Source organism: Humulus lupulus, chromosome 8 (assembly GCF_963169125.1).
Source record: "Humulus lupulus chromosome 8, drHumLupu1.1, whole genome shotgun sequence".
NCBI lineage: Eukaryota > Viridiplantae > Streptophyta > Magnoliopsida > Rosales > Cannabaceae > Humulus > Humulus lupulus.
Window position 1 is genome coordinate 16,055,788 of NC_084800.1, and position 124,984 is coordinate 16,180,771.

The 124,984-nt window shown below is 33.4% G+C and overlaps 1 protein-coding gene and 1 long non-coding RNA gene across 5 annotated transcripts; one reads left to right on the forward strand and one right to left on the reverse strand.

The window, feature by feature from the left end:
- Positions 1 to 17,913: 17,913 nt before the first annotated feature.
- Positions 17,914 to 69,379, reverse strand: LOC133794792 (probable LRR receptor-like serine/threonine-protein kinase At1g53430). Of its 4 annotated transcripts, none has more exons than XM_062232198.1 (33): positions 69,219 to 69,379; positions 67,261 to 67,408; positions 62,451 to 62,522; positions 62,235 to 62,306; positions 62,019 to 62,087; positions 61,022 to 61,159; positions 59,491 to 59,550; positions 59,089 to 59,139; positions 48,935 to 49,006; positions 47,632 to 47,703; positions 47,466 to 47,537; positions 33,592 to 33,663; positions 32,822 to 32,896; positions 32,461 to 32,538; positions 24,956 to 25,027; positions 24,279 to 24,347; positions 24,058 to 24,129; positions 23,751 to 23,810; positions 23,570 to 23,617; positions 23,443 to 23,483; positions 22,944 to 23,332; positions 22,662 to 22,854; positions 22,345 to 22,479; positions 22,104 to 22,216; positions 21,729 to 21,939; positions 21,271 to 21,514; positions 20,998 to 21,157; positions 20,636 to 20,885; positions 20,166 to 20,287; positions 19,800 to 20,013; positions 18,967 to 19,207; positions 18,704 to 18,863; positions 17,914 to 18,615 (listed from the first exon to the last, which is right to left on the reverse strand). In XM_062232198.1, the coding sequence occupies exons 1-33, from the start codon at positions 69,316 to 69,318 to the stop codon at positions 18,340 to 18,342; spliced, it is 4,221 nt and encodes a 1,406-aa protein (XP_062088182.1). In that variant the 5' UTR covers positions 69,319 to 69,379; the 3' UTR covers positions 17,914 to 18,339. The 4 variants fall into 4 exon arrangements, with proteins under 4 accessions (XP_062088182.1, XP_062088181.1, XP_062088183.1 ...); XM_062232197.1 differs by having other exon boundaries at positions 61,022 to 61,162; XM_062232199.1 differs by lacking the exon at positions 47,632 to 47,703 and having other exon boundaries at positions 61,022 to 61,162.
- A 12,948-nt stretch (positions 69,380 to 82,327) lies between these two features.
- Positions 82,328 to 84,208, forward strand: LOC133793507 (uncharacterized). Its single transcript, XR_009874859.1, has 2 exons — positions 82,328 to 82,499; positions 84,015 to 84,208. It is a non-coding gene; the product is annotated as an uncharacterized LOC133793507 (long non-coding RNA).
- Positions 84,209 to 124,984: the final 40,776 nt, after the last annotated feature.

Below are 124,984 nucleotides of genomic sequence, written 5' to 3' on the forward strand. Positions count from 1 at the left end.
CTTCAGGTTCAGAGTCTGATTTGGAAAAATCAGTTTGCAGAACACCATCTTCTCGTCCGTCACGAGCACGCGGTAGTCCTTTTCACTGGGGGGCAAGCCCGCCAGCGTTTCATATTGACCCCCGAGGGTCGCAGACTTCTCGGTCCTCGCGTAGATGGCTGCAAGGTTGGGCTGGAGTCAGAATGGAGTACGGGGGAGCTAAAATTAAACAAAACTCAAAAGGCGAGCTAGGGTCAGGGTTCACTTACGAGGACGATTGAAGTAGTGGTGCTCACAGTTCCGGAATCCATTTGACATGAAAAACTGGTCCTTAAAGTCATTTGGATGACTTGGCAGCTTGATGACCGCCGCCGTATTTGGAAAACGGGTTAAATAGTAAAACCCGTCACCTCGCCCCCGCTGATCCGGGCTAGCTTTGAGGCAAAAGAAATATAAAATATCAGCAGGAGTAGGGACCTCCCACTCCTGCTTCTTGAACAAGTACCTCAACCCCGCCAGCAGACGGTAGGAGTTGGGGGGGAGCTGAAATGGGGCCAGCCCCACGTAATTCAGAAAGTCGGCGAAGTACTGGTCCAGGGGGAGGAAGGCCCCTGCCTTGAAGTGCTCACCGCTCCAGGCCGCGAACGATTCGTCTAGCGGCGTACAGCTCCGCTCGCCCTCCGCGGCAGGTTGGGCTATGACTGAGGCCTTCCGCAGTGGGAACTTGTGGGTGAGGAAAAGTTTAGTGATCTTCGCCTGGTCGGTCACCTTTGAGACGATCCTCTCCGCCTCAAAGAATGCGTCGGGGGCCACCTCGACTTGTCTCTCCATGGCCGGGCCAAAGTGGGGGATCGGTGAGCTAGGCATCACCGCCTTTCCTTTCTCTTGCTGGGAGATCGAGCTTCCCACGTTCTTCTGAGGCAAGTCCCTTTTTGGAGCCATCTGGTCGCCTATCGAACAAAAGAAAACACTTTAGAAAAGGCGACCCAAGCAGAAGGACGAAGCAATTATTATTTACACGAGCTGAGGTAAGCCCAGCCCGTGGAGAGTGGAACCACGCGGTTCAATGAACACGCGCATATGATCCCAACAGATCCCAGGTTACTCGGAATTCGTGTGTCAGGGGGCTCAGAGTAAAAATTTGCCTTGGGGGGGAAGTTCCAACAGGCAGAACGATGCAAAACCGCTTTTGAAGCGTATCCCCTAAGCTACCTGGTTTTACACCCAAAGTTCCTAAAAATTCTAACCAGAAATTGTTCCTGAAGAAGCATCTTGAAACCCATACTCTAAGGCAATTTCCTACAACAAGTGTGCCTTAGCCTAAAAAGGGCTGTCACCCTCCTACCCTCGCAACCCAGAAAACCCTTGCATGCGACTACAGTAAAAATTCTCACCTAGGCTACAGTGGCATATTTTCAAAATGAACAGGGTCAGAAAACTTACAGTATATAGCTGGATGGAAAACGTGAGTGTTGCGTTGGTAGGAGCCTCGTCAATGCAGTAGCTTCCAAAGCTTTGGAGAAACTCGTGCGCCTGAGCTTCGAGAACAAGGAAAATGGTGGCAGTAGAGTCGAGGGTTTCGTTCTTCTGAAAGTCAGAGAATGAAGAAGGAAAGAGATTTGGGGAAATTTCTGAATGATTGGGTGGTCCGTGCGTAGGATGGCCACCCCCTTTTTATATAAGGGAAGGATCACGTGAAGAAGGCTCTTGGATGACCCTAGTGAGGGATCCGAGGCCTTCCACTCGAAATATGAAACGACGGCTGGGCAATAGGCTAGGCCATTAAATGCGGTTCTCATAAAACGTACCGTCACCACCCATGGCGTTCCATGTATCAGACGCCTGCACAAAAAGTGGAATGTGAAGGGTTGTAGGGAAGTCTAAAAGCCCCTACTGTGGTCTTCTATATATGATGTCATATACCATGAGCAGGAGCTTGGGGGGCAGATGTACGCCCTGGTTTTCCCACGGGCTGATTAGAAGGTCGAGCCTCGGACTAATCAAGGTTAGTCCGAGAACTTCCCCAGGTTAGAGATTTTGTTTTCCAGGTCGTGGCTCATTTAGCTCGAGGTATCCTCAAGAACTCGCCAATGCTGCCCAAGGCTGGGGGAAGGAGTCCTTAAGGCCGAAGGTTGGGTCGGTAAAGCAGCTCGTTGTGCGAGATGATGCTCGTGGATCTCTGATCCTTTGTAAAGTCAACACACGCAAGATAAACGTGCCTATATCTGACATCACGTGTCCGATATCTCCCTGACTTTCCGGGCACGCATCAGGAACGTGCGCATTCAAACACCCACGGCTAGGTTGGGCCGTGCGGCCCATTATCTCCTTACATACTGATTAGACCACACTTATGTGTCAGGTTTAGGAATTAATCATAAATGTTACAGAGTTGATATGACCAATGGTAAGGTCACGATATGACCTCCCTACCAACTTCCAGGTGCATTCTCCTATAAATATGGGGACCCTGGGAGTTGATAGGGGTTGGAAAAAATAGTCTCTGAAGAGCCATATACTTTGTAAACCAAATACCCAGAATACATCAATAATATTGACTAGTGGAGTAGAAGGATTTTAACCTTTGAACCACTTAAAAAACGTGTCTTGAGTCACATAGTTCATTCTCTAAGATTTCATATCTGTGACGGTTCTACTTTCAGCACTAATCCCTTTCTCTTTTTCTCTTAATTACCTGTTGGCGAAGAACCGCGTCAACAATATTAATATAAATTCAAATATTATAAAATACTATGATAATATTACTAGATATTTAATAATTATATTAATATAAATTAAAATATTATAAAATATCAATATTATAATAATATATAATATATAATCTTAATTTTTATTAAATTTTTTATTTTTATATTTGAAAAAACATCTTATTTTTAATTACTTAATCTAACTAATATAAATATATATTCATATTAAATAACAATAAAAAGATTATAAATACAATATACATGTGTCGTGTGTATAAATAATGTGACTGTGTAATTTAAAAGAATATCATATTTTTAAAAAAAATATATAAATAATATTTTGGTATAATTTTTTTAATATATATATTTATATTATTCTTTTATATATAATATTATTTATTTATTTAAAATTTATATCACAATCATACAAATTTAACAAGAATATTCTAAATAAAAATAAGTAAATATGAATTGCTTATCCGCTCAAAATGTGTAATACTCTAAATTAATAAACAATAATTATTTAAATTCTTTAAAGAGAGTGTTATGTGGTGGAATAGACGAGACAAATTTAATGACGACGAAAATCTTACATCCGGCCGGCAATGCCTTTAATAGACGAGATAAGAAAAAATGTCTACGATAATTACATGCGGCGATGCCTTTTTTAGAAAGTCATATTCCACGTGCAAGTGAGTGAGTGAGTGCGATCTTTTAATTTCCACTATTGTACCTTTACTATAATTATCCCTATCATTAAAGTGGCTTTAAAATAGTGATAAGAACAATGATGCTTTAGAACAATGATAGTTGAGGCCCTAGTAGATAGGATTGAAGATTTATTCTTTATTCTTTATTCTTCCGTACGTATAGTTATTAGTATTTTGATCAATATGCATTGCATTATTACGAATTTTATAATTATTCTTCTATATCAGTTGTTCTCGAATTATAAATAATTACAGAAAATCGTCCAAACATACACTTTACATTACAATGTAAGTTCTTGTCGCGGAATTTCTCATAATATTTATTATATCACACAAAATCTTATGTTTCATAATTACACTTCAAATTATGTATGATCGACCAATAATTATGATTAAAATTGACCGCACAGTCAAAACAATTTTGTTATTCCTCTCACTTTTTTTTTTCTTTATGAAAATTTTTGTTGTCTAAATATGTTCATATTAAAATTTATATATAATAATTTTGTTTTAGATATAGTTTGAGAGTTTATTTTATTTAATATAAAAATTATCATTTTTACTTTTATTATTAAGACTCGGATATATTGGAAGATTGATTCCCCTAATTTCTATCAAATACAAAAGTGACAATTATAAATAAAAAGTTGGAATGGATGACAATTATTGACTGGAAATAAAAGTGAAATGAAAAAGATCATATATAGGTCAGATTCGACTTAACTAATAATGTGTATCGTAAAATCGAATAGAGCGGCTTTCAATTCGAATGGACAAAGAGAACTCATAAAATTCGAAAAACCTCGTGCTTCTGCCGGATTAAAAATTATTTTTATTATATGTATTTTTTTTTTCTAGTTTAATTTATAAGAATATAGGGACGACTGCTCTAATACCACTTAACGCAGCATATTGGACAACTTTCTCTATCATTGATCAGACTGACTTATTGATCAGAAATGTTAGAAAAAGAATCCTCGAGCTGGCAGCAGGAAAACAACAAGTTGCTGCATTGATAGATTGATCAAAATTAGATTTTTTTCCCGGTACAATAATACTAAGGGTATGATTAACATTATATAATTGTCAAATAATGAGAGTATAGTTTTAAAAGAGAATTACTAAATAGCACCCTAAGTGTGCCCATCATTTTATATCTATCTTATGCCACGTTTTAAGGAGTTGGCCACTCTAAGATGCCTTAGCTTCTATTTGTACACTTTTTTTTTTCTTCTTCTACTTCTTACCTCTTTTTTATTACACTCTTCATTAAATTTAATTTTTTTTCTAAACATCTTTCTAATTTTTATTTTGTACAAAATTGCTCTTTTGTAAAGAAATTTAAATAAAATCTTTCTACACCCAAAGTTTATTAAAAGAGTAAAAAACGTTGGTACGTTTCGATATTAAAAAAAATCACTTGCAAAATTTAATTTTTATTCTCTTAAACACAAAATATGAATAGGTAAAAGTTAAGTAAAAAAATAAGTCATAAAAAAATTGGTAAATTACGTGTTGACACTGTTTTTCGTCTACTTGAGAACATAAGAGAATGAATTCAAGAATAGAGATATGATAAAATAAAATAGCACCTTTCGACATCAAAAAAATGACCTACGTCAACTTAATAAATTTTATTGATATTTAAGCTTGAAGAACCATATTTTTCAGCGAACTTACGTAGCCGGTTATTCTACAGTCCTCCTTCACTTTGATATTACATAAGGACTTGTTTATACAATATTGAAGTTCCGACATTATGAATTGTCTCTCCCTATTTGTATCTCATCTTCTCTTATTTATAGTGAGGAGTTTAAGATTACATATAAATCATGGGCCCAAGCAATTGGGCTTGGCCCGTAAATAATACATTACAACATTATAATAACACAATATAGTTGTGTTTTGATAAATGACGATTCTGTACTCATTTGCTAATTTTGTTAGCGTAGACTGCCTGTCTCGAAAGAACATGCATAAAATAACCAAGAGACACGAACACATGTGTAACGCCCTGGATAGCCAAGACCGCTACACTGTGTACTTATAAAGGTGCAGGACTCACTAATCAAGTCATTTAATTAAAAATATGTCACTAACCATGAATGTGCTAGGGTTAAAAAGGGTTTTGGTCCACTACTACAAATATAGGGTTTCTCTGCGCTTTTTTTTTCAATCTAAAATAAAAAGCGCAGAGAAAAGGATTGAAGGACACTTAGGAACTTTGTTACTGCGGTTTTTTTTAAAAACGCAATGTAAAGTAGGAAAAGTGAGAGAAAAATGAAGAGAAAAGTTGCACTACTTTTCTCCGCGGTTTTATTGAAAAAACCGCAGAGAAAAGTAGTGTAATTTTTCAAACTTTTACCAAGCATAACTTTGTGCTCGGTTGTCCGTTTTGATTGTTTTTTTTTTTAACTTTGATATTTTTTCGAGATCTATCCAAATAAAAGACTATTTTCTTTGGATAGATCTCGAAAAAAATATCAAAGTTAAAAAAAAAAAAAATCAAAACGGACAACCGAGCAAAAAGTTATGCTTGGTAAAAGTTTTGAAAAATTACACTACTTTTCTCTGCGGTTTTTTCAATAAAACCGCGGAGAAAGGTTCCAGACCTATATATAAACTAATTCTTCCCCACAGGGTTCGTAAACCTACTTCATTTCGCGAAAAAACTTCTTCAACAGCGGCGGTACGTCTTTCAACCTTCATCTTACTATTTTTTTTTCATCTTTTTTAGCTAAATCTTAGTTAAAAACTGAAGTTGATGCTTGATATTTGTCTATTTTCAGGTTTTTGGTAGTAAAAATGGTTAGGATTTGGTCGAAAAATTGTCCACTTTCACTGTATTTTTGGGCATGCATTGTGTTCTTGAGCTTCAAAATAGGTATTGATCTATATATCTTTGTTTGTATAGTTTTTTTTTTCATCATTATTTTTAGAGTTTATTTTGTGTGAAATAGACAAATAGAAATCAAAATTTTGAGAGGTTTTTCATAAATCATTAATTTGGTTGCTGAATTTTTTTTCTTCAGATTTTTCGGTGACAAAACCTGAAAATTTTGTTTTTTTTTCTTCTTCAGGTTTTCAGGTTTCTTTTGTATGCAGCTAGATAGATCTCGAAAAAATACCCAAGTTAAAAATAAAAAACACCAAAAACAGATAACTGAGCACAAAGTTATGCTTCGTCAAAATTTTGAAAAATTACACTACTTTTCTCTGCGGTTTTTTCAATAAAACCGCGGAGAAAAGTCTTTCTTTCTCAGCGGTTGTTTTAAAAAAACTGCGGAGAAAAGTACATCTTTCTCTGCGGTTGACTTACTACAACCGCAGAGAAAAGTGACACTTTTCTCCGCGGTTGGCATACTACTTTTCTCTGCGGTCGAATACACTGCGCTTTTCAATACTCTCGAAAACCGCAGTGTATTGAGTCATTCTAAGGCAAAACAGAAATTTCTGGTCCCCCTGTTCCTGCTTTCCCCTCAATCGTGGCGGCTGAGCAGCTGGTCATGTACATTCAGCTCGCAGAGCTCACCTAGTCAGGGCTGATCGAGTTTGCCCTTGCCTTTACCTGCACCACGTAGCACCCGCGAGCTAAGGCCCAGCACGAAAACATAATATGCATCACAAACAATAATAACAGATGAGTAATCCTTTAAACATGATCAAACACTCAATACTCTTATTAACCACATAGCATGTATTCAGAATCAAAGATGTAACCAAGTATTAATAACAATCAAGTTACATGATAATCATGGTCGAAAACTTAGGCCGCACCCTCTGTTTACCCCACTAACTCAGCCCTGCTTAAACCAAGCTCAGTGCATAATAAGCTGTCCTCGGCTACCAGTGGCCAAGCCACGCCCTGTGCGCTAGTATATCCCTTGGCACTCTTAGACCATTGGTTTACTGTTTACATGGCATAATACCATCCTTTCAAGCATACATATTAGGGAGCCCTTGGTCCCATTTCAAATACACAACCGGGTGCAGTTTTCTTACCTTTAATTTCTACGTTCACTGATTACGAGCGACGTTCCTCGAGCACGATCTGTTTCCCGAGCCCCAGCTTTAACACCTAGTCACAACCAAGGTAATGGATTCCATTAATATTCAAATAAAGGTTTCCAAGTACAATACTAGCTTCCGGGACATCAAATTCCACCAAGCACGGTGGTGAAATCGATCCTGAGCACCCTAGGTTAAGTTTCCGCGCTTAAAATCCCCAAAAGATCAGAAATTCACCTAAGGGATGCGGCCCTTGAAATCTAGCCGCGACCCGCCCCTAAAACAGAGCCCAAGCCCCCTAGTAAGCAGACACGCGCCGCGGCCCTGCCCTATGGCACCGCGGTGCTCTCCTTTGGCCGAGCCTCCCTGGTTCTCTTGCTTCATAGAGTCGCAGTGCTCTAGAACAGAGTCGCGGCCCTACCCTTCGTGCCCAGAAAATCCACCAATTCTAGCATCCTAACCTAATTCAAAACCATCCCAAAGCACCCTAATTCAAAACCCATTAATCACAAAACTTTTAACATGATTCTAACAACATAATCCAACAGAAATCCAGCTTAAAAACCTACTAAAATTCCATTTTGATTTCTGAAACCCAACAACTCAAAACACCAAAACCAGTCATGCAAAACTCAAATTTTAACCTCTAAATTACGATTTGAAACTTACCTCCTTTGCTGAACCACTTCCTTGACAACCTTTGAGCTAAAACCCAAGCACTCAGCTTCAATTCAGCCCTTAAACATCAAAATCATAAACACCTTAATATTTAGCCAAAAACTCAGAGTTCTAACACCCAAAAACACAACTCAACTCTTACCTTAATCTTGGTTTAGTGACCCTTAGTCTGAACTAAGCTAAACCTTCATGAATTCAGCTCAAACACAGAATTTTCCAACTGATTTCCCTTGAATTCCAGTGGTTTCTTGAAAGAGAAAAGAGAAGGAGGAGAAGGAAGAGAATAGCTGAGAATGTTGGTTTGTGTTTTATTCTTTTGCTTTCCATTAACTTAGTCTAATCTTAGCCAGTTAAGCCAATCCCGAGGCTCGGGGTACCGGAAACGTTCTCGAGGGCAAAATGGTAAATTTCCCCAATATTCCCGCCTAAGCTTCCTATCCTCAAATATATATCCATATATTTATTTCCATAACCCGATAGTCTAAATAACTACTCGATATCTAGAATACCCCTGACTTATCCAAAGTCAAATATTAAGCCTCGTTGTGACTTTTCCCGCTATCTAGCACCTTAGGATCGCCTCAAGTCGCACACTGCAAATCTACCCACATAATAATGTGGTTCTCACAGATATAACATTTAACCACATTTACATTCATATAATCATACAAGCATGCTTATCATATAATCATGCATTAATTCAATAAATTCACACCTAAGCCAATTATGTCTTCCCAGCGCACTAATCAAGGCCCTTAAGCCATATTAGTGATTTTGGGTCGTTACAACATGTCTCTGTTAGCGAATTACTATCTTCTTGAGCAAACAAGAGTTGGAGAATATGGATAGGCAACCAAACCCTTTCAGTTAGCGCTTGGTGGTTTACTTCGTGCTTTGCGAGAGAACAGGAATGCAACTAGTCAAGGCTCTGCGATCAGGCATCTCTGTTAGCGTCCTGTAGGCACTCATTAACCAACAGGAACATAAGTCTGTTACAAGGAGACCAAAATCTACTTGTTAGCGTGTGATGGCTTGCCTTGTGCGAACAGAGGTAAAATAACCTCTCTTGTGCAAACATAGATAGAAGAACCTCTCTTGTGCGAACAGAGGTAGAATAACTCATTTTGTGCGAACAGAGGTAGAAGAACATCTCTTGTGCGAATAAAGGTTGAAAAATATGGCTAGACAATCAATTCCCATCTGTTGGTGTTTGGTAGTTTGGTTTGTGCTTTGTGAAAACATGAATGCAATTAGTTCTGTTCATCATCCCTTTATAATTGCTATTCTTTGAAATGTTATTATGCCCAAAATATGGGTATGACATTAAGCTTATGTTTGTAAAAAAATAGAATATATAAGAAATAATTAATTTTTACCATTTATAAATTATTTTGTATTCGTTACTTAATTTATGTGATAAAAATGTGTGCGAAAACATATAAATTTATTGTTAAATAATTAATAAAGATATATTTGTATAAATTTGTAACAAATATATATTTAAAATTAATTAATTAATTAAGAAGGGGTGGAGAGAAAAAATGGGATATGAATAGAAACACCTAATTTTCATTTTTCGAAGATCACATTGATTGCAAGAGCTTGAAGAGCATTAAGTAATCTACTAAAATATATGATTCTCTTGGAATATACTGAAAACAACAAGACTGAAATTGAGAAAGTACATTTAACACTTGAAAGAAAACACCCCAAAAAACCAATTTGAAACAACCTTATTGACAAAAAGGTTATCAGTTGTTTAAATCCCCTTATAAATTTGCTTTGTCTTAATATGTATTACAGCTCAACAAAGTACCAACAAAAGAAACAAGCAATCAAACAGAATCCAGAACTACTCTACCTGAAATACTAACAGAATATAGTTACATCAATTATGAGTCTCAACAAGTCTATATATATAGAAAAAAGGAAAGAGGGTCGGAGATCTTATCAAGTTGTCCCAGATAATTCTTCAAGATTTCTCAAGCCAGCTTCAAGAATCTCCAAGTTTTGAGAGAGAGAGAGCTTTTCTCATGAGGTTTTTTGTACATAAAGAAAAGAGAGAGCATTAGTAAAACAATATTAGAGTGAGAATAAAATATCAGTGAAGAAAGAGATTTTGAGGCTTACCAGTCATCTCTATGTCTTGGAACCTCCATTGTTGTAACAGACGCTTTGATTTAGTGCTAAAGACTGAATTGCAACCCTAAGGCGAGCTCGACAAGAAAGTAGTCCAAATTTTTGGGACGAACCTCGATAATCTCTATGTTGCTCTCTCTATTTCTAATCCCTCTCGTACATGTGTTTGTGTGGTTTTCTCTTATAAAATCTCAAACCTAAGTTTCGCCCTAACAGAGCTTGTTTTTGTAGAGAATGTTTCGAAGGTTGTTCATCTTTTTGCAAAAAGGATATTTTGTGATTAGCTTTTGTTTTAGGGTTTTCATATTACTGTTTTGTTATTTCATGGTTAATTTACAGCCACACACGTATTAGTATTAAAGGTTTGTTTTGAGCATTGCTTGGTTAAGTTGGGTGTGAATTAGTGTAAGGTTAAATTTGTAAAAACCCCACAGTGGTATCAGAGCCAGGTTTGAAAAGAAGATTCAGTTCATAATAGTTACCAAGAATACAAGAAATACTGGAGGAAGCTAATCCTTCAGAGGTTGTATTCAATACATGAGACTTTGTGGATGTTCCATTGAACGATCTAGCAAAATATTCTGATTCTTTAAATAGTTTAATTTTAGATTTGTCTAACAAGAGTAATATTAAGTTTGACATTGATAAGTTTGATGGATCTGGTGATTACAGGATATGGAGGAGAAAGATAAGGTCACTGTTAGCACAACAGAAGCTATTAAGAGTTCTTGAAGATCCTATAAAATGGCCAGAAAATACTTCTAAAATATAGCAAGAAGAATTCTTGGAAACAACTATTGGAAGAATCATTTTTAATCTATTTGATGCGATAATTCAATTGGAGGATAAGGAAGAGACCCTAACCAAGATATGGAAGAAGTTGGAGGAACAGTTTCAACAAAAATAACCAACAAACAAGATTTTTTTGAAGGAAATGATATTTGGGTACAAGATGACTCACACCAAGACTCTTGAACAAAATCTTGATGAGTCCCTAAGGATGCACATTGAGTTAGCAAACTCGGGTGAGAATGAATCCCTAAGTGACGAGAACCAGACCATCATCATACTCAACTCACTTCCAGATGCCTATAGGGAGGTTAAAACATCTATCAAATATGGTAGAACAGAGATCACTCTTGAAGAAGTAATCTCAACTCTCAAATCTAAAGATCTTGAAATGAAAAAAGGAAAGACTCGAGTCATCAAGTGGATAAGTGAATTTTAGTCAAGGTAAGCCTCAACATAAGAAATCTTATCATAATCGGGGCAGGAGTCAACATCGAGGACACTCTAGGCGACCTAATAACAACAGAGGCATATCAAGTTTAAGAGGACCTAATGACCAGAAATGGTGCTACTATTGTGGAAAACCAGTACACTTTAAAGGGGATTGCTATCTCTGGATAAGGAAGAATAAATTCAAAGCAGAAGGACAAGACTCATAAACAAATAAATCAGACTACCATTCATTCAAAAATAAGTCAGAGTAGGCCAATATAAGTAGTGGTTATTGTTAGGTAAACTCATATATGATCTTTATTTATTTTCACGTAGATGTAATATTAAAAAAATTAATATGAGATAACCTAGAACATGTTTCTAAAATTTAATTCAAAGAGAAATAATGATAAGAATACTTACATTATACGCAGCGGAGTGAATGAGTCATTCATTCAGTTTCTCTAAACCTTGTATCATTTCTGTCGCAAGGTATAACAAGAAACTAAACTGATATTCAATTATCTTCACAACCTTCCAAAGTATCCTTAGAATGACCTAGATTAGGGTGGGCAATTCTCAACACATGAGATAGATACAGAGAGAAGAACAATAAGACTTAGAAAATGACTTATGTTTAGAGAGAATCTAAAACCTATCAGAAACTTGTGTTTTAACTTGTCTGGACTTATGCTTTCAACTCTCTCTTAACATTCCTTTTATAGACTCAATTAGGGAATTTATTTAATTAAAACACCAATAAAATAATAGCCAATAATCAACCCTAGGTCTAAATTATCACGGGCTTTAGACCTGTGAAATTTCTCATTTGATTATAAGCCCACTGGACTTAAAATGAAGGTCTGTATTATTTTCTATTGATTTAATTAATTAAATAATTATTTAAATCCTTTACAAAATTAATTATTTATAATTCAAACATTGATTTAAACTTATTTATTAATTTAGATACACACTTATCTTAATTAATAAATCTACCATAATTTCTCTTTTCTTCTCTAAATTACATAACTATGTGAAACTATCCAAAATTGATCTGGTCAACTTTGATAATTCTAATTGATAATCAAATCAATTAATTGAGACTATCTAGATGATTTTATCCAAGGTACAGTGGGGATCATGGGCCTATGAAATCAAGCTCCAATAAGTTATCATAAATCTAACAAATATATTTACTAACTTATTAATTCATCGTGACTCCACTAAAGACTTGGAATTGCACTCTTGAATTCATAGAACGCTCTATAACAAATATAGATACGATATTAATTATCCATTGTTACAACCATAATTGTCACTCAATCCTCTATAAACGGTCTACAATGAGATGGGACTAAAATATTGTTTTACCCCTCATTGTATTTTATGCTTAAAACACTTAGTTCCTTGTAAAAGATATTTCAGTAAACTAATTTAATTACTGAAATGAGATCTCTATCATTTAACACCTTGAACCAAACTAAAAGGAAACCATCGTTTCACTTCTTCATCAGAAGCTATAGATCATGTTCATATCTATGATTAACACTCGCACCCAATTATACTACCGAGTTCCCAAGATGTAAGTATGGGCTAGTCCGTAGGGTAAGCTGGTAACGAACAAATCAAATAACTCAAATAATACAATCAGTTAGAATACTAACCACTTAGAATTGAGATTGAATTGACATATAGTCACCTATATGATATGACTAGAATAGATAATAACAGTTTGTTTACTTATCCTATCAACTGTCAATATCAGTCCAGTCCAATGTAACAAATACATCCGATCTTATTTACTTTGCTAATGTTCTGGAAAGAACATAACACTGTAATGTGTAAGTAGAACATATCATAGATTGACAAGTCAATGTAAATCCTGTGCACTAACTAATTTTAGGATTAACTTATTTTTTAACATATAATCATATTTATATTCCACTGTGATTACGTCACTATAAATACGATTAGCTATATACTCGGGATTTAATAGAAGTTTATATTAAACAAATAATCATGAAAATAAACATGTGAGCAAAGTGATTGACAAAGTCAAAAATGATTTCTATTCTTTTATTGATAACAAATGAGATTACAAAGAAATTGAGTTTTAATAAAGCCATAAAACCCCAACAGTTATGACAGTGGAAAAGTCTATGTCTCAGCTACAACATTCAAAGACGATTGAATACTCAGACTGTACTTTTCACATGACTAACACTAATTTTTTTTTTTTACTGATTTCAGGGAATCAACTAGAGGGAAAGTCATTTTAGGAAGCAACCAATCATGTCAAATAGAAGGATTGGGTACAGTAAGTTTTAAAATGTTTGATGTGGGTGCTGTAAGATCACTAACAGGTGTCAGGTTTGTTCCTAATCTTGCTAGAAATTTGATTTCAATTAGTGTTCTAGATGACATGGGTATTGTGAGTAAAATTGAGGCATGTACAATGAAGCTGAGTAAAGGGGCAATGATTATCATAAAGGGGCACAAACATGGAGGCTTATACTACCTACAAGGAGAACCAATGACTCAATGCAACAATACCTTGACACAAGCAACGAAAGATCAAAAGGCTGTTTTATGGCATAGAACATTGGGGCACATTAGTGAAAAGGGGCTACAAATCCTAAGTGAATAGAACTTGTTTGGCAATGACAGAGTAAGTAAGGTGGACTTATGCGAATCATGTATACTTAGTAAGCATCATCAGCTTAGGTTCAAGACAGGGGCACACAAAACTAAGAAAATTCTAGAATACATCCTAAAAAGACTTCTACTCATGGGGGTGTTCTTATTTTATGTTAATAATAGATGCATATTCTAGGAAAGTTTGGGTGTTTTCACTTAAGCCTAAAAATGAAGTATTTCAGAAGTTTGTCTTTAATGGAAAATCTTACTAATCATAGAGTCAAGACCCTAAGAATTGATAACGGGCTAGAATTTTGTAAATATCAATTTGGTCTATACTGTAGGGAAGCTGAGATTCAAAGACATAGAACAGTTTGGTTAACCCCTAAAAAAATGGGGTTGCTGAGAGAATGAACCGAACATTAATGAACAAAGTAAGATGCTTCATGTTACAATCAGGATTAGCAAAATGTTTTTAGGGAGAGGCTGTACTAACTGCTGCTTATCTAGTCAATATGTGCCCATCTAGTTCTATTGAGTAAACACCCGGGGAAGTTTTGACAGGAAAACCACCTGATCTATCAAGTTTAACGGTATTTGGTTGTGCAGCTTATGCACACCAAAGTGTAGGCAAGCTAGAACCTAGAGCCCTAAAGTGTGTTTTCTTATGCTACCCAGAAGGCACTAATGGATATAGATTATGGGTTAAAGAGAAATATGGACTTAAGACTATACTAAGTGAGGATGTTGTTTTTAATGAAGATGTTTAACCATGCATTACTAACCCTATTTCAAGTGTAGATGCAGGTTTAAACACTAACCATGCAGGTACAATCATAAACTATCATGCATAAATGAATCAACATAAAACAACACAAGCAAAACTAGATTTAATGCAAGCAGAACCTCATCAAAATGAACCAGACCAAGTAAGAACAAATCAAGCAGAACAAATTCATGAGGATAATGCAGGTTAGGTGGAACCTACTCTAGAAGAGAAAGAACCAGCTGAAACATTGACAGACTACCAGCTTATTAGAGACAGAACAAGAAGAATCCCTAAACCGACTCAAAAATTCAATTTTAATGCTTGGGAAGAGGTGTTGACTTGTGCTTTCGTGAGTGTTAATTGGACTAGACAGAACTGAACCTGCTACATATGAGGAAGCTATGAGAGATAAGGATTCTAGGCAGTGGGTCAAAGCTATGAATTAAGAGATGGACGCATTAATCAAGAACAAAACCTGGAAGTTGGTAAATAGACCAAATGGCAAGAATGTGTGTCAAATTTGACACATGTTAAAAGTTGTACCAAATTTATCACAAAATATAACATGTGGCAAATTACTTTTTATATTTAGTTTTTTTGCTATTATAATTAATGTTGTTTATATTATAATATAGGCAAAATATAGTATTCGCTCATTTTTTTAAACAAATTTAATACAAAATTTTCATCCTCTGTTGGAGATGGTGTTGAATGCCGTTCTCTATTCAAGAGCAGTCCAGACCTTGGTACACTACAACAAAAAAGGCCATTTGCGTCAGTTTATAACTGCCACAATTGATTTTTTGCGTCAGTTTGATATGTGACGCAATTGCCCATGACGCAAACCAGAGTGTCATTTGCGTCAGTGGGGCACTGCCACAAACTGGAATTTGTGGCAGTGCCCCACTGACGCAAACGCTTGGCATTTGCGTCTGTGGGGCACTGTCACAAATCTGGCATTTGTGGCAGTGCCCCACTGACGCAAATGACACTCTGGTTTGTGTCAGTGGGGTACTGCCACAAATGTTAAAAATGAGTATTTTTTGCGTCAATTGGGCACTGTCACATAAAGTATTAACCAGGGAAATTGCAAATTTTTATGCCAATTTCCCTGGTCTATTTTGATAAAAAAAAATCAGCACCAAAAACAAAAAAAACAGCAACAGAAACAGAAAAACAACATTATAATTTTTTTTAAACATTTATCTAGAGTTAACATTTGTGATCAAAACTATAAAAGTAATTCAGATATCAAAGTTAATATATGTACTCTTGTGTGTTCTAAATTTCTAAGTATTAAACCTACTTAAACTAAAATTTCCTCACCAACTTGCTCAAATTACTAAATCTTACAAAAAATTGGGCAGCATTTATCTTATTTCTATCATATTTCCCAAAATTTAAATAAACCTATATTCATCACATAAATACAACAAATCAAGTAATCAATCAAACATGCATAATTACAACCTTATATCACCGCAGCACACAGTCCCAGATCTTATCTCCACTATTTTATAATTCGTACATTCTACTAAGTTCAATATCTTAATTATACATTAAGGTTTAAAATATTACCTCTAATATAAAATCCTCCAAAACTTGATCTCACCAACAAAGTTGTCAACAAAATACCTACTCAAATATAACAATAAACAAAAAAATAATAAAAAAGTTAACAAAATATAAAGAAAAATATATTAAAACTATATTGTAACTAAATAAACAATAACGTGCTTAAGAAAAAAATAATTTGTAATATGTACTCATTTATATACTTAAACCCGAAATAAATTTTTTTTTTTAAAAAAGTTAACAAATCACATAAAGAAAAATTGACTATAAATATCCTAAATAAATCAATAATAAAATATAACTTAAAAAAACAAATAATTTTAATATATACATATTTAACCAATTAAACGCAAAATTTAAAAATAAATTTAAAAAGTTAACAAAATATAAACAAAAATTTACTAATAATAATCAAACTAAAAAATTAATAAAATGAAAGTTATACAAAATATATCCGTTAATATATATATACACTCATTTATATAAGTAAATTCGAAATTAAATTAAAATTTTAAAAAAAAGTTAATAAAAATAAAATAACTTATAATAAAAAAATTCTAAAAAAATCAAATATTAAAATGAAAAGTTTAAACATAATCATTAATATAAAACTATCCAAAAATTAAAAAATCTGAAATTATGTCAATTTATAAAAAAAAAATCACAAAAATTAAATTTAAATCACAGAAATTAATAAAATTGCACTTACTTGTGGTAATTGAGCAATGTGGGTTCTTGATGTAGAAAACCCCAAAAAACCAAGAAAGTTTATGGGTTTTCAAACTACAATCTTCAAAAATACAAAATCTATACAAAAAATTAAAAAAAAAACTATATATAAGTTACATAAACATATATAAATCACTATTTTTACATTAAAAGTGAAAAAAAATTTGATAAAAATGTACCTAGGTGAGCAAATGTGGAAGGAGGCGCCGCTGGTTTCTATGGTTTTTCAAGCATTTTCGTTTCTGAACATTAGGTAAATGGGTCTGTACACGGGACGATGAGGGTTTATTTAGGTTATTGGGGCCGTTTGCGTCAGTGGGGCACTGACGGTAACGGTCCGTTTGCGTCAATGGGGCACTGACGCAAACGCTCCATAGTGAAACGCGCGTTTCACCTAGGCGTTTGCATCAGTGCCTCACTGACGCAAATGGGTCGTTACCGTCAGTGCCCCACTGACGCTGTTAACGGCCCGTTTGCGTCAGTGGGGCACTGACACAAACGACCCCATTAAACAGCGTCAGTGTATGTTATGATGCAATTGCCCCATCATTTGTGGCAGTGCCTAACTGTCACAAATGCTAATTTTTGGTCAACAACGTCTGTCAACGGCGTTGACTGACGCGTTTGACTGACACAATTGCCCTTTTTTGTAGTAGTGGTATCAAGAATTGCCAAAACTTGGAGTGTTTATACTCCCACATAATGAAGAAGAAGAATAGGATGACACATAGAGAAAAGAGAAAGTATAGAGAGAGACTAGAGAGTGAACAATTCTGATATTCATTTCATTGATTTCTATCTATTACACCGAAGATCACTATCATATACTATTCAGCCCGCGTACAAGGCTCACAATAAAATACAACACATCAACAATAAGCCTAAGTCCAATTCTATGTGGTCTCCAAGGTGTATCATTGGTACGCAGTAAACACATTTATATACAAACATCACACTTGCAAAACATCTATAGAAAGCCAAGTTCATATATACTTCATAATGTTGATCTATATCTCAGTGATAAAGATTACTACGAATCAAAGTCATCATCTATATTGCTATATTAATTACGTACAGTAATTTAGTGCAACCAGATTAAAATAACTAAATACTAAACATTATAGTGCAGAGGTTCTTTTTGGTTTTTTCTTTCCCTCTTATTATATATCCTTCATTTTAAAAGTTATGCTGATGAATCTGCATCTCTAACAACGTCTTCTGTAAAGTCTTGACTAATTACATCAGCTTCTCGAGAGGCTGCGGGCTCAGAAATCTCTTCGAGGGTCTTCTCATTCATTAGAACACTCACGACTTGAGACATAGTAGGTCTAACGCTAGGCGATATGCTGGTGCATTTCATTGCTAGCTTTAGGACAGTTATCACTTGTTCCCTTTCATTAACGGACAAACTTTTGTCGAGCATATCTAACAGCCTTCCTTTTGAATCTGCTAACCAAACCTGTATTTTTAGATTACCAATAATGCCGTTAGCTTAATAACTCAAGCAAAACCTAAAACCGTTATAATGACATTGCTTAATTAATCACCTCGTCCACAAGAATCTCAAGCTTCTGATTGCTTTTACTGCTTGGGCTGACATTTTTCTTTTTACAAACAGTTTCAAGTAGAATCACCCCAAATCCATAGACGTCATATTTAAAACTTGATTGCTTTCCAATCATTGGGTACTCTGGCGCCATATATCCACTGTACACAAATCAACCAAAGATGGTAATTAATTTATTAAAAATGGAAAATATTTGAACTAGAACTTAGGATAGTATATATATGCTTAACCACGTTTACTTACTTTGATGCTTCTGTTTTCATGAACCTGAGTAACTGAGTAGAATCATTATCGTTTTCTGCATAAGCACTAGCCAATCCAAAGTCAGATATCTTAGGCTTAAAACTGCCGTCGAGAAGGATATTAGCAGCTTTGATTCCTCTGTGAACAATCTTACACGCATGTAGATACTCCAAACCCTTTGCAATTCCTAGGCACATGTTGAATCTAGTTTCCCAGTCGAGTACGACTATGTTCTTAGGATCTACAATTCATAAATGTTAAGATTCATAAATATGCACTTTTATATATATATATAAATCAGTTTGATCAAAATTATAATGACTTTTATTTTAGATATAATGACTAAGATTTTTTTTTTGGTTATTGCATAGACATATATATATATGTATATATAATGCCATTAATTATTACTAATGGAAAAATACATGCACTATACAAATACGTAGAAGCATCCTATATTTATTAGGTTAATTAAATAAGAATATATTTGAATTGAGGTAGAAAAATAAAATCTATATCATGCTTTATAATTTCATTCCCATGCTAGTAATATGAAAATATAAGCCCTTTACCAGTAAAACTAGTACTATCTAAAGTACACAATATAAATATAGTGAGGGTTGCTATTTAGCATCTTAAAGTTGTCAAACAGCACATGAGGTGACACCCTACGGTTGGTTAGCGATACTTCATAATTAATACTTATTAAATTCAAATTCAAATGTGTGAAACTCTATATTGAATTACACCAATAACAGTATGTCTCCTCCTTCATGTTGTTGGACACTAGTAGTGCCTTTGTAGATAAAGAAAAAAAGGGATTAAATGCTTACCGAACAAGGCATCAGCTAGAGATTTATTTTCCATGTATTCATAAATAAGAAAGCACAAGCCTTCTTTTAGGTGAAAATCAAAGAGCCGAGCAAGATTGTCATGCCCCAAACTTTGGAAATTACAAATTTCTTTTTCTAGTTTGTCAATTCCTTCATTTGAAAGTGTGGAAAGCTTCTTCACAGCAACAACATAATTATCACGTGGCAGGATGGCCTGTGTATATGCATCAATCAAAATATTGGGTCAAAATCCCGATCACTATGTATGTATATAGCTATATATATATTATAGAAATAGAAACTATATATATCTCTTCAACACTAATTTTTAGTAGGAAATTAATAAAGATGTTGTAATATAACTACCTTATAAACTGTCCCGAAACCTCCTTTACCGATCTTCATTGTTTTGCTAAACATTTGAGTTGCATCTATTAATTCTTTGAGGGTGACAGTTCTTTCTCCTTCATCACTTACTTTTATATTCCCTGCAATTTCAAGCCAAACATATAAATTAATGCGTATATAATATATGTATATACATAATACATATAGAATACAAATATTACTGAATGTCCTTTTTTGTACGATATATCAGAAACCATACTTTGGCAATCATCTACAGACTACACATACTCACATAACAAGTCAGTGATAGATGTTAGTACAAATCAAACATCGATTTCAATTACATTAATTCAGTTGGTCATGCCACCAGATTTATATAACTAAATCACCAATCATTAATGCGGTGCAATTATTATTATTTTTGTTGTTTCTTTTTCCCCTCTTATACCTCTCTCTCTCTCTTAGAAAAAAAATCATTTATATATTACCATTAAAGTCGTCTTCCGCAAAGTCTTCATATTTAAATATATCATCTTCTTCAAAAATCTCTTCAAGGGTCTTCTTATTCATTAGAACACTCACAACTTGAGACATGGTGGGTCTAACACCAGGAGATATATTGGTGCACATCATTGCTAGCTTTAGGACAGTAATGACTTGTTTTGTGTCATAAATGTTGTCCATACTACTGTCTGGCATATCTTTCAGCAGAGTTCCTTTTTTTTCTGTTACGCGAACCTGTATCATAGATTCATCAACAATGTCATTAGCTTAATTAGAACTCTAGCTAAATAATTAGCTAGAGCAAATTAAACGCAAATTCCTTTACAAAGTTAATTTGATCAATTACCTGGTCCACAAGAATCTCAATCTCTTGATTATTTTTCCTGCTTGGACTTACATTTTTCTTCCCACAGACAATTTCAAGTAGAACTACCCCAAATGCGTATACATCATATTTTTCAGTTAATTCCGTTCCTTTCGCTGTGTACTCTGGCGCCATATAACCACTATATATATATATATATATACGTATCACAACGAAAAGGATAATGAGAAGAGCTATTGGGAGTAGCTAGTTCGAGTACGTAGTATAAGTGATCATAAATATATATATACTTACTTTGATGCTTCTTCCATTACCCGTCGAAATTGAATAGCATTATCACTTTCTGTAGAAGTTCTTGCCAACCCAAAGTCTGAGATCTTAGGCTTAAAAGTTCCATCAAGAAGGATATTAGCAGCTTTAATTCCCCTGTGAACCATCTTCAGTCTTGGAAGCTCATGTAGATACTTCAAACCCTTGGCAATTCCTAGGCAAATGTCGAATCTTGTTTTCCACTCAAGTTGGACTTTTCTTGTTGGGCCTACACATCATCCACAAGCTAGCACAATTGTTACTATCTCAGCAATAAGTACTTTAATAATTTTCATTTCTAACTTTTTGAAATCATCTAAAACTAGATCAAATCTAATTATCACAACCAAATTGTATTCATTTATGATTCTTAACAGAAGAAAAAAAAAACTGCGAGCACTATAATTATCTAATTAGCAAGAGGTTATGAAAATAAATCTTACCAAGCAAAGCATCTTCCAGGGATTTATTTTCCATGTATTCATATACAAGAAAACACAAGTCTTTTCCTACATGAATATCAAACAGCCGAACAAGGTTTTCATGCTTCAAATTTTGGATGTTAACAATTTCGTTGTTCAATTTTTGGATTCCTTCTTCGGATAGAGTGGAAAGCTTTTTCACAGCAACATTGTGGTTATCAGACAGTTCAGCCTACGCCATCCCATCCACGGTAGTGCATATGAATTGTTCAAATTAATTAAAATTCCACAAAAACAGAGATCGACATTAAAAATTATTCAGCCTTCATTTTCAACAATATTAATGATATATTAATATAGGGCCGAACAGCATATTAGAAAGACATTTAAATGTACCTTATATACTGTCCCCGAAGCACCTTTCCCAATCTCCATTTCTTTACTAAAACTTTGAGTTGCAGCGATTAATTTTTTTAGGGTAACAGTTTTATTTTCGTCTACTTTTATATCTGTTCGACGCAGATATCAAATATTACATGCATTATAATTAAAAAAAAAACAACTAATACCTTATATGGTAAAGAAAATTAATTATAGTAACTAGCTACACTAATTTGCTAAAAAATTGTTTTCTCACCGTGCAGCTCTTCCTTCTCCAGCCATCCCATAACCCAAGCGAAAGCCAAAAAAAGTAGCAGAGCAAATATAATGGATCCAATCGTAATCAATGCTATTTGCCAACGAGATAGTCCTTTTTTCTCTTTTGGGACATCTGATTTCGAATAAACAAAAGGAAATAAAAATTTGCTGATTAGACCAATCATAGTAGCTACTACTACTACTACGACAACCACAGTACTTACTCTGCTACTATCACAAGGGTTCATAATCATAAATTGTGTATATTTATATTGAATAACGTAGTTCAAATTAAGCTAACAATATTAATTTTACCACGAGCAACGGAAATGGCTGATAGGAGAGGCCCATTAAAATCAGGTGGTTCGTCTGAACTAGTCCCCTTTCCAGCCCAGTACAATTTAATCTCCAATTGATTGTTGTTCACAGTAGTGGTATAGTTTTCAACAACTACTTTGTTTGGTCCCGCACTGCTGTTGATATAGAAATCTGTTCGTACCCTCTCACCCTACAACGTTTTTATTCATTTTGCTATCATATATATATATATATATGTATATGAAAGTAATAAGTAAGAGAGAATAGTTATATATATACCTGAATATATATGTCGAATACACGTTTCTTTAGGCTATTGTAATCATTATCAGGGTCATCGTCATCTTGATCTACGTATACAATCTCAGCGAAATGAAGTGTGACACTGTAATTACCATTATGTAAGCAATACCCATAGTAGTTTAGAGACACGGGAGCCAGTCGAGCTTTCTCATACAGAGGTGCTTCATCAACTGAAATTCCACATTTGACCTTTTTTATATAATCACTGGAATTTGTACTAGTTGACAAAAAGCTCCCCGAGCTACTGAAAGCCCAGTTGCTGGATAAATTCACACCATATAGTGCTGTTTCGTTATCTTGGTCATAACGAGCTCCATCGATATCTTTTTCCTCACCTCCACAGTTTATGTGCATCAAATCATGGTCTGTATATATGCCACAGAAAGAAAGGAAAACATGTATATCACATGTTATTTATTAGTAATTAATCTCATATATATTTGAACAGGTGAGGTGATATTATTTAGTTACATACACTTGGGACAACTTTCCTTCATCAAATGGTCCACTCCTCTCCTGCATGCCAACAATATCTTATATAATTGACAATATATACTAGCTTCTTCAAAAATGTAAACTAAGTAAAGGAATCCAATACGTACATTTCGGGGGGACAAACGGAACAGGACTGGCAGCAGGAAAACAAGTTGCTGTGCAATAGATTATATATCATAGAGTGTACGTACTCTTGTAATTAGTGTATATAGTAATTTTTAAACTACGCAAATAGTGGCTAAAGTACATATAAACTGGCTCGAAATGATGTGATTCCTGAATCCTTACACATTTTCTTTTCCATTTAATTCCTTGCTTTCATTTATGAAATTGTTGAACGAAAGATCCCTGAAAAAGATAAAACTCTTACTTACAATTTTATGTGTAAGAAAAATTAGGAAGTATAAAATATATAGAAAAGTGTTAACTAGGTCTTAACTGTTATTGTTTTTTTAACCTCAAGCATTTGATTGCTTTTTAAAAAATCAATAACTAAATTACCAAACAGTACAAAATTCCGTAGATGTATATACTATAGACCATATAATTAACTTGAATTATGGCTAAAAAAAATGGTGTTGACGGAAAGTTTTACAACTCAGTCCGGGAAGCTGCACCAGAAATCCAAGCTGGGATTGGACCACTAAGAAGATTATTCGCAACAGACCTGAGAAGGATTTTGGATGTATATGTAAGGGCAAGAGAGTATAAAAAATTAGTTCTTAATATTTTTTGGATATACATATTCTGGAATTTTTTATATATGTATTTATAAAATACCACATGCCGGGATTGAAAACTTTGTGTTTCCCTTACAAGTAAGTTAAATTAAAACTTGGCGATGAATCTGGAATTTCACCAGTTAAGTTGTTGAAGCTCAAATCTCTGCAAGACAAAATGAGCTACTTTTATATACATGCTTTGCAAAATATCACTTTGTATATAAGGTCTACTTAATTAATTACTTACTTACTTTTTGGACCTTATTACACAAACAAAGATATACATAATTACTACAAACTTTAATTAATAATTATAAAGTTCTGCACATGTATCTCAGGCCAAATTAGAAAATAAATTCATGGTATTTTGGACATCTAGTGCCAACCAAATGACAAAATATTAATATAGTATTTTATCAAAAGATCAAATTAAATATGTCCCAAAACTCTAAACTAAGAGCGGTGATTAATCTTCACCTGCTAGTTGAGAAACAACCTTACGGAGCTTTTAAAATATATATAGAGAAAGAAAAATAGTAAATAAACTATATATATATTCAGCCTAATTGCTAGCTCTGAATAATATAGTTATGGTCGATATGTACATCAAACTAATTGTATCATATAATATATATTGACAGATCAATTATTGAATTAGTGAATCGTCAAAACATCTAGAACAAGAAGATTACATTGTTCTTGTACTAATTAATTATCTGAACGCGCATGTGTTAGTTGAAAATAGATAAATTCAAGAAAAAAAAAACTTACAAGTAAACTAATGATGACAGATTACCAATATCTGCAGGGATCGAACCCCCAATAGAGCAATTCCTCAATACCCTGTATAAAGTAAAATCTTTTACATTTCCAGCTATAAAATAAAATAAAATCACTTACATATTAAGGGTATATAATATAAATGAATTTATCACGGGACAGATGTTTATCACAAGGCAACCAAAAAGGGGGGGAAATAATATCATCAAGCACAATTGTTGAAAATAAATTATAACATAATTAAATTAACAATCTCTACTTATATAATATTTGAATACAATAATGACATATATATATATAAATTTACATGGCTATACATTGTTAGACTAAGGGAATAGTCCTCTGTTTATACTACTATAAAAAACTCTTTTTAGGACTTGCGCCCCGCGAGTTCTTTATTTGAGAGCTTTAAAAATTGAGGTATTGCGAGTCCTAAAAAGTTTTATTTTTAATTTTTTAAAAATGAAATGGGAGCCAAAGCTCCGACGATGACGGCGGCGCCACCACCCCACGGTGGTGGTTCGGTCCAATCCTTTAGTGAGTTTTGAAGCCCAAAACACAAGGAATGTAGTGGTGGTGGTCATTTGGCTCGAGGTGGCTCGAGGTGGTCGGAAAATGCCCAAAACGTTTCGGAAACCCACATGGTGACCGAACTTTGGAGGCTCCGTCGACTAGGGTAGGGGGCGCGTGAGGCCATGGGCTCGCGGGGCTGGGGGTTTCGGGGTCTGGGGAACGCTGTGGGCCGGCGCGTGTAGGTGGGGGGTGGCCGGAGCGCCGCCATTCGTGGCTGGGTAGTGGGGTTTTGTGTGTGTGAGAGAGAGAGAGAATGGGGGAAGAGAGCAAGGAGAGAGAGAGAAAGACTGGGTTGTTTTTTTTTCTTTGTGATTTAATATATAATAAAACTTTAATTAAAAAATTTATTCAAACTTTTAAGACACACATAATTTTTTAGGGCTCACTTTGCGTGTCCTAAAATAAATTCTATAAGGACTCTCAATTAGTGTCCTAAAAAGTTCAGGAACTTTTGTTAAAAAAGAAATTCAAACTTTTAGGACACACATAAGTTTTTAGGGCTCGCTTTGCGTGTCCTAAAAGAAATTCTTTAAGAACTCTCAATGAGTGTCCTAAAAAGTCCAGGAGATGTTTTTAGGACTTACATCTAGGTGAGTGTCCTAAAAAGTGTCTTAAAAGTATGTTTTTGTAGTAGTGTTAGGCTGCCATAACTAACTTGTAACGCTCAAAACTCCTAATGAAGTTTAGTACCTTAATTACATACCTAGGGGGCATAAATGGAAATATTATAGAACTATATTATTATATAATTGAATATGTTGATTATGTGTATTATTCGCTTTTGATAAAAGCAGACATTTTCGTAATTTTGACCAGTTGAGGGTATAATTATGAATTTTATATGCTATGTGCATTGTGACCACATTATTATGTAGATATATGTCATTTTTCGGCAAGAGTGGATCCTTTCAAGCAGTACTCGCGAAAATGTCACAATGGGGAAAATATCCAGCTCGGGACAAGTCTAAGGGTACTATTGGTGGAATAAAATTAGTTGATGAAATTTTTCTGTTTAATGGATATTATTGGAGTAATTAAAGATTAGTGGTATAATTAGACATATGGGTGAGATTACCAAAATACCCTTGGGACTAGTATTGTTGAGAAACTTAAGGGAGGGGCATTTTTTGTCATTTGGTTATGAGATAGCAAAAATCTAATTTGGCTCCCTCCCTTCACAAGTCCTTCTCATCTTCCCATTCTAGCTTCTTCTTATTGGGCGTACGGTACATGTTATGACTAGGGCTTTCGAAAGGCTTGAAAGAAGATCACACTTGAGATCGTTTCATCGTTGTCACTGGACTTTAGGTGGGAAAAGTTCGCATTTTCACATAGAGCAGACATTGGCCCTATTGTCGCTAAGCTAAGGTTATGTGCCCGTATTGCATACTTATGTTAGTTATGCTTAGTCGTATTAAGTTTATTTTGTGATTGATTGGTATGGACCGTATTCGGCTAAGATCATGTGGAATGTAGGTCGTGATGCTAGGGCCAATACTGGAGTGCAGTATACATTCGCTCACATAAGCTGTAGACATGGTCCTTAGTTATACAACCTACTTGTCATAGATCGTGTTAAATGCTTATATGTTTGAAATACATATTTTTATGATTTATGAATCTAGTGAATTTCTATATGTATTCATATTGTGATTATTATTTATGCCTTGTTTTCTTGTTGGGCATAGTCTAATCTTATTGTAACGTCCCGAATTTGATAATTAAGGTTGAGTGCCTTGACTACAGAGCTTGGAGGGCCTAATTTGGATTATATGCGTGATGATGTGCTATAAATAAATTATGTGGTAATGCGATTAGACATGCATGATTGTGTGTATTAAATATGCATATGGACTCATTTTTGTGAATAGGGGTGTGTTTGTAGTTTTGGCCCGGTTATGGCATAAATGGGAATATGTATGTGCTATGAGCAAGACCCCAGTGTTACGGGGATATATTTGAGATGTACGGTCTGAGACGATCCTAGAGACCAGATTAGCAGAATAGTCACAACGGGGTCAGATACCCGGCTCGGGGTGAGCCTAGGGGTATTTTGAGAATTTGGCATGTGCTGGGGGTTTACTGAGTAACGGGTAATTATTAGTAATTATTTGGGAATGTCAGGATTAAATGAAATTTATTAAGAACACTCAAGGAATTAGCGGGATGTGGCAAATGACGGGATTGCCCTTGGTGGCACCAAGGGATTTATGATGGACTTGGGGGTATATTAGTCTTTTGTACTATGGATAGACTCAACTTAAGCCTTGGGGGTTCTGTAGAAGGAACCAGAAATAAAAAAAATACACACACCTCGCTGCCTATCTCTTCTCTCTCTCAACTCTCTCTTCCATTTTCATTGGGTTTGGAAGCTTGGTGAAGTTATGAGGTTTTGGCTGAGAATTTAAGCTAGGAATTTGGGGAAAACCAGCTAAAGGTGTTGGAAATCTAGTCCAAGGTCGGAATGATCAAGTGAGGTAAGAATTATGATGTTTAATTTGTGAAGTTTTGCTATAATCTATTAAGTTTTTATTAGGTGTAAACTTTGGTTTGATTGTTAAGTTTGGATAGGTTATGAGCTAAGAGCTTGGGGTTGGTTTTATTAGTTATGCTTCTGGAATATGAACTGAAGGCTGAATTTTGAGTATAAGGATTGAATTGGGTGTGATTTAATGGTTTGGGCTCGGGGAAAAACGCAGAGAAATGGTGGAGTTTCTGGGTTTTGGGCTCGCGCCGCGGCCCGTGTCCCTCAGCAGAGAGGAATTTTTCCAATGACTTGGGCATGTCGCGGCCCTTAAGGGGCTGGGTTGCGGCTCAAATGTGAGATGTTAACCATTTGAGGGGTTTAAGTTTGGGAACTCAAACGTTAAGGCTCAGGAAGGATTTTACTACTCGGTTTTGTAGAATCCAAGGTCCCAGAGGCTAGTATGTTATTCCAAAGCTTTTTAATTGATTTAGATTATCATGGATATTACGTTGTGAATAGGTCTTACCGCTGAGGTTCGGGATTAGGAGGCGTGCTCGGGATCGCTTTGGATTGTCAGCTCGGGACACCAGGTAAGAGAATTGTTTATACCCGTAGAGTTGTGTGACATATAGCGTTGTATGTATTGTTTATGTTTGTTATGCTATATATGTGATTATGACTGATCGACAAGAGACGGAAGCGGCAATAGCCAGAGGCGGCAAGAGCCAGAAGCGGCAAGAGCCGGGAGCGGCAAGGGGCCGAGATCAGCGTTAAGCATGCTGAATGCAGGCTGCCAGGGCGAGACCCTCAAGGGTATTGTACACACCTGTTTGGCTGGGACCGCGGACCTGGTGCCTAGTAACGCACCCTGATCAGCGAAGGCCGTTGTTGTGGTATTGAGCTACTGTGATATTGTGTTGTCGTGATATTGTGTTGCCATGATATTGTGTTGTCATGCTATTGTGTTGCTATTTTAATGTGCTGCCATGTCATGGTACTGATGTGTTATTGTACTATTAGGTTGTTATGCCATTGTGATTTTGAGCTGTTCTACTGCTGTGTCATTGTGCATTCTAATAGGATCTGGTATCTGTTTGTTGCTCTGATTAAGTATGTTTCGCTGAGGTATATTGTTATTGTATGTTGTGCTTGAAGTTCTCTTGCTGGGTCTCGGTTTACGGATGCTCTGTGGTGCAGGTAAAAGCAAGGAAATTGGGTCGAACAACCATGAGTTGGAGGGCGTGGAGCGGTGTGTACATGTTTGGCCTACTTGGCCACCACGGTTGGGGTTATTTTAAGGAACACGTGGTAAACATTCGGTTTTTTCGCTTAGGTCGATTGTGTTGTACCTTTGGATTGTAAATGTATTTTAAAACAATGATTTGGGATACCAATGTAACAATTTTATAAATTTTAATGAATGACCAACTCTTTTTAATTAATATTCGTTAAACGAGTCTTTAATTCAATTTAATCACACTTTTTAACCTAAAACCTCGATTGACGAGCTAATGACACATTTATAAATCACATGGTAACGACTCTAAGGAAGTAGTGCATTACACTTATAATGGTCGTGAGTTCAAGTCCTTTATTTTCTTCCTCAATGCCTGTGGTAGATCTCATAGGTTCTCTTGTCTGTATACTTCTGCTCAAAATGAGCATATGGAGCGCAAACATAGACATATTGTAGAAACATGTTTGGCTTTTCTTTCTCATGCTTCCCTACCTCTCCAATATTGGCTTTATGCCTTTTGTGCAGCTGTTTACACAACCAATAGGTTGCCATCTAAAGTTTTAAAGCTAAAATCTCCATTTCAATGTCTATACCACAAAACACTTTATTATTCTTTGTTAAGCACCTTTGGGTGCTTGTGTTTCCCTTGTCTCCATCCATGCAATGCTACTAAGCTTTAATATCGTTCTACCTCATACATATTACCACAACACAAGGGTTACCTCTGTCTAGATACCAAAATTCATCACATCTACATTATCCTCACACTCACATTATGTTCCCACTCTAGCCATCTTACCATTACCAACTCCTACTTCTCGTCCTAGTATTCCTCTACCGCTACTCACGAAACTACATTCTCTTCATTCACCAACCTCATCCTCACCACCATCTTCCTTTCATACTATGAATCTACCACTCAATCCACCTCTAACAGCAGTATAACTCCTCCCATTATTAATACCCAGCAACCTAATGCTACTAATCATTTTTCTGTGCAGGTTAAATCTCAAGGCAACATTCATCCAATGATGACTCAGGCTAAGTGTGGCATCCACAAGTCGAAAGCTTATGTTGCTCAACATACTACTGATCTTAATTTGCCACCACAAACTTATAAACAGGCTCTTGGTATACCTCATTGGAAGGAAGCCATGGAATCTAAACTTCATGCTTTTCGACTTAATTCCACTTGGTTGTTAGTCCCTCTTTTGTCTCAAGAAAACATATAATTGACTGTAAATGACTTTTCAAAGTCAAATATATGGCACTCTCGACAGACACAAGGCCAGACTTGTTACTCGTGGTTTCACTCAAACTCTGGGTGTTGATTACTTCGACACATTCTCTCCAGTTGTCAAACTAAGTACTATTTGAGCCATACTCACCATATATAGCATTATCAAGAGGGTGACCACTTCGACAAATAGATGTACACAATGCTTTCTTAAGCGTTGATCTTGCTGAAATTTCATATATGAGACAACCACTGGGCTTTCTTGACTCCACCAATCCCACATTTGTTGCAAATTACTTTAGAAGGCTCCATATGGACTGAAGCAATCCCCACGGGCTTGGTTTCACAAACTCAGTAGGCTCTTCATCTTTGTGGTTTCTTGTGTCCAGAGCTGATAACTCTTTGTTCATTCTTCGTAATGATACCTATGTTATCTATATACTCGTGTATATTGATGACATAATAATAACAGGCAGCAATGCTCACAAAGTTGATCAATTCATTAAGAACCTTCATCATGTGTTTGCTCTCAGTGACCTTAGCAATCTTCATTGCTTTCTCGGTATTGAAGTCATTTCATCTCCTAGACAGCTACATTTGTGTCAACAAAAGTATATCAAGGATCTTCTCTCAATGACTAATATGATTGACTCTAAGAAAGCTTTTACGTACCCCTGGTACAATTGGCAAACCACTCTCCAAATTTGATGGCTCGCCTTTAGAAGACCCAACAGAGTATAAGCGTGCTGTTGGTTCTTTACAATATGTTGCAATGGTGAGGCCGGACTTAGCTTTTGCAGTCAACCGTGCTTGTCAATTTATGCATCAACTGACTGATAGTCTCACTGGCTTGTTGTGAACCGAATTCTACATTATCTCAAAGGCAATCAGACGTACGATATCTCACTCACTGCCTCATCTCTGCTGCATTTATATGCCTTTACCGATGCAGAATGGGCATTAAGTCTAGACGATCGTCGAAGCACATGTGGATATTGTGTGTTCCTTGGTGACAACCTTGTATCTTGGTCCTGAGTCAAACAACGTGTCGTTTCTCGCAGCTATACTAAGTCCGAATATAGAGCTCTTGCCAATGTTGATGCTGAATTATCTTGGTATGAGTAATTATTTTCAGAAATAAAGCTCACCATTCAGCTCCTCCAAACATTTGGTGTAGTGATAACATCTCGGCAACAGATTTAGATTCATATCCAAATTTTCATGCTGGCACCAAACATATCAAAATAGACTTTTAAATTGATTGTCCTTTCAAGACCTATTAATTTGAGGGGAGCTGTTAGACTAAGTGATCTGTTCAGGTTGTGATAACTAACTAATATACAGTTGTTAGTCCTAACTAATTATTGTTTTGTTTTTACCTCTTCTCTTGTACTCTTTGCTCTATATAAATAAAATTCTTCTTGCTCCTCTTATCATTATTAGATCAAGAGCTTTTTCTCTCACTTCACTTACATATACATGAGAAATATACTAATATATAAATATAGATACAACAATAATACATTTATATTATATATATTAATAAGACTACTACCACAGTTTAATTATAGGGAGGTAATTTGTATACGATGATTGTCCCATATCAATACTTATATAATATACCACAAAAAAATAAAACATGGATCGATAGCACCCTTCATTATTATAGATTAACTAACTAAACTTACGTACTTAGTTTGAGGTACATAACGCGTAAATATAAAAACAAAAAATTACTAAAAAGTATAGTACGTTTATTTACCAAGTTATATATATAATGATATATATGAAATACCTATTTTTGTGAAAATATTTTGTCATAATTAATATTAAACTTAAAAATCTGGATAAAAGTAAAGTTTAATATACAGTATAAACTATATATATATACACGTCGTAGTTTGCTATGAGTCTATGACAACCAACAATTCTATACTGAAGACATAAAATATCACAGGAAGATGATGAATAATGTAGCTCACAGAGTATGTGTGAAGTCCAACGCTAGCGCTATAGATTTTGGGAATATAAAAGAAGAATTCGCTACATCACTTATTTTCCTGTGTACAACACGAAAAATAATTAATAATTATTTAAGGCTAATCAATTGCCAAGTAAAAAAATATCAGTCATTAAATATAACATTGCAAACAGCTTATTAAGTCTATAATTTGAGTTATTTTGTGCATTATATGATCAACCTAGCTTATTAATATAAATTTCCTATTCACTTCATCAATTTAATAAATTTCCTATTCACTTCATCAAAATATATATGTATATATAACATAACAATGAAAGTGGATTTACAAGAGATGGATATTAGAGTATAACGATTCTTACAGTGAGTAAACTTCTGAAAAATTGAAAATTTCCAAAGGTATATTCCCGCCCTGAAAATTGTTGCCTTCAAAGGACCTATGAGCATGGAAAAATCAATGTCATGAGAAGTTTTCATTTTTAATGGCACGTTTAGCTAGAAAGCAATAAGTGTGCGCCAGTTTAATTAATAATAAACAAGCTATAAAAGCTTTATTCATATTTAAAAGGGTTTATACTTTGTTGACTCTATGTTTTTTTCGATTATTTGTTTAGAATCCGTGTTTTAAAAAAAAAAATTGAGACTATAAATTTTATAAAATAGTTCAAATAAACTACTAAATTCAATTTTGATAAAGAAAAAAATTGAATATAACAACACAGTTTTTAAGCAGAATAATTTTATTTTTGTTTTGAATTGTTAGATTGGTAAATTATTTGTGATTTCAGTTGAGAAAACTTTGACCAAAATCGGGTTTAGAGTTCTATTTGAATAATTTTACAAAATATAGAGTCCAAAAAATAATTTATCAAAATACAGAATCCAGACAAATAATAAAATAAAATACAAAGTCTAAAAAAATATAAACTCTTAAAAAAAAAAAAAAAAAAAGCTTTAAAATATTATTTTAACATAATAGTAAAAACAACTGAGCATAAACGACCATCGGGCGGAAGAATGTTGATTGGTGCGTTTGTGTGGTGTATATATAAATTAAATAAACTTTTACACAATAAATCATGAAATGATTATTTGAATCTCACTTCATCGAAAGAAAAAATTGATAACTTACAATTCTCGGATTTTAGTCCAATTTGCAATAACGTTAGGGAAAGGACCGGTCAAATAGTTCCCAGATATTGAACTGCATCAAACACAATAATATATAAATATATATATATATATATTATAGTTACATTTGTCACATTCTCACAATCATATATAGAATCATATTGTCTAATTTGGTTAGCAGTAGAGCTTTTTACTGTTTCTTTTTTCTTTTGCAGTTTTGTGTCTATTCTTCAGGAATAATTGTCAGTTGATGATGATGACATTAACGAGCAAGTCTTATTCTTCATATACACACACCAGGTATTCATTTTTCATCCATTTTACTAAAGTTGAGGAAAAAAGCGTATCCATATACTAAATTAAAAAAAAAAAGTGAAATTTTTGCAGAAGTTTTATTTATATAATTTATTAATTAAATTTATATTATTGTCATATAAATATTTTAAATAAATACATAATATTATATATATTGTTGACGCCGTTTTTCGTCAACAGATAAAAGAAGAGAGCACGTAAACAATTAAAGACAATGGCTAAAAGAAACAAATGAATCAGACACACGGTTTTTACGTGATTCAGCAGTTAAATCTGCCTAGTCCACGAGTCTCTGTTATTAAACTCAAGATTATCTCTGAAAATTCTTTAAGCATGAATTCTTCAGAGTTTTCTTTCAAGGATCAGAATCTCGGTCCTTTACAATGGTGCATGACTTCTCTATTTATAGAGAAGGATGCAGAATACTATCCCACATATTTTGGGTAGTTACTCTTTTGTGAATAAAAATAAATGGCTTTAAATGCCAACAATCAGATATAAAAGGAAACGTTCCCCAAAGATCAGGAAACGCATAACTGACTAAATAATATCCCATGATTCTTGGGGATTTACATCAATAAATGAGGATTACATCTCATATCTACAATACTTGTAGATATTCAAGGTGATCATAGCGTATCTCCAAGGCTTCAGCATCTAAGGTTTCACATCATTATGCGAGCCACTGACATCTCCCGAGCTAACATTGCTTTCGAGATAGCATATCGAGCTCGAGATCCCTGCTCCGAAGTTGTTCCTGAAGATGAGGGGCTCTCAAAGCTATCCTTCGAGATCGAGATCATTTCGAGGTCACCATATTCGAGGTCTGTATCATACTTTGCAGGCTCCGATTTACAATCGTAGAGCATACCCTAACCCTCACGAGACCATTTAATGCGAACTCAGCTTTCGAGGTCATATTTGCTATGGCTCGAAATCTGGGTATAACATTTTGCCCCCTCAGAAGTATTTGTTCGAATCCTAAGAGAAGGAAACTTTTGAACTACTCTTTTCGGGAACCATACCGTCACACTCTTAAAAACGGACACGTGCCAGATGGGTATTGCTCACTTTAGGTACTTGAGTACCTTGGGAACACGCCCACGATCGTTCGTCTGACAACTTTTCGGCGTCATCTCATCACCGATTCCCCTCCATTCGATCTGTTGAGGATTTTAACCAACGCTCCTGATCGATTTCAGTTTTCCCACCTATATATATAAGATCTCCTCTTCGTCTTCTTCTTTACGTTTGTTCATTGTAAACCAGAAAGAAAAGAAAAAACAAGAAAGCCAGAAACTTTCTTAAGAAGCTTCCATCCTGTGCATGTTTTCTCGACCCAAAAGACAAAGGAACCCTGGTCTGTTCGAGTCAGTGAGTTCTTTCTTGCAACCTCTTCTCCACTCGACGATTTCGCTGCACTCACCATCACTGTGTAAGTACGCCATTTTCGTTGTTCTTTTTATACTGTGCTTGCTGTGTACGTTAGTATGTGTTCTTAGCATAATGCGATAGGAGGTTTTGAACCGATAGGTTTTTAGGATTTCTGGACTTCCACTCTGGATGTTCGTCTCTGGTTTATACCCAGTTTCGACGTTTGAATGTGGTTCCCATTTTCTGGGTTTTGAAGTTCTTAGGCGGCGTTTCTTGTTCATTAAGCTTTTGGATAAAAACATGGGTTTTGACAAATACACGAAAACCAAAAACGCTTTTCCTGGCTAACCGCCACTCTCCTTTCCCTTGAATTTCGGGATTTTAAAAAAGAAATCATCCACGCTCCTTTTTCTTTCCTGTGGAAGCCACGCTCTGACTCTTTAGCAAGGGTCTAAATACTTGATTTCTTGTCCTTAGATATCCGAGCTCATCCTATCGAGTTCGTGATCTTTGCATGCATGGCCCTCACCATTTTTTCTTTCTCGTTAGATGTCACAGAATCTGGAAAGACGGTGGGGGTCATTACGAGCAATCCCTTACGAGCCCGGAATCGGTCTTTGTCCGGAACCAGCGTCGGATTAAAGAGTACGAGATCGCACGCGAGCAAGAAGACATTCGAGCCCACTATCGCCGCCAGATTGACGAGGTCATCGAAAAGAAGAGAAGGGTCCTTCGGGAAGCCATCTATCCGGAGCCTAACCCCGGACCTAGGCCAGTTCCCCTCGACCCCGCGTTAAAAGTCACGGTAGCATACCACCCGGGGGAACTTCAGTTTTCCTTAATGGCGGAGCCTTCGTCTTCGCAGCCTAGGAGGGAGATGTTTGAAGCCGAATTCTACCAGAGCTCGGTTACCACCTCCGACCAGATAACTGACATCCTAGCCATTCATGGCCTTAGCTCGCTAGACACGCTGAAGTGTCGAGCTCCGACAAGGCATGAACGGAGCTGTTTCGCTCCTGGGGGCCGCGATTCCAGTGTGAAATACGCGGCCTGGAGCCAGGAACACCTAAAGGCAGGAGCTTTGCTGCCCCTGAAGTCCTTTTTCAGAGACTTCACCGATTTCGTTGGGTTGGCTCCATTCCAACTCAACACCAACTCATATAGGGTGATGTCTGCCCTGAGGTCCTTATTCCACGAACTGGGGTGGATAGGACCTTCACCCCAAGAGATTTTATATCTTTTTTGTTTGAAGAGTAATCCCTCCCGAGCTCGGGGAGGAGATGGTTTCTACTATCTTTCGAGCTACCCCAAAGAGACAAAAATCTTTGAAGACCTTCCGAACCATCCCCCTGACTTCAAGAGGGCTTTTTTCTGGACAGACGGTCCGTTCCCGTCTCGACATCGTTCGTTTAGGCGAATTCGTAAGTATTCTCGTTACTTTCTATTTTTGAGCTCGAATCTTTAGCCCTTGAATCCATGTTTAGTTGAAGTGTATCTCGTCTTTCAGCTAACTTTCAGCGTCCCACCCTTGACGAGACAATGAAGGAGCACAGAGAGAGCCTGCTCCGACTCCCTTATGGCAGGAGGTCTCTCTCATTTCTGCTACATGAGGACAAGCTACGAGCTTGTGGGTTGTTGGGACAGGGCCAGTCAACCTCTGACTGGTCCAGTAACAAATATGAACGCTGGGAGGAAGTGCCTCTGCCCACAGGCATCCTTCCTCCAAGGAGGGAAAGGAAAACATCTCTCCCAATTCGCTCGAGAAGTCCGCGGTCGGGGAACGAGGCCAATGATGAAGCCTCGAGTTCGGACTCCGATGGAGGTAAAACCCTTCCTACTTCGCGAATGTGGTCCCCCACTTTATTAAAACACAGGCCCAATAGACTAGTCTCGTGCCCACAGGATAGATACCACTTCTACATATGGAGTTGGGTAGATGACTGTGTCCATAGGTTTGATAGTGGGCTCGGGAAATACGACACTATGTATACCACGGACGAGATGTGGAATGGGATAGCTGTGCAGTATGGGACCAATGATTATAGGGACCTTTCGAGGTTATCACCAACTTATAGGAAAGGCCCTCCCCCCGCCTCTTCTGAAGACGGGGGAATTTCATGGTCCCCAAGCTCAAGCTCGGGGGAAAGTTCCAGTTAGGTTTTTTCTTCCACCACTCTATATATAGTGTTGAGGTAACTTGTATTTCTTTTACTGACTCACTGTGATGACTTGTGCAGGCGATATGGACTCCGACCTCGACGCCCTTATCGACAATGCGGGTGCCAAGAGGAGCAAACGCCCCAGGGCAGGGGGACTGAAAACCAGCCAGCCTGGGAAAAGCTCCAAGAGATCTAAGAAAACAACTCCTCCTCCCCCGCCGGCTTCGAGCTCTGCTGCTGCGTCGACTGGCCAGACTAACGCCCCCACGACGATACCACCCTCGCAGGCCGTCGTCTCTGTGGTGGCGCCGGCCTCGCAGACTGGTATCGCTGCCGTGGTCGAATCCCTACCTCCTGTGGCGGGTCAAATGCCTTCTACCCAGCTCGCCAAAAGACCTTCTGCTTCCCGAGCTCAGAAGCTAACCATTTCCACCCATATGGATTCGTATGTGGTGGATAATGCTGCCGGTCCTCACGGATCTACGCTGATCTCGGATGTAATGTCCCGGATCAGCCAGAGCTACGACAATTTCGAGGCACCTCAGTGGCAGTGTCTAACTGGCACTCGGGACCGCACTGTCCTGTACGAGAAGAGTATCGAGCACACTGCTGCGGTAAGTATCCTATATTCCCTTTGCTTACATTCATACTGTCTCGAGGCTAATGATGGTTTCTTCCTTTTTTCAGGCTCTTGCTTTCACTGCCCAGCTCAATTACGAGCTGAACAACGAGGTCCATTCGAGCAGGACCCTCGCCCAAGAGGAGAGGGACCTCCACCTTAGAGCGAATGATGACCTGAAGGCGGCGAACATTAAGCTCGAGGCAGTGGTTAAGGAGCGTGAGGAAATGGCCAAGGAGCTTGGGAAGCTGAAAAACGAACTCGAGGAGCAAAAGAGAGATAACATCCAGCTTCGGGAGGCCAATAAGAAGCTCGAGGAAGACAAGGCCGTCACCCTCGACCTCATGGAGGATATCAAAACCCGCCTTACTGCCGAGTTCAAAGAAAAGAAGGAAACGGCGGTCGATTCAGCCATGTACCGGATGTGGGCCTATAACGAAGAACTGGACACCAGTTTTTTGGGTCCCCTCGAGGCGTCCTTCCTCGAACGATGGAATGCTCGGCTCGAGAAGGAAGAGGCTGAGCAGCTCGAGAAGGATAAAGCTGCTCCAAGTACCGTTTCGGAGGGAGCTCAGGAGGATAGTCATGCTATTCGTCCTGAGGGGTCCGGTGCCGCTGAGAAGGCCAAGGAGGTTCCTCTTCATTGAGTCTGACCTCGGTGAGATTGGTCATTGGGGCTGTGTCCTCTTATAATTGATGAATCCGTTTATGTTTATTGTGAATTACGCCCATGGGGCTGATACAATTTTACTAATTTAATTTTTTACATGCTTTACATTTCTTTGCTCGAAATATTTTGCACATTCTTATAATTGATGAACTTGTTTATGTTTATTTATGCATACAAACATAGTTTGGATTTTAGGCTCGAAATTCGATGCATTCATGCATAGTTTATTCGGATTATCCGTTTCCGACCTCGTTATTTATCAAGGTCGGATATTACTCCAACCATGAACTCGAAAATACTTATATGGTATGTAATATGAATGATTTGGTTATATCTTTTTTGCTTAGTCACTTTTCCTAATCCTCAGTATTTTAGCTCCGAGGTTAAGAGTTTGAAACTATATTTCTAAGATATTCCAGCCTCGACTTTGACTTATCTCGCAATAGGTTTAGGCTCCCATTTGTCGTCGATTGATAATTTGGCCGGTTTGTTCCAAACCTGTTGCGCCTACACATCTGGTTAACTCCAGATATTTAGGTTTTGATGGTTCGGTTATATCCGAACTATCTTAGCTCGCGATGGTTCGGTTATATCCGAATTATCTTAGCTCGCGCATTTGGTCATGTCCAAATACTTTGTGTTCGATAATTCGGTTATGTCCGATCTATCTAATATCGCGTACTTGGTTATATCCAAGTACTTTATGTATATATATATATATTTTTAAGCTGGTGGTATGTATACCAATGATGCCCCCTTAATATCCTATGAGTGTGATCATAGGTTATTAAATTAAGAGAGATTTGCAAAAATAAGCTGGTGGTATGTATACCAATGATGCCCCCTTAATATTCTATGAGTGTGATCATAGGTTATTAAATTAAGAGAGATTTGCAAAAATAAAAATAAATTACATGTGAAACAAAGTAGACCCTTTATTTGAAATTCAAAAACAAACTAAGTACTATTAATCATGGTTACGGGCGACACTTCCTATACTATTGATAATATGGTCTAAGGTGTTCGCCATTCCATGCTCGAGGTATCAGGCTCCCATCTAATCTCGCGAGTTTGTATACGCCCGGTCGGATGATTGACTCTATCTGGTATGGTCCTTCCCAGTTCGGCCCGAGCACCCCAGCTGCTGGATCTCGGGTTGCTAAGAATACTCGTCTCAAAATCAGGTCTCCCACTCCGAACTTTCGGTCTCGAACCCTCTTATTGAAATATCTCGTGGTCCGTTGCTGGTAAGCAGCATTTTTCAGCTGAGCCTCTTCCCTTTTTTCTTCGATCAAGTCTAGGGTTTCTTCGAGCTGAGTATGATTGGAACTTTGGTCGTAAATCTGAGTTCGAATTGTCGGAATTTCGACCTCAATGGGCAACATTGCCTCGCAGCCGTATGCTAGAGAAAACGGGGTATGCCCAGTTGATGTCCGAGCTGTAGTTCTATATCCCCAAAGGACTTGGGGTAATTCCTCAGGCCATCGTCCCTTTGCTTCTTCCAACTTTTTCTTCAAGGAACTCTTGAGAGTTTTATTAACGGCTTCGACCTGACCGTTCGCCTGAGGGTGAGCCACTGACGAAAAGCTCTTTATTATACCGTTCTTGTTACAAAAGTTGGTAAATAAATCGCAGTCAAACTGGGTTCCGTTGTCAGACACAATCTTTCTTGGCACTCCATATCGGCATACGATGTTCTTTACCACGAAATCTAGGATCTTCTTCGAAGTTATGGTCGCCAATGGTTCAGCCTCCGTCCATTTTGTGAAGTAATCAACCGCGACCACAGCATATTTTACTCCTCCTTTGCCAGTTGGGAGTGAGCCTATGAGGTCGATGCCCCATACCGCAAAAGGCCATGGGGATGTCAACATGGTTAGTTCGGAAGGTGGAGCTCGGGGTATCGTGGCGAATCTCTGGCACTTGTCGCACTTTTTCACGAACTCGAAAGAATCTGTTTTAATGGTTGGCCAGAAATATCCTTGGCGTATAATCTTCTTGGATAGGCTATGCCCCCCGGTATGATCTCCGCAGAACCCTTCATGAATTTCTTCAATAATCTTCTTTGCCTCGGGGGGAGTCACACACCTGAGCAATGGCATGGAATACCCTCTTCTGTATAGCTTTCCGTCCAGGGTGGTGTAACAGGGAAGTTGATACATTAGTTTCCGAGCCTGATTTCGATCTTTCGGAAGAATTCCATTTTCGAGGTACTCAACTATCGGGCTCATCCAGGTCGACTCTGTCTCGATCATACTCACATCTTCCTCGTCAGGCTTAGTTATGCTGGGCATTGACAGGTGCTCTACGGGTACAACATTCAGCTCCTCATTTTCGGCGGAGGTGGCGAGGCGAGCTAAGGCATCTGCGTTTGAGTTTTGTTCTCGGGGAACCTGTTCGATTGCATAAAACTCAAAAAACTCCAATGCGTACTTTTCCTTCTCCAGATAAGCTGCCATTTTTGTGCCACGAGCCTGGTACTCTCCCAAGATTTGATTAACTACGAGCTGAGAGTCGCTGTAACAATGTATAGCTTTGGCCTTGAGTTCCTTTGCTATTCGTAGTCCCGCCAGTAAAGCCTCGTACTCAGCTTCATTATTAGATGCTTTAAAGCCGAACCTTAATGCAGAGTGAAATTTGCTCCCTGCAGGAGTGATCAAAATAACTCCTGCCCCCGCTCCATTTTCATTTGACGACCCGTCGACGTAAAGTTTCCACAGCTCGTGGGCCGTGGTTGTTACCTCGTCATCAGCGATGCCGGTGCACTCCACTATGAAATCCGCCAATGCTTGTGCCTTGATGGTCGTCCTCGGATGGTAGGTGACCTCGAATTTTCCGAGTTCAACAGCCCACTTTAGGAGTCGACCAGACGCCTCTGGTTTAGACAAGACTTGCCTTAGTGGTTGATCTGTTAATACATGGATAGGATGTGCCTGAAAGTAAGGACGGAGCTTTCGAGATGAGTGGATCAGACTGAGGGCGAGCTTCTCCATCAGTGGATACCTTGACTCTGCCCCCAGTAATCTTTTACTGATATAGTAGACAGGTTTCTGTATTCTCTCTTCCTCTCGGACGAGCACCGCACTTATCGCGTGTTCGGTAGTTGAGAGGTACAGGAATAGTACTTCTCCCGTCTCAGGCTTTGATAGGATGGGCGGTTTGGCTAGGTGCTTTTTGAGCTCCTGAAAGGCTAGCTCGCACTCATCTGTCCATTCGAACTTCTTACTTCCTTTCAATAAGTTGAAGAATGGGAGACCGCGGTCTGTTGACTTCGAGATGAACCTGCTCAGAGCTGCCATCCTGCCAGTCAGGCTTTGAACATCTTTATGCTTCCGAGGTGAAGGCATATCGATGAGGGCCTTTATCTTGTCGGGATTAGCCTCGATCCCACGAGAATTGACAATGAAACCCAGAAATTTTCCTGAAGACACCCCAAAAGTGCACTTCTGAGGATTCAACTTCATGTTGTACTTTCTGAGCACGCCAAAGCACTCTTCGAGGTCATCAACATGGTTCTTGTTAAGTTGAGACTTTACAAGCATGTCGTCAACATAAACTTCCATGTTGTTCCCTATTTGCTCTGAGAACATCATGTTTACGAGCCGCTGGTACGTGGCTCCGGCATTCTTGAGTCCGAATGGCATGACATTGTATTAGTAGAGCCCTTTGTCTGTAATGAAGCTCGTATGCTCTTGGTCGGGGGCATGCATGGGAATCTGGTTATATCCAGAATAGGCATCCATGAACGACATCAAACCATGCCCTGCCGTGGCATCTACGAGCTGATCAATTCTCGGCAGGGGAAAACAGTCTTTCGGGCAGGCCTTGTTGAGGTCCGAGTAGTCAATGCACGTCCTCCATGTCCCATTGGGTTTTGGGACCAACACTGGATTGGCCACCCAATCAGGGTAAAAAGCGTCCCTTATAAAATTATTTGCTTTCAGCCTGTCCACCTCCTCCTTTAGTGCTTTCTTTCTGTCTTCATCCAGCTGCCTTCGCTTTTGCTGCTTCGGGGGAAAGCTTTTGTCTATATTCAATGCGTGGCTCGCTACATTAGGGCTTATTCCCACCATGTCAGAGTGTGACCACGCGAAGACATCCTGGTTTTTCTTCAGAAAGCAAATTAATTGCTATTTTGATTCGTCTTGGAGGTGTTTCTCGACCTTCACCTTCTTTGAGGGATCAGATTCATCGAGCTGAACCTCTTCGAGCTCTTCCAAAGGTTGGAGGTCGACCTTCTCCTCAATCCTTGGATCGATCTCCTCATCAATTTCTAAAACTGTCCCATCTTTATTCTGTATGACAACAAGTGCTTGCGCGCTTGTTTGTTTCTTTCCCCTTAAGGAAATGCTGTAGCACTCCCTTCCTGCCAATTGATCTCCTTTCAATGTTCCGACCCCGCTTGGAGTTGGGAACTTAAGGGCTAGATGCCTTACAGATGAAACTGCCCCCAGCCCGACCAGGGTGGGTCTCCCGAGCAGTACATTGTAGGCAGATGGTAACTCTACCACCACGAACTCCATCATCTTGGTCACCGAGACTGGATAGTCTCCCAAGGTCACAGGGAGTTCAATGGACCCCATACAGGCGGTTCCTTCTCCAGAAAAGCCGTACAAAGTGGTTGCACAAGCCTTCAGGTCGCGAAGGGAGAGTCCCATTTTCTCTAGTGTCGCTTTATAAAGAATGTTAACTGAGCTCCCATTGTCTATGAGAACTCGGCGCACTCTTTTGTTGGCAAGCTGTAGGGTGATGACGAGTGGATCATGATGAGGGAACTGGACATGGGAGGCATCCTCCTCGGTGAAGGTTATAGGCTGAGTCTCAACCCTTTGGCTTTTTGGTGCCCTTGGTTCGGGTTCGTATGGAGACCCGTCCCCTGTCTTCAGCTCATTCACATATCGTTTTTGAGCATTTCTGCCCCCTCCTGCGAGATGAGGACCTCCCGAGATGGTTATTACGTCCTCTCCATCTATCGGCGGAGGCCTGTCCTCATCCCGAGATCGGGAGTTATTATTCTATGCTGCCGGAAGCGCGGCTACTCTCTGGCTAGCAGTAGCCTGTCCAATATTCTGGTTTTTGACGTACTGCTGGAAATAACCTCTCGAGATCAACCCTTCGATCTCGTCCTTCAGCTGTCGGCACTCATCAGTTGTATGGCCGGTGTCCCTATGAAATCGACAGTATTTGCTGGAATCCCTCTTGGACTTTTGATTCCTCATAGGGTCCGGACGCCTGAAGGGGACCTGGTTTTCATTAGCCAGGTATATGTTTTCCCGAGACTCGTTGAGCTCGGTGTGCACTTTATATACGGAGAAATACCTTTCTCCTTTTTTCTTCTTTCCTCCATCAACCTCGGGATTATTTCCCTTGCTCTTTTTCCTCTTGGAGGGATTCTCCGAGGTAGGCTGTGTAGCTGCTGGGTCAACCGAGGTTGAGGCGGAGTTAATGTTTATCGTTGTAGTTTCGGTTTGCGAGGTCGCCTTGAGTGTTGACCTCGCCTCCTCTACATTGACAAATCTCTGCGCCCGTCTGTTAAACTCGGTTATCGACCTCACCGGTTTCCCTTGCATGTCATCCCAAAGGGCACTCCCGGGTAAAACACCAGCTCGGATGGCCATCAAATGCCCACTGTCATCCACGTCTCGAGCTCGGGCGACCTCTAGATTAAATCTTGTCAGGTAGCTCTTCAGTGTTTCGCCCGGTTGTTGTCGGACGTTAGTCAAAGTGGATGCTTCGGGTCTGACTCCCATCATAGCTCGGAACTGCTTCTTGAAGTCTCTAGACAATTGATCCCACGAAGTTATAGAATGTCTCTTGTACTTCTCGAACCAACTCTTGGCAGGCCCGGCCAATGATGTCGGAAACAACATACATCTAAGCTCGTAACCCACGTTACTAGCTCTCATGATAGTGTTGAATGTACTCAGATGGCTGCATGGGTCGGTTTTTTCTTCAAACGCTGGGACATGAGGAATCCGGAACCCTTGGGGGAACTGAGTGTTAGAAATATTGGGAGCAAACGGCTCGAGCTCCTCATCAGAGTCCTCATATCGACCGTTCCCTCGTTCATTCTTCAAAAGCCTAAAGGCTTTTTCGAGCTGATCGATCCTTTCTTGTACTGGGTCCTTAGGCGGTGTTTGGAATTGATAGTCATTAATCGCGATCCCAGGCTCGCGTCTCCGTGAGGGATCTCTACGCCCATTCAGATGATTCCTAAGATCCGGATTTGTCTGATCTCCCTTTCCCCTGCTCTGATTCAGATGATTGCGCAGGTCGGGATGGCTCTTGTGATTTCCAGTATTTTTACGATCCCGGTCGTGTTTACTGACAGACCTAGTTTCTCCGGACTCATCACTGGTGAAACTCATCGATCGGTCATTTCGTGGTGGATCATTTCTACGTCGCCTTGTCTCTGCAGTGCGAGATCGGGACGTCTGACTTCTCTCGGATGGCGCGCCTTTCTGCCCCTGGAACGTCTCCCTGTCCCCCTGTCTTTCCCCTGTACGCCCTTGATCCTGATCTCGACCAGGTTGAGCGTTCCTGCGGGGAGGTGAAGGATATCTTATGGGAGACGGAGGAAACCGTATAGGTGACGGTGGTTGCCGTCCTTGCCTCGGCCTGGAGGGTCCAGAATTTGCCCGAGATGGGCTAGTTGCGTTCGTTGCACTACCAGGAACCTGAGTCCGAGCCTCGGCAGGAGCTCGGTTGTTCTCAGTTCCTGCAGGCACTTCCACAGGTGGATTAGGCGGGACCCGAGCTCGGGTACTCCTCTGAGGCCTAGAAGGAGCAGATGGCTCTGTTGGTGTTGGAGGTTGTGCTGGCCTCCTTGTGGTAGCATTTTTTCGTGGACGCCCACGGGGCCTCCGGGGAGGAACGTGCACGTCCCTTGGAGGAGGGACTTGGTCTTCGCGCGGAAGCGGGGGCTGAGCCACTTGCGCCTCCGCGGCTATCCTAGTCAACTCCTCGTTACGTTTGTTGGCATCTGCCAGCAGTTGTTTCAGCTGCCGATTCTCCAATTCTACAATATGGACATAACGCTCAGGGTTATAATACATGTCCTCATCCCTTGGTTGTGGAGGTGGTCCCCGGGAATCAGAGGACCCACTCCTTTCTTCAGCGTCCGGGTTCTCCATTGGTTGTTTTCCAGGACGCCTTGGGTAATTTTCTTCAGGAGTGTTCTGATTGTTTGCAGCCATGAATCTCTCTGGGATGGATGCTTGAGGCTCTCAATGAAAGCACCAAACTGTTGACGCCGTTTTTCGTCAACAGATAAAAGAAGAGAGCACGTAAACAATTAAAGACAATGGCTAAAAGAAACAAACGAATCAGACACACGGTTTTTACGTGGTTCAACAGTTAAATCTGCCTAGTCCAGGAGTCTCTGTTATTAAACTCAAGATTATCTCTGAAAATTCTTTAAGCATGAATTCTTCAGAGTTTTCTTTTAAGGATCAGAATCTCGGTCCTTTACAATGGTGCATGACTTCTCTATTTATAGAGAAGGATGCAGAATACTATCCCACATATTTTGGGTAGTTACTCTTTTGTGAATAAAAATAAATGGCTTTAAATGCCAACAATCAGATATAAAAGGAAACGTTCCCCAAAGATCAGGAAACGCATAACTGACTAAATAATATCCCATGATTCTTGGGGATTTACATCAATAAATGAGGATTACATCCCATATCTGCAATACTTGTAGATATTCAAGGTGATCATAGCGTATCTCCAAGGCTTCAGCATCTAAGGTTTCACGTCATTGTGCGAGCCACTGACATCTCCCGAGCTAACATTGCTTTCGAGATAGCATATCGAGCTCGAGATCCCTGCTCCGAAGTTGTTCCTGAAGATGAGGGGCTCTCAAAGCTATCCTTCGAGATCGAGATCATTTCGAGGTCACCATATTCGAGGTCTGTATCATACTTTGCAGGCTCCGATTTACAATCGTAGAGCATACCCTAACCCTCACGAGACCATTTAATGCGAACTCAGCTTTCGAGGTCATATTTGCCATGGCTCGAAATCTGGGTATAACATATATATATAAAATAGTATAAATATATTAAATAAAAAATTAAACTAAAATATTATTTATAATTTTTTTTAAAATATGATAATTTTTTTAAACATAAATAATAATTTTATAATAAAAATTAAGATTATGTATTATATATTATTATAATAATATTTAAATTTATATTGATATAAGTATTAAATATTTAGTTTTGTATTAAATATTATTATATAATATTTGAATTCATATTAATATAGTTAGTAAAAAAATAGGATTATATATTATTATAATGATGATATTTTATAATATTTAAATTTATATTAATATAGTTATAAAATATTTAGTCTTGTATTATATATTAGTAAAATAATGATATTTTATAACATATGAATTTGAATTTATATTAATATAGTTATTATATATGTAGCCTTATATTAAATATTATTATAATTATGATATTTTATAATATTTAAATTTATATTAATATATATATAATTGATAAATATTTATTTTTAATTTAATTTTAAAAGTATATTCTCTTAAATATTTAGAATATTATGTCAAAATTAACGTAATAAACCGTTAAAACTAAAAATTTCTATTATCTACACACTTATTATATAGAAGAGGTAAGTAGAGGGAGATTTTTTCTCATTTAATTTAAACCTATTTGATTAAATAATAAAAAAAAATATAGTAGGGAATAAAATAAGTTACTTACAATGAGGACAGATTTACAAGTTGGCCGAAGCTGGACGGAAACTCGCCAGTAAAATAATTGGATTGCAACGTGCTGCAAAAACAAATTACTTTAATTTGCTTATTGATTATTATATATATATATATATATTAATTTGTGAATTAATTATGTTCTTCTACAAACTTACAGTTCTGTAAGTTCAGTCAAATTTCCAAGTTCAGGTGGAAGAGAACCACTCAGCTGATTTTCGCTCAAATATCTTCAAAATAAAGGACCAACCGCAAAGCGAGAGAGGTTTATTATGAATGCATGTGTTTATTTGTTATAAAATATATCCTTATAATTAGTAAATATCATGAACCTTTATTACATACATGTATATTTGCGTACAAGCGTTATGACAAATACTAAATTGTGCAAAATTATTACTATACATGCAGCAATTTCATAGTTAGTATTATTATTATTATTATTAATATTATTATTATTATTATTATTATTATTATTATTATTATTATTATGCAACAATACATGAAAATATATCTTTACAATCTATATATAGTACATATATATAAATTTTATACAAATTTATCTTTACAAATATTTTACGTATATTCAAAGATCGAGTACTATAAATCTGTAAAAAAATTGTTCTATATGTGTATACATATATATTGGGAAATTTGATAATATATGTGTGTGCATGTATATATATATATATCTTGTTATTTACAAGATTTTCATTTATATATAAAGTAATACTTTTTTTTTCAATATAGAAATGTTAAATTCCTAGTTTTTATGCATTCAATATTATTTTATTTGTAGAATAAATCTTAAAAGTTATCATAATTTATAAATATTCTACTTAATAATTAATGCAGCATATTTTTTTATTCGACAAACTTAATATAAATATCAGTACAATATTTAATATCATTTTAAAATATCATTTTTAAATATAAATAATATTATAATAGTAACGAAATATTTATTTGATATTTAAAAAATTTCTTATTAACTTAAATAATTTAATGACATTTTAAAAAATGATTAAATATATAAAGACGGGTGACATTTCAAATGCCACACCACTTTTATGAACACGTCTATATTTGATATTTATGACAAATGTTACTAATAATTGCATTAAATTATATAATAGTAACATTATGAAATGTGTGTTTTTTGTTGTGGTTTTGGTCTTTAGGTTTTCTTGGATTGAATTATGCTGTTTAATTTGTTTCTTAGTTTTTTAAATGCGAAGATACATTTGGCTTTAAATTATATTCGTATATATATATATATATATGGGGTAGTTCGACATTAAAAGGAAAAAGGAAAAGGCATTTATAATTGATAATCCGTTGATATATACAAAAAGAACATGCATGCATATATATATATATTATATATATTTATAGAGAGAGAGAGAGTATCAAACTTAAATAAAAAATAAGCTACTTAATTATAGTGTTCTAGTGACTTACAGTTTTGTAAGATACTTTAGGTCTCCTAAACCCTTCGGTATGGTCCCCGTCAGCAGATTGTTTTGGAGAGAACTGAATTCGATCATAATACTCATATTAATTGAAGGAATGATATACATAATTCAAATAATAATTTTTTTGGTTGGAAGTAATAATATCATCATAAGAAAATTATTTTATCTAAATTGGTGCTGTACATACAATCATTAATTCTTTACCCGGTCTTTTAGTACGAGAGAATAGTATGAAATAAACACTAACTTAGAATAAAAACAATAATTTAATATATATATATATATATTCTATTTTGTCGAATGCAATAATATCCTTATCTAATCATGCTCGCAAAAAATACGTCTCTGAACAATTAATATATCTATAATTAATAAATAAGAATATTGTATATAATTAACTATACAATATAATCAGTGCATCAAATACATAAAAATAATATATCGACAGACTTAGATTATATATTTCATATGGACATGATCACATATTTAATAGAAAATTTTATATCAAATATATAATTATCCATATGATCATCATATATCCGTATTCGTTGATAAATTATTTTATACGTCAAATTGATATAATGGCTATACAATAGTAAACTAATGATTAATATCATTTTATTTCTTATATAATTTAAGTTAATACTTATTTTGATCACTAATTAAAGAAATTACTCAGTAAATGGCGTGATTTGAATTTGATTAATTTTAGTTTAATTTACGGGTAGTTTACATTTATATTAGAATATAAAGTATTTTCAAAAATACCTTCAACCAAATTATTTACACATATATTGATGCCAGATTAGCACCATATACCGAAATCTAAAATAATCACTATACAAGAATTGGAAAAAATCTCGAAATCTGCTTCTTGAAATTTTTTATTTTTATGGGTTTTCTAAAACCTACATTTTGGTTGCTTATGATGCTAAAAAAACTAAAAAATTTCACTTCAAGATAATATTATCTCATATACATTTTGTTTACCTATTTTAATTACTCACACCATTAAAACTATGATTTCATTTATATGTTATATTGTGTTGTCTTGTTATTTAAGATACATTTATGTTACTTTTTTCGTAACAACTTTTACGTTATCTTTAAACCTATTTAAGAAACTAATGTGTTACAATAAAGTATATAAGAGCTCACCAATGCTATATAGCTTATTACTAAAGTTAGCATAGTGAGTTTTATTAGTAATGTAATTGATTTTATGATGTTTAAAATACCATTTGGTTAACTTATAAGTTTTTTTAGAAACCTATCAAAATTGTTTTATAAAATGAGTTTATATTCGAATACTATCTGGTAAAGATATAAATATTGCTGGTCTCTCTATTGGAAGCCCAATACAAATGATTAGAACATAAAAAATACACTAATTTGAGCCCACTAGGCCAGCCCAAACCAGATCTGTCATGCGAAAAACTGGAGCTTTGGTTTGGGCATCTCGAGTTACGAGGCAGATTCAGAGGACAAGATCGGTCAGAGTAGTGGCAGCGCAGGTCTAAACCAACGACGTCAATCCCGAGGTAGCCTTTTCTGCAGGTGAAGCGTGGGGACAACCCCCACGCTTCATGGGACGAAGTCAGGGTCACGGATGCTTTATCTTGCCAACCTCGGAGAACCGACCCGAGTTCGTTTACCCACGTCCCTCTCCTTTCGTCAAGGTCCCGTACCGTTTACTAAGGGCCTGGATCATTTACCAGCAGCCCGGACCGTTTACTAGGCTCCGGGATCAATTACTTCGATCTCGACTGTCATCCGGAAGCCACGCTCATACCATCTCCCGTTTGACCGTCCCGGACGACACTTCCCGGATGTCCTTTGGGCCTTATCTAGACTTGGGGTGCCAACATCTATTTTACTCTTTGCCAAACGGGCCGGGTCGGGGCCCAAACTCATTCGGGCAGCCCGAGGGTTCAAAGCGTGCACCCGGGCGCCCGGAAGGAAACGGGGATAACAGTTATCAAACTATAAAAGAAACTAAAATGTAGCTTTTGATTCTGGTTTGCTTCACCGAAAATGGCTAAAAAATTTATGATTCCCACATATCAAAATGATCACTTTGAAAAGTAGATCATAGTGATACCATTTTTGAGCCCAACCAACCAGCAGTGTAGTCGAAAAATTATTTTAAAGTAAAGGAAAAGAGAGAGAAATAAGAGTTTTTTAAAAAAAGAAAAGAAAATTGGTGGCTCAATAATATATTCCTTTCATTTTTCCTCTATGATGTTTACGGAGTTGGGTTCTTTTGGGGTTACACTACAAAAAAAACGTTCTATACCGAGAACATTTTACCGAGTACAAGTTCTCGGTATAGATCATTTAGACACCCGCCTTCTTTACGCGGTTTTTTTCATTTTAGTTTGTGTACCGAGGACCTTATACCGAGAACATATTCTCGGTATAGGGTCTTTACCGAGAACGTGTACTCGGTATAGATAATTTAGACTCCCGCCTTTTTTACGCGGTTATTTCTTTTTAGTTTGTGTACCGAGGACCCTATACCGAGAACATGTTCTCGGTATAGGGTCTTTATAATCTTCATCTTCCCCAAACAGAGAGCTCATTCTCTCTGAAACTGAAAAATCAGAGCTCCGTTTTCTCCGCCCCCCTTTTCTATTTTTCTGGATTTCGGCCCCCACAAGCTTTGGTTTTGGTCAAAGCTTCCCTTCCAAAGAAGATTTAAGTGGCTATAAGGTCTATTAAGGTAATTATTTACATATATTTCAGTTTTTTTTTTGTATAAATTTTTCAATTTTTTTTTTCAGTTTTGGTCTTTTATAATGAGATTTTTGTGGTATTATTTTCAGGTTTTGCATTGTTTACCAGCGGTTTTAGAGGTATTTCACATTTTTTTTGTAATTTTTTGGTTTTATTTATATTTTTTGCATAAATATATTTAGGGTTTTATTTATAATTTGTTTAATATTGTTAATATATTGTTATTTGTTATATTATATATATAATTTCTGATTATGTAATTAAAATAGGTAAGAATAATAATTTGTGATGAAAATTAGTTAAAAATTTAGTGATATCCAATTTAGAGGAAATAATATATTGTGTAGTATTTTAGTAAAATACATATATAGTTTTAGGATTTAGTTAGTTTAATCATATGATAAATAATTAATTTATTAGTATGAAAATTTATTAATTTAATAATTTATTTTTTAGGTATATAATTTGACTTTTAGTTATAAAAATATGTTTATATGAAAATTTAATATTTGATTGTTTGTTTTTTAGATTGGGTTAAATAATTTTAGTTTTAGATTATTAGATTTGGTTAATAAATTTTGATTATTATAGTGAGTTTTGTTTATTTAATTTGAATTTTGTTGTTGTTGTTAATTTTTTTATTCTTAGTGTTGATGAATATTGATGCTTTGTTTTTGTTGTTAATTTTTAGTAGAATTATGATATTTTAAATAGAAAATTGAATAATTAATAAAATTTAGAGTAATAATTATAAATTATATAGTCATTTACAATGTATTTGTATTGCTTTGTGTATGTTCTGCGACTGGATATTTTTTTATGTGTTATTTGTAGGTTTTTAAATTTAGAGATATATGAAAATACAGTCGTTATGCTGCCCAATTTTTTTTAGAATTAAAAATACTCAATAAAATTTATAATTTAAGAAATAGTGAATTGATAAGTTGTATAATATATTTTTAATCATGATTAAATCAAATTAACAATAACATTATGCAACCAAATTTTAATAAAAATAAACATTAATCCTGAAATTTTATTTAAATAAGTAATAAATCTTAAAGTAATTCTAGATTTATTCATTTTATATATATATATTTATGAAATTGTATAATGATATTTTGTAATTTTTGTTTGAAGGTTGGGTATTCGGTTTTTGTTGGACTAAAGAGATTGCTAGCAAGATATTGAAGGCATTGGTAAGTTTTTTTTAATTTTTCTGTATTTTTTTAATTTTTTTTCAATTTTTTGAATAATTTATGTTTTTTTATATAAATAATATAATATTAATTTTAATAAAAATCTGAAATTATTATATTAGATAGAATGTATTTATTTTTAGGTTTTCAAAATAAGTATTAGTAAAAATGATATTAGGAATTAGAAAATTGTTATATGATTAATTAGTATTTTTTTTTAAATAAATTCTATGTTGTTTTGGTGAATTTTATGTATATTAAACATATTAGTAAACATATTTAATATTTTTATAGAATTGTAAAATTTAGAGATATTGTGAATATTAGTAGAAGTACTCAATAAAATTTCTAATTTAATAAATAGTGAATTGATAAGTAAAATAATATATTTTAAAATTAACATTAACATTATGCAACTAAATTTTAATAAAAATAAACATTAATTAAATAATTTAAGTAATAAGTCTCAGATTCTAAAGTAAATAAATAAATTTTAAACAAATCTTAGAAATTTTGTTTAAATTAATCAAACTATTCAATAAAGCATAAGTAAAATATGTAATTTAATAAATACTAAATTAATATGTAAAAAAATAATATGTGTTAGTTCTGATTAAATAAAATTAACAAATATATTATTAGAAAACCATTATTAAAATTAAAAAAATTAAATTTAATATTTGTTAGTTTTAATCATTATTAAAATTAAAATTAAAAAAAATATGTTTTTAATAATATTTGTTAGTTGTTTTTAATTTTTCTGTATTTTTTTTAATTTTTTTTTCAATTTTTGAATAATTTTTTTTTTATATAAATAATATATTTTAAAATTAACATTAACATTATGCAACTAAATTTTAATAAAAATAAAAATTAATTAAATAATTTAAGTAATAATTAAATCCTAAAGTAATTAAATAAATTTTAAACAAATCTTAGAAATTTTATTTAAATTAATAAAACTATTCAATAAAGCATAAGTAAAATATGTAATTTAATAAATACTAAACTAATATGTCAAATTTAAATAATTTTAATAATATTTACACTGAAATATATTATAGTTAGATATCATAAAACAACATAATTAACTTCAAAGAGCATAAGACATTAAAAAAATATATTTAATTATATTTGCTTTTTTCTTTGGTAATAAGAAATTATTACCAAAGATATAATAGTGTTATTATCACCTAGTGATAATATTATATTTTTTTAGTGTTCATCACAAGAAGCCTTAGACCCGTTTAGAGAGGGTGAGTCATTGAAGACTCTTACATTTGCCTGTCTCTGAATTAGGACACACACAAATTGATTGTAAGTTTGATGATTGTGCATGAGAGAAACTAATTTCATGTTGAGTTTATTAATTCCGGGACCTCATTCGCCAAGAAAAGATTTTGATGTTTTCTTAAGACCATTGATTGATGCGTTAAAAGAATTATGGGTGACTGGTGTACAAACTCGAGATGCAGTCGATGGCAGTTTCTTCTGGATGGACTGCCCAAGGTTATCATGCTTGCTCTACTTGCAATGTGGCAACACCATCTATTCGTTTACAAAAGAAGGTTGCTTTTTATGGTCATAGACATTTTTTACCAATCAAACATGCCATTAGAAGGGACAAGAAGACATATGGTGTCGTTGAAAAAAGATTACCACCAAAGCCATTAACCATGCAAGAAATGTTCACACAAATGAGTTTTATACCTGATTCTCTTCCTGGTAAGCATGTCAGTTATGGCGGCCAAAAAAGAAAGCGTACAAAAGAGCAAGTTGGTTGGCGGAAAAAAAGTATATTTTTTGAGCTCCCATATTGGGCCAACATAATGTTGCGACACAATCTAGATGTTATGCATGTTGAGAAAAATGTGTGCGACAGTTTAGTAGGCACAATAGTTGGGCTGGAGAATAAGACCAAAGACACAGTTAGTGCCAGAGTAGACTTGGAGAAGATGAAGATGAGACCAGAGTTACAGCTGAGGAAGTTGAATGGTCGGATACAAAAGCCTGCGGCCAAATTCACTTTCACTGTTGAAGATCGCCAAAAGTTTTGTCGATTTCTTAAATCAGTGAAGTTTCCAGATGGTTTTGGATCTAACCTAAGGAAAAATGTGATTGATAATGACAATAAGATAACTGGTTTGAAATCGCATGATTGTCACATCATTATGCAACGCCTTTTGCCAGTTGGTGTGCATGCATTCCTAGAGAAATCAATGAGTACAACTATTATTGAGTTATGCACTTTCTTCAAGCTCATTTGTGCGAGAACTCTAAAAGTCTAAGATTTAGAAAAAGTCAAAACTTCAATTGTTGAGATTGTTTGCAAGTTAGAGAATATTTTCCCACCTGCTTTTTTCGATATCATGGTCCATCTACTAATACATTTACCGGAAGAAGCAATACTTGGAGGACCGGTTCACATGAGGTGGATGTATCCTTTTGAAAGGTATATGAAAAAATTGAAGAATTATGTCCGTAACAAAGCACGTCCAGATGGGTCAATAGCATAAGGATATGTGGTTGATGAGGCATTAACATTTTGCTCCATGTACTTGAAAGGTGTTGAGACAAAGTTCAATCGTCCAGACCAAAATGTAGATGTTGGTCCATCACTTAAAAAGATATCGGTCTTTCGATCTCAGGGTCGTCCAATTGGTAAGAAATCATTGACAATTTTGGAAGATGAAGTGAAGAAAATAGCGGATTGGTATATTCTAAACAACTGCAATGAGATCTTGCCATATCTTCGGTAAGTAATTAAAGTAGTTCATCATTTCATTGCATGTTTATTATAACACTTATTAGTAGCTCTTAAATTAGTTGTTTTTGTTTTTTGCAGAGAGCATAGGGAAATTCTACAGACTAGAGGTGTTGAAAACCTAGACCAATTACATAGAGAGGAATTTCCTAATTGGTTTTATAATAAGATTTATCATCTTCGACAAACAGGATCCTTGGAAGTAGATGAAGAATTAATCTCTTTAGCAAACGGTTCTTCAACTCGTGTTGCGTCGTACCCTGGGTGTGTTGTAAATGGAGTAAGATTTTTGTGTTATGACAGGGACAAGAATCGCAAAACTCAAAATAGTGGAGTCTCTGTAGCGGGTGTCGAAAATAGTACTTATTACAGCCAGTTGGAAGAAGTTTTAGTGATGTCTTATCTTTCTGGTTGTTCTGTTGTATTATTTAAGTGCAAATGGTTTGACACTAATCGGTCTTCAGGATTAAAGTTTGAGCAAAACATAACGAGTATCAAAACCAGTTCGGAGGCCTTCAAAGATGATAAACTTATCTTAGCAACTCAGGCTAACCAAGTTTTCTACATTGAAGACCTTAAAAATAAATCTCATTGGAAAGTCGTCCAAGAAGTGCATCACAGAAATGTGTGGGACATCCCACTAGTTGAAGAACAAGCGGAGGATGTAGAAGTAGATGTTATGCACGACACTAGTTCCTCTAATTTCCAATTATTCGTTGATCTTGGACCGTTGCCACAAATTAGCTTTGAACGTACGGGGGGCTCCATTACAATTTGTTGAGATAGATAATGTTGCAATTGAGGAGGAGAGGGAGGAGGAAATGGAAGAAGAAGAGGAGGAGGAGGAAGAGGAAGTGGAGGAGGAGGAGGAGGTTGAATATGAAGATGATGAAGAGGAAGATGAACACATAGAAACCGATGATGATAGTGAAGATTATTGTAGTGATAATTAAGTGGTAATTTTATAATATGTTGAAGTAATTATTTTTAACAATAAATAATTTTATATTGTCATTTTTAACTGATAAATGTAATTTTAATATCGATTAATTTGACAGATATGGCTGATGTTATTGCTCAATCTCACGGGGGTGATGGTTGAGGATGCGATCCTCCACGTGGACCGTCAGATATCCCAGCTGATTGTGAACGAGGTAATACTTTACACATTGATATACTCCTTAAAATTTAACAATTAATCCATATTAATTTTAAAATATTGAATTTGCATACAATAGCGCCTCCAAGTAAACGTGGACGCCATAAAGGATTGAACACGCGGGAAAAGATGGAACAGTTGGGGCGTCCTCTCCCTCTCGAGTGGGATGTGCGGGGGAGAACATATAAAGAGATCGGAGAGTACAACTCAAATTTCTCAAGAGAGCTCGGATTACTTGTTCGACAGTATACAGATCCGGACTGTCCTCAATGGTCAAAAGTATCAAATGCCTCGAAAGAAAGAATACTTGCACATTTGGAAGTAAGTAGTTTATGTATTTTTATGTTAATTCTCATTTTATGTTATATATCATATTTACTAATAAATGTTTGTAAATTAGGATGATTTGTTTGATATTGGGCGTACTAGATATGGAGAAGGGCATATGCCTGGGATCTTGAGAGACATTGATACTTCGTGTGCTAAAAAGTATTCTGACTGGAAGTACGATATTAAAGAGCATTTAACGATTAATGTGCCACAAAATCGTTATGGTGGTTGCACGGATACGCAGTGGCAAAAAACAATTGAATTTTTCCGACGCCCAGAAATTACGGTATTAATTTCTTGCTAAACTTAACTATCTTAATTAAATATATTACTAACGATAACTTTTTGCAGAAACGTTCTGTGGTCAACAAGGAAAATAGAAGGAAACTGAAAGAGCTTAGCTATGGAGGTTCTCAGTCAATCCCAGCCCTACGCTATAAAAATGTTAGTTAATTAATTATTTTTTAGTTTATTTTTCTTATTTACGTTTAATTATTAATTTTATAAAAATATATGTACGTGACAGCGCAATTTAGAGACTATGCAACTTGAGTCCATCCCGGATAGCTGGATGGATACTCACCATAAATCAGGCACGGGGTGGGTGACAGAGATAGCCAAAAATACTTGGGTACGTTAAGTTTTTTTAAAATTTTTAATTGTTTCAAAATTTTAATTACATTATACATTGTATCACACGAGGAATTGCGTGCATACCGCGACACACAGCAGACACAGGCAACTGATACTGAGAGTTCCACACCAGTTTCGAGTGCGCCTGAAGATGAAGACATATATTTGGTACAAACTGTCTTCGGAAAACGACGGGGCCACTAGAAAGGATATGGACGTATCCTTAACATAAGGGACCGAACTCCATTTGATTTTCGTCCTTCACAAACTAGAGATTAAGAGTTGTCTGAGATGAGAGAGCGTCTTCGACAGTTAGAGGAGCATGTCCGGACTCATTGTATCACCCCGGGATCTCAATCTGCCCCACCACCACCCGATGATCCCGATGTTGGAGCACTGACTCAGTAGGACTTATGTATGAATTTTATTACAATTGACTATTACATTATCATGTTTAAGACAATTCTTTATTTTGATTCAGCGAACATACTCTTATGTTTTTATTTATATCTTTAATATAAGTGTTTTAATTTTATTCTATTTTTTTATATTTAATTCAAAATAAATAAATAAATAAGGGAATAACAAATATAAAAAAAAATTGGGGAAAAGTCTATACCGAGGACATTGTCCTCGGTATATTCCACTAAGATGTCGGTATATACCAGTACGATGACAAATTGGGGGTGGTTGTACCGATGACTTTTGTCACTTTCTACTGAGGACATTGTCCTCGGTAAAATGTATACCGAGAACATTTTTAATGTCGTCGGTATAAGTTTTGTTTTACCGACGCGGATGTACCGATAACTTTCTACCGACGACATTGTCTCGGTAGATGTTACACCGAGGACATTTGGGGTTATACCGAGGACATTTGTTCTCGGTATAGACCCTGTTTTTTGTAGTGTTAGTTGAGAGATTTTATTAATTCCATCTCTACTACAACATGAGAGTTTCTTCTCATCTAGCTCCTCGCAAAGTAAGGAAGAGGAGAGACAGGGTGGCTGACGCAGGAGAGAGGGAGGGAGAGATAAATTTAACTATTTTTTAAATGGGTATAGAAAAATATCAGTACATGTGTAAATGAAATTGTACCATAATTTTTGTAAATAAAATGAGATTTTGGTTATGTAATGTAATTTTTCCTTAATTTAGAAGATTCCTATTATTCCAATTTTATGGGTAAAATAGTAATTGTCTATTAATATATATACTTTTCTCCGCTTAAGATATAAACATGTTAAATGATGTAGAAAAAATATTGTTTGGGGGCAAGTAAGTGTTTAATAATGATCAATAATATTATACACACTCACATGGTGAAGTCGTCACAGTCAGCGTTCGGCTTGGCCTTTTCGAAATCATCGCTGTCATGCAATAAGTTAATTAGGGCCATTTTCATAAATGAGTATTTATAAGTGCACTTAAAATATATACTCAAATATTATACATAGTAATATAATACTATTTTGTTTAAATAGTAAAGTCTCAATTTATTAAATGTGATTGATCATGCTAAACTATTACATTACTATGTGTAATATTTATGTACATATTTATTATTATTCTTCTTAATTAATTCTCGAAAAATTCCTACCTAATTTTCAAATTAATTTATATTCAAAGCATGTATATTATATATAGATGAATCGATAAAATAAAAATCCAACGAATAAAAACAATATGCACCCCATATATAATATCACAAAAATACTTACAATGTTATATTGCCTAAGTTTTCTGGTATGGATCCATTAAGATTATTGCTTGAAAGATCCCTGGAACAGTATACACAAATTAAAAACTTTGCCATGATATGGTAAAGCATAGCGAATATCAAAATGCTTAACTATCATATTCCTTTCAATATATATAAATATATAAGACAATTTTTATGTAGAAGCTTTACTTTAAGTTCTATCGGTGAAGTTCTTCAGTGTTCTCAATTCGTGAACAGTTTTCGACAAATTTTTTTTATGACCGTATATCTTTTAGTTGTTTAGAGAATCTTGCAAATTTTCAAATAATTTACAATATCTAAAACTAGGTTCAAACATGTTGCTTTCCACGCAAAAAAAATTAGCCATACGTGCAACAATATGGTTGAACTTAGTTTTTGGTACTGTATACTATTCAGAATTTTCTGAAAATTTGCAGGATGCTCTAAATAGCTACAATATACAAGGTTATAAAAAAAATCGCATTGAAAACTGTTCACGGGTTGAGAATACTGACAACCTTACCGATATGACTTAAAGTAAAACTCCTATATGAGAATTGTCCTAAATATATATAAATATATATATATTTATATAACTTGACAATTTTTAAAGGAACTTTAACTATGTTTGAGTTTCCACATTATTGATATATTTAAGTCTATTTTCTTTAGAAGTATAATTTTTATAATAAAATACTCAATTTTTGAAAGGAACAATTTTCAAATTTCTTTGCTCACTTTAGCTATATATGTATATATACTAATTACAAGCAACGTACAATATACACGTTTGCTTAGTTTTATTTATAAAATTTATTAATTATTTTTATTAAATTTATATTAATATCATATAAATTTTAAATAAATATCTTATTTTAATTAAATAATTTATTTATTTTTGTTTAATTTATGTTTGTTCTAGTTTTTGAATTTGAGAGTGATAACAAGAGATTATATATTATATGTTTAATGTAATATTAAATATCATACGTGGATTTTAAATTTAAGTTTCTTGCTAGTTTTTAAAAAATATAATTTGTTGCTAATTAACAGTAGATTATATTATATGTTTAATATGATATTATTCTAATAAGTGAGCTTAAGTTTAATTAAATTTTATTTAAGTTATAAAAAATATAATTTTATTATTTTTAAATAATTATTATTGTAAAATATCTCTAAAATATTCTATTTTAATTTGTTTAATTATTTATTATTTTTAAATAATTATCATGGTAAAATATCTCAAAAATATTATATTTTAATTTGTTTAATTATTTATTATTTTTAAATAATTATCATTATAAAATATCTCAAAAATATCTTTTTTTAATTATTTATTTTATTTGATTTAAGTTTAAGTGTTTAGAAACTACTGTTAAATATAAGAATATTCTGTTAAAATTAACATTAAAAAAATAAAAAAATATTTAAAACCAAAAATTTTCATTATCTACGCACTTGAGATATATAAATTAATCAAGAAGCCTACCCAATATCAATAGAAAGAAAGAAAAAAAAGAACGTACAAAGTGAAAGATGGGCAGTCTATCGTATACGGGCCACCAAGACATTCGCCTCTCGAATACCGGCCACCAAGACATTCGCCTCTCGTATACGGGCCACCAGCTTTAACTGGCCTGCCTATTGTCTTGGATGATCCTCTCCTTCTATATAATAACAATAGATTTTTATTTTTTATTTAAAAAAAAAACACATAATAAATTATCATGTTTCTAAAGAACGAAAGTCATTTTAAATTACATTTCATCATTGTTATTTAGTTGATATTAATTTTGGCTTCTCACAGCCATATCTCACCTTTTAATATTAAGTGATATAACATGTACACAAGTTTATTCACATTTTTCATGACAATTTAATTGCTCACCAAAATTGAGTTATCATAAATAACACCATGAATGCTAGAGATTATATTGACAGAAATTTTATCAAACATAGAATTAAGAGATTTTATGGTAATAATTATGGGGTTTTTATTTTTGAAAAACAAGAAAATCATTTTTTTCTCCTACAAATATGGTATTGTAATAAGGAAATCGACATATATATATGACTGAGAATATCTAACTTTTTTAATTTTATAAAGATGGGATTATAAAACAAATTAATGTATATGAGTGGTAGAAGACTTTATTACTACATTATCTCAATTTTATTTATTTATTTATTCATATGTAGACAATATAATTATATAACTTTATATTTTTATTTTATTTTAGTTCATTTATAAAATTATTTTAAAAAAAACATATTAAATTAAGAGTTATATGTGCACACAAATTACATACAAACTTTAAATTCCCCATATCGTTTGGAGTTTTAGTTAATTGAGTATTTGAAAGACGTCTACTTGTTCTATTTGAAGGACTACGCGGAGCCCTATTATATATTTTCATAAAGTAAAAATCAAATATTAATCTCCAAATCATCATACTTTCAAGCAGTAGATACGATCAACGTTGAAGAGTATACTTAATGAAAAATAACATGAGCGCTACTTACTTAAATTGAGCCTTTAAATTCCCCAGGCTAACCGGTATTTCTCCTGTCAATTGATTATTTGAAAGATCCCTGATAATGTACATGTAGTGTTCATAAATTACAAATCACACTACTTAATATGTGATTAGGTTTTAGTGCATTTACAGATTGTAATTAATAATAATTAGAGTTAGAAATATAACCCAAAATATTATATGAATGATTAAATATACTCACAGATAATAGAGCCAACGCATATTCCCCAAAGAATCTGGGATTATATCGTGAACTTTGTTGCCACCCAAATTGCTGTTAATGTGATATCACATTATATATATATATATGTATATTCATATCCATATTCATACAGATAGTGAAAATGGGTTAATTAACTTCCATAAATATATAATGAAGAGGAATAAGGCATATAAAATTAGATGCTAGAATTATTACAGCTCTGTCAGATACGTAAGTTTTGCCACTTCTGGTGAGAGAAATCCCCTTAGGCCCCTGTTGCCCCATGAGCTGCATATATATGCCACGTCAAGAATAATAGTGATATTAAATTTATACATATTTTATATTTATTTAAAAGGATTTTTTTTTACGAAAATAATAATTTAAAAGAGAAAATTTATTTATTTAGTACTTGTGTTTTTGCAAAGTATCATTTTGATATTTTCTTTTTTCAATAACGTTTATATGATACCATGTATTTTAAAATCATACATATTTAGTACCCTAAACTTTGATTTGATATATAAAAGTTTACAAATATGACTAAACTATCATCAATTATATGTAATTAAGTAATTAAATTAATAAAATTTTATAAATTAAATTTGAGTTTATGGTACTTAATATGTATAATTTTAAAATATAGGATGTCAAATATGTACAATTTTAAAATATAAAGTATTAAATGAGTATTATAAACACATAATACCAAAATGATATTTTATAAAAATATAGAGTACCAACCTGCCCTTTAAAAGATGATATACTATAAATTAAGAATCTTATACATTGTAGGCTGAAAAAAAAAGCATAGGGTGGGCGGCTGCATTGGTGAAAAAAATATATAAAATATTTTTAAAAAATATATATTTCAATTAATTAATGTATATATTTGTAGGATAATTCTCTTATAGGAACTTCAATTTAAGTCTTATTGGCGGAGCTTTCAGTATTCTCGACCTTTGAATAGTTTTCGGTGCGATTTTTTTTATGACCGTGTATATTGTAGCTATTTAGATCATCATCGCGATTTTTAGAAAATTCTGAATAGTTTACAGTACCAAAAACTAGGTTCAAATATGTTGTTGCACCCGTGACTAATTTTTTTTTATAGGAATGGAAAACAACATGTTTGAACTTAGTTTTTAGTACTGCAAACTATTCGGAATTTTCTGAAAATTTAGAGGATGCTCTAAACAACTACAATATATACGATCATAAAAAAATCGCACTGAAAACTATTACAAGTCAAGAACACTGAATAGTCACGCCAGTAGAGCTTAAAGTGAAACTCCTATAAGAGAATTCTCCTTATATTTGTATATGAAACTAATATTTAACGATTAAGATTTTGGTATAATGGTCAAGTTTTTTTTTTTATAAATCATAAAAACAACGGTTCAAATCTCAAAAAATGTATTTTCTTTTTATTTAAAAATATAATTTTTTTGTTAAAATTTCATTATATTGTGTATATTTTTATTATTTAGTATCAATTTAAATAGTTTTATATTTGGAATTAGCACAATAAAATAAGTTAAAAATTGATTTTTTTGTTAAAATTATATTTTATTGTGTATTTTTTTTATTATCTAGTATCAATTTAAATGATTTGATATTCAATATTTATATATGTGGTAATTAAAGTTTGTTTGAATTTCTTAATAATTTCTTTTACTTATTATATTATTTAAAAAAAAAAACAAATTCGGCCCCGTTAAAGTTGAATCACAGTCCACCACTGACTGTTACAACTAACATATTAAACTAATTATGGTAAATAAGCTAATTATTCCTAATACTAAAGTGTACAAGTTTTTTACATTCATTTTGGACGGTACATCTTTGAACTGAGTGAGAAAATAAAGCTTTTGTAAGTCTGCAAATGTTAATTTTGGAGGACACATGAGTCTGCTTCAAGCAGCGATTTTGAACCTTCCCTCGAACAATATAGCAGTCGGTGTCCACATGTTTAGTTCGCTCTGGAAGAAAGGTATTTTTGATATATGGTGGCAGCAGAGTTATCTCACAAGAGAAGAGTTGGTCTTGTGTGTGAGAAATGCCAAAGTTTTTTAGAAGTGCAAGGGGCCATGTGATTTCACAAGTGGCATTAGCCATTGCTTTGTATTGAAGAAACAGATTATCTAGCGAGAGACAGTATTGGCCTAGAAAACACAATAACCAACCTTCGTGTATCAATACATGTTCCCCAATCGGCATGTGATAATTTTTTTGGTTGGAGGTTCTCGACATTAAAGTTGGATTTGACAAAAGCTAGCTTTAAGATGTGTCTGATTATTCGAGTGAAAGAAAAGGCCTTGACGAGGTGTACATTTGAGCTACTGGATGATTCTTTAGGCATTTGAGGAAAGACAATCTTCGCATGGATAGACATTGACTCAGGCGATTGAAAACAATTAATGTGATCTCAAGTCTAATGATGCGTTCATCCTAACACAAAATTAAAATTTTTAATTAATTTTTTAGCTTAGAATAACTCGGAAAATACATACTCGATCTAAAATTTCAGTTTTTTTAATTAATGAGAAGGGATTAAAATGATTTTTTTTTTAAAAAGGGCCTCTTAGCAATATGAAGATTCTAGACACATACTCTATTTCTCTCTCTTCTCTACCAGACACCATTCCTTTCCCCATTCTCTTTCTTCTTCTTCCAACCGCACGACAACCACCACCAACCTCCACAATCGGCTCCGGCAACTCACACACACTTCACCAATCCATTCATCGTCGACAAGTGAACCCAGCCCCGGAGTTCCTTTGTTCTACGCTCCATTCTCCTCCACAAAACCAAGCTTGAAAAGCTTTGTTTTCGCCAGGTTTTTCCGGCCATATTCTAACGCCTTTCAAGACCCCACTCGGCTAAGCACAGTACAAGCGTGATCCTTGTCATAGATCTATCTTTTCCACCCAAAGGACGCTGTAAAACTCATCGGAAAAGTGGGTGGTGATCCACCGGAACATACCCCAGAAACCATGGGTTTAGAGTTATTCTACGATCAAACTAGTGGTCTTTAGCTCCTGCCAACCTCAACATCGTGTAGATCGACCCAAGAGCTTCACATTGGTGGGTTCGACTCTCACCACTACTGCGACTCACCTGGAACCGCCACCACCACTGACGGTATACCCAAAGTGAGTTCTATGTAGTTTTAGGTGTAAAAGTTGATATTATATATTATTATGGAATTGTTTTGGCATTTTGAATTCGTATCTAACCTTAGAAACTCATTTGGGCAGCGGTGTTAGAATTCATTTGAGGAACAGAAATCAACGTTACCTTTAAGAGCTTCCAAATTGATTGGAATATTAGGATTGCATATGTACAAAGTAGGAGTTGTTGAAACTTGTTTTCTAGTAGTTAAAAAATTTTATATTAAATTCATTATTGGGTATTTTGCAATGTTATTTATAGGCTTAAAATCTTTTGGGATGATGAAATTACAGCTGTTGTCAAAAATATATTTTTATAAATATGAATTTATAAAGCGATTTTTATGGTTTATTAATAAGGATATACATGGTTAGGAAAATAAAAGATTTCATTAGACTTTGTACTCCTTCGGGACTGTCATTGATATATATTTATATATATATATATATATGATTACGAGGAGTGGCTTTCCGGCCCCACTCTTTCTACTTATTGTCGAGTCACTGCGCAGGGTATATTTTGTTGTATCGGGGACTGCGCCTAGTTATTTTATGATTTATAATTTGGGCACAAGGTTATGACTATTTGACGGGTCAATATTTTGGTTCTTTATTTGAGCAAATCATTTGTCTTATAATAAATATTGGTTTTCGCTAAAGATACTAAGTTGAAAGTTTATTTGAGACGAAAAGACAAGATTCTTACTGAGCTTTTCAGCTCACTCTTTTATTTCTTCCCATTTGAGGAGATATATTTTTTCCCGAGTAGGAGGCTAACTGAAAGATTGAAGATAACTTTAGTATTGACTTAAGCCTTAGATTTTAGTTATTGTTTTCTCCTAATGTAAAAGGTGATATTTGAAGTTGGAATTGTAAGACAACTGGTTTGTATTAGTTTATGCCAACATTTTGAGATTATTGACAAGGAATCATGGATGAAATTTTCTATGAATTATTTTATACCTATATCTAAATCTATATGCTTAATATGTCGTCACATAATTGTGGGAATTTAAAATGAACTCATTATAAGTTTTGATTAAGTTTAAGTACTCGTACCTTTCTTATTTTTATTTTTAGTTAGTTATCCTAAGATTATATATATATATATATGATTGATCTTAATATTTTAAGCAAAGTGTAAAATTATAAATAATCAATTAATATTATTATTATCACTATTTCTTAAATATTTTCCTTATTTTGATTCTTTGGTTAAGAAGTTTAGGAGAATTCCTCACTAACCCATATAAATGGATAAAATTGTTGTTTAGTCACTATCTAGGGCCCGAGTTTAGAAATGTATACAAACTATTTTATAACATGCTTATAACCTATAGATAACGATATTACATTCTCATAATCAATTATTTCAAGAACTCCTTCCTCCTTAATCGTTGGGAACTTTTGAAGAAAAAGAAAAGAACCCTAAACTATTGAGCTTGATAGTTTTTGAATGTCATTCGAAATATTTATTTAAATCTATTTGTGATTTAAATTTTTGTATGATGATAGAGAGAGAGAATTTGAAATACTAGTTCTTCTTTTGTTTTAAGTATCAAATTAGACTCTCTTTTTTTTGTAATTACAATTCCTAATTGTTTATGTTTTTGTACTTAAATTCTTAATGTAAAGTTTTTAATATTTTGAAATACATTAATATAAGTTGTTTAGAAAAATCTTATCTTTTAATGGAAACTAATGCCAAGTTGTTTATTTTTTTAAAATAAATAGAAGTGGAAAACAAAATAGAATAAAATAATATTTCTTACTAGTGGACAATTTTATATTATTTATTTTTTAATTAATTTTAAAAAAAATAAAATAAAAGGAAACATCCTATAGATACATACAGTCTCTCGATATGGCACGTGTTGGTGATGGAGTTGCAAATGCATCCAATGCCATAATCCGGATAAAGGCCCCCGCTATCATTGCAGGTTTTATTGCTTATGCTTATAGGGAGCACCAAATTCTGTGCTACAGTGTTGAAAGCAGATACTGGGAAAAAATAAATTCAACGTAGAGTTAGACAAGTCCTTTGGGATATATATTGATTTTAATATTTTTTGGTCATCTTTATTTTCTTCCAAAGAAAAGTGTATAATAATAATAACAACTCATTAGTCTACCAAATTATTTAAAAGTACATCAAGTCGATGTACCAAGAGTATATATCATTGCAAGTTAATTATTATATGAACTTGATTTGTGATATATATCAGCTTGATTTTTTGTTTCTTTTTCTTAGATATTAGATATATTGTGTAATTAAAATAAAAATATTATGCTTATACTAAAAATAAATTTGATCAAAAATTGTGTTAAGAATATGTTTTTATAATGATTTATTCAAGAGTTATATGATGCAAAATGTGTATTTATTATAAAAATATAATATTGTAAACTTTTTATTTTTCAAATGTATGTCAATTTTAAATATAGTTAGTATTTCTCATTAATTGGAAACAACATTAATTATAGCAAAAAAAAATTAAATTCGAAATTAATATAGAAAAAAAATATTTATATGTTAGTGACTTACTATAATAAGTCACTATATTGTCAAATCATCATAATTATTAGTACTCATTTATGGATAGCAACCGTTAAAAAATATTCTTTATATATATATATAAAGTATATAATAGTACTGAATAATAAGTTACTTTTTCTTTCATCTTAAACTGAACTTACCACATGTTATTTGACATTTCATTGTGAGTTTAGTGATTGCTCTGATTGTTCGTTAAATCATCACGTTAGTGTATGGGCTGCTTTTGAAAGCCTATTATTTTTTTATAGATTTTTTAAAAAATGACTATTTTCAATATTTTTATAAATTTTTTTTTAGTTTTCTGAATTTTTTTTCAACAATACAGTTTTTTATTACAAAAATATGGTCTCCCAAAAAAATATTCCTCATACTTAATATATACTTAACAACAACTATACATCAGAAATTTCCATTAAAATATACTTACTTTCAAACTTTCTCAAACTTCTCAAGTTCATACATAATTAGTAGTGTGTGTATTTGAAGAAAACTTACTCAAGGTAACTTTAAATAAAACAACAAAAAGCATATAAAGAAAGAAATATGCACATAAATTTGCTGTATTTAATGGAAGCATCGATGCTTTAGAGCAGTCCAGAACCATTACTTCTGTTTAGTTTTATTTTTAAAAAAAAAAAAAAAACTCAAATACACAAGTGAACAGCATCAAAATACAAACACAAAAACAACAACAAGACTGAGAATTACAACAGCAAGAAAATAAGAAAAATCTTAAGCAAATTTTAAGCACTTTCCACAAACTGTATGCATGTTTGACATTGATACTAAAATAATGTTTTTTTTTCTTTGAAAACAAATAATTATTTGTCGTGTTTTCAAAAAACAATTTCTTAAGTTTACAAAACAGAGCATTTGGAGAGCAACAGAATGTTGCAAGTGTTTTTTTAAACAATTTCTGAGAAGAAAGTTTAAAAAACAGAGCATTTGGATTTTGGAGAACAACAGAATGTTTTAAGTGTTTTTTTAAACAATTCTTTTGTCCATTTTTTATCAACTGGTTCGGTCGATTTATTATATAAAATAAAAAAACTCAAATGTTCAACTGGTTCAGCGAAGATATCTTAAAAAAAAAAATCATAACGATATCGGTCGGTTGGTCATTAACCAAGAGATTTTATGATTAAATGGTCTAGCATTTTCTTATATTGTATTCTATTAAAATAAATAAATATATTTATATCTATTCATATTAGATTATTTTATCCAAAATATATATATTGTGAGTATACGTACCCTCTTCATCAGGCAAGAGTTGAGCCTGTGCCGTCTGAATGGAACCAAATTGGAAGAAGAGGAGGAAGTAAAGGAGAAGTAGAATACGATCACTACTCATGATTTTGCTCTCTTCTCTTAATTAAACATAAACATAAACATATATATACTCGTGCTCAATGGAATGAATTATTAATTATATATATTGAGAAGGAGCCGTGCATTATTTGGTTCAATAATTTATATGTATTTTGTCCCCACAACAAAGAACGTGATTGTTCCCCATGATCTTTTGACTAGCATCGCACTATATGAGAATCTCGATGTAATAATTTAATTTCTTTCCATAATTAAAATTACCGATTTTATTAAACATTAATGCTAAAAGCATTTAAGTTGCCCCACACCACATTTTTATAAAGCCAAACATTATTTATTATAATTCCACCACTAGTGGTAGACTAGACACCTCAACCACACATAAACTATTATTTCATATCAAATTTAAAGTGATTTAAAAAAAAAATCACAAATATTCGAGAGAAACCGTTTTTTGAAAGAAGTTCAGAGGTGAATGTAATAACACAAATTTGTTTTGAAGATTGTTCATAAAAATTCTTGGAGTTCAAATTAAGATGGGGAAAAAATTCTACAATTATAGTTTTTCTTTCAAATTTAATATTTTTAAAATAGGATATAGGAACTAAATTGCAGTATTTAATTTAAAAAATAAGAAACTATATGCTAAAAAAATTTAAAATAATAATAATTTAAATGATAGTATTAGTATAAATTTGAAACATGTTCTATTTACCTGTAATAAGAACACATAAAAAGCTGGAATGGACAACAATTATTGAATTGAAATAAAACTGATAAATGAAAAGTGAATAAAGCGGCTTTGAATAAATTCCAAACTCTCTCTCATTGGGATCACTCTTTGTCGGCAACTAGGGCGAATGGACAAAGAGAACACGATAAAATTAAAATATCATTGATGCTTGAGCAACAAAAAATAGTAATTTCAGTTTTTCTTTCTTACTTTTAGTATAATTTAATTTTTTTAGCAATTATATCTTCATTTAGTTAATATTAGTATATTTTTTAAGGTTTCAAACGGGTGATATGACATTTAAAAAAATTATTAGCCTTTTTAATATTGACATTTAGCCTCTTTTTTTTAATGAATATATAAATAACATCTTATTTAAAAATATATATTTGCTTATTAAATTTGAAATCTAAAATGGATACAATTTAATAACTATAATTATTTTATATATTTAACTAATTGTTACTTAAGTTATTTAAAATAAAAATATAAAAAATATTAATAAGTTATTGGTATCATCATGCTGTAAAAAGCAGCAGGATCTTTTTAGGATCATAAATTAAAGATAAGGTCAGGTCCACCAACATGATTGGAAAGGAATTTATATATATATATATATATTATATTTATAGGATTCTTCCGTTGTTCGGGCGTTCCGTGGGAGAGGAGACTGATAAAAATTGAAAAAAAAAAATTAATTTTTTTTTTTAAATTAACACACACACGTGAGGGAGGCTGCTGTAAATAAAATATAGGGTGTATAACTTTTTTTTACATGCCGTTTAAATTGACACACATGTTGCGTTGTGCTTCGTGACAGACCCAAATCGGGCTGCTCATTTTTCTTATTTTGGCATAAATTTGGTTTCACTTTTATGCTTATTATAATATTGCCAAAAAAATATAAGGAGGTGGAATTGAACCCGGCCTCTATTTTAAGAATCAATGAAATCACCACTAATTTATATACATTGTTTTGTTTAAATTATAATTTGAGATATTCTATATATTCTTCAATAATATTTTATACAAAATTATAATAAAGATAATTTATTAGAATTCGAATACCTACTAATAGATGCTAAAAATTTTAACTCACAAATTTTAAAATAAAATAATATAATTATAAATATTGAGAAAAATAATAAATTTTTATTATCATTTTAATTTATAAATAATTAATAAATAAAAATTTATTATCATTATTAATGTTAAAATATCAAATTTTTTACTGTGTCATATTTTTGGACTAGTTTGCAACTAGTAATACAAATAAGTCTATGTTATATATAGGGATAAAATAAAGGCATGAATACCTTAGACATATTTAAACACAAATAACATTATTCAAATCTTTTCTTCACAAAGCCTAAAGTGATTTTGTGCTACAGTACTTATCACGTACAAGACAACTCATATAAATAAAGTCACTTTGCAATATTTATAATAAAAAATTGTTACTTTTGAGGCTTTGAGTGACCAAAGCATTGATTCTCTTTTATCCCGTACCATCATATTATTTAAAAAAAACATAAATAATATTTTAATTAAAAATTTTAATATGTTTATACATTCTTTTATATATATAATATTATTTATTTATTTAAAATTTATAACACAGTTATGAAAATTTAATAAAAATAATTAATAAATTTTTAAAATAATACTAATATGGTTGCTTACAACTAGTAATACAAATAAATCTATGATATATATGGAGATAAAATAAAGGCATGAATACGTTAGACGTATTTAAACACAAATAACATTATTCGAATCTTATCTTCGTAAAGCCTAAAGTGATTTTATGTTATAGTTACTCATCACAAACTGAACAACTCATATAACAAAGGGTTTATATTTTTTTTTTTGGACTCTATATTTTTTGTTATTATCTTTTGAACTATGTGTTTTGATAAATTATTTTTAGGACCCTATGTTTTGTAAAATAATTAAAATAGAATCCCAAATTTGATTTTGGTCAATGTTTTCTCAACTAAAATCACAAATAATTTACCAAACGAACAATTCAGAACAAAAATAAAATCATTCTGCTTAAAAAAATGTGTTGTTATATTCAATTTTTTCTTCATCAAAATTGAGTTTAGGGTTCTATTCTAACAATTTTACAAAACATAGGGTCCAAAAAATAATTTATCAAAACATAGAGTCCAAACAAATAATAAGACAAAACACAGCATAAAAAAAAAATATAAACCCTGTAATAAATAAAGTCACCTTGAAATATTTATAATAAAAAATTGTTACTTTGAGGGGCCAAAGCATTGATTCTCTTTTATCCCGTCCATTAAATCTCTGTGCATATATGAAACAATTCTATTCGGAAAATTATATATAAAATGAAAGTTTTTGTTTATATTTCGATGCCATAGTTCGTCGAGCTAGTTCTGATCATGATATATTAAGGTTGTATATCAATTGATTACATTATATTCTATTTCCCAGGTTCCAAATTTACTATTTATTCAGCTACATACCAAAAACAAAACAAAAAAGTTTCAAAATTTGCTTATGCCATTAGCATATAATTTAAACAAGACTTAATATAAAGGTGAGTGCTGATAAATTAAGATTGGTCGAATGACACGGACACGACATATAATTAATCTAGTTTTAATTACAATTTTTTGAGAATAGATTTTAAGAATATCACAAAATATTTTATATTTTATATTTTCTCACACGCTATCATGCACGTGTCCATTCCATTTATTTACGAGAAATTTACATAAAACACAATAAAATCATTAAAATTTACATTTTTACAATTACACGGGAATTATAACAATTTTACTACATAATAAAAATTATATACTTTTTACAGTATTGATTATTTTCAGCAGGAGTAGTTACACTTAAAAGGTACATCGCTGCTTTGACCATCGACTTGCTCACACTATTAGAAATATAGGTTTTTACTTCGTTTTTTACACATAGAATATAAAAAAAACTGAAGTAAAAGTCTTTCAATGAGTTTTTACTTCGCTTTTGGGAATGATGGTACATAAAAAAAGGGATATTACTTCGGTTTCTTGAAAAAACGAAGTTAAAATAGAAAATAGACAAGAGTCATGTTTGATTTGCACACTATATTTGGGGCATTTTACTTCACTTTTTATGAAAAAACCGAAGTGAAAAGTGGAGCAAACCAAACGCGGCCTTGAAGGCTTTTACTTCGGTTCTTATACAAACACCGAAGTAGAAAGTACCATTTTTACTTCGGTTTTTATATAAGAACCGAAATAAAAGAGTTTTAATACCCTTAATATATAGCTCCTGCGCCTCATTCGTCTCTCTGAAGCAAAAATCCCAACGCCAAATCCAGAAAATCTCCATTGTTGTCATACTCCCACGAGGGTTTCATTAAATATACCATTTTTTATGTTTTTTTTTTACCATATGAAACCATTTTTCTTACTTAAAAATAGAAATATTAGTTTCATTTTTATTTTTGAGGGAGAAAATAAAGACTTTGGGTGTGGGTATTTTTAGGGTTCGAAAATGGGTATTGTTATTGGACTTTGACTGGTTTTCTTACATTAAAATAAGTTCTTGAGCTTCAAAAAATATATGAATCACTAAATCTTTGTTTGTATGATTTTTTTTATTTTCTATATTATTTTCATATTTTTTTTCTTGTAGATATAATGTGTTTATTATATATAGGTTTTAGAGTTGCTAATATTGATTTAGAGGTTATTTTGAGCATCAAATAAGGTTTGTTACCTTAAAACTTTATTTGTGTGCTAATTTGTTTTTATATTATTCAGAATTTAATACTTATTTTTTAGTATATTTGTGTTATATTTTTTTATTTATTTTGTTATTTTATATAATGTTATTAATTATATATATATATTAGTAAAATTTAAAAATTGTTGTGACTTGCTATTTAAATTTCTAAATATAGCTTCAATAGGTAATGTTGTTGCCAATGTTAGAACTTGAAATATTTGGATTATTAGTGACATTTGTTTTTTATTTTCTATAACTATCTAGCTTGATATTTTGTTTGATGATTATGCAACTAGTTTAATTAATTATGTAATTGATTTTTATTTGTTTTTGTTTAAGCTTTTTAGTAGGGTTGTTGATTTAGTTGCCAATTTGGTATTGATTTTGGGTGACTTCAAGAGTAATATTGGAGGTGAGTAATTTTTAAATTTTATTTATTACTATTGCAATATTTATTTATAAAATAAGAGTTAAATCATGCATGTTTTACTTTAGTGAAGTAGGTTCTAGGAAATTTGTTGTTGGCGGTGATATAAGGATGAAATTATGTATGTTGATTTTGTGCTTGTTTGTGTTGAATTTATATATAATTATAAAATTGGGATATGCTACAAAAACAAATGAAACTCTGCCAATTTTTTTATAGATTTTATTAATTGTTTTCCTTTTTCAATTCGCACACTAGCTGGTGGAGCGGTGGCCTCGCAGGGGTCGCGACGGTGGTCTCTGCTCCGAGACTGAGAGCTCTCTTCTCCGACCTCGTCTTCAATCTCAATTGGGGGGGACCCCCTTCTCTCTCTATCGAAATGGCGGTCTCTTTCCAGACAACTATTCATCCCCAAGCCAGACTCGCTCACCCGCCTTCAAGGTTCTTTCTCTTTGTCTTTCATGGGGTTTCTATCTTTTTCATTTTCCTTACTGGGATTTCTTCAAAATTGAGTCTTTTTCATTCTTTTGTTTGTTTATGGCAGTTGTGGAACAAAGCTTTATTCGGGGTTAAAGCTTCAATCTTCATGTATGTGCATTCCTTTGCTCTTCGTAATCTTATTCAACTTATATAGGTAAAAATTTGGGGTCTAATTTTGTTTTTTTAAGGCACTTTTGTAGCTGGAAAACCCAACTTGACTACTGAATTCCATGGAAAAGTTCATAAGAGTCTTCAGCCTAGGTAATTTGGTATATAGATTTGTGTACTTTTGCTACGTATTATTATTATTGGCAATTCGGTGGCGTGTGCTAAAATTTAGCATATTCGACATCTGGGTCTTGTAGACTTATTTCAGAAAGCTTTAGAATTTTTTGAACTATAACATTTAATGAAGTCTTGGAGCAATTTGAATGCAAAGATGAGTTCATTATCATTGTTGTTGTTATTATATACCTTCTAATTAGCAGCTTCACATTATCCTTCAACCATTGTACTCTTCGAATTAATTTGAGTTTATATGCAAAAGCAGCTAGTGGCTATACTCAGTTTATTTTAATGAATAGTTATAACATGTTATCTCTTTGTGTGGAAAAACTTTACTTCAAGGACTATTGATAACTCTACAAAATAGAGTTATTTTATTACTTTTTATGTGCTAATTGTTGCTTAGTTCATTAGTTTTTAATTGATTTATTAAGTTTATAAGTAATTTTGAATTTTTTAGGTTTATTTTAATTTTATATATTTTTGTGTATTTTTATAGTTATATTATTGTAAAATGTTATAGATTAATTATATAAAATTTATATTGTTAAGTTGGGAGTAAAAAATATGCAAATTTTGAGCTTAAATGTTTAAATTAAATTAAGTTTTAATTAATATTTTCAATAAATTAATATGATTTATTTTATAGTTGAAAACATTTTATTTTGATTTAATTTATGTTTATTTTTTAGGAAGTAAGTTGTAATTTTTTGGGCTATGAAGAGTAAAGAAAAGAAAGAAAAAGTGGCAAATTTCAAAGAAATTAGCATTTTTGATACTTAAAAGCCCAAATGCACCAGCCAGCCCAACAGCCATGGCCCAGGCCCAATGCCATCTCCAGCTGCCCCTGGCCCGTCTCCCTGCCAACCGAATCCCCCAGCACACAACACCTTCACATCTCAGTGCACCCAGCCGAACCTCCCAGCACTTAGCCATCACGTCCAGCTGCCTCTTCGCCACTCACGCCTGATGCAGCCACTTGCTCCAGCCCCTTCAGCCTCCTCATCACTTCAGCATCACCATCCCTCATCAACCTCCCAGCCGTACGCCCATCTCAGCCCAGCCCAAACCGTGGGCTTGCCTTCACTAGCTCCAGCCCGCCCAAGCCCATTCGGCCCAGTCACAAAATCCAGCCGAAACCACCTGCCACCAACACCATCAGCCACCTCTTGAGCCCATCATTTTGCATTTTTCCCCTATGACAAAATTGCCAACTTTTTACCCTTTTGTCTACACATTTTCACCACAACATCATCATTACACCCTATATTTTACCTCTACATACCATATTTATTTTATTTAATTAATCTAATCAATTTAATTAATTTAAATTGATTATTTTAATAACCTCACTTTGGCTATAAATATGGAGTTTCAAGACCATTTTAGGGTGCTTAATTTTTTGTTACTATCTTCCTTTCTCCCATTTTCTCTCTACCATCCTCTCTTCCATTTTGGGTTTTTCAAGAGCATTTTGCAAGTATGTATGTCATTTATTTTGTAATTTCCACTCTAGTTATATGCTTCTAATCTTTTTCATAAGATTATTAAGATCATGATGAAGCAACTTGTAACTAGGTAATATTTATGTTGTATGTTGATTTCCCTTGTAATGCAACAAGTTTATGGATTTTTCTTCTTCATATATGTCTTTCATCTTTAATATCTCATATTTTGGATTGTTAGATAATATGCACTTTGTTCTTCATTTTGCAAAAACATAATATTCTTTGTGTAAGATGTGTCATTAAATTGTACACATCCATGCTTAGAACAAAAATATTATGTTTTGCCTTATAAATAATGTTCATTGATTTATTTGTTATTTCATTAGATTGATTTACACTAAATGCTTTGAAATTATAATTTTGAAAAGTGAAGAAAAATCCTATCTTTTTAAAAGTAATTTGTGCTTAAAATTATAAATCTATTTAGAAAATGATAGTTTAAATTATTTTAACTATCACTAAAACTTGGGAATCAATATACTAATAAATATTATTAAACTTACATATTGTGGATTCTAGTATCTTAATAATCTTTTCTTTTCACACTTATTTTCAACTCATTATTGCTTTATTTTTATTCTCTTAAATAACTTTATTTTTCAATCTTTTATTTTATGTTCATAATATTAAAACTCATCAATCTTTGGAGCTAGGTTAAAATTTATTACTTTTGATTTAAAATAGTTTTCTCTTTTCGATTTTAGACAACTCCTTTGAGTTCGACTTCCTTGCTTACATGAACACTATTCTATATGAACGATTCGTGCGCTTGCGATTTATAAATTTTTAAACATACCCATTTTGGGTCTATCAACTATTTTAAATTTTAAATTGGTTGATTTAGCGATGATCCATACTATTTATGCTTTTAGGACCAATAATCATTAACCAACAAGAGCACAAATTGGAATGATGCCTATTGGAACTCCAAGGGTGCCCTATAGGACTCCTGGTGAAGGTACTTGGCAATGGGTTGACTTGTGGAATGCCCTAGTAAGTTTGTCACTTCGATGCTATCTACGATAAAAGGGAAAATATCTTATCCTATTAAAAAGGTTAAATGTAAAGTACATTTATTATCTCAAAAATTACAAATTGAAGGATCAGTAACAACCTCAAGTATATGATTCATCTGTTTCAGTTATGATTATCTATTTTTTATCTGAAAGTGTTTTTGTTGGTTATTTCCATTTGTTCATTTTGATATATCCTCCATTTTCCCTGGACTTAAATCTTTTTGCTGCTGTAATAAATGAATTTAAAGGGTCCCGTGCCTCCTTTCTTCTGCGGAATAAGTTGTTTCAGAGAATATCTTTGTGTGGATGTTAATTTGGTTTATAATCTTTCTGGAAATGCAGTATAGATAACGTGTCATCTTCATTGAACGTGTCATCTTTATGAAAATTGTTCATTTCATATTTATGATTAATGCACTCTATGTGTTTGTAGAAATGCCCCCACTAATTTCTAAAATGAAAGGATTTTGGATTGAACAAAGTTGTGCTTCACCAATTAGAAAAGAGGGTTTAAAATTAAGAAAGCCATATTGAGTATTTACTAATTTATATTTTGATGCTTTCATTAACTCATTATCAAATAAGCTATAGCCACTGATCGAAAATCTCACTAACTAACTCTTATGCATATTATATATAATGATTGTTATATATATATATCTATTATATATATAAAAATATATGTAGTAATAGATGAGAATAATGATGTGTTTTTTATGGGTAGTAAGTGTTGGTTTGGTAGGTGTTTGGCCTGAATCTAAGAGCTTTCATGAGTTTGAAGGAATCAGACCTATTCCATCAAAGTGGCATGGAGGTTGTCAACCAGTCATCAAAGATAAAGTTCACTGTAATAGGTTGGTCTTCATTCTTTTTTTATTTCTATATGGTTGAACGAAAAATAAAATTAGAAAAAAAAAGTAAATTGGTGACATAAAAACTCAATATTTTTACTTTGTTGTACTTATATACATATTTTTTGTGGCAAAAATACACAATGTTACCAAACTAGTGATTATGTTACTATCTCATTCGTCTTTCTTTATTAATTTAATTTTTGAGTTGTTTACATTTGTTAGGTTCATGCAAATTCTTTTCATATTTGGCAGCTTCAACTATTCTGTGAAAAAGTGTTTGTTTGTTAATCAAAATATCCAAAATGTACGGTTATGTAACGTCCCTAAGGTAGGGTACGTTCGCCACATACTCGTAATTCTAGAGTTTACGAGTATGTTAGGCACTTGACCAAAAGAATTAAATAAAATGATATGAAGAAATACAGAAAAATTTAAAACTTTTATATAAACTTATTAATAGAAATTATTACACGTATGAATACTTTAAATTTAAGGCAGCCATATGAAAACTCTAAACCATTATTACATTGCTACTGAGTCCGTGCTCCACAAGTTGCTCAACAGCTAAAGCCACACCTGGAAAAATATTGGAAAATAACATAATGAGCTAACGCTCAATAAGCAAATCTCATGCATACACATACACATGAATGTCGTGAGTTTGTAGTGCACATATACTAATATGCTGACTTATATACTTATGCATTTCATTTATTGCTCATGCACTTTCAAACTTTACTTTTATGCTCTTTCTTTTAGTTTCACATTTTTATGGGCCCAATATCACTTGTGCACACTATTTGATTCGGCCAATGCCTGCAGGGCTTGTTACACATATCATATAGAATCCCATGGGTTCTCCTCTGGCTAGCCATCATCACAGCTAGGCTTATCATAACACTCATTTCATCGTTGCCATAACTGCCATACTTATTACACATATGGAGGAGAAAGACGGAAACATGGCAAACATATCTGAATGGTCAACTCTGACCTAGCCCACACTAGTGGGCAGCCACTATAAGTCTTATAGACTTCCGTCTTCTTTACTGAACTTACTTGATTGCTTCATCGAAACAGTGGCGCCCTTTTTAACATTTTATTATCACTTTACTTAAGTCTTGTGTCATTAAAATGTTTAACTTTACATAAGACTTTTCAAGGCATTTCACAATTTTCCTCATATTTATATGCATGGTCTTATATCACATAATAATGTATCACATAACTGTACATGCCATGCATACATGCTGATGCTGAAATGCCAATGTTCATGTTCATGATTCATGTTTGATGGTATTCAATCAAGGCATTGTATCACATCTCATATAACTCAAAACATCTTTAGTCATAATACATGAAGCTTTGGGTTGGTGGCGTTGTTATACCTTAACGTAGAGCTATGGCTCAGGTCTAAGGTTTCCAACCTAAAAACTTAAACGCTTCATATATCATAACATATAACAAATCATGAACATAAAGTAATCCACATATCCATCAACATAAGAACACATACTTGCACAAAATTCATATCATTCTTAACCAAGTAAGACATCTTTCACATATCACGAAATTTATCAATTACATATCACACAACACCCTTATGGTGTTCATATAACCATTTTTCACATACTTATCATATGCATCATCATCATACCATACTTAACTCATCAGATGTACACAATCAATGTATTCATGCATCTTACACTTAAGCACAAAAGGTGAGATTTACTTACCTTAGGTTCTTAGCTTATTTTAAAATTGCTCAGCAAGAGTCAATCAATCAAATCCATACAAATCCTATTCAAGGCACATCATTTATTAAATTCTATCAAAATCGTAAATATACACTATTGATAGTGTATATTAACAATATCATAAACTATATGAATGATAATAATAATTATTATCAACGTAATACAAATAACTCTTCATATAAAACATTGCTCATGATAATAATAATAATAACAGCAACAACAACAATAATAATTATCATCTATAAATAAACTTATTTCAATAATAATAACAAAATACCTCAATAACAATACATATATGAATGTATATATTCAAATAGTCATTTTATAAAAGAAATCATATTTTTAACATAAAGTTGTAATAATCAATATAATGATAATAATATAAATATAAATATTTATATTATTATTAATTAGTCATAATATCAATTCCAGTGATATAATAAATATACTTTCTCCAAAATTCACTGGTCTTACAAATATCAATAACTGTAAGAAACTAATATTTGATATTATTTTAATATTCAAATATTAGTAAAAATATTAATATACAATAATAATGGTTAAATAATAGGTTTACTATAAATCACACTTTTCATATATATATATATGAATCTGTATTCTTGATTTACTTAACAAAACAATAACAATAATAATTAAAATTAATTAATCATAATAATTTCCATATTAATGGAAAATCAATTAAATATGTATTTTTATAATTTATTTAATATTTAATATTTTCTAGAAAATTTGACAGCACAACGGCTATAAAGTGGACAATCCCAAAATCAAAACCTGTATAAAAATACATATAATCCCAGACAGCCAGTAAATTACAGAAAATATTCCATATATCAATAATATATAATTATATACTATAAATACACATAATAACAATTACTCTAATCAATCACAATTAAATCACAATATATAGGTTAAAGAAATTATACCAAAATGATCGGGTTCCACAACAAGTCAAACGATGATTTTCTGAAACTCAAAACGTACTTCGGAACCTCGAACACTAAGTTTCGACTGTCGGTTTATGGTGGATCGCGGTGGCTCGTGGTGGGCCCACCACCCAACTATGGTAGATGTAGGAACCAGTTATTGGGTTTTGAAGCCCACAACACGAGGAACATGATGGTGGTGACGGATCGGCAAACGGATGCCCGAGGTGGCCGAATCGCAACTTTGAAGTCGCGGGGTGGCCGAACTTAAATCGACCAGTTGAGGTATTTAATCGGCGAGTGAGCTCTAGATTCCCGCGTGGTCGATAGTTCGGAGGCCTCTGAATCCAACGGTCCGGCGCGTGGCTATAAACGGTGATCGCCGGTGGACGTTTGGTGGTCGGGCAGACGCACGCACGCGAGAGAGAGAGATATTTTCTGAGGAGAGAGAGAGAGAGGGGCTCGGGTAAAAAAAGAAAGGTTGAAGCCTTTTCTTTTCTTTTTTTTTTAAATTACACTTGGACCCAAAATACTAAAATTCTTTTCAAATAAGTCCTTTAGCAAAACTTTCTTAATTTTATAAAAATCCCCAATTAAAATTATATGACATTTGGGTCCAATACTTGACTACTCAAGTTTCTCTCTCTTTAATCTCATTAAAAACATAAAATCATATTTTAAACACTATTTTTCCATTACATTTTCTTAAATTTGTAAACTTGTACATTTTATGTATTAAAACTCTGATTTATAATAAATATATGTATTATGAAAATGTTGGATATTACAGGTTATGCTCTATTTCTATTTTTGAAACAAAGGTTTAACTAGTGGCTGACATGTTTTTTTAGTATTTTATAAGAATTGAGAGTTTTCATTTTTCAAAGAAGCATTATTATGTATCTTGATCACTACTAAGACTGACCATAATATAACTGCTTAGTTCATATATATAGATCGACTTGTCGTTTTATTTATGTCCAAATGAATTTTTTCCTTCTATTAATTAAGAAAACAATGATGACAGAGCAATTGAGAGAACTCTTAGTAGCATTATAGTGAATGAGTTTTATTTGAGAATGTATGTTAGAAATATTATTATTTACTTGATATTGCAAAGAACTTAAATGTATACAATTTCTTTGGTAGATATGATTTTTATAATATGATTTAGTGGCCTATTTAAGAAGCTTTCTAGCATGTGGATTTTCATGGACTACTTCATCACATTTTCCTTTGTTTTTTCCTAAAATCTTAACATTTGACTGTCTAATTAATAATTAAGTTGATTATAGAATTTTAAATAACATGACTTAAGGTAATAACATGATATGGAACATACATCTAACTTTTTTATTTTTTATAATTTTAATAATAATGTTTAGGTTAATATTTTGATTGGTCTTAAAACATTGGATCGGTAGCTAATTGCAAGAGGTATGTTGTATTTGATTTTTTTTTTAATTTTCAATATTTTACAATTTTTAATGATAATTGTATTACTTTAGTGGAGTTTGAATATCTTAGATATTCATCCGTAGTGAAGTAGGTTCTGAGAATTCTGTGTGCTGCGGTGATAACAAAAGATTGAGAACTTGCATGTCTTAGTGAAGTAGGTTATGAGAATTTTGTGTGATGCGGTGATATATGGATGAAAACCTGTGTACTGTTTGATTTGTTTGACATGTTGGTGTTGAATGTGACAGATGGCTAGGCTAGGGTGTTGAATGTGACAGATGGCTAGGCTAGTAAATTAGGGGATATGCTGTCCGATTTTCTATAGATGGTGACATGTTGGCTTTTCTCTTTTTCTTCTATTTTCAGTGCAAGATGTGTATTTTACTATGTTTTAGTTTTCATGTAATATGTTTTTTTTTTTTTTGTAACCTATTTTTTTGTTAAATTTTCATGTAGTATATTTCTGTTAATTGATGTTGTGCTTTGCTCAGTCAGATTATGTTGTGTGATTATATCATTATAGCAATTTATGCATGTTCTACAATTTTTTCATATAGCACATGTTTGATGAAAGTCCCAAGTTTTATCCTATAATCTTAATATTAGGCTCCAAAATCTAAAGGTTTTGAGACACCTTTAAGCATGTTTTATATAGTCAATCGAAATGTTATATATTACATATAATTAAGGCCACCTCTCTACTTGGCAGACATTTATATAAACATTACTTGAATATAAAATAGACTATGTAACCACCATCATTTGTGTGAGGTCCAATGTTGTAGAAACTGATATTCTAACATGTTTGCCCATCTTTTTCTTCATGTGGGGTCCAATGATAGACTATGGCTTAGGATGGTAAATTTCAAACTTGTCTTTTATTTTTTTATTTGTCTATTTGTTCTCTCATGTTTTAGTTTGTTTGTAATATGTTGGGTTTACATTATCAATTTTTATGTATATATGGGTTTAAGTAATGCATATATATTATCTATTTAAGTTGATGGTATAATACATATTGGTTGCTTCTGTTATCTGCTTGGATCTCTTGTAAGATTTTAATATGTATATACGTAGGTGCTCACGCGTTTTGCTGCTTAATTGTGATGTATTAAGTTGATGGCATCTCATTACTGCATAAATGTAGACAGAGTCAAATACATACATAGAGGAAGCATATGAGGTTTAGAGTCGTACATAGTCATACATAGTGTAGTGTTTTGTATATAGTATAGTAGTTAAAGAACAAAGTTCGTCTTGCAATGCCTTTGCGCATAGGGCACGGGATCTCTGCTTCTAATTTTTATAATTTCAATTGTGGATGTACAGAATTTCCTTTTAATTGCTATTATAGATTGGTTTTTACACTAAACAATATTTTGTATAATTACTTAAATGTTTCTATTTATGTAGTTAGTTTAGTTGAGTATTCTCGACCTGTAATTTTCTCAACAGTTATTTACATTGATTCTGACATCCAATAATATTTTGCAGCCACTAATGCTAATAGTTCCTGATGTACAAGATTTCTATACTCCCTTACAGACAGATGTTCTTGTTTCTCTATCTGAGGTTAATATCCAAGGCTGTTGTTTTCTGGACTGTTTTTTCTTCGTTAATTTTGTACTATACTATTCTGTTGTGTTTGAGGCAATATTTAATTGCCAATAATAGTTGATCTTTTGTTTTCTTTGTTGATATAGTGCCGCCATCATTTAGAGTTATTGCTGGAAAGCATTCCAACCACGTTTCAGAATAGTAAAACTATTGAATCAGCGTTTGGCACTGCAATTAAGGTTTGCCATTTTTATTAAGACAGTTTACAGTCCTTGGTGTTTTAATTATGTTGTTACACCTGGAAACACATCACTAGTTTTTTTGGTTGACAACAATTTCGTCCTTGATACATTTTTTGAGTTGATGTCGTTGGTTTCGGGAATTTATTTGCTCCCTTTGCTTTCTAAGATTCTAGTATCATTAACAATATTAGCATTTATTTTATTTATTTAAAAAAAGGCCAAAATTTGGCTCGCTTGTACAATCACAAGCATACCTGGGGGAATGAAGAAGCTTATCTCTACTTCAATAAATTGTTCCAGTATGTCCTTGTCAAAATAAAAAAAGGACAAAATCGATCCATGGTGTTATTTGCATAACTGTAGTAAATTGTAAATATTTGGAAGTACTGGTTTAATATATTTTAATGCCCACTTATAATCAATTGAAAATGAAGGTGATGTAACATTTTGATGAATGCTTTCAAGATGTGCAACATATTTTTTTTACTTAAATTTGATATATTATTTTCTTAAAGAGTTATTGTTTTAGGAGGGGTAGGCAAAGTTGGAATCAACTTTGACTTTTCAGTGCTGTTGTTTTCTATAAAATTGATGCAGTTAGACTTGGTTCAAAAAAATTAAGTTGTATTAGCTTTAGCAGTATCCACGAAATTTATTTGAGAAACCAATTTCATATATGAATCCGTAGTTGGGCTTAGCATCTATATTTTTCTCTCATAGGGAATTTTTAGATCTCTCATATTATGCATGATATTGATGATTTATTTATTTACAGTTTTGCCATCAACTGGCATTGGAGCTCTTTCTGCCAGAGAAGCTGAAGGAAGAGTTAATGTATCTGCGGGAGAGAAGGGTACAAGTGCCACATACGCTTCTCATGTATCATTTGCTTTGTCCATTTTATGAATAATGTAAAATTATAACAATTTTATTGTAAGATCCATTAATAGAGTATCAAATTAAATTATTTAGATTGTTATTAGGACTTAGAGGTGGTTTGAGTTTTTTTATGTATTTATTATTTTTTTTATTGATAATGTTGAAAGATGTTATAAGTTAGCTTACATTATATGTTAATGAGAACGTTAAATTTCTTTTGCTTTTTTTTTTTTTGTGTTTTTGTAGTATTTTCTTTTGAAATTTTAGAAATCTAACATATATAATACATTTTAGACACCCAAAGGGATATTTTTTTAAATCAAAATGAAAATTGTAGCTGCATTTTTTAAAAAAATTAATTTTAAGGGTATGCAAAGCGAGTCCTAAAATCTTAATTTAAAGACACTCAACAGGATCTTTTAGGACTCACACTGCGAGTCCTAAAAACATTCGTTGCGAGTCCTAAAAAATTACTTAAAGGCTCTCAACCCGATTTTTTAGGACTTGCGTTGCCAGTCCTAAAAATATTCTTTTAGGACTTGCAACGCGAGTCCTAAAAACTTACTAAAAGGCACTCAACGAGAGTTGTTAGGACTCTCAATGCTAGTCCTAAAAACATTTTTTTAGGACTCGCACCGCAAGTCCTAAAAAACCTCAATTTTTAAGACTCTCAAATAGAGGACTCGCAATGATTGTCCTAAAAGTCTTTTTTGTAGTAGTGTATGTCGATATATTTTGTGTGTTATTTATAGGTTTTTAAATTTTTGGAGATGTTAAAATGCAGTTGTTATGCTGCCGAATTTTGTTAGACTTAGGAAAATTTAATAATTAAACTTCAATTATGTTTGATGTCCTAGAAAAAAGAACTAGGAGTGGAAGATGTAGATGGATATGAAATTTGGATAAGAGCGTGAGAAACGAAGAAGACTCTTGTCGAAGATAATTTGGACAAAAAAATTGAAGAAAGAGTTGTAAGTGTTTTAAAGCAAAGTAGGAAAAAATTTTAAGTGTCGTTACAAGTTACTAATTTTTAATCGATCATTGGTTTGTTTCGTAGAATGAACTAAATGACAAAGTTACCAGTAGTCAAATTGTCGCCAAGGGTCGAGAGGACATCTTGCCAATCCAACAAGAATAGTTAAGCCGATTGATGACTTAAATTTATTAGTAAGGCTATTTTGTTTATACATACCTTTAGTTTTATGTGAATATATATATAAATGTTTAGACTATTTTACTTAATTACAATTATGTGAATGTATATATGAATGATTATGTTATTCTACTTAATAATTATGTGAATGTATAAATATTTAATATTATAAGAATTTTGATTCTAAGTGTATAAATTTTGTGATTTTTATTTCTGTTATAAATTAAATGAAAATAAACCAATTCCAATTGTAACAATATATATATAACTATAAATTCATATAATTAGACTATTTAAAAAAAATTAGGGCAAATATATATATATAAATAGAATTGGGCCATTTAAAAATAATTAGAAATAATTATTAAAAAAAGGGAGGGCTTTCTATTTCGGTTATTATGTAAAAATCGAAGTAGAAACCCCACTTTCTACAAAGCAAGGCCACTAATTATTACCACAACTTATCCACCATATAACCATCAAAACCTAAGCCTTAAACCATTCAAAGCTTCATCAAATTCCCATTTTAATGATCAAAACTCCAATCTCAAAACCAATCCAAAAACAGGGCAAGGAACCAAAAACTTAAACTAAAACCTTACCTTAAGCTTGAATTGAATCCTCTTCAATGGCTGAACACTAGCTTAAGACCTCAAGCTTCAATCTCCAAGTTTGAATCCCCAAACTTGCTTCAAGATTTCAAAGGAGAAAGGAAGAGAAAAGATGAACGGGAGGGGAAAAACCAAATGCTCTGCTTTACAAGTTCTACAACCTTCAAACTTAATATATAACCTAAGGTCAAATGACCAAAATACCCCCCATGCTTAATTCATCTCTTAATAGTCCCCAAGGGCAAAACCATCATTTTCCACCTATCTCGTTAATCATAATTAACGTCCTCCAATTCTCGTTATTCTCAAATACTAATAAAAGTGTATCCCATTACCCTTTAATTCTCGGTAATGATTTAATCATCAAATCACTTTGAGACTCACCCCGAACCCCGAATTCAACCCAGTTATGACCAAACCGATTACTTGTATTCAAAGATCGTCTCATGTCGAATGGTTTGAACAAATCCACATTATAATGTAGCCTCAACAATAGTTCACCAACATGCGTGAAAGTATACAAATATGCCCTCAACGAGCCCAATTACCAAAATGCCCCTATAATGAAATGTGGACCCACATGCATGCATTTATCATCATATAATAATATAATTCACATAAACATGCACATGCACATAATCATTTAATGGCATAATAAATCAATTATTTCCCTCCCGGCCTACTAATCCAACCATTAAACTGCATTAGGGATTTTGGGGCATTACATCAGTTGTCCTAACAATTCAACTGAAAAAATTATTTGATCAAAGAGTCTGGGAGCGATGATATTATACTTGAACAATGTAGAGTCCAAGAACTTTACTTAGCTAAATGTTTAGTAGTATTATAGTATGTTTAGTGTTATCTTTGTTACTATGGATTTTTGGTTCAGACCGGGAATTATTTGGACACTCATAATAGTACTTATAGATTTTCTAAGTTTAACCTATAGTTTAAGAATATTAAGTATAACCTAAGGTTTGATTAATGTGACTGATATTAAGGATTATATTTACTATATTATAAGGTTTAGACATCAACCAATAGGATTTTAAGCACGTGTTATGAATGGTGATTAAGGATTAAAGATTTTTGAGGATTAAATATAATAAGGAGTAAAGTTTGAATGTTATAGGGTCAGTCAGCAGCTTTGAGTACGTTGAGGGCTTAGTCAAGGCTGTTTACTCCATTCAAACTTAGCTAAAAATGTGTAATTTCGTGTTTAAATATTCAGCGTGTGCCGATATATCGCAGCTATAGGGGGCGATATGTCGCAGCACGTAGATACGGAAAACACGAAACGATGCACGGTCGCCTCGGGCATACTGGCCCAGGCGATATATCGCCTACAGGGGGCGATATATCGCCTCCTTCAGCATGGATTCAAACTCTTTTGAATTCATTTCCTTTCAGCCATTCAAACTCCTTCAACAGTCCATCATCTTTTGAACGAGTCTTCAGCCTCTGCTGAACGATTATTCAAATGATTTTCACCTAAAAAGCCATTATTTTTATCCAAGTAAAATCAAGATATTTTCATTCCCAAACTCTATAAATAGGACCTAGTACCCAGCCATTATTCACCATTTGCTCTAAGTTCAGAAGCTGCTAGTGTTAAGTGAGTGTGAGAGTGTAAACACCTGGTTTGGGGAAAAACTATAAGCTTAAACATCATAAGCTTATCAAACACTTTGGGAAGTGAGTTCTATAGTATTTCGGTGGAGGTTAGATTGATCTTGCAAATCTTTGAGGTAACCAAAACTCTAGTTTCTTTCTGTATTATGTTTCCTTTCTCTTAGTCTTCTACTCAATTTCCTAACCTCATTCTTATTTTGGTTAGGGAATCCAAGTTCTTAAGCACTTAAGTTGTGGTAAGCATATTTTCTTTTAATGGTTTAGTCTTCCTATTCTCTTTCATTTCATCTCCTTTCTTTAAGACTCACTCTTGTTCATTATGGTTTTAGGAGTGTTCTAAAAAGTCCCAACTCAGTCCATTTTTATCCCGGTAACTTTGGTAAGGAAAATAGGCTAGAATCTATATGTTTATGTTTATGTTATCTTATGTGTTATGTTATGATATGTTATGAATGTGTTATGAATTTGTTATGCATGTGTTTGTTGTAGGCTTGGGCTTATGCCCTATTTGACTAACAAGACCCCAAAAAGATTGTGGGCATATGCCTATTTAGCTGGTAGGACCCCTCTAATCTCATGGGCATAAGCTTGTTTAGTCTATGGGACCCCAAGTAATAATGGCCATTATAATAAGTGAATTATGTGTTATGATTTGTCTTTACGTCATTATGAAATTATGTTTATGTTTATGACTATGTGTTAGATTTTTCATTGCTGGGCATTAGGCTCACTCCTTTCTGTTTATGTGCAGGAAAATAAGCTTTAGAGGCGGTAAGATTCGTGACGCTTGGAGGATGTGTATCGATGGTGAATGGAGTCAAGGGGCCGAGCGTTATTCGATTCGAGGATGTAGTCTCCTTTTAAATTTTTATGATTTTATGTGTATTTTCCGCACCAAATATGTAATGTCTTTTATTTTTAAATCATCTTTTGTTTTAAAAACAATGGGATCCCTTAATCCTTCTTAGTATTCTGTTTGTTTGTAAATAACTCTCATTTTGCAAGTTACTCAATAAATTATGGTATTTTCGTAAAAATGTAAGTTTTATGTATAGTTTCGTTAATGGTCCAAATAGTTTAGAGTAGTGGGTCATTACAAACAAGAAACATTTACAATTGCTTCACTGCCTATTGATGTCACCATTGATAATGATGATGACTATATACGCGAGAATGGTGAAGGGTTGTGGGTAGATAATTAAATGTATATATATTAATTTTGTGATTCTGTTTTTATGTATTTTGTGAAGTGTATACCAGATAATATTTGTGTTTACTTAATTGCAGACTTATTGATTATGGATCCAGTATATGATGATGAGGGCAATCCATTTGTTGATGATCATGGTAATGGTCTGGAGGGATTAATCCTACCACACCAACAAATACGCAAGATAAGAAGTATAGGAGTAAATCGAATTGTAGTGATGTATTCAAAGCAAGAAGTAAGGGTCGCAATTAGGAGGTCGAGTACAATCATTTTGGTCGAGCGATGGGAAAAGGGGGGATCAAGATAAACAACACCATCGGTCTTCTATCGTGCACAACCCTTCCTTTAGATATCGGCAATTGGAAACAAATGTTGAAGGATAAAAAGGAGACTTTATAGGGTCAAATACAGGTAAGTTATAATATTAACTATTAAATTTATCATAACAAATTAATATATTGAAAAAAGTTTAATATTTTTGGGTTCGTTTGTGCAGACTACGTTCAAACATCCAAATTCTTCTAAAACCACTACTACAAAAAAGGCTTTTTAGGACTCTCACGCCCTCTATTTGAGAGCCTTAAAAACTAAGGTTTTTTAGGACTCGCAACGCAAGTCCTAAAAGAATGTTGCGAGTCCTAAAAAATCCCATTGAGTGCCTTTAAGTAAGATTTTAGGACTCGTAGTCCTAAAAGAATGCGAGTCCTAAAAAGTCTTATTTTTAATTTTTAAAAAATTAATTGATAGCCAAAGCTCATGCCGGAGCTCCGACATTAACGGCAGCGCCACCACCCCACGGTGGTGGTTCGGGAAAATGATCAATCATTTAGTGGGTTTTGATTCCCAAAGCACAAGGAGTGCATTGGTGGTGTTCGTTTGGGTCGGGGTGGCTTGAGGCGGTTGGAAAATACTCGGAAGAGTTTGGGAAAAATAGCACCACCGCGACTTCGAACGACTTTAGGCGGCGGAGGGCAGCGCGTGAGAGGATGGGCTCGCCGGGGTCAAAGGTCGCCGACCTTCTGCATCCATTGCGCTAGCGCGTGTAGGAGAGGGGTGGCCGGAGTGCCGCCGTCCGTGGCTTGGTTGTGGAGTTCGTGAGAGAGAGAGAGATAGAGAGAGAAATGAGGGAAGAGAGCAAGGAGAGAGAGAGAGAGAGAGAATGGGTTGTTGTGTTTTATTTTTCTTTGTGAAGTAATAAATAGTAAAATTTTAGTTAAAAAAATGGAGGGAATTTGAAATTTTTTAAAATTCAAACTTTTAGGACACACATAAGTTTTTAGGACTCGCAAAACATTATCGTAATTTTAGTTAAAAAAATTGGAAGGAATTTAAAATTTTTTAAAATTCAAATTTTTAGAACACACATAAGCTTTTAGGACTCACAATGCGAGTCCTAAAAACATTATCGTAATTTTAGTTAAAACAATTGGAGGGAATTTGAAATTTTTTAAAATTCAAATTTTTAGAACACACATAAGTTTTTAGGACTCGCAATGTGAATCCTAAAATCATTCTTTTAGGACTCGCAACATTCTCGTAATTTTAGTTAAAAAAATTGGAGAGAATTTGAAATTTTTTAAAATTCAAATTTGAGAACACACTAAGTTGCGAGTCCTAAAAACATTATCGTAGTTTTAGTTAAAAAAAATTGGAGGGAATTTGAAATTTTTTAAAATTCAAACTTTTAAAACACACATAAGTTTTTAAAATCATTCTTTTAGGACTCGCAATGCGAGTCCTAAATACATTCTCGTAATTTTAGTCAAAAAAATTGGAAGGAATTTGAAATTTTTTAAAATTCAAACTTTTAGGACACACATAAGTTTTTAGGACTCGCAATGCGAGTCCTAAAAAGTCCAGGAGGTGTTTCTTTAAAAAAAAAACTCAAACTTTTAGGACACACATAGTTTAGCGAGTCGTAAAAAGTCCAGGAGTTTGTTTTTAGGACTCGCATTTAGGTGAGTGCCTTAAAAAAATATCCTAAAAGGGTGTTTTTGTAGTAGTGAACAGACATCCTCAAAGAAGCATGAAAAACATGGAGAAACTGGAAAACAAGACTAACAAAAGATCTTATTTATGTAAATAAGAATTTAGCTCCTGGGCTTTTTGCCAAGCCACCATCAAACTACATCGAGTATTACAAACCTGAAGATTGGAAAAAAAAAATTGCGAAAAGACTAACCTCAAGTTGGGAAGAGATGAGAAAAAAACAAGATGCTTAGGCTCAGAACAAGTATCTACATCACTCAGGGCATGGTGGTTATGCACTGGTAGAGCAACAAATGGAAGAGGAATTGGGTCATGAGTTGACCGAATATGACAAAGCTGAGATGTGGACACGGGCACAGATGAACAAGAAAGGAGAAGTTATTAATGAAGAAGCTGAAGAGGTGGTGAAGAAGATTGTAAGTGTTCTTCAATTTTTTAAAATAATTTTAATGATTAATGTGTGTGTTAAATTCTAATTGATTTATTTACTATGTAAATAGGCATAATACAGGCAAAAAGTAGCAGAAGGTGAGTTGGTGGAGGAAGGTTCAAACGATATACTAACAATGACATTAGGCATTCCAGAGCATGGGGGACGTGTTAGGGGATTGGGGCACATGTCGCTCCCCGTCATTTTTTTCATGTCCCACTGCCAAAAAGATTCAATCACAAACAAAAAGGTGTGGAAGCTGCTCATTATAAAGACCTTGAAGAGAAATGGCGTCAATCTGAAGAAAGGGCACGTCAACAGGAGGAAAAGTTAAACCAGTAGATGGCGCATATTGCATCTCAACGTAGCGATGCATTTGGGTCATCAAATGCATCTGGTTTGGGTGTAGGAGGAGCCTCAAACACACCACACACACCATATGCCCCTCCACCACCGACATGGACATCATATGCTCACCGACCACCCTCACAGGTACCATATGCTCCTCCACCACCGACACAGGCGCCATGTGCTCCCCCGCCACCACAGTCAAATTTTCCTGATGAGGTAATAGTTTGATACAGTAAAAATAAACTACTTTATCGAAAAATCTAACAGATTAATTGTAATGTAACCGATTAATTGTAAGTTGTGTCTTTGTTCGACACAAAATATAGTTACAAATGGGAAACTTTTAGTACATGTTGCACAGAAAATACATAGCGTTCAACTGCCTATCGGAAATTATCGTGTGAGAGTTGAGGTAACCATTCAAGAGAACGCTAGTTTACCATATCTGCTTACAATGGAAGGTTATACATTGGTTGGACAAGCATTCATGTATGATGTTGGATGGCCACAACATTGGGTTCTTACTAATCAACAAACGAAAGAGCCACTTGTGCCCTCTACTCAACAACCAAGTCAATCAAAGAAAAGAATAAAGGCATTGACACATGAGCCTACATAAGTGCCTATGACAAGAATGTTGAAGTGTTTGGTGAAATTTATTGATAAATGGAAAGCTAACGGCGTGGTAGAAATTCCAATTGTTGAAAGGGTATTTGGATTCCAAACTATCGCTCTGTTAGGGAAAGATGATATCCTCCACTTTTAGAACTATGAGATGATTGGACAGACTGAGCTAGCATTATATATGAGGTACAATGGTGTTTATATTCTTTTAGTTTATTTAGTTTAACTTGAAATGTAATAGTTTATTGACTTTTTTAATTTTATGTAGCTTCCTCAATGATTTAGTGCAAACGAAGGGGTTGAACCACATGTACACTTTCATACATCCCGCTTTAGTGTCCACTAATGCATGAGGAACCAATGAAATATGTGCCAAAAATCTCTTCGATCGGTTTCTACAGATGGAGCTAGAGACACATTTCTAATTTGTCCTTGGAACAAAAAGTAAGTCAACTTAATTTTATATTCACATATTTTGTTTATTGATAAATATCTTACACAAGTTTTTTTTTATTGTAGTTATCATTGGAATTTAGTTTTAATTCAGCCACACAGTCATTCGGTAGATTTTTTGGATCCTGTAAACTCACATTTTCGTCCGAAAATCAAGGAGATAATTATCATATAGGTTATACATATTAATTAATTAATTTATGATTTCATTTCAAACTCATATATGGGTAAATATTAATATTCTGTGCAGGACATTGGATCAATATGATACACACCGAAGACAAAAAGAGTCAATCAATCTACAAGGTTGTGTTCCTAAGGTAAGTAAATTATATTACTTATCGTATTAAAGTTTTTGACATATTTTTATTATAATAACTTGCTAAATATAATACTTAAATTTGGATAACTATGTGTAATAGTGTCAAACCCAGACTAGGCCAACCGAGTGTGGCTTTTAAATTATGAAGTTTGCTAGAGAGTTGATTTCACAGCCTAGACCAAAGACCTACTTGAAAAATAAGGTATTGTGTAACGACCCAAATTTGCTAATAAGGCTTAAGGGCCTTGATTAGTGTGCTGGGGAGGGCATAAATGGGATTAGAGTGAATATTATTGACTTAAATGTGTGAATATGTGATTAATGATGATTATATGATAATTAGTGATATTATGTGATAATATGTAATAAATATGTGATACATGTGAGAACCACATTATTATGTGGGCAGGTTCGCAGAGCACAACTCGAGACGATCCTAGGGTCAGATAGCGGGAAAAGTCACAACATGACTTAAGATATGACTTTGGACAAGTCAGGGGTATTTTAGGTATCAGGTAGCAATTTAGACTATCGGGTCATGAAAATAAATAAATGGAGATATATTTGAGGTTAGGATGTCTAGGCGGGAATATTGGGGGATTTTACTGTTTTGGCCTCGGGGACGGTTCCGGCACCCCGAGCTTTGGGAATTAACTTAGTAGATAAGAAAAACATAAGGAAACCCTTAGAAGAAATATAAACCGACCTTATTTTCTTTCCTCAGTTTAGTCTTCTCTCTCAAGGAACACTCAAGAAACACTCAAGGGGAAAACAGAGGGAATTGGGAAATTGGAGCTGAAGAATTGCTGGAACTTGGAGGAATTCAGGGGAAACTTAGAGGATTAGCTCAGTAGACAATCAAGGGTTAAACCAGAGCTAAGGTAAGCATGAATTTCTTTCTTTCTGTAGTTAGAACATGAGTTTCAGCTGAGTTATTGAGGTGTGTTCAATTGATGGTTAGGCTGGATTTGAGCTTGGAAGATCCTTGGAATCAGCTGGGTTTTGGCTTGAGGAAGGGTTCTATCAAGAAGGTAATCTTTGTTTCCTGAGTTAATGATTTGAACTTGGGTTTTGTCTAGTTAAATTAGGTGTTTATGCTCTTAGAGTTTCAAGAAATTGAAAGTGAGATTTCTATGGGTTATTGAGCTGAATTTCTGTTGAATTGTGTAGCATAAGTTGTGTAATAAGTTGTGGTAATGTTGGGTGTTGAATTAGGAAGTTTAGGGGTGGTTTTGGTTGAGGTTTTGAGCTTTGAAATGGTGGGTTTTCTGGGTTTGAAGGGAAGGGTCGCGGCTGTGTTCTAGAGCGCTGCGGCCCTAGGATGAAGAAAAGCCAAGGAGGCTCGGCCAAGGGTGGGCGCCGCGGCGCCCAAGGCAAGGGCCGCTGCACGTGTCTTTCCCCAGGTTGGTCCTTGGTTCTGTTTTGAGGCTAGGGCCGCGGCTAAGCTTCAAGGGCCGTAGCCCTTAGTTGTGCACATGAACTTTTGAGGATCTTAGGCATGGGAATGTGGTCTAGTTTGCTCGGGATTGGTTTCACCACCGTGCTTGGTGGAATTCAGATCCCTGGGAGTTAATCTTGTAACTGGAAACCTATATTTGAATATTAATGGAACCCTATACTTTGGTTGTGACTAGGTGATAAAGGCTTAGGTTCGGGAACGGATCGTGCCTGAGGGGCATTGCTTATAATCAGTAACTGTAAAGATTAAAGGTAAGAAAACTGCACTTGGTTGAATATATGTGACGAGACTAAGGGTTCCCTATTGTAAAGGCTTGAAATTATGGTATTATGCCATGCAAGCTATTTAGTGAACCAACGGCCTAAGGGTGCCAAGGGTTACACTAGCGCACAGGGCGCGACTCGACCACTGGTAGCTGAGGACAACTTATTATGCACTGAGCTCGGTTTAAGCGGGCCGGAGTTAGTGGGTTAAACAGAGGGTGCGGCCTAAGTCGTCGGCCCTGAATATTATTGTGATATGTGTGTAATGTGTGACTGATTGTATCTTGAATCTAAATATATGTGCTTAATGTAAATTGTGGATTATTTTATGGGAGTACATGCGTAATGGATTAACTGACTGTTATCATTGATTGTGTTGTATATGATGTTTTCTTGCTGGGCCTCGGCTCACGGGTGCTACGTGGGGCAGGTAAAGGCAAGAGCAAGTTGGATCAGCCCTGATTGGAGAGCTCAGCGAGTGGAATGTACATAGCCAGTTGCTCAGCCGCCACGGTTGAGGTTTAGGCAGGGACGCGAGACCCAAATACTGTCTATTTTGCCTTAATATGGCTAATGATTACTCATGTACCTTTGGGAGTCTGTAAACTTACTTTTAACTCTGTTTACTTATGGGATCCCGTGTATGTAATAGTTTAATTATATAAAATGAGTCTTTTGAGACCAAAACCTTTTTAACCCTAGCTCTTACATGTTTAATGACACGTTTTTAAAATAATGACTTGATTAGCAAGTCTTACACCTTTATAAGTACACAGTGTAGCGGTCTTGGCTATCCAGGGCGTTACATATTGTTTTACCTTTTAATTTTGATTTAAACTATCGTTCATTATTTTATTTGGATGATTTATAACTTATTATTTTAAATATTTTCTAATTAGTTTACGAATATGACACCATATTCGGCTAACGAAATCAACGAGATACAAGATGAGTGGACTGAATCAATTATGACGTATCTCAATTAGAAAATAAGCAAGTTGGTGAGGAAATTTTAGTTTAAGTAGGTTTAATACTTAGAAATTTAGAACACAAGAGTACCTATATACATAGATTAACTTTAAAATATGAATTACTTTTGTAGTTTTGATCACAAATGTTAACTTTAGATAAATATTTAAAAAATTTATACTACTGTTTTTATGTTTCTGTTGTTGTTTTTCTGTTTCTGCTGCTGTTGTTTTTATCAAAATAGACCAGGGAAATTGGCATACACATTTGCAATTTCCCTGGTTAATACTTTATGTGACAGTTCCCAACTGACGAAAAAAAACTCGTTTTTAACATTTAGGGCAGTGCTTCATTGACGCAAACAAGACTAGAGTTTGCGTCATGGGATTTCGCGTCACATATAAAACTGATGCAAAAACTCAATTGTGGCGGCTATAAACCGACGCAAATGACTTTTTTTCTTGTACTGATCTGATCAAGCTACTACAATTACACTTGATACTACAGCAGCAATACAACACGATAACATTAATATAAAGCCACAAAGACTACCACAAGTCGCAAGAACAAAACATGTGACAAAAGCAATTGAAAATAATACCCAACTCCACCACTGTAGAGATAAGGGTAAACCACTTAGCTTTTTTTATTTTATTTTGTCGTTTAATTTTCAGTTATTTTTAGTATATGTTTAGCTGTTATTAGGTATATTTTAGGTTGGTAGAGGCTAGTTGAAATTTAATTGAGTATATTTTTAATTTATTTTCAATATTTATTGGTTATATTATTAGTTTATTTTAGGTATATGTGTAGTTGTTTTGATGTATACACTACAACAATTTTTACTTTTAATGACTCCCTATGATGTCTTACACATATGGTGTAAGCACTACAAGAAACAAGGTTTTCGCCGGCGCAATTCGGAATTGCGTCGGCAAAAACAACTTTCACCGGCGCATTTAGTGAATTGCGCCAGCAAAGATAATTTTTTTTAAAACTGCCTTTGCCAGCGCAACCCCGAATTGTGCCGGCAAAAGTACCATCAGTTTTAAAAAAAAATACCATAGACTTTTGCCGGCGCGTTAGCTGTAACACCTAACGCGCCGGCAAAAGTCAAACATGTATTTTTAATTTGTGCACGTTTTCGAGAAAGTAGGTAGGTAGACCTTTGCCGGCGCGTTTCGTTGCGCCGGCAAAAGTCATAGCGATATTATACCCGCCGTGAGCCCTTCTTCCCCATTTCAGTTTTTTTTTCTTCAGAAAAAAGCTTCTCTCTCTCTCCTCTGTGTTAATGGAACCGACCACCCCGTGAGCCATAATCCCACCATGGCTCAACTCATATAGTGAAGCTTCTCTCTCAAGATTAGAAAATCAAATGGGAAATTTTTTAACATTTTTAGATTTTTTTCTCTATATTTCGTTTTGTAATTGTATTTTTTTTATTATCTATCTATAAATAGGTGTTACAGCTCCAATTTCTCGGTGGAATAACTCCAAATGTTAGTTTATGTATATATTTATATATGTTTTTATATATATATATTTCGGTTTATATATATATTTATATCAGTTATATATATGTATATATCTGTTTATATATTTATATTTATATGTCTGTTTGTTTATATATGTATATATGTTTGTATATGTATATATGTTTATATGTATATATGTTTATATGCATATATGTAAATGTGTGCGTACATATGTTTATTTAATGTTAATTTTTTTTAGAAAATTGATTAATATATATGTATGTGTGTGATATTTGGTATTATAATTATATTTTTCAGTTAAAAAAAACAAATAAATCTGTGTAGTTTTAGAAAAATGAGATTAATAATGAAAAAAAATATGGTTTTAGTATTTATTAAAAAAAAACTGATTTGAGTATGTATATTTTTTAATTTTAATGCTTAATATGTATATTAAAAAATAGATTAGATTATGTATATTAAAAAATATATATTATATTTTTTTATATTAAATATTATTTGTTTATAAATATTTACTAAATAAATTGTTTTGATGTTACTAATATAAAAAGATTTGATATATGTTATTAATCTTGGTTTATGTTGTGCATGCTATGAGAATATTCTGTATATTGCTCTGGGAATATTCTGTATATTGTGTGTAGTTTGCAGGTTTTATAAAATTTTGGGATAGTTTAAAATATAGCCGTTATGCTGGCCAAATTTCGTTAGTCTTAGGAAAATTAACATTAATTACAAAAATTATAGTCATTAACATTAATTTTTATTTTAATACTTTATATTTATTTGTTTCTCTTATAACAACTATTTTTAAGATATTTTTATAATATATGTTTTTTGTATTTATTAATTTTTTTTGTAAAATAAAAAAACAGATTTGAATATGTATTTGTTAATATTTATTATATTGTAATTTATGATTTATATATATATATATTAGTTAAAGTGTGAACTTAAAAAAAAATTAAGATTAATAATGTATGTTTATATTTTTAAATTGTTTTATATTAAATGTGATATGTTTGTAAATATGTATTTAATAATTTTTTTGTATTAATAAAAAAATCAGTTTTGGTATTTTTTTTTTTTGTTAAATATTTGTTAATGCATATATATGTTTTGTATGATATGAGAATATTCTGGTTATATATGTGTTTAATTTGTAGGTTTTTCAATTTTTGGGATAGTTTGAAATATAGTTGTTATGCTGCCCAAATTTTGTTAGAGTTAGTAAAATTAATAAAAGTTTAAAAATTAATTAAATAAAAATTTAAGTTTAATTAAAAATTCATCAAAAAAAATAATTTTTAACTATAATTTAAATAAAATAAAATTACCAATCATAATAATTAATTTTAACATGAATATTAGATGTTTTGTAATTGAAAAAGTTAAAAATATAAATGATTTAATAAAATATAAATATAATAAAATTGTTATTGATGAAGTAATTAATCCAATACAAATTGAAGAATTTAATAAAAAATTACAAAATGAAATTAATGTATAATTAAATTAATTTTAAAATAAAAGTAATAAATAAGTAAATGTTAAAGTTGACTAGTCAAAGGAGACGTGACACTACATGATTGATCCACATTGTTATTATTCTTAAAATAATTTTCAATTTATTTTTCAATTTAACAAAAAATAAAATTTATATTTTTTTTCAAAAAAAAATTCAAACTTTTTTTCAATTTAAGATTAAGTATGAAAAATACATTTTTTTTAAATTTAATTTTTTATTGTTAATATCCTCAAATTTTTTAATTTATTATTATTATTATTATTAAAATCTTCCTATTTATCATTTTGTCTACTTTTTTTCAATTAAAGATTAAGTAATTTTGTTTAAAATCCAAGTAATAATTTAAGATTAAATAATTTTTCTACTTTATCTTAAATAATTGATTACAACAAATTTGATTTTTTTTTTTTTAAATGAGAAAAAAATGATTTTTTGCTACTTTTAAATTGAAAAACAATAAATTTGATTTTTTTAAAAAAATGAAAAATATAAAATGATATTTTTTATGAAAAATTATTTAAAATAATAATAATAATGTGTACTAATCATGTGGTGCCACATGTCATTTAAGTGTTAGTAAGTTGTAAGTTTGAGTATTTTAGCCGCAAATATCCCTATAAATAATTATTTTTGCCAAAGATAGGATATTATTATCAGTTAGTGATAATTAGGGAGACAAACAGCCATGAAATACTTTGACTATCATTTCCCTCATTTTAAGACAATTATTAATATTTTCTTAATTATTTCGCTTAAAGATGGCGAGCGACAGAAGCTGGATGAGTGCGAGGAATCGTTGGTCTCTGGAGTATAGAAATGGTGTTAAAGAGACCAAAAATCAGTTGAACGATCGGGGTTTGGTTCGCTGTCCGGGCAAGAAATGTGGGAATGTTAAGTTCCAGCCTATAAATGCAATTTCGATGCATTTATTCAACAATGGCATCGTACAGTCCTACAAAGTGTGGCATTACCATGGAGGGCGCTGCCGTCGCCACCAGCTGTGGTACGAGATCATGATAGAGATGAGATAGCGGATATCCTGGAGGATGTTTACGCTGAAGATGACGTTCCCGCTGGAAACTATAATGATCCTCCTCAAGATGATCCTCAACATCGCGACAAGTATGACAATTTATTTAAGGAGATGTCAAGTGAACTGTACCCGGGTTGCCGAAAGTATTCCGCGTTGAACTTCTTGGTGAAGCTGATGCATCTGAAAGTTATTAACAAGTGCAGCAATCATTACTTTGATGGTTTGCTGGAATTGTTAGTCGACGCTATGCCTGACGGAACAATTTTACCTAAGTCTAACTATGAGGCGAAGGCAAAGTTGCGGAGTATTGGATTGGGATATGAGTCCATCGATGCTTGCAAGCATGGTTGTGCACTGTTTTGGAAGGAGAATGCGAATTTGGAATTCTGTTCGGTTTGTGGTGAGTGTCGCTGGCAAGATAATCATGGGAACGGGAAGAAAGTGGCCCATAAGGTCATTGTAGAGTCCCAGAATTTACTTAGCTAGTTAGATAGTAGTAGTAGTAGTAATAGCAAGTATTAGTTATAGTATGTTCATTACTGTGGATTTTGGTTCAAGCCGGGACTTAGTTGGAAACTCCTAGCAATAGTTATGGATTTTATAAGTTTAACCTATAGTTTAAGAATATTAATTATAACATAAGGTTTGATTAATATTGCTGGTTATTAATATGATGATTATTATAACCTAAGGTTTAGATAGAGCCAATAGGATTATGACACTTGTCATATGCATGATTATTAAGGAGTCATTATTTTAATAAGGGAAATATAAGACTTAGTCTTCACCAGAATCGGTTAGGAGCATGATATTTATTTAGATATTTAGATAGTTAGACTCACAATTTTATTTATTTGTGATTTAGATAATTAAATATATTTTTCGTAACTTTAGGGTACTGTAATTTCTGACCTATTTTTGACCTAGTTATGTTATGAATTTCGAAAAATAGTATTTCTAAAAAGTTGTAGATAATTTAATTAGCTTTCTAACGGTATAAAGATATTCTAAATCGGAGTCCTAAAACTCTAGATATGTTGATTTTACTGTAGGTTAGTTTAGAGTTACGGGATTTAGAAAGTTAGAAGATTTTTATTCCTTAGGATTCTATTTTAAATTTGAATTTAAATTTGGATTATAATTAGAAGATTTTTATTCCTTAGGATTCTATTTTAAATTTAAATTTAAATTTGGATTATAATTAGAAGATTTTTATTCCTATAACTCTATAAATAGGACCTATCACCAAGCATTTTTCATTCATTCATCAAGCTAAGTTCAGAGACTGCAAGTTGCTAGGTTATTGTGAGAGTGTAAACACTTGGGTTGGAGATTATAAGCTTAATCATTTTTAAGCTTACCAAACACTTGGGAAGTAAGGTTTATAACACATTTCGGTTCAAGGTTTATATTGGTCATAAAGCATTCAAGGTATTCCAAAACTCTAGTTCATTTGGTATTATTTTCTTCAAGTCCTTATAATCTTCTACTCAGCCCCTAACTTTATTCTTTATTCTTGGATAGGAAATCTAAGTTCTTGAACATAAGGTTTTTGGTAAGTATATTCTTAATGGTATAGTTCTTCCATTCTTTTCATTTCATTCTCTTTAGTATACTCACCCTTCCATTTATGGTTTTTAGGAGTGTTCCAAAGTCCCAAAACTGTTCTCATATCCTGATATTTTTTGGTAAGGAAAATAGGCTAGATCTTGTATGTTTGTATGATATGTTATGTTTTTATGTTATGTTATGTTTAATATGTTATGATAAGTTTATGTTTTTATATGTTATGTTATGATTTACCCATGATTTACCCTACCTCAAATATTAGACAGGGGACATAGATGGGTTATCATACATTACATGTGATCTAACCTACCTCAAATATTAGACAGGGGACGTAGATGGTTTATCACATGTCATAATGGCCACTATTAGTATAGTCTTATATAGTATATGTTATGATATGTTTTTAGCATATGTTATGATATGATTTTATATGTATGTTTATGTGGTTAGTAGTTTTTCCTTGCTGGGCATTAGGCTCATTCCTTTATGTTTATATGTGCAGGAAATAGTTGTGGCGGCAGAAAGATTCTAGGCAGTTTGAGGATGTGTATTAAGGCAGGATGGAATCGGTGGATTGCGCGTTTGATTCGAGGATGAAGTTTTTAAGTCTTTTAGTTATGATTTCTATGTATTATTCTTCCGCACTTAATTTTGTAACCAATTTATTTAAGTTATGTTTTGTTTTCAAAACAATGGGATCCCATATCCTAAATCAATTTTTATGTATTTAACCTTTACTTTACAGTTTTTAAATAAAGTTATGGTTATTTCATATGTACGTTTTCTTAAGATTAGCACAGTAGTCATTAATGGTCCAAAGTCTAGAATAGTTGGGTCATTACAATCATGCGATACTTTTCGTTGACGCCGAGATTAAAAAGGCTGTACAGTTCCAGATATACTGCAGAGGATATGAGATGTTGCTATTCTAAAAGGCCAAAGGAAGATGGTGTGATGAGGCACCCCGCTGACAGTAAGGCGTGGAAGCACCTTGATGAGTTGTACCCATCTTTCGCAGCCGAACCTCGAAATGTTAGGCTTGGGTTGGCTACAGATGGTTTCAATCCTTTTGGGAACATGAGCAACTCTTACAGCATGTGGCCTGTGATACTTGTCCCATACAACTTGCCGTCGTGGAAGTGCATGAAACCACAGTCATTAATGTTGTTTATTCTAATTCCAGGTCCTTCTTCACCTGGAAAAGATATCGATGTCTATATGAGACCTTTGCCTGACGAGTTGAAGGAGTTATGGGTGAATGGTGTCGAGACACGAGATGCATACAATAGTACCTTGTTCAATATGCGTGCAACAATCTTGTGGACCATTAACGACTACCGAGCTTATGCCATGATGTCTGGGTGGAGTACAAAAGGGTACAAGGCGTGCCCCACATGCAATGAAGAAACTCCCTCTGTAGGGAATAGAAGTAAAATTGCATACATTGGCCATAGGAGGTTTCTTGATATGGATCATGAATGGAGGAGCAAACGAGCACTATTCGACGGTAACAAGGAACTCAGGCCACCACCGAAAGATTACTCTGGTGATGATGTGTTGAAGCAATTAGAGAATTTGCAGATTAGACATCCCGGGAAACACAAAGAATTTGGTGGTGTGAAATGCAAAATGGCTTCGATTGAACTTAATTGGTCGAAGAAGAGCATATTTTTCGAGCTTGATTATTGGAAGGAATTATTGCTGAGGCATAACTTGGACGTAATGCACATTGAGAAGAATGTTTGCGATAGTGTCTTGGGAACTTTGTTGAACTTAGAGGGAAAATCTAAAGACACTGACAAGGCAAGACTTGATCTAGCAGACATGAAAATTAGGGAAAAACTCCACCTCCACAAAGAGGGAAACAAGTGGAAGTAACCGCACGCCAGTTACACCCTTAGTGTCCTGGAGCGTCGAGTTTTCTGTGAATTTGTGAAGTCAGTTGAATTCCCAAACGGTTTTGCTGCAAACCTTTTGAAGAATGTCAATGTCAATGATGGCAAGATAACTGGGCTGAAATCACACAATTGCCACGTGTTGTTTCAGCAGTTGTTGCCCGCCGCAATTAGGTCGTTTTTGGTTCCTGAAGTTCGGAAGCCAATTATTGAGTTGTGCAGTTTTTTCAAAATACTTTGTTCACGGACTTTGAATGTGAAAGACCTTGAGAAGATGGAGACAGACATTATCACCATTTTATGCAAGTTGGAAATGATATTTCCTCCAACATTTTTCAACATTATGGTGCATTTGGTTTTGCATCTTCCGAAAGAGGCAATTCTTGGCGGTCTCGTGCACTTTAGGTGGATGTATCCCATTGAACGTTCGATGGCGGTTTATAAACAGTATGTAAGAAATCGTGCACGTCCGGAAGGTTCATTCGCAGAAGCTTATGTGGTCAACGAGGCCTTAACCTTTTGCTCAATGTACCTCCGGGGGGTTGAGACTCGATTCAATTGACCTGAGAGGAATGACGATCACGTTGAATCCCAACCAAATCGGGAATATTCTATTTATAAGGTTGTTGGTCATCCATTTGGTAAGAAATCAAGTATGTTCCTCAATCCGCAGTTAAAGCAAAAGGTTGAGTGGTATATCTTGAACAATTGTGCCGAAATTAAGGAGTACCTTAGGTGTGTTTTCTAGTCTTTTTTCAATAAATTTGTTTGGTTTATATACCGAGTAAAGACAAAAATCATAACATTGTTGTCCGTTTGTAGTGATCATATAGATGAATTAAGAAGACGGGGGGGCTCGAATCTTGAAGTTCAACAAGAAGCTAATTTTCTTCAGTGGTTCAAAGAAAGAGTATGTATATTAGTCAATTCTTTTCCAAAACCCCACTTAATCAATCCAAAACTAACTTTCAATGTTAATGTTGATAGGTGAATGGTTTGCATGAGTCAACACCTACTGAAGTGATTAATGAATTGTATGCTCTTGCAAACAAATCAAGCAGCACCGTGTTCTCATATCCAGGGATGATAGTGAATGGTGTGAAATTTGTGACTCATGGTTGTGATATGAAGCTTAAAACACAAAATTGCGGTGTAATGGTGCCAAGTGAGGATGGAGTGAACTACTATGGAGTTTTGGAAGAAGTAATTGAATTGTCCTACTTGATGGGTTACAATGTTGTCCTATTCAAGTGTAGATGGTTCAATACAAGTAGAATTAAAGTGGAATCCAATTTTACGAGTGTATATGTGAAGGAAGAATGTTATAAAGATGATCCTTTCGTTCTCGCATCTCAAGCAAAGTTGGTGTATTATCTTCGAGATGTGAAAAATTGGGATGATTGGAGGCTCATTAATGAATACATTGCAAGGAATGTATGAGATTTCTCAAATTCCGATGTTGATGATACTGAGACCACAGATGATATACCAATATTGCAAGAAGTTAATTCTTCTTCATTTCAGTTATGGGTAGAACTTCCAATTTTTTATAATCTTCAGTATGATCGGGTTGATGTCAATGCCACTGAAGTGTACAACGTCGATGATTTAGTTGGCGAAGGTTCAGATGAATTTGTTGTCGATGATGAAGTTGAATTTGAAGACGACACGTTGGCCGAGTATGAAGACGATGAGGATGACGACAATGTTCTAGTCGATAGTGATAGTGATAGTGGTGTCCGTAATGATGTTGTAGTTAGTGATGATGAGGACAGTGATATGTAATTTGAACAAATATATGTAACTTTTTATTTAATTCAATAAAAACTTTATTTATTATCATTAATTAATGATAGTATCAGATATAAGTGCACATGCACCTATTGGATGCCTTGGGGATAGTCAATGTATTCATGTACTAATACTCATTTTTTCAAGATGTTTGAGAAACATCTTGAAAAAATGAGTATTCGCACATGTCTGCTTACTATTGTTAACCCAAGATATGTTTCCAAGAGGGGGGTGAATTGGAAATTTAAACTAATTTCGGAAATTTAAAACTTAATATGCCAAATTATGCAATAAATCAAATCTATCAAGTAAAAGCAAATAATATGGTAATCAAATAGATATAGCAAATAATCAAACTTGTAATGTAAAGAGTTGAAGGTTAAGAAATTGCAAACTCTCGAATTTTACAAGGTTCGGTAGAACTAAGCCACCTACGTCCTTGGTCTTCAAAGCTATGGTCCTAGCTTTGAGTTCAACTATCGAGCCAAGTTAGTGGGCTTGACTAATCCTTACAACCGGGAATTTTTCACCAAGGTATTTCCAAACCTCTTACAATAGTTTTCCACCACCAAGGACTATCAACCTCTTTTTCGGATTGTTGAAGTGCCAATCTCACTCTAACCGGGTTGTTTACAAAACCGGTGCCAACCTCACCTCAATCTCAATATGGGAATGTGTTTGATATTACAAGCAAAAATCACTCTAGAAGTATGATAATACAATGAGAAACCTAGAGTGATTAGCAAGCACACTTAGAAGAAATAAATACAAATTTTGGCTCAAGTGTGTGAATATGTGTTTGGATGAGTTAAACTTTGAAAGCTCTTTGAAATCAATGGATTTGGTTTGGTATATGTAATAAATGCTCAGCCAACCTACAACTTTGAGTGAAAAACGAGTTTATATAGAGTTTGGGAAAAAACTAGCCGTTTATAGCCGTTAGGAGTTAATTTTTGAAGCTGTCTGCCGCGAACCGGAAGTCCGGATGGGGAACCGGAATTCCTGTTTGGAAGCAACCGGAATTCCGGTTGCCCATCCGGAATTCCGGATGGCAAACAGAGAGCAAAATCCGAATTGTGCCATTTTCCCGTTTTTCAATTCTTCATAACTTTTAGCTCGTTTATCCGATTTCAAAAATTCCAATTGCGTTACGACCGTATCGGGATGTATTTTCTTAAAAGTGAATTTAGGATATTTATTTCTCATTTTTAAAAATCACCATTTTTTAGTACGTGAGTGAGCCAAATTTTATACTTATGACTTAACGTATACTTACAATCACTTTACAAGACTAAGAAATGAAATTAAACCTTTATCTTGAGTTTCTTGAGTCTTGAAGTCCATTTCGGGTCGTTTCCGGAAAATTTGGTAAAATGACCATTTTGCCCTTGGTCATAAGTTTGACTTTGAAGTGCTAATTCACTTTGGTTTTTGCTACAAAATCAACAAATCATTAGTAACAAATAATAATCAAATATTTGTTAATCATCAAAACAAGGAGACTTAAGAGTTTGGGTCAACAATCTCCCCCTTTTTGATGATATCAAATATTTGATTATTTTAAAAGGGAAAGAAGATATTTTTAAATATGAATATTAGATTAGCTCCCCCTTAATGTGTGCAAGGATAAAAGAAATTTACCTTTTAGTTTTACCTTGCATGATTTTGTAAACTCCCCCTCAATATATCACTTAAGTTCAAATAACATTGTTAGTCTTAGATATTGAGGTTTTGCCAAATATTAAAAAATAATCCTATCACTTCTCCCCCTTTTGATTCATCAAAAAGGATAGCAAAGGAATTCACAAAATAAATGGCAAAAATAAAAAAAAAACATAACTAGCCATTGATTGAAATAACCATCAAAGTCAACCAAAAATATACAAGAATATGATGCACATGCTATGATGGTGGATGACCAAATCTATTTTACCAAATGATGAAAATAGAGAGAATAAGGGTGAGTTTTGAGAGATTTGGGTAGATAATGAGTGTAAAATCATGTGTGGGGTGTTTTGTATTAGAGAAATGGGTTGAAAGAGTTATTTTTACCCTTAATACTAAACTTCCCGGTTCATCCGGAATTCCGGATGGAATGTGCCCAACCAACCGGAATTCCGGTTGGTCATATATCAGCAGCTTTTTCGTAAAAGTTGTCTAAAAACTTCGTTTTTACTCCGAATGACCCTAAACTTTTTCAGAACCTTAAATATGATAAAATGAAGATGCTCAAACAAGAAAATCAGAAAAATGTTGAAAATTGAAGATTTTGGGTAGATTTTTCGATTTTAGTCAAGAAAACTGGAAACGTACCCAAAATGAGTTTTATTTATCCAAATTGAAAAATTCTTTTTGCAACACCTCAAGAATGTTAAATTTGAGGTGTGGGAAGTTACGGTTTCGAAAAATGATGAAAATTGAGCATTTTGGGCAAAATTCCTCTTTTAGGCTTAAAACTTTTAAAAATGCACATGTAAAATGCATGAAATGCATTCAAACTATTTTTCAACCATTTAGAACCTATAGGCATACTAATTTCACTCATTTAGACATGTTTAAACATATAAATTTATATAATGATCAATAATGCAAAAATTTGTGTGTGTACTAATTCAAAAAGTATGTCTAAAATATGCCTAAAAATCACAAAATGACCTATAATCTGATTTTTCAAGGAGTACAAGGTCATATATCATTTAGTTAATTTATTTATGCATTTGAAACATGTAAATATCATATTGAGAGTACATGTGCATAAATTTATAAGTAAAGAGAGATATGATACCAATGATTTAAAGTCGCTAGTGAACCTTATATTTCATTGAGGTTGGTCATTCCTAGCTCTCTTCTAATGAAACTAAATCTCTCATCACTAAGAGGCTTGGTGAATATGTCCGCTAATTGGAATTCGGTGCTTACAAAGTCTAGTACAATTTCACCTCTTTGGATATGGTCTCTAAGGAAATGGTGCCTTATATCAATATGCTTGGCTCTAGAATGCAAGATTGGATTCTTAGAGAGGTTAATGGCACTAGTATTGTCACACTTTATGGGTGTACATTCAAAATCAACATCAAAATCCTTAAGAGTTTGTTTCATCCAAAGTATTTGAGCACAACAACTACCGGCGGCAATGTATTCGGCTTCGGTTGTGGATAGGGCTACTGAGTTTTGTTTCTTGCTAAACCATGACACTCAAGAGTTTCCTAGAAAGTGACATGTTCCACTAGTACTCTTCCTATTCGACTTACAACCGGCAAAGTCCGCATCCGAGTAACTAATGATTTCAAAGTTTGAGTTCTTGGGATACCAAAGTCCTAGATTCATTGTGCCTATCAAGTATCTAAAGATTCTCTTAACGACACTTAAGTGGGATTCCTTGGGACATGATTGGTACCTAGCACAAAGACCAACACTAAACAAAATATCGGGTCTACTAGCGGTTAAATATAATAATGAACCAATCATACCTCGATACTTGGTGATGTCAACATCCTTACCACTTTCATCCTTGTCCATCTTTATGGAGGTGCTCATAGGGGTTTTCATGGACTTTGCATTGGCCAAGTCAAACTTTTGAAGTAGATCCTTGATGTACTTGGATTGACTTATGAATATTCCATTCTTTTGTTGCTTTATTTGAAGTCCAAGGAAAAAGTTGAGCTCTCCCATCATGCTCGTTTCGAATTCACTATGCATACACTTTGAAAATTCTTCACAAAGAACATCATTAGTAGCACCAAAAATAATATCATCAACATAGATTTGTACTATAATAATGTCTTTTGATTTTCTTTTAATAAAAAGTGTATTATCCGCTTTTCCCATTGAAAAACCATTTGAGATAAGAAAAGTTCTTAAACGATCATACCAAGCTCTAGGAGCTTGCTTTAAACCATATAATGCTTTCTTTAATTTATAAACATGGTTAGGGTGTTTGTGATCTTGAAAACCGGGGGGTTGAGAGACATAAACCTCTTCCATAATGTATCCATTTAAGAAAGCGCTTTTAACATCCATTTGATACAAGACAAAATTCTTGTGGCATGCAAAAGCTAATAACATTCTTATGGACTCAAGTCTTGCTACCGGGGCAAAGGTCTCCTCATAATCAATTCCTTCTTCTTGATTGTAACCTTGGGCCACTAATCTAGCCTTGTTACGCACAATGACCCCATGCTCATCTACCTTATTTCTATAGACCCATTTTGTTCCAATCACCGATTGGTGTGACGGTCTTGGAACTAACTCCCAAACATCATTTCTAATAAATTGATTTATTTCTTCTTGCATAGCTAGAAGCCAAGATTCATCGAACTCGGCCTCTTTAAAATTCTTTGGTTCAATTTGAGAAATAAAAGCAATGAAATTACACAAGTTTCTAAGGGAGCTTCTAGTTGTTACTCCTTGTGAAGGATCACCTAAAATTTGGTCTATAGGATAAGCACTTTTGAACTTCCACTCATGAGGGAGGTTAGAATCCATACCTTTGCTTTCATTTACCTTTTCCTCGGGTAGTTCCTCTTTGAGAGTTTGTGATGGACCGTTAGATGATTCTCCAATGTCAAGCTTTTGAACCTCTTCTCCCAAACCTACAACATCATCATCTACACTTTTGCTTGTAGGAGGGTTAGACTCATCAAATGCAACATGAATAGATTCTTCAACAACATTAGTTCTTTTGTTATAAATTCTATAAGCTTTACTATATGTTGAATAACCTATAAAAATTCCAACATCGGATTTTGCATCAAATTTTCCAAGGTTGTCCTTGGTGTTCAAAATATAGCATTTACATCCAAAAACTCTAAAATATCCAATGTTGGGTTTTCTCCCTTTCCAAAGCTCATAAGGGGTTTTATTCATGTTAGGCCTAATGAAAACACGGTTCAAAATATAACAAGAAGTATTAACGGCCTCGGCCCAAAAATATTTAGGTAATGAGATTTCATTGAGCATTGACCTAGCCATTTCTTGAATTGTTCTATTCTTCCTTTCGACAACTCCATTTTGTTGTGGAGTTCTTGGAGCCGAAAAGTTATGGTTAAAACCATGTTCATCACAAAACAATTCTAAGGCATCATTGTCAAACTCTCCACCATGATCACTCCTAATGGAGGTGATTGAATACCCTTTTTCATTTTGCACACTCTTACAAAATTTAACTAGATTTTCCAAAACATCATTTTTGAGTTTAAAAAATATAACCCATGTAAATCTAGAAAAATCATCAACAATCACAAATGCATAGTATTTACCACCTAGACTAGCAATTCTTGAAGGACCAAATAAATCAATATGAAGCAATTGCAAAGGTCTAAAGGTTGAAATCTCTTTCTTGGAATGAAAAGATGTTTTAATTTGTTTTCCAAATTGGCATGCATCACAAAGTTTATCTTTAACAAAAGGAATAGATGGCAAACCAACAACAAGATCTTTTCTAACCAACTTTGAAATAGAATCCATACTAGCATGTCCTAATCTTCTATGCCACAACCAAGAATGATCATTCATAACGGTTAAACATTTATTTTTGCTATCAAAGGAATCAACATCAATAACCTTCCTTTCTCCAACAAAAATAACTTCATTGGTTGAAGCATTTTCAATGGAGCATTTTGAGGATTAAAAAACAACACGAAAATCTTTATCACATAGTTGACTAATACTAAGTAAATTATGTTTAAGGTTATCAACAAGAAGCACATTTTTAATACATGGAGAGTATATGTTACCGATATCACCAATGCCCAAGATTTTTCCTTTTGAATTGTCTCCAAAAGTGACAAAGCCACTTTCCTTGCTCTTAAAAATCGAAAATCTTGATGGGTCACCGGTCATATGCTTGGAACAACCACTATCCAAGAACCACAAGCTTTTGCTCTTCCTTGTTGATTCCTACAAAAATAAAATCATTTGTTGGCCTTTGGTACCCAAACAACTTTGGGTCCTTTCTTGTTAGTTTTGGAACCCTTTGGTACCCATTTGGTCTTGCCTAGATATGTATATCTCTTTACATGACAATATGAAATAGTATGACCATCTTGGTTACAATATGTGCATGTAAAGTGTGGTAGGCTAGTTGGTTTTACAAAGAAGTTTCTCAAAAAAATTTGTTTCCTACTAGGATCATATCCAATACCACTTTTTCCAAAACCACAAGATTGACTCCCTAGCATAAGTTCATAGCCTTCTTTACCTTTTGTAAAAGTATATATGTCATTCTTAAGGCTTTTTATGTTATCATGCAATTTTCCAATTTCTTTCTTATATGAGGAGCAAGTAGTACATTGAGATTTAGTTAAAAGTCCTTTTTCATTTAATTTCAAAATCTCAATTTCTTTTAATAGCATGTTGGTCTTTTCTCTAAGAGTTTGGTTTTTAGCAAGCAATTTTCCAAAATCATTAAATAGATCCTTAAATGAACTAGACAACTCATCATATGGTATTTCTAAGTTATCATCATCATTTTCACTATCATAATCACTTTGGCTAGAAATGCTTACCCCATCATCAAGAGCCATCATGCACATGTTAGCTACTTCATTCTTCTCCTCATTGTCGGAGTCCTCCTCATCACTATTGAGCCAATCCGCCAACATTGCCCTTCCTTTGTATTTATTTTTCTTTCTCATTGGGCAATCCATCTTCATGTGGCCGGGCTTCTTGCATTCAAAGCAAATCGGTGGATCATCTTTGCTTTTCCTTTCCTTTGAGTCATTTCCTCTATGTGGCTTCTTCTCAAAGTTCTTCTTGAATTTCATGAACTTTTTGTACTTCTTTGTGAAGAGTGCCAAGTTCTCCATGTCACTACACATGCTATCCTCATCATCCTCACTAATGGCACGGGATGAGGAAGACTTGAATGCAATAGTCTTCTTTTTCTTCTCAACCTCCTCTTCTTCTTGTGCACTCATGAAAATTTCATGGTTCATGAGTGAACCAATTAGTTCTTCCAAGGGAAGTGTTGAGAGATCCTTGGCTTCTTGAATGGAAATCACTTTGCCTTGATAGGCTTTGGTGAGACTTCTCAAAATCTTGGTCACCATCTCCTTTTGTGAAAGTACCTTGCCAAGAGAATTCAAACCATTAGTGATAGTAGTGAAACGAGTATACATGTTAGCAATAGTTTCATCCGCTTTCATCTTAAAGTTCTCATATTGAGTAGAATAGATTTGAATTTTAGTTTCCTTCATAGCATTTGTTCCTTGATGAGTGACTTAAAGCATTTTCCACATATCATGAGTGGTAGAGGCTTGTTCAATATTTTTGAACACATCTCTATCCAATCCACATATAAGAGCATATTTAGCTTTAGCATTCTTAGAAAGCATTTTCTTATCTTCTTCGTCATATGCCTCATATGTCTTAATAACTTCTTTATCATTAAGGACATGTTTAGGAATGTAAGGACCATTAGACACTATATGCCACAAATCATAATCAATAGATTGAAGATAAGTTTCCATCCTAATTTTCCAATAGGGAAAGTCTACTCCATTGAAGAATGGTGCTCTAGTTGTGCTTAAACCTTCTAACATGTTACTTTGTGAATTACTTGGAAACACCATGCTCTAGATTGTGAAATCTAATCAAATAAATGAGCCCAAGCTCTAATACCAATTGTTAACCCAAGATATGTTTCCAAGAGGGAGGGTGAATTGGAAATTTAAACTAATTTCGGAAATTTAAAACTTAATATGCCAAATTATGCAATAAATCAAATCTATCAAGTAAAAGAAAATAATATGGCAATCAAATAGATATAGCAAATAATCAAACTTGTAATGTAAAGAGTTGAAGGTTAAGAAATTGCAAACTCTCGAATTTTACTAGGTTCGGTAGAACTAAGCCACCTACGTCCTTGGTCTTCAAAGCTATGGTCCTAGCTTTGAGTTCAACTATCGAGCCAAGTTAGTGGGCTTGACTAACCCTTACAACCGGGAATTTTTCACCAAGGTATTTCCAAACCTCTTACAATAGTTTTCCACCACCAAGGACTATCAACCTCTTTTTCGGATTGTTGAAGTGCTAATTCACTTTGGTTTTTGCTACAAAATCAACAAATCATTAGTAACAAATAATAATCAAATATTTGTTAATCATCAAAACAAGGAGACTTAAGAGTTTGGGTCAACAATCTCCCCCTTTTTGATGATATCAAATATTTGATTATTTTAAAAGGGAAAGAAGATATTTTTAAATATGAATATTAGATTAGCTCCCCCTTAATGTGTGCAAGGATAAAAGAAATTTACCTTTTAGTTTTACCTTGCATACATTAAGGGGGAGCTAATCTAATATTCATATTTAAAAATATCTTCTTTCCCTTTTAAAATAATCAAATATTTGATATCATCAAAAAGGGGGAGATTGTTGACCCAAACTCTTAAGTCTCCTTGTTTTGATGATTAACAACTATCTCCAAGGGATCCACTAGGTCGGAATAGGGTAGGTTGGGAAAGACAATAAGTAATAAAATGTTAATTTTATAACAAAAAGCAATTGATATGCACCTAGTGGATGCCTTGGGGATAATTAATGTATTCATGTACTGGTTCTCATTTTTTCAAGATATTTGATGAAATATCTTGAAGAAATGAGAATTACTACATGACTGCTTACTATCTCCAAGGGATCCACTAGGTCAGAATAGGGTAAGTTGGGAAAGACAATAAGTAATAAAATGTTAATTTTATAACAAAAAATAATAGTGATGCACCTAGTGGATGCCTTGGGGATAGCCAATATATTCATGTATTGCTCCTCATTTTTTCAAAATGTTTGAGAAACATTTAAAAAAAAATGAGGAGAAGTACATGACTACTTACTATCTCCAAGGGATCCACTAAGTCGGAATATGGTAGGATTGGAAATACCATAATGAATAAATGTTAATTTTATAACAAAAAACAACAGACATACATAATTTAAATTAGTTAATTAATGAATATTTTAATGTAGAATGGCTGAACCAAGTAATGACACAGGTGGTGGCTCCAAGAGAGGCATGGGAGCTTATTACAGTGCCAATATCGAGAAGGAGCTGACCACCAAAAAAGTTAGTCATTTGAAAGTAGAGTTTGATGCACAAATTGGAAAAGCTATTCAAACATACGGCAAGTGGTTCAATAATTCCATGGCTCGTTATTTGCGTAACACCGTACCCCCAACTACACTAGCTTGGGAACAAGTAAAACCAGCTGATATCCAAGTTATTCGAAATAGGCTATCTGTAAGCATTTTTTAAACCTTTAATAACTCACTATTAAATATTTTGTCTATCTTCATAATATTTTAACAAATTCCAAATTTAATTGTGATTTTAGGACAAATTCATTTATCCACAAGACAATCCAGTAATCAACGATGCCATGGTAAGACAAATGAAAAAACATCTGACTGATTGGCGCCACACGATGAAGAAACACTGGGTAGATGTTGGAGGAAAGGTGGACAATGAGAGAGCGAAGTCAAAACCTTTTGGGTCGATTACTTCTTCTGATTGGGCAATTCTATGTGATTTTTGAGTTTCTGATTCTCAGCAGGTATGCCGTAGATTTTACATTAATTTTTAATTATAAAATTACAATCTAGATTAATGAGTATTGTTTTCTGTTTGAAGCGTATATCGAAGAAAAATAAAGAAGCTCGAGCAAAAATGACCATACCAGGAGGACACGGTTCCAAATCCATCGTTGCCGATGTTTACGATCACGTAAATTATAATAACCTATATCCTTACATTTACGAAAATATTATAAATGTCACAATGTTTAAATAATTTGCTTTTTTAGATGGACCCATCTACTAGCGAGCTCTCGAGCATGATCAATACATTCGAGCACCTCCACAAGAAGAAGGATAAGTGGATTAGTGATGTAGCGGCGACAAAACATGTAAGTTGCATAACCTTAACTAATTTATGGTCATTTAACTTTTAAAAAGTTTAGTAAATAATTAATAAATATTAATTATTAATTGGTTGTTGTCAATTAGTAATTATTTATTAATTATTAATTAAATTTTTAACAATTAAATCTTTATAATCTATGTGCCAATATTTTTATGATTAATGATTATGGACTAAGATAAAAAAAGAATGTAACTAATGTTGTCCCCGTATCAGGGAGCTTGTGGACTAAACTAAATTTGGTCATGAAAATCCATATCTGTATAAAAAAATATGCAAATATAGTTGATGTATATGTTTGGAGACGTAAATTCCCCATTAATGAAATTAACTTCACTTACCGTATATATCAACAACATCTTCATGATTTTGATTCAGATATGGATTTTCATGACCAAATTTACTTTAGCCCACTTGCTCCCTAATACAGGAACAAAATTAATTACATTATTTTTCAATCACTGGTCTGCAGTCATTAATGATAGGATGTTGGCAGATAGATAATAAAATTATATTTTATATGTTGTTATATTAAAAATTTATAAGTTAGGTTTTCAAATAATGTTATATTGGAATTCGAGATACGTGCTTTTTATTGTGCAGACTGAGATGACCGAGCGTCGAGCATCGCAGAGTATGGCCCCTGTATCATCTGCTGCTTCTTATGTCGGCGAAAATGTCGACGGTCAGTTCTCGCCTGATATTGATATTGTCACGGATGTCCTTGGACCCCGCTCGCGTTATAAGAAAGGTTTTGGGGGGTTGCCTAGGTTGAAGGCAATTGGCACAAAGAGGGCAGCATCTTCGTCAACTTCTCAAATGTCTGGGCAATTGCCACCTGAAGTGGACAACATTTTGCAGCGAACTGAGGACATTATGCTAGAAAATCAGAACCTAAAAAAGCATAATACTAAACTTGAGAGTCGTCAACGGCGTCAAGATCTCCTGCTCAGTGCTTTGTTGAAGCAGGTTGGTGAAATGGCTCCTGGTTTTACTGTTGACTTACCAGAACAGGATTCGGACGAGGACGATGATGTTGATGGGGGCGGGGATGATGAGGCGGGCAGTACTCATTTGTAGAACTTTTTATTTATTTATTTAAAGTATAACTTATTAGACATTTATTTTACTAAACTACTTTTATATTTTCATGTTTGGTGGAGACAATAAATATTAATAGTTGTAATTTTTATTTATTTATTTATAAAATTTTAATTTTATTTCTAATTAAATAATATTACTAAAAATTAAATAATTATTAATATATTAAAATTGAAATTTATTAATTAATATTAATATATTTAAAATAAAATTATTAATATAATCAAAAAAATTATTTAAAAATTACTTTTACCGGCGCAGAATTACGTCAGCAAAAGTCTCAACCCTCGCTGCAAATATACACCTTTCCCGGCGCAAAAACGCGTCACTAAAAGAGTAAACTTTTTCCGGCGCATTTTTACGCCGCTAAAAGTGTTTTCCACAACAACGTGACAAATTTTTTTGCCGGCGCATCCTTATTTTTCCCGGCGCATTACATTTTGGGTCGGCAAAAGTGAAATTAGCGACGGGGGTACGTCGCGGACCTTTGCCGGCGTAAATTTGCGCCGACAAAAACTATATGACTTTTGCCGGCGCAAATTTGAGCCAGCAAAAGTGAGGTTTTTTGTAGTGAAGACATTAAAAATTAGAATTTGTATTTAATGTCTTATGGTGGGAGACATTGAAATTTTTATTTTTGACTATAATTGTAAGTCATTAAAAAAATGGGGTAGACGTTGTAAATAAACTCGGTGGGCCCAATATGACATTACTTCTAACGTCTCCCTAAAAGAGACTATGAAAGTCTTTTTTTAAAAAATAATAATTAAAAATTACTTCTAATGTCTCCCTTAAGGAGACGTTGAAAGTCATTTTTTTTTAAATAATTAAAAATTGCTTGTAACGTCTCCCTTAGGGAGACATTAAAAGTCTTTCTTAAAAAAATAATAAATAAAGTATATAGAAGGAAATAAGGTACACTTTTAATTGCCAGTACACAACTGATTCATCTTCTTAAATATTTTATTTAAAAAATAAATAAATTAATAAAAATGTAAATGACTTTACAAATTAACCCTAATTAGTTGCCTTTTTCTATTCAATTCAAACCCTAACTTTTCTCTCTCTCTCTCTCTCTCTCTCATAACTGTTCATCTCCACTCCAAGAACAAAAAAAATCCATTCATCTTCTTCTCTTCCCTCCTTCTCTCTTTCTCTTCTCTCCTTCTCTTCCAGTCGTCGTCGGCGGCCTCCCAAGACACACAACCTCCTTCGTCGCGGCACCCCTCATCTCTGCCCCTCCTTCGATGCCGCTGCTCCGTCGATGTCGCGCCTCCCTCATGGTCGTGCCCCTCCCTCAACGCCGCACCTCCTTGATGTCGCACCTCCTCATGGTCAGGCCTCCCTCAACGTCGTTGCTCCCTCGTTGTCGCGCCTCCGTCGAAGCCTCAAGAGCTCAAAAGTTTTGGTCATTTTGTTCTCTGATATTTTTGTTCATAATCTATTTTTTTAATATTATTTATATAAATTTTGGAGAACTCTTTGTATATACTTTTGTTTTTGATTTAGATCTAAATGTTGGTGTTAATAAGCTATTTTTGTTGTTGTTGTTGTGATTTTTGGTTTAATTGTAGTGTTGATGTGGGTTTTCTTTTCGGATTGTACAAAATAGTTTTTAGAATAGTGTAAATTAAAATCAGTTTTGGCAAAATGAAATATTATACATGTCTTAAAAAAGCCAATTAAAATATTGTAAAAACAACTAAAATTTGCAAAATAAAATCGAGCAAAATAGGTAAATATAATATATTTAATTAATAAATTTATTCAATTTTATTTTAAATTAATATATTAAAATATTATATAATTAATTTATTATTTTTAAAAAATATATAAAATCCTACGATGACTCACATGGGAAGATTTTGAATACATTCAACGTCTCCCAAGGGGAGACGTCATAGGTACCTACGATGACTCACATGGGGAGACTTTGTAGACATTCAACGTCTCCCACTGGGAGTCATCGTAGGGTGTAAAACGTACACCCTATGATGACTCCCAGAGGGAGACGATGAATGTCTACAAAGTCTCCTTATGGGAGTCATCGTAGGGCCACTTAAGATGGCTCCTTCAACAACGTCTCCCTTAGGGGAAGACATTAAATGTCTACAATGTCTCCCCCATATAGCCATTAAATGCCTATTTTGTTGTAGTGTGTATTTTGGGTTTATTTTTGACACATTATAAAATGCACGGATAAGTTTTTCAAGATTGCTTTTTTTTTTTGTATTTTTGTTGTATTTTTTATTGATACAATGAGTTTATGTCTAATTAAATTGTAATTGCTTTTTTTACACTGTATTGTTATGGGGTTGTTGTCTAGTTGATTTTTCAATATTATTTGCTGTGAGGTTGATGTATAGTTAAAATCATATTTTTGAAAACTTAAGTTAGTAAAATTAAAAAAAAAAACTTCAAAGATCATAAAAATGTAAAAAAAAAAAACATAAAAAATATGTATTTATGAAAAAACTTATTTATTTAAAAACACATCATGAGATGTGATTTTAAGAAAATAAATTATATATGATGATCTTCATTTATATATATTTTCTAATGTGTTGGCGATTGGCAGAAGAGTGTATTAGATATTTGAAAATAAATAAGTAAAAATTTATAATTTAAGGTGAATTAATCTTAAATTATAAAATTTTATTTAATCCTAACCTCTCAAGCTTGTGTAATTATTATTATTAAAATTGAAAATGTGAGTCGAACTTTTTGACATAGTATGAGTCTAGGAAGCACCACATGAAAAATATGAGTTTAGCCAGGAATGACATGATGTTGTGCTCCATGCTAGGCCTCAATGTCAAGCATGAAGCACGACATGGCAAGCCCGATAGCATGACATGTTTGTGTATGGGCTAGCCTAAAAGCACGATAAAAGGTTTTAATAAGCACAATAATATAATATTAATAATAATAAAATAATTACTTTTCAATTATATAACATTAAAATGATAATAAAAATATAATTTAACTTTGAGTATCTATAATTCTATAATTAAAATAATAAAAATTGAGTATTTACTAGTTGGTATTTAAGTTTTTAAAATAATTATTATTAATATATTAAATATAATTGTGTAAAATATTCTTGAAAAATATATACAAATATAACTAAAATTATAATTAGATAAAAAAAAATAGCCTAGGTATGAGGTTCAAATCTCCATCCTCATATCTATTTTAGTAATAATAAAATGGAATCTAAGACATGTTGTTGGAACTAATTTGTGTGAATTTTATAAAATAGAAAAGTGTTAAGTGTGTGTTAATGGAAAGAGTCTCCCATGGATAAGAATATTTTTTCATGAGGGTATATAATAGACAATTTTGAGAATTGGGTTTGGGCCCCAAGGGGCATCCAGTTTTGTGCACATGGGTGAGGACTCACACTTGACCACCACACGCGCGCCGCCGTCCGACTGTACTGAGCTGGCAGGTGGTGTGGTGTCACACTTTATTTTTTTTGAAAAATTATTTAATAAAATAAAAAAATTATTTATTGAGTAATTTTAAAACATTTTATTAGAAACAATAAATGTGATCTGTTTTAACTGTGTATGACTACGAATTCTCTCACGAATTAATCAACTTCTCTAACTGTTTTATTTTTGATCGACTTCTCTACATAAGTCGGATCTGAATAACGGGAGAGTACATCTCCTTTGAAGAAATAGATTCTCTTCTAAAAAATTGAATTTTCTCAGAGCAATTTTAAGGATGTACAAGAGCGACTCATTTCGGTGCAAAAAGGCGTTTCGTATAGAGTGACTGTTTTATCATGGGAATGACGTGGTTGATAGGTTATTGTGCACACTTAGGGCAGTGTCGCGAAACGTCTTAAAGAGAGCGACATAGTCCGCGACTCAGCCAGAAATTTCTATAAGTAATTTGTTCCATATTTTATTTCAATTCCAAGAAAACACATGGATATAATAGGCATTTCATTGTTAAAATTGGATACTAATTTTTTACAATAAAATAGAAGGTGTAATTTAAAACTTAATATCCCAAACCGATTGTGCCATTTAATTTCCTCTCCCAAATATGATCTAGTTTTTTCAGAGTCACGAAATTGTAGTTCGAAGCAGCCTACGTCGTTGAGAGCTCTAATTATTATGATGATCTCCAGGGGTGCGTGTCGAGTCCGTACATTATCCTTGTCGAGCTCGTGTAGTGATAGACGGCTTGAACATGTTTATGATTGTGTGCACACTGATATGAGTTGGCTTCGATTCACCTAGTCATGAATTTCTCGTAACATGCTATAATAATCAAATTTTCTTAGTGTTAAAAGAAATTAACGACAATTCAACCAGGCACTGGTCTATCCTCTTTGTGAGTTTCTCTCAATGATTTATTATTAGTTAATATTTCTAAGCCATAAAATTATGAAAGAATGAATATTTAATTCCCTGAATGTTAAAAATGTAAAAGCTCGTCAATTCAAGTATAAGTGTACCTCACGAGAACAGAAAACTGTTTTTGTAGTTTTCAAAAAACAAGGGTTGTTTGGTTAATGTTTTTTAAAAATAATTTTTTAGTTTTATTTTTTTAAATCTTAAATAAAATATTAACAAAGAGAAAAATATTTTAAAAGTTTGTAATAAATCATGAGATAAAATAATTTGAAAAATAAGAAGTGAGAAAGTAAGGAGAGAAATTGTGAAGAAATAGAAATTGAGAAGAGGGAAATTGATCCAAGAAAAAATGAGAGAAAATGTGATGAGAAAGAAAGTGAAGAGAGAGAAGTGAGTAGAGAGAAAGTGATGAGAGAGGAAATGACGATAGAGAAAAAATGATGAGAGAGAAAATGATAAGAGAGAAATTGATGTGAGAGAAACTAATGAGAGAGAAAATTATGTGACAATAAATGATGTTAGATAATAATAAATAAATAAATGATGTGAGAAAAAAAATAGACAATTTTTTTGTTTGGTATTGTTTTCTGTTTTTGTTTTCAAAATTGTGTTCTCATAAATGAGAATAGAAAACTGTTTTTGTAATTTAAAAAAAACAAAATGTGTTTGGTTAATGTTTTCTAAAAATAATTTTTTAGTTTTATTTTTTTTAAATCTTAAATAAAAAATTAACAAATATATTTACAAAGAGAAAAATATTTTAAAAGTTTGTAATAACTAATGAGATAAAATAATTTGAAAGAAAAAATGATGAAAAATAAGAAATGAGAAAATTTGAAAACAACAGAAAACAACTTTTTCGTGTTCTCAAAATTTTCTGTTTTTGTAACTTTGTTTTTAAAAATTGTTTTATGAAAATAATGCCAAACACCCCCACTTGTTTTCAAAAAACTGTTTTTAGCTTTTAAAAACAAAAAACAGTTTTTTAGTTAAGGTGCCAAACACCCTCAATATTTTGTTGTTCTCAAAATTTTCTGTTTTTTGTAACTTTATTTTTAAAAATTGTTTAATGAAAACAACGCCAAACACCCTCAATTTATTTTCAAAAAATAGTTTTTAGCTTTTAAAAATAAAAAAATAATTTTTTAATTAAGGTGCTAAACAAATTCTAAGATCCTGGCCTTTCGAAAATTTCCCTTTCTGTACAACTTGTCCCACGCAAAAGTATGCATTAATAATTAACCGTTTGAACCACGAAACAAATAACAAAATGAATTCTTTATAAAGTATATTATCCTGCTGGGGAAAAACAAAAGGGACTGTAAATAATTGAAGATAAGGAGCTAAGGTCCTACCAATTTGGTATTGATAAGGAGTACTAGTTAGGGCTGATCATTGGGCGGGTTAGTCGGGTTACAAAGTATTTTTACCCGATCAATGTCATAATCGGATTAGCAAAAGTGACTCGTAACTTGCCCAATTAAGAAAAAAAAAATTTAGCCCGTCCAATAATTTGGGCGGGTTGGTCGGGTTAACCCGCCAAACTGAAATGGTATTTTTTTTGGGCGGGTTGGTCAGGTCAACCCATCCAAACAAAAGTGGTATTTTTTTTTTTACATTTTGTATTTTTTCTTTCTTTTAAATAGTAGTAATAATAGTGTGAAGTTTATTTTTTAAGCTTAAAACAATATTTTAAATTTATAGTAAAAAAATTAAAACAAAATTTAATTAATTTATATATTTATTTGAATATATTAAAAATAATAAATTCTTAATTGGGCGGGTTGGGTTATATTGGGCGGGTTGATAATTATTTTCAACCCGCCCAATGTAACAATTCGGCGGTTTAAATTTTGGTCAGTTTATTCGGGTTGTGTTTTTTGGCGATTTTTTCAGATTGATTTGAGTGGATTATTCGAGTTGGGCGGGTTAAAAATTTATGCAAAACCCTAGTACTAGTAGTGCTTAATAATATCTAATATAACTTACTATTATTATTATAATTTAGTATTAGCTATCGCATATTTTAATTTAAACTAAAATAAATGAGACTCAATACTTAATTGTATTGAGAGTGTCGGGCAAGGTAAACTACAGTAATGTTTGTATGTATACTATAATATGTTTGTATCAGTAAGATTCTTAATTTTTCCGAAAACATATCAGGTAGCTCCTCAAATTTTATTTTGAATTATTTAAGTCTCTAAATTTGATTCATATAAGTTATTTATATTAGAAAATAATTTTTAGAATGCGATTTATAATTTGAGACTTAAATCCAACAAAAAGTAATTTATGATTTAATATTTTTTTTTTGTAATTAATTGGATCATAACTTATTAAGATAAATAACTTGTGTGTTACACTTAAATAATACAAAATAAAGTTTATGACTTAACTAATGCTTTTTTTTTTAAGGAACTTAAGTAATACTGTTCACTTTTATGATATAAACCCATAATTAAGACATTGATCCAACTCCCAGGTCGACCACTAATACCATTATATAACCCTATCCGTTTTAACTTGGGATTCCCGATCAATGGCATACCGATTACCATATAAAACATGATCAGTAGAAAACAAATAATGACATTATTCTCTTCAGTCTAATACAATGTGGATAAAATAAAGGGCACGAATACCATAGACCTTTCAAAAAAAGTAAAATTATTCGTATCTTGTCTCTACGATGTCTAAAGTGATTTTGTGCTACAGTATATTAAGGGACAGCTCATAGAACTAAAGTCACTTTTGAGAAATAATTGAGGCTGAGGGACCAAAGCATTGATTCTATTTTATCCCGTCCAGTAGTAGGAGAGAATATCTGTGCATGAAACAACTCCGTTTTTAGATAACAAAAAATCTGTTGGGAAAATTTTATTTTCTCATTCTTGTTGAATTGAATCAATTAATTAAGAATTTTTTTCTAAAAAAATTAAAACTTAAATGTAGTATAATTTTTTTAAAATTTACAATAATTGTAAATATCTACAAAAAAAAAAATAATTAAAAATAGTCTTTTATCAAATTTGTGAAAAATGTTTTTCCCTATTTTTTTCTTCTATTTTTCCTTATGAAATTTTTAATTGTCCAAACAAGACTTAAAGATTTTTCTTTGGTACCATCTTGTTGGTCGAGATAGTTAATATTATTATTTGAGAAATATTACATTATTTTCACCTTTTTTTTGTACATTTCTTAATTCAATAAATCTTTTAACTAAATAATCTTTTTAAAATATAAAATAATTAAATGATACATATCATAAAAAATCAAAATATAAAATAGTGTGTAAAGAAGATTCCTAACATAGCACATCTCTTCTTGTTTCCTCATTATATAAAAGTTGTTTAATTATGGTCAATACGTGCTAAATTATTTGATAACACATAAAGAAATACTAAACATTATCCCAAATAAATTTTAAAATATTAAAAAAGTTACTAATATACTACAATAACATATAAAATATTACAAGAATATATAATAATGTAAACGGGTGGCATCGAAGTGGAGAGTGTCATCCCCGCCCCTACTCTATTTAACATTCGAGAATTGAAAATTATTCTCGTTCCTGCTCAGTTCTCCATTTAGACAGAAATTCCCTGTCCCAGG

Coding starts and splice junctions, on each gene's coding strand:
- LOC133794792 (XM_062232197.1), bottom strand. CDS start 69,318: ATGAGTAGTGATCGTATTCTACTTCTCCTTTACTTCCTCCTCTTCTTC. Junction 62,307..62,450: donor CTTACGTATCTGACAGAGCT/GTAATAATTCTA, acceptor TCACATTAACAG/CAATTTGGGTGGCAACAAAG. Junction 59,551..61,021: donor GACTGCCCATCTTTCACTTT/GTACGTTCTTTT, acceptor ATACTGTTCCAG/GGATCTTTCAAGCAATAATC.